Consider the following 114,963-nt stretch of genomic DNA (forward strand, 5'->3'; position numbering starts at 1 on the left):
ATTAAGAGGAAATGTAAAACACCAAAAATTTAAAAAGTGTTTTCCACCAGAAATGCAGATCTAAGCCTGGAAATTACTACCTTGGGTATTCATTTTCTCAGCACTGCAGGAGATCTCTCATATTGTTGGCAAATACTCCATAATAAAATATGGTTTCACATGCATACCAAGTATCTTTCTGTCTAAAATAAATACTTTAAATACAATGAAACATGTATATTTAATTGTGGGTTTATTAATTTATTTATTTACTGAGTTACATAGAAAGGATTAAGAGGACATGAATATGGAGTGCTAGGCATAATTTTTAAAACATTAATGAATGCTCTGTTAAAGCACCTTTTATGCATAAGCATTCTTAAGCACCTTGTTGAGACAAAGGGGTTTTTGCATTTGAACATATATTAGTATGCGTATTAATATATAATTTTCATTATATATTAAACCCAGGGCTATGTATTAACTGCAGAATAGCTGAGGACTTAATTTCCAGGTGCACATTTTGCTTTTATCAGGAAAAGCCTTATGTTTACTGGCAGCACACTGGAAATACAAAGGATTCAATGGCCTCAAAAGGAAATGCTGCTTTAAATCCTGCCCTGGCTCCCTCTGAAACCTGCCGCGACTTTACTTTGACCTGCCAGGGAGCCCTATGAATTCTCAGGTGATGTCACCGTGCCAATAAACACGTTCCATTCAGAGGGAGGGAAAGAAAACCTGTCTTGACACTGCAAGACCTGTTACTGTTCAATCAGACAAAGATAAAATACCAGCTTCTGAGGATCCATCCTTTCATTTCAATTCTTCAAAGAACTGTAGAGCTGAGATGCCCTTCATGAGTTTGCTTCTAACATGAGCAGGCAAAGAGTGGAAGATCCATGCTTGTTTTTTCCCCACAGTGAAGCCAAGAAAAAAATTGAATACAAACGGATGGTGCTTTTCTAAAGAGGTTACTATTTTTCTTCCCTTTTCTGATGTAGCTTCTGTTCTCTCACTGCTCTCTTTCCATGGTAGGAGAGCAGGTGCAAGGCAGACGCTTTGGCAGATATAAATGTTCTAGTAGTATAATTATAATCAACATTTCTGTGTAAAATACCCAAGGGTTTATGCATGCACAACACATTTCAGATGTTCCACGTGGAGTTTTCAGTTTCTTGCTCTTAGTCATAAATACAAATACCTTTGCTTTTCTGGAGAATTCCATTTTTAGGGGAATGAGGGGGTTTGAGGTAGGTGTCAGGGGTGGGATGCCCCTGAAAGCACTGGCTTGACCAAGCCCAATCCTCCCTTGTATTGAAGGTGCCTTTGGTATAGTGTAATGAGAGGAAGCACGGTGAATACCCTGCAAAGGCTTGGATTTATGAACAGCATCAGCCTCAGCCTCCCCAGCACACCCTGTAAGTGTGCATGTAAGGCTGACTATGGAGAAGGAGCACGTGCAGCACAAGGCTGTGTTATTTCCATGGGCTTTACATAGATGTGGGATTCCCTACAGGCCAAGTAGCAGGACAAATCTGTAATGGAACTCAAGGCTGGAAAGCTTTCTGGGAGCACTCCCTGGAAGGGGAGGACACAAGTTTTGTGTATTTCTCTGTGCTGCACACGAAAACCACAGTGACAATTGGGGTAATGGCTTTCCAAAGCAGACACAAGAAATTAGCTCCGCCTAATAGCATGCCTCAGTGAGCACCCGAGCAGATATAATTTTTAATAAATCATTTACTTCAAAAGGTTCATCTCTCTGTTTGCAAATGTGTCTGTTTCTTTATTTCTGTTGTATAGCTGTGTACAGGCTGAGAAATACTTGAATTTTGTTTCCTTATTTAAAAACATAGATCTCCATTTTGGTTAAATAATGCGCAAACTGTGTTTGCTGTTCCTTGTAACCAAAATGATGTGTTCCAGGGAACTCTGTCAGCAAGATCAACAGACTCACCACATCTCTCTGCTCTCTTGTTGAACTGGGCTGCTATGACTGACTGTCCCATGAGGACATTACACAGATTCTTATTTACCATTTAAGATTTCTATTCCTTGAAGATGTCAAGTATTGTGTTTAAGAGTCTTTATTTCCATAAACCGTCATTCCAGTAAATATAATAGAGGCAAATGCAGAATGTGTGAAAACCCCAGCTTTCTGTGTAGAAGGGAAAGCATCTGCTAGCATTCAGGATTAAAAGGGAAAAAAAAAAAAAAAAAAAAAAAAAAAAAAAAAAAAAAAATGTGGGAGTGCTTTAAAATGGAGGACTGGGGACAAGGTGACAGATGCAGGAGAGCATGCCAGTTGGAGTGACTCATTATTGAAAGGGCAAAACTGAAAACACTCTGCATGCCTGAGAGAAGATGAAAAAATCCAAACAGCAGTCAACAAAGATTGGTGCAAACACTCCAAAGAAGTCAAACATGCAAACAAGGGTTAGATCCGTAGTCCACATGAAAGTGCTCTGTGTGACTGCTGGGAGTCTGAGGATGGAGATTAGTGAACAGGAATATTTAATTTTAAATATTTATAGTAGTAGGCGTCTGATAAAAAATAATCAGTGTGACAATGTAATACAGTGAAGTTCAAATAGATCTGAAAGTAGGGAAGACTACACCATTTTAGCAGTAGTGTTTGTTAAAACAAAGCTCAGCTTTGCATTGGTAACAGAAAGAATATCTGCTGTAAAATCTATTTGGGTTGAAATTTCCTATCCAGGAAGGAACAATAGTTAAAAACCAGTTGTCCTGCACTGGGAAGTCAGCCTGGGCAATCTAGAGGACACCTCCCTCCATCCCAAAGCTGTTAGAACCAGTAATTCTCTGCGCATGCCTGTCCCTCTCTGCTGATGACAAGCGTGGGAGTCTGCCTGGCAAACTCTGACAAAATATTTACCTGTTCAGTGGGTAAAGTTCAGCATGATAGATCCACCTGATGATCAAGGCTGTGCTGCTGGTGACTCACAGAGAGGGTGACAACAGCTGCAAAGCACCCTCAGATTAAAGGCTGCAAGGGTCAGATGGGTGCAAGGAGAGACTGCAGCTGTCTGCAGGGGGATCAGGAAGAGTTCAGAGCACGCTGTTATTCAGAGCTGGTTCAGATAGTTTCAGTTCTTGGCCCAACTAGTCAGATGATCCACAAGAAGAAAAGCCATTCTAGATTTAATCTTGAGCATTTTAAAGTAAGTATTTCTACATATGACTATGGAAGAATAGCTCTGTAGCAGTCTAAGGTATTCAAATAAGGTATCCCTGCGAAAAATGGAAAAGGCAATAACATCCCAAATTCAAGAAGGGAGCTGCTTGCAAATGGTGAAATTAGTCAAAAATAAATGACGAGTCATAAAAAAAAATAAAACAACTTCTAGGCTTTATATGTGAGGGAGTAAGCATGACTTATAAAGGTTGAAGTCACTTTTCACCAATGAACGAAACATTATTTATCAGATGCTCTTTAAGTGCACATATCAAAATGAAACAGAAACCATGATTATACCACTCTTTGAGCCACTGGTGAAACTGTATCTTGAGTATTGCATGGCCTTTGACTCCACTGATACAGTATAACTAAAAACAGATAGGCAGCAATTAGGATCAGAGAATGGGAACAACACCTAAGCAAGCGGAGGAAATATTGTGGGTTATTTTCTCTTACATTAGGCTTCAGCATAGGAAAAAAAGGTGGCTAAAAAAGATTTATTGTGTATCTGTAACTCATTAATTATATATAATGTAAACAGCTATTTTTACATAGCAGTGGGGCATCACAGGCTTAAAATTGTTAGAAGATGCTTTTTTATATAATGTGTGATTAAAATTACAAATTCATTGCTAGAGGGTGTCACAGAGACCAAAAGCATAGAGAAGTTTAAAAAAACTACCAGATATAGATAAGGCAGATCCAGCACATCCTTCTCAGCATCCAGTGTCAGAGACTGAGCTGGACCAGTGCCCTGCCTATCTGGGGGTTGCTGTTCTCACATTCTAACCAAAGTAATTTAAAATTTGCAAGAAAAAACCCCAAGATATTATTTTCTCCACTTCTACCCATCAGATAATAACCTTTGATTATTGCAAACCAGGCTGGATTCCAAGTAAAAATTTCAAGATGAGCAGCTCCAGCTAAGTTACCATATCCCAGGGGTTCTCATTTGTAAGTGGAAAACAAACATGAATACCAAGTCTAACTGAATGAAGCACAGCAGCTCTCTGTCAGATTATTCTAATGAAGATAAGTATCTTTAATTCATATGAAATACATTTCTTTCAATACACAATTTGTTTATTTCTACTTCCGCATTCTTCTTTTGTAATTTGGTAAGGAAAACTGGTAAGAAAGGTAAGGATTTGGTAAGAAAAGCTGTTAATAGAATAGGGTCATTTTCAGACTGATGTTTCCACTTGTCACAGTTGAAAAACACAGAAAATGGGGTTGTCCTTATCTGCCTTTCTCTGGTGCTCAGTGTGTGAGACACCATGGGCCAAGAATGATAAGCTTAATTAAGCTCCTTAAGCAACAACGTTCTGTCTCAGTAAACATTAACACTTCCCCTTATGCCTGAGCAAACACAAAGATCTGGTCTCAGCTTGGGAATAGTTCAGAGTGCTAACGCAAACAACACAACTACAGCTATTTCTACAAATGGTCCTGAAAGGTATTCTAGCATGTGTTGATCACACTTTTCACTCAGGAAGTTCACTTTACTCTGTTACTCTGTATCTTATGAACAGAATCTTTTGTGTCAATAAGTGAAGCTATTTCTTTGGATGAGGAGGGGAGGATCTATGCTAAGAAGACTCTAGGTAGTCCTCCCTCAGCTAGAAAAAAAAAAAAAAAATTGAGCAAACCCCAAACCCTCAAGTAACTAGAATTATATCTGCAGTCATTTCCCACTGGAAGAAGAAGGTCAGATTTTCACAGCTGAATTGCCACAATCTGGAGGGGCTAGAGTTACTTTTGTCCAAGTCTGTATCTGTCCAATCTACATCATACACAGAGAAGTAGAAGGCACGTATATACAGATGTGCATGGTTATATATGAGTTTGTATATTGATCAGTAAGGGCTCATTGGCACATGCCAGACCAGCCACTTGCTCACTCTGCCCCAGCACACCTTCCTCTCCATCTGAAGGGCTATGTAACACGCCACTCTTCAGAATTCCCTTCATTTTGTGTTGTTCATTTAACTGCTGACTGGTGTCTGAGGTGAGGGTGCAGAGAAACGGTACAGGAATTATCCATCCTCGTACTGTGGAAGTGCCACATGATCTCACATGTTTGGAGCTCCTGGGTCTTTTGGGGAAGAATGGCTCTGCTCAGGCTGTACTCAGAGAGGAAAGCATCACAGCCATGAACTCACTCATGAGAAGAGTATTTGGGAACTACAACGTGGCAAAGTGTTGCCTGACTAGAGGCAGTGCAGCTGAGGCCCTGGGGGCCTGCTGGAGTGTCTGAGGTTCTTCCCCAGGGATTTTGGGCCAGGTATCTTTGGAGCACTGTGGGGATGACTGCATTGCACATTGGCCCAGTCATAAATCAGAAATGCAGCAATTTTTGCTTTTGAATTAATCCATGTTCAAACTTGGCAGTGCACATATGGTAACATGATTTCTGTTGTTGTTTTTTATGCCTTTGATTATGATGGAGACAAAGAAAGCTGAAGACGTTTCTCTATTGTCAGTATTTCTGCAAAAGGAAACCAAAGCACCTGCATCTGTTTGCACTGGAAGACATCAGGCCTTGACCCGGTTACTTGCCTAATTACTTTATAATATACTTATTATTATTTCTATTTCATCTAAACTGGATGCCAAAAAATGCAGATTCACTTGCTGGGTTTTTATGCTTGCCATTTTGTGTTCTACTGCTAAGTGCCTAATTTCCTTTTGCAAAATCTAAAAACGGGGAAATGCTTGTGTCCAAGGTTACTTCTCATTTGAAATATAGGATAGTTATATTATTGAAACAAAACTTTGAAGTTTTGGGAGAATATAAGCCTCAATTGACCAAATTAATGTTCCATTCAGTCAGCGCATCATCCAGCCCTGTCTCTTCCTGACTCCAAACCACACCTTGTTTACAAACACATACATGTTTAGCAATCAGCCTTTTTGGCCTATGTGAATTTTGTGGTTTTAAGTTTCTGCAGGAAAGCGCCAACTGGTTTAAAGGATCCCTATTATTTCACTATCTTTGTTTGCAACTGTGTTTTGTTTCCTCTTAGGAGCCCCACTCTCATTCATCACATTTCTTTTGTCCCTTTTATTATCAGGCCATGTTCTAAGAGAACATGAGCTAAACACCAAACCCTTTTGTCCTTATCGTTATCATCAGGATCAGCTCCCTTTACATTTTCACATCTGACCAGCCTTCCTGAAACTCAAAATTATATTACAATTAGAAATGCTCTAGACATCATGTGCACAGGAACTTCCTATTCATATTCACAGAGTTGTGTATTTTGAACTGAGCAGACAAACAAGTCACTGCCTTTGGAGTGCTAAATTCAGGGATAAGACAGGGTGGACTGTGGTCTGTTCTGGGATATGTCCATTTTGTCTGCCGTAGTTATCAGTTGAAAAGGGATTATTGATCCCCATAAACCATGTGGGAGGTCTCAGTTGTGTTTTGCACCTGGATATATCTGTTTGACTGTTATCTCAGACTGAAAGGACTAAAGCTCAGGTTTTCAACTTCCCTAGAAAATGGCCCATCAGGAAGCACCAGGCCATGCTGGTGGCGGAGGGTTATCCTGGGAGTAGGAGAGATCCTATTCTCAAGACCCTACTCTCACTATTCTCAAGATCCTCATTCACAGATTAGGTAGTTAAAATGAACTTTGTTACTCAAATATATATATGTCTATTTTTCCTTTGCTTTCAAGATTTCCTTGTCCAGACCTATTTCCAACAATGTCTTGTTTTTTCCTGGAGTTCTAATTTTAAGTCCACCTGTTGCCATTTCATCAAGATGGGAATGACCTGCCTTTCCTTCAGAGATCAGCAGAGAAAAGAAGCTGAATGCATGCTGTCTGCATCTCTCCTCATTAACTCTGCTGGTAGTATGATATCTTTCATTATTTTCTTTCCTTACTGTAAACCTTGGGATTGTATTTTGATAACCTTGATAATTCTCTGAGCAGATCTTGCTGTACCTTCAGTCAACTCAGTGCACAAAATGAGGCAAGCAAAATAGAGACTCTGCAGCTATGATTACTTGTAAGTATAGACATTTCTCATCTTCCTGTTGGCCAGAATCTGTGGAGAGATTCAAGGTGAGCAGTTCTTTAGAGGATGATCTTTATGTTCTCTCCTAACACAGAGAGATTTTTTGTCTAACATTCTTCTTAGGCTTCATATTTCTATAATGAAAAAAATAAATAGATTCTATGTACATTCCTCATTCCAGGTGCACAAAAAGCTGAGTGGGAAACCTGCAGATCATTGTGGTGCATCCAATATCTTATATCTTGTCTCTCATATATACTTTCTTTTCTGGTAAAGATCCTTGTGTATAATAATAAAAAAATCTGTACAATTATTGACATTTTTATATTTTTCTTTTCAATTTTGTAATGGATTAAGATTAGATGCAAACATTCATGAGCCAAATTTCACTGCCTATGCTAGTATTGATTTAACAAGAGGGAAGTGGAGGAAAACAGTAGGGGTTGAAAGAGGTCATGACTTCTTTGTGATGAAATAATACAAAGCCTGGAGTCACACCCTGGCAAGAGAGCAAATTACATAAGGCCAGTCCTGAGGATTCATTCATTTTCCAGAACCTCCCTTTGCATTGCCATGAACCATGCTATGCTGGTGCCCTTCTGACTGGGGAATCCTGCCACTGCACATCGTGTGCTTCTGCAAGACAGTTTGCACAGTTTTATGCAGAAAGCATAGAGCCTAGCATGAAATTTTTTGTTCATAATCTCTGACCTCGTGTCTCAAGCCTGAAGAGACTTACATAAAATATTTGAACACATTGGGCCTGGTGTACAAACTAGCTTTCAGTAAGCAAGGGGTACTGACACCCTTGAAAAAATAAATTTGAGATTATTTCTCGTTTACCCAGAACATTCTGTTTTCTAATTCTTTTCCTTATCTCAACATTTTATTCATTACCCATTTGATACTTTGAGGCTGACTTGACTCTACGTCATATAAACTGAGGAAAGAGATTATACAATGTGGTTCCCTGTGTTTTTGAGTTTAAACACATTTTGCCATCAGTGAGAACAGCATCGAATCATATTCCCACGACAGACTGTGATGACAACAGGATTACAATCTGTGGCTTGGGATAGGAAGTGGAAGGAAAAAAGGTCTTAAGAAACAAAGATCCTGTTTTCTTGCAGCTAGTTTTAACAGCCAAAAAATAAAGCAAAATCTTGAGAATTTCAATTTGTGGCATACCTGACAGGCACTTTATTCTAAAGTGTTTTTTATTTTCCATTTGTTACAATCACTAAAGCATCAAAATTGTGGTTTGCAGGCTGTGCAAATACACCTATATATGTTACATTTTAAATATATATTTTAATATTTTTATGATATTAATAAGCAGAATCAAAAAATCTGAAAAATGAAAACTTAGTAACTAAATCAAGATGGAAGTAAAAAAAAAGCAGGTCTTAGACTTGTAATTAAATCTCCCCTATAAATCTCTAGTTAACTTCAGTGGAGACCAGAACTCGCAGGGATATTGGAACATCTAAGGCAACAAAAACTGAAGCTGAAGTTCTGTAATGGCACAAATCAGAAAGCATATTTTTATATTCTCAGCCATACAGAAAGTCTCAGAAATGCCCATTCAGCTTGTTCTACTGCAGACTTATTTACACTAAGCACTTGATTTAAAAAGCTTTTTAGTGATAATGTTTCATTTGAGCATGTCCTGTACTTTAATGTTTATTCTCTTTTCCTGCTCAGCTGGCTTAGACATGTTAGAAATGAGCATCTTTTTTTAAAACTTACTAAAACCAAATCATTAATTCAGATTAATTCCTCAGCTGCCACTGAGGAGTCATTCTTAAGTCATGGTCTCTCATGGAGGATCAGTAACTGCTCTCGACTCGTGCACGGCTCCAGTGTTGGGGAGACTTTTCCGGTTTTGCAGTTTCTTGAAAGGCTGGCTTGGTTTCTTTAGGACAAAGAATACACCTTTAATTATATGTTTATGTTTATATTGTTCTTCACCTGATTCATCTGCTTGGCTCACATATGCCAGCACTTAATCAACATATTTCAGCATTTCTCATCTGTATTGGGGACACGTTTTAGTTTATTTTAGTTTTACCATTTAGTATTGTGTAAGTTCCCTGAGAACTGATTGTCTCAATTAATAGCAGTAAGAGATTATACACAGAAGTTCTAACATAGTAAGAATGAGTTAAACTTATGCACAAATGCCTTCAAAGTTCTGTTGTCTTAGAAAGATATTTTCAGGTAACTAAAGTCCAAAATAATATAATGCAATATTTAAGCATATCTGAGCTTATGATGCTTTACCAAAATTGTCCACAAAAGCTAACCAAGTAGAAAAATGCACCTCTCAGCTGGAGATGAATTTTTCTACATGTTTAGCTCCTGTGGACAATTTTGGTAAAGCATCAGAAGTATTTTACAAAACCAACTGACTGTAGAAAGCCTCTAGGATTTATTTTAATACTTCAGTTGAAGCAGCTGGTGCTTAGCTTAGAACAAAACGAAAGCAATTCTGGAAACTTTTATATCATGCCATGAATTTTGTTCATCAGGACAAGTGAGGCTTTCTCAAGCTTCTGGAAAAGGTTACCCAGAAAGTTGTGGACACTCCATCTCTGGAAACATCCAAGGTTGAGTTGGACCGGGTTCTGAGAAAGCTGATCTAGTTGAAGTTTTTCCTGCTCATTGAAGAGGGGTTGGACTAGGCTACCCTTAAAAGTCCCTTCCAACACAAATTGTTAAGTGATTCTACAAAGTAGCTAGCTTTTTGTTGTGATTTTTCATTAGTTATGATAGCTCAGAGGAAAAACCTACTGGTTGTCATTGTGCAATGTGACAAGAAACAACCAAAGGTGGCTGTAGCTCCTGTGGTAAATGTTAGAATGCACAGAGCGATCCTGAACCTCCCCAACCGCTGCCTTCCCAGGACTACTGTGGCCATACTGTGATATCTCCTCAAACTTCCCTTATTTGATTATTTCAAACCAGCTGTAAGAAACCTATTTCCACACTGAAGGAAAAGTTATTTAAATAATCCACTAACATCTGTGGTTTAAAATCCAATGCAGTAAAAAAGATAACTGCTATTTGGTGCAATCTGAGAGCAAAATGCCCTAAAGCAATAGGCAAGAGCTTTCAAACCACAGTCATCAATAACATCAATATCAATTAAGATATCTGGGGGAAGGCCTCATATAGGTGTCATAAGTAATAAATGTGGAGAGAAAAACAGGACTGGTAATGCAATTAGTGCCAAGATACACAGTAAGTGCTTTGTAATCTGCTAAATTTTGTGTTGCTTAAATACACCCTGAAGATCAGAATTAAGTGTTGGGGAAGAAAAACTGTAAAGCAAGGGAGCAGTAAAAGCACAGTGCATCATTAAACAGTGATGATTAAAGTACTAAACCCAGAAATGTTGCTTTCTTTGCAGCTCTTTAAATACTTAGAAAAATCATCTGTTGAACCACATGCAATCAGGATGCAAACACAAAACCTGCCAACCATGTAGCTGAAATGTATTCGATTTACGTTGGTTTCTCAAGAGGAAGCTGAAGAGGAAATATCCAGGGATATTTCCTGGGCATTGGTGGGTATGGCAGGCACGAGGAATGGGTAGCCCAAAGCACCCACCACCACAGTGGCAGAGAAGGTCCCCAAACCTTCTTCTGAAAAGCCTTTGGATGAAGGTCTCGCATGAAGCTCAGATTTCCTCTGCATACTTTAGTGATATAAAAAGACCAGTTCACTACTCAGTTTGTGTAGGAATAAAAAAAAAAACAAACAAAAAAAACCCCAAAACAAACAAACAAAAAAACACCACACCAAACCACAGCAACAAATTTTCAGCTGGCACAGAAGTTTTCTTTTTCATTTTTATGAAACTAATGTTCAAAGTTAAGTTCAAAGCAGTGCCTATCAAATTTACACATCTTCAAATACACCACCCTAGAAATGTCATACCTAGGATTTTAAAGGAAATAAAGAAAGAGATTTTTTTTTTATTAGCACTAATATTCCAATGTATTGAACTATTTCATTGTATTTGTTTGCATTATTAAAAAGATGGGGGAAAGGTATGGAACCTGATAGGCAAAGACTAGAATGATTTCTATAAGGATGTATCAGCTAAGAGGTGAGGCTAGAAATGTGTTCAAGATGTGTCTGCATCTGCTGGGTGATGTGATTTAGGGGTTACAGTGGCAGGGGTTTAGGGATTACAGTGGCACTGCTGGGTGAATGGTTGGACTGGATGATCTCAAAAATATTACCTAACCTCTATGATTCTATGAAAAATGCAGGTAATTAATGTCATGGTTTCATGGCAGGTAGACCTTCTTAAATCAAATTTCACTGTCTTTGACTTAACTATAGTTTGGACAATAGTGACAATATGTCAACAGCATCTGCTTGGGTTTTGGCAAAGTATTTATATGTATTTAGCATATTGATGTGTATCTAATATATATTAACATATTTAAGTAATAATATTTAATTCTATGTTTAGATCTAAAAGCTTTTATCTGGTGAAAGAAGGCAAGTGCTAAATCCAGAATTTTTCAGACAGGTCCCAAGGTAGATGAGAACGCAGATCTCCAATGAATTGGGCAGATTTTGATAGGTCTCCCAATATTCAGTTTCTGGTCGAAGGCTATTCAGCATTTATGCAGATGACTCTCAGGATGAGTCACAAAGTCTTTGCTGGCAAGATAATGGATCTCAGAAGATTGCATTGGTAATGTATACCAGGAATCAGCAACTTAGCCCCGTGGATCTGCTGTGTATGTTGTCCCGATGCAGTGGGGTTTGCTCTAACCTCTACAAAAGAAAGATCCATTTACTGAGGGGAAAAGTGTATTTCTACACATTTTCAGTGTAAGAGAATATGCAGGAAATTAGCAGCTCCAAGGAGAAAAAATGGGAAAATAATAAAGACAAATCATGGTCCTGTAAGGAAGGAGAGGTCATGTCCGGACGAAGGTGGCCTGTAAGTGAGGGGGCAAACCTTCCCCCCAGGCAGCCCAGCTGGGTGAGTGCCCACATTGCACCAGCCTTGAGAAGAGATCCACAAGTAATTCACAGATTAGGAAAAACCTTTCAGAAAAGAAAGGTGGGAGGTGATTGGAAAACTATGTCTTACATGGAGAAGAGGCAGTGGTTTCATTCTGGGAAATAGAAGAAAAATGTGGTTCAGGAATTTCCCTCTGAGCTTAGCTGAACAGAGGGAGGAGTGAATGCCTGAATGCTTCATCCAGGAGAAAAAGAAATGATGCTTACATGCTTTCAGGTGAATTAGTTGTCCCCCTCTGGCCTGTGTGCATGGTAGGGAAAGCTGCATGTGTCTGTGTCTGTGCATTGGAAATCTGAGGGTCACCCTAAATACCCACCGGTGGTCTTCTATAGAGAAAAGGAAACTTTCTGCCATGCTCTTAACACTCATAAATTCTCTGCAGCTCTGCAACGGGACAATGATTATAATCAAATCTCATGCTTCAAGGCTTCAGGGTCAGGAAAAAATAACACCCTCCATGCCACCATCAGTACATGCTCCAAATACCTCTGGGGCCTGACAGGGAAGTCTTTTCATCTTTTATGAGCTCAGGCATGTTGAGGACATGGGGAACACTCTACCTGCCTGTGCATGTGGAGATGGTTTTACTGCCTGAGGTCATACAAAACCTGATGCTATTTTGGAAAGCAGGTAATATTCAGCCTACCAAAAAGGCAGAAATTTGATAATAGGTGTCCTGGGATCTGCAGATGGATTTACCTGGTACTCTTATTTGGACTTAATTTCTGTGAAGGAATTTACAGAAAATAAATTCCAAACTGAAGCTGAGAATATTGTCTTCTTAATTCAGAGGGAGTCACTGTTAATACAGAAATTTTGGGCTAAGCCAGTTGAACCTTTTTAATATTCTAGTTCTGCGCTTTGTGTTCCACCTTTACCAAGGCAAAACTCACAATACAGCTATAATTGATTTCACAGCTAAAATGTTCTACAGAATACACACAAACCCCCTGATCTCTGGAACTTATTATTTATTGTTTAATGATATACCCGAACAAAGTCTTCAAAATCCAAATTTATGTTTGCAAGGTAAATTTGCTTATCCCGTTTCTGTATTCATGTAGTCCTTTCCCCCTTTTTAGTCGCAGCAGCAATCAATCAGTATCCATCAATATTAATTGACTAAAATGAAATGGATGTGTAATGAAAGGAAAGGAGTCGTCTCAAATGTAATACTGTGCATCTGAGTCGAGGATTATGAAAGTAGACATTCAAACTTAGCAATATACAATCTTTCTAGCCCCCTTCTTAACTAAGGATACCAAATTCTGCACTCAATGTGTGCAATTAAGTTTGAAAAGAGAGTGAGAAAGCTGGACCAAAACATGGTGTCTAGGCTTTGGTACAAATTGCCCACCTCTGGATAAGTACTGCAAATGAATCCCCAGTTTTGCTTGTTCATCAGGCTGCTGTTTAATTTTAGCCTAATTTTTCTAATTTCAAAATAAATTACTTATTTCAGAGAGGAGAGAAGCCTGACTCTATCTCTGCAAAGTTTGTAATAAGCCTTCCAAATGGAAAAAGCTGTTAGCTCAGCTGTGCAAGGAAGGCATGGCGAGGGGAGTTTCAAGTGGCCATGACTGAGGATGGAGTAGGAGGGTTGGAGAATAATGGCACTGTGTGCTTAGAGGCAAGAAAATGATTAGAGAATGTATTCTGAGAAATTATGAAGGATCAGCATCAGGATCCAGTTTAGTGACCAGGTTTGGGGAATGGATGGGATCCAAGGTGCACAGAGCTGTGAGACACTAGCAGATCAGGGGACCATCAGGCCATGAGCTGCAGGAGACTGCTGACCCTAATGGCAAGGCTCCAGATCCCAGGTAATAGAACAAAGTGAGTTGAGAAAGGCCTTGACCTCACATGTGACCCAAAATATCTGTTTTCTAGTCTCCCACGTATGCCTGCAGCAGGCAATGACAAGAGCCTCCAAAGCTAGTCAAGAGAGTCTGCCCCAAGCTATCTGCACCACTGTTCAACCCCATCACCTCTTCTTTAGAGATCCCATGCCCTCACTTCTTCCCTTTACTGTTTATTCCTTACTTGTCCCTCCCCTGACCTTACCTGACTCCTGCCCTCCAGATGGCCTCATCAGGCTGATGTCTTTGTAAGCCCTTTATCCAGTCCATGATGCTCTAGCCCCAATGGCAGATGCATATTTTGTTGAGAGACAAGGAGGAAAAACCTCTGGGCATACCTTCAGGGTGCAGAAGTGAAGGCTAGAAGAGCAAATGTCTTTCTCCTAAGCCTGTGGCTACATGGCTGCAAGTTACACTGTCTAATGGTGGGAAACTCTGTTGAGCAGGAAATACTGGGTGGGGAGAAGACCTATTTAGACAAAAACACAAAGTTGGTACAGTAATGAAGAAGAATAGCATTACTACAAATTAATTTGGGTTGGAAATTAAAAACTCTCTAAATTTCAGAGAGGCACAGGAGAAACACAGGTAACACATCCAAGTAACTATTGTTGGAATAAAAACCAGTAATTAGATTTTAAAGTACAGCTTCATCATTTTATGAATAGGATTATTTTACTTAATTGCATGAAATTATAAAAATTAGGGTTCATGACATACTACCCATGCAAAAACCTATTCAGACTGCTGGGTCTTCAAGGTAGCACTGGTCCCATTCCACACTTTTTGAGTGTCAATATTCTCTATCTGTGACTGTTAGTAAGACTTCCTATATACTGCTTTATTTTAAATGGAATAATCCGAGTGTAGGGAGGAGAATTAAACGGGGGGGAACTGTGCCACTCAGAAAGGTTATTTGATTTGGGGGGGATATACAGAATCGTGTCTTGTAAGAAGAAGTTGTGACATTCCTGGCACCTCATTGCAGGCAGTCTGCTCGCTGGGGCTGCCTCGGCTGCGGCCTCAGCCGGCAGCTCCATCTGTACGAAGGGGGTTGCTTCGATCGTGGTTGTTTGCTGCCATCTATGGCCGGAGACTAGCTCCCACACCCCAGGATCATTTTAGGAAGACAAGCGTGCATTTGAATGAGCTTAACGAGAGCAGCAACGACGCTGATACACAATGCACCTTTATATCTGTCCATGGATATTAATGTGTCACTTCTCTGCCAGTTGTTTGATGCTACATGTGAGCTCCTAAAGGCTGTTAGTACCTTCTGGAGTGGCTAAATACTTTTCAGATTGGCCTTTGTATACAAAGCACAGAATATTATTTTGAGGTATGGAGTTAGGAAACTTCAAAGGAAGTTAGGAAGTTAGTTTCTTCTTTGCTGAAAAGAGGAAGCACTAGAGAAGTGCTAGAGAAGATACAGCATTTGTTTTTCGACACAAATGATAAGTTCATTATAGATGTCAGTTGTTGTGTCATCCCCTTTTTCCTCCCATGCATCCTCAAGGACAACCAGCCCTCAGTGCCACAGCCAGAGTCACTGTGTTGTTTTAGGAACGCTGTCTGGCCATGCCCATGGCTTTGCAAAGACCTCTCAGATGTAGAAACGACTACAAGTGGGAGTGGACAAGCCCATCCCTAGCTGTGCTGCAGTGTGTCTGTGATCTGTGAATTCATCTCTTGGCAAGCTCTGCTGGCAGTGCCCCCTTTCGACTCCTGCCCCAGCAGCAGCTCCTCCGAGGAGAGCAGTCAGTGATGCTGACAAGGGCATGTGCACAAACCCAACACTGCCTGGAGAGCTTGCCCATCCCAAGGCAGAGGTCTCTTGTTTCAATCCCAGGGCCTGACTCTGAATTTTTGGACAGCTGCGAGACATCCTAAAGTATGTCTATCCTCTAGAGCACATCACAGCTAGGACTAGCCCTAGGTATGTCTAAACAACCTCCTGGAATGAATCTATCTCCTTTGATATGCAGACATCTATCTGCAGGTGTTTGCCTCCTTCCTTCAAGGGAAGGAGGCAAACACCTGCAGATAGATGTCTGCATATCAAAGTCTGCATGTGAGACAATTGTTCAAACTCCCACAGCCACTGAGAGAGGGCAGGAGTGGGATGCAGCACCCAAATGCCAGCAGCTTTTGTTGTTCAAGATGCCCCTGTGTATCTCACTCATTCACATAGTGCTGCCACATGTGACAGCGAGACCTGCAGGAGACCCAAACCCCTCTGGAGCAGGAGCTGAGGGTCCAGCAGGATGCCCAAGGGGTGTTCAAAAGGCTCTAGATGCCTGTGTGCGGGCAAGAGTAGGTGCTGGAATTCAGAAGTATTGTCTTGAGCTGGACCCCACTGACTGCATTGCCTTCTTCTCTGAGCAACCACAAACAGCTGGTGCAGTCTACACTAAACAGATTTCAGAATTTCCTCCAGTTACTCATAATATTACACCAATAATTTCTTCTGATATGACTAATGGCTGCAATGATGGTTAGCCAGTTTAGGTTTGGGAACTGCTACTGAATTTAAAAGAAGGATATTTAAACTGGTTATTTAAATTTCCTAATTATTCAAAAATTGTCTACAGATCCGTATCTATAGTTTCAGTCATCTAATGTTTAACCATGAAGCACATCACCTGACTACATCAGTGAGGTTTCTGATGTAGTACTCAAGTGAAGGTGTTGTGCATCTGCATATATTGTGTAGGAACCAGAGAAAGGGCATGGAAGATGCATTCCTGTGTTTTGAGTTGGATCAGCTGTGCCCCATTGATAGTAACACTGTTTTAGACTGCACATGAGCCAGAATATTACTAGCCAGGAGCTTCAAGGTTCAGAATTAGAGAGCCCCTCACTATTTGTAAATAAGGCCCTCACATTTGCTTTGTAAATAAGCCCTAAATTACTTTTCTGGATTTTAGAAAATGATGATACTTTGCAAGAGGAATGGCTTCCAAGTATTCCAGGATCAGAGGGAACCAAATACAATGAAACAATCCTAGTTGCCTAAACTGTGTAAGAGATATATGTGTAGTATAAAGCAATAAATATAACTGGAGAGTAAGAATAAAAAAATCATTTTTAAAAAAAGGGATGTGTATTCATAACACACTATACAAGAAAAATATATATATTATTAAAGAAAAATAAAAGCCAACAGTGAATATACCAAAAGTGGGTGCAGAGACACTGAAAGAGAGAGTTTAATGTGATGAAGCTGTCAAATGACAAATAACATTGTAGTACTGGGACCTTTTCTTCTCAAAGTGAGTAGATATAACATTACAGCAGCACCTATAAAGCCTTTGATGGTTTTTGAAATACAAAAAGCTCAGAAAATAGGAATGGATATGGTGCTGTCATGAGTGTCTGAATTTGGTCAGTGATGGTAAAACTATCCCCTAATAATCTAGTAATCATAGACATCTCTTAAGAAGACTTTTACTCAATTATCTTCTTATTTTCCAATTTAGCCCAGAGGCAGAAGTACAGCTGGACCAGCCAAACCTCTCTGACATGCTGTCATTCTCCTACCACCTGACAGAAAGGGAAAAAGCAGAAGAGGGAAAAGCAAGGTGCAAGGAACTTCAAAAATACAAACATTTCCAATGAAGTGATTCTTGGTATGGCTCAACTGGCATTGTATTTTTGGATAAGGAGATCAAGAAGATCACTATGTGAATTCTTTAGATCATAGGTCATGTCAGAAAAGAGCAAGGCAAAATTCATACATCCTAGTTCTAACTATTATGAAAAAAACAGTGCAACTTCATGCAAATAAAATGTGAGAGCGAATCACTGATTGTCTATCAGTGGAACAGTCACATAATCTTTGCTCCAGAATGAGCTTGTTACAAATTCAGTTTGGAATTTCAGAGTTTTCTGAATGAGAAAGGCATATACCAGGCAGAGTTGATGAACGGGAACCTATTTATTCATGCTATTTTCCCCCCTCCATTTTCAAAGATCTAAAGCAGAGAATTAATCATTATTGTTTGACTGTTCTGATGGCTTCACTGTATATATTTGCTATCAAAAATAGATGTTGAAATCCTTTTACAGGATACTTCACAGATATTTTGATCAATTATATGTTTGTGGTTTTGTCTGTAGGTGTGCACTCACTCTGGATATACATCCATATTTCACTGCATTCTGTTCATACCTTACAGGGACCTCTTGCATTTCATTACCCAGTGCCTCAAAATGCAAAACTAAACGAAATCAGGAAAATCAAAAGTATTCCTTAAGTATCCTCAGTATCATCAAAGTATTTCCTGTATTTGATCTTTAACATTTTTTTTTTTTAGCAGACTCTTTTTTATTATAGAAAGTTTTCTAGCTCTTCTTCCAATGGAAGGAGGTAAATAACTCATCAGCCATTAATGAGCAGAATATGCTGCTGTCATGGTGCATCCCCCTCACACCCTCAACAGAGACAGAAAGAAATAGAAAACATAAAGATTTGAACATGTCTTTTTAACAGAAACTAGTGCATAGCCAGCAGCCTCACTTCTGGCAAGGCGCCTAAATGCAGCTAAACAAATAAGCCAGTTGCTGAAGTTGAAGCAATAGTCAACCCCACTGAAGCAGAAGAATCTATTTTCTTGGCTCTTTGACAGAGATGTAGTCATCTCCAGAGTCCAGAATTAACCACTGCTGTTAATCCTGCTTCTCTTCACTGAGAATGCAGTTAACCTTCAATTTGACCCATCTTTGACAATGTCCCTCGCCTTCAATTACCAAAATTGCAGCCATTCTTTTTGCAAAATCTGGATCACTAGGATCTCCCCCTCTCATCTGCTGCTTTTCAAAGTTGCCGACACAGCTCTGATTCCCACTGTATGGAGGGTTATGTCCCAGAAGAGTTCTATAATTAGAACTGACCACACAGATGTGCTTCAAGAGACTATGCAGCTGAAATGCAGAAAATACTCACTAAAAAAAAAAAAAAGTTGGTTTCAATTTGCATCGTTGCTGCTTTCTGTTGGCGGCTTTCTTCATGGTACTGCACATCACTCTGACTCCTTTCATTTAAGCTGAGGTAATTAATACCTTTTCTATTATTAAAGCCTTGGGAACAGAAGATGAAATCCTGCCTTCATTAAAGTCAGTGGCAGAACTCCTGTGAACTTCAGTTCCTTGAGTGTCATTAGATTGTCCTGTATATCATTGATACTGATGTTTTCATCTTGGACTACTGCCTACCCTCCAGATGGCATCCAAGCTGTGACTCCTAAAGGACAGAAAATCCACCACTATCCTTGGTGGTGACATATTCCCATGATAAGTTACCTTTCTACTAAAAACCCCCTGAATTCTATCCTATTAAGCTTACCCAGTTTAAAATTTTATGAACTGACTTTTTAATAGCTTTCCTTCTCAAATTAAAGAGACTTATCCCACCCATCATATTTTCTCCAGAAAGATACTAATTAAGAGTAATTTAATCTCTTAATAAAATTCTAAAAACTACCCAAATTAACAACTGTGATTTCTGACCCTCTGCCAAAAATTTTGCCTGCACAAAACCCTCACATTTTCTGTGTTTTTTGCCTGCATTCTCCCGTATGTTCTAAAACAATCAAAGGACTGTGATATTTCGATATCCACCTCACCAGCTCCACCTACAGCATTATCTGCCCACAGTTCTGCTGCTTGCAACCCCAATCAAGCACATCTTGTGTGGTTCTGGGTTCTCTTAGAGTTACTTGTCTGCTTGTCCCAAACTCATGGTCCTCATAAAGACACAGCTTGAGTACTTTGTTCTCAAGATGGAGTGCTTTTGTTCATTGTATAAGATTGTTTTGGGCTACATCAAAATATCTTTTGGTGCAGGTAACCAAGTAGTCCAGATCAATGTGTAGGACAGCCCAGTCCTACAGTATATATTTACTTGTTTTTCTGCATAGTACAGCTCTGAATCCAGGCAGTGATGCTGAACATTTTATATTTGCCATCAGGGCCTTGGTACCTAATCATCATGCTCACGCCAAGGCAAAATAGTGTAATCAATAAAGATGTCTTGTACAAACAATTTTAAGGGCTTATCCCCTAATACAACTATGCCATTATTAGTATTTCATAACAACCCTTTGTGTTAGACACTTCTGTTGCAGCATGCTGTTGCATAATATTTCACACTTTCATAGCACCTGAGAATCTGATCCTCTACCAAGAATAATGAGTCGAGCTCCACAAAACCACCCTGAAGCAGCCCTTGTGCTAGTCCAAGCCTCAAGATGATGAAAGGGAATGACAGCAAGGATAAGGAGTGCCCAAGGTCACTAAGAAAGTCTATGACAGAACTGATTCTGGAAATAATTTTTTCATAACTTCTTGCCTTAGGCTTTCACCACATGATCATTCTTCTCCAGAACATAGCAGTGATAAGAAAAAAAAAATATAAGAGGCACATTTATTAAAAACTTATTTCAATATTTGCATGAAGATATTCCCATTGATGTATTAGAGAAGGCAGAGTTTGCAAAGTGAGACTCTTAATAGTTGGGAAATGGATGTGCAACCTGCTCTGTTTGCACTACAGTGTTTTTCTGGAGATGATTCTTTCTCTGCACTGAATAAGCTGGGAAAAAATTATCTGCAATCAAATAATTAAACAGGGTTTCAGGGTCATGTATCTGTTCTCATTGTTGTCAGCGTGACTCCTGCTTCACAAGCTCCAGAAGTTATAAAATGTGCAGAAAATGAGGCAGGGGACTGCAGGCAATTGAATGCTGCCCTGGAGAGATTGATGCTATCCCTTCCTCTGTCATTTTTCATTTTCTTGTGGCCCAATTGGAGACATCTGGGCCTAAATTAGAAAAAGGCTGAACATTCACAGCTGCACTTAAAATTGCTAACTGCAATTTGAACAGAAAAAAAATAATCAGGCTCTGAGTTTCTAAAATTGGGCATTCTCAAATTTAGATAATACTTGATAATTCTGAGTTTCACATCTGTTCTTCAGGTCTGTCTCAGGTCCCTGAACATAAAATTATGGGAAGAGTAACCTCAAAGCAGAGCTGTAAGAATACAATAAATCATGTTGGTAAACAGTGATAATATTGCAAAGAGGTCATCACAGTAAATCTCATGAAGAGATAATAAATCCAATAGAAGATTTGAGTAATTGTGTTAAAAAATGTGTAAGTAATGCTTGACCCTACCGGAAGTGGAATATTTGATTACTTGCCGCTCAGTGAGGTCTGTCCATCCTTCAGACAGATAAGGCAGGGGCATCCTGGAAACGGATGTGACTGTGCCATATTACCAACAATTGAGCTGAGTTCCAGTTGCTCTTTGAAACTGGGCACTACCTAACTTTTAAGAGCCTGAATAGCTCTTTAAAAACATCCTTTTATTACATGCTTCTGCAAACTAAGTTCTATGTACACTGACTTTTCTGTATAATTTGGTTGCAATTACCATATACACAATGGTAAATTGCAGCTTCCACGAACTTGCAATTTATGTGACAAGTACAGGGAATTATGTCCAGAGAAGACAAGGCAGATTGCTGTTGTGAGCAGACAGAAATACCACATACAGATAATAATCAATAACCTCCCTTCATTTTAAATATGTGTGTTTTTGCTGCCTTTCTCTTCTCAGGCTTATTTACTATGAAAATCACACGTTCCTGCTGCTCCTGAGAGGCAGGTACACTTTCCATAAGGAAAAAACCTTTGGTCTCACGGTGGGAGCACAGGTTCTTGTTAGACACGACATACAATGCACTACCTTCAGTTCTGCAAGTGCTGCCTTGTAACACTGCATTACAGAGCAAGGTGTCAGGTCCTGGACATCCCACCAACACGGGGTTTGGTAGACCCCATTTGGGGAGTGATATAACAGGGAAAACCAGAACCTGCTATTTCAAAAGGTGTTTTTTTGTTTGTTTGTTTGTTTTTTGCAAAATGATGCATGGATGTTGTATTTCAAAGTGCACATGGCAGAGGGATGCTGCCAACTGCTCACAACCTCTGTGCTGTTGTTCCTCCACCCCAGGAGAAGCCCTTGTGAGGCTTTGCCACCACCAGCCTGATTTTTCCTCTCCTACAGCCCCTTCCCATCACCAGAGGGAATTCCTTGGCAGCTTAATGTTGAAGAAAGTCCATCCCACTGTCAGAAAGCACCAATATTACAAGGTTGGAACTTTTTTCCCTGATAGTCATCAACTTACCTACCGCACTGCCCTCCAACTATTGCTGGAAAATCAGGCTGGGCAGACCTCTGGCCACAACAGATCATGGTGTAATATATTGAAGGGATGTTGTGTCTTGAGGAAACACTGCATTTTGGATTAATCTTCAAATAACCCAAGCTCCAGTTGATTCTTCTGATGCCACCAGCCATCTTTCTTCAACTGTTTTCAGGTATTGGCAGCCCCAGCTTCAGTTTGGGGTCAGACATTGCAGACCAGCTTCCCCATTGCTAAGGAATAGTGCTGGTACTTTTAACAGTTTACACCCTTACAAATATAATGAGAAATTTTTCTTTTAAAAAACAGGGGTTTTTTATCAATATACAAAATTACACAATCTTAAAAACTGTTATCTATTCCAGCACCAAACCAGACAGCTTAATTCTAGTGCCAGCTTGTAATGAAAGAATCTGGTTAATATTACTTCTGATATAATTTCATGCCACAGATTTTAATAGTTCTGGATTTTTTTTTTACAGTATGTGTTTTAATTTGGAGAGGAAAGACCTTTTCTTCTAGCTTCAGAGAACTTCTAAGGCAGTCAGCCAATATAGAAGGTGTATTTGGAAAATTTCCCTTTGTTCAATTAAGATGGCTGGGAGCTATCCAGATTTAATGCAATGCTTTCTTTAACCAGCTCTCATCAAATTTATTATTCATTTTTTTTAGCCTAGCTTTCAAGTAAAATGGATGAGGATATTCAACTATGAAAAACCATTCAGATGAAGGGCTGACTTCATTTCTCAAAAAGCAGGAAAGCCAAGGTTAAAACTGTCACTACTAGGAGACCTCTACAATATTAAAGAGACACAATGAGAGCACGCTAAAAATGGTATTTCAGGATTAACTCAATTTTTTGTGTGTGTTTGCAGATTTATTACAGAACCAACTCCCACTTATGTTAGGTGACTAATCTCATTGCAATGTAGTAACTCGCATAAGTAGGAAAATAAGACTTAGCCTTTACTGATTGTTAGCTTGCTGAATTAAATTATAGCTTATTTTAAAACTCTTTAAATATATCATACCCTTAACTACTGCACTGATTTATATTTTTGATATTTGGTCCTACCAATGACAAAATGAGTTGGATTTTACAGAAAAAAATAGCAACATGTGAATCATGTTAAACAAGTATTGCCTGGCATGCTCTGACCACTGCCATCCCAAGTGAGCAAGAGACCAAGAATACAAAACCAATGTCATATTTAACTGTGTTCCTTGACCTAACAGATTTTTTAATTTTAAAAAAAGAAAAAAAAAGATTACTCTCTCCCATTTGTGCACAGATTGGGCTGAGTTAGAGTGGTGAATCGTACCATAAATGGTTTTGATGGTAGAATTAGTATTGTCTAGTTGTGACTTCAAAATCTGTGGCAACAATGTTGGCTAGCTGATGATCAAATACCAGCCAGTTTTATTACAAAAATATGGACTGAAATATGTATCTTATCAGTCAGCCCTTAGAAATAAAAAACCCCAAAATTTTTGTAAGGTAGAATATTTATTAAGGTTTATGCCCTGACAAAGAAAAAAAAACCGTGTTTTCTTAAATTAAAGAACGAAATGCAAGAAATATGTCTATTTTCTACCAATCAGATGCATCTTGAAGACATAGAAGGTACTGAACGATAGAGAGAAACATTAAATGAAATGACAATCGTTTTCTTTTCTGAAAGATGTTGCATTGGCTCTTGATCGTGAAAGGGTTGGAACAGTCGATGTTGTGATGATCTATGTGTGGCACTTCTAGACAAGTTCAAGAACTGGGGATGGGAAATCTAAACATATTCAGGATGCTCTCTTAGATTCAAATTCTAAGACTTTTATTCACATCAAAGAATAGCTTATTACATTTTTAGCCCTATAGTCAGTGCTCACGTTCCACAAGGAGGGACTTGTCAGTAGATACAGTGACCTGCATCTTTTCTACCAGCTGCTTCCCTGGTGCCTACATATGAGAAAATTCATTCTATTTTACATAAAGGGAAGATTTTTTCCCCCATTCATCTAAGCTAAGAAAAAGCATTGAGGGCTACTGTGTGAGCACATTTCATATACTTCCCAGGTTTTGTGGTGTCTTCTCGGTTTGTGCAACCGTGACCTCTAAAATTTCCACCGCATCACACATGCTTGTCTGTACATTGATGCCCATGCACACACAGAGTCTCTCACTGTGTCTCTTCTACCAGCCTTGCCACCTGACAGGGACAGAGCTGCCACTGGGTCTAAGTGTCACCAAACTGGGTACAACACTACAGAGTGTCATCCCTAAATTTTGCAGACCGTTTCTTCTCCTGAGGTAAAACAACCCTGATTTGTGTTGGATGAAGATTTAGTGTTGTATTTCTAGCAAAACTGGTCATGTTAAAGTCTACTTGCTGAAGGAATGGGATGGTGATATTAAGGTAAAACACTTTTACCCATCCTACAGAGTTGTACTTAGGGGGAGGGGCATTACCTGTGGGACACAGAGCTGTGTGAGTGGGAGGTCCCTGAAACAGGTATGCAGACAGTACATCATCACTTTCTCTCTTCTAGTATTAGTGGCTCATGTAAGTAACAGGAGACAAAAGCACATGGCACAAATAGGTCAGAAACGCTCCTGATGATCTCTTCCATGGAAGCAGCTACTACTGCAGCCCGCTGGAGGAGCAGATGTCCTGTTCCTTCTCCATCTGTGTCTGCAAAACAGAAGGAATTTCCTTTCCCTTGTCTTTCCCCACCTCTCCCACTCAGTTTCAAGGAAAAATATTAAAGCCTATTTACTCAGGCTTTATGGAGAGCTCTAAATTCACCCTCTCTAAAATCTTTTTTTCCTCATAAAAGAGGGCTGCAAAGGAGGATGTCATGAAGTATTTTCAGAGGCTCAGCAGGTCTCAGATTTTTTGACCTTTGATACAGCCTGGAGCCTTTATTATTGCTGAAGGCCAGGTGTTCATCCTGCACTTGAGAAGCCTTTGAAACTGTCAGCTATAAGGAATTACTGACACTCTTGAGATCCCTGGTAGATGGATACAAAAACACCATACAAAGACACCAGACAGATTCCTGTATGTAATGTGTTTTGCAGAACTAATACTTTTCAAGTGCCCTATCCCACTGTCTCCGCTTTGCAGGATCCATTCAGGGAAAACAACAGTACTAATGTGGAAGCAAATGCCACAGAATTTAAATTAAATTAGTGAGGCTAGGACTAACGTTCATCTTAATTCATTTTAGGTGCCCACACTATGGATATTTGTGTGTGAACCCATAACCTGTCTTTCCTTTAACGCCAAGGGAGAAACACCTGCAGGATTCATCTGATCTTTATGAAGACATCTATTTTATGGTAAGATGAAGTGTACCTCAGAATTGTCACTTCTTGGCTAGAAAGCAGATAAGTAGCTTAGCTCAGTGTCCAAATTTCAACAAATGAATTGCATTCCTAGAGGTAAATCTCCATCTCTTTACACTTTTGGCATTGCTAGCACAACATACTCTGTCATAACAGTGACCAGTGTGCAAATGAGTGCTGAAACCACATTTAGCTTTGAAGAAGATGATAGAATACAGGCAATACAGCTAAAGACAAGGACTTCATCCTTCTGAGTAAGAACTGGAGAACAATGCTTCTGCAATGATCTCGCATTTCACCAGTTGTAATGGGACATTGTTTTACCCTTTTTCCCCCCAGTGATTATTTTTCTAGGAAACTGTCACATTTTTTATTATTTCAAGACAATACTTACATGTTAGGGACTGTAAAAAGCATTAAGGTGCTATCTATTTAGGAAACCTCCTCTTAGAATACTATCCCCAAAGCATCTTCAACTGATTTCAAGCTGAGTGTATGTCAACACATCATTTTTAGATCATCAAATGTTAAGTGACTGGTTTTTCACTCGTTGCTTGAGTGGGTGCTTAAAGCAGATTCACTGCAATTTTCATTATTGTTTTAAGTGGGTGCTTGAAGCAGGTTGACTGCAGTTTTATTATTGTTTTAAGAAAATCCTATTTTATTTTCTTTGCTATGAACCTTATGTTATTCAGTCTTATCCTTTTTGGAAAACAGAAATATAATGACCCCAGCTGAAATATATCTAAATCCACTGCAGTGGTTTGAAAGCAAAATAAATGAGAGGCTCTAAGTCAGAGATACAATTTAATAGGAAGAAAGGAAAGAAAGTAAAATAAAATAGATGCAATAATACAAAAGACCACTGACAGAGTCAGAATACTACCGGAGCAGAGTGATGGAAGCAGTCCAGAATGAGGTGGTCTTCCTGAAGCAGTGATCCTGTAGAAAGGTCTGGTAGCTCTGTTCCTCTGGGAATCCAGTGGGTAAGGGCCCCCCCGTACTGTCCCAAAACCTAGATTATATCCAGGTGAGAATGCTTGGTTCCTCCCCGTGGGCGGAGCATCTCACAATGGGATGATGACTCATGCAGGGAGTCCTTGATGGCCCATTAAACAGAGATAGCTCCTGGAGGGAGTTATCTATGAGTCATGGGCAAGGTATTTGATGGGCCATTAAGAGAAGATAATGGCCCAGAGGGAGGGGGTCTGGGAAAACACTGCCCCACTTGGATTCAACAGTTCATGAAGATGGTGATAGAATACTTTGTGCACATCCTATACTATAACCCAGGACATCCACTTAGAAATATTATCTGATTCTTTATTTGCTATGTATGTTACATGGAGAAAAAAAAAGTTTAATTATCCTTGCTTAAAAACCCAAACAAGCCACAATCTGAAGATGCATATGCACTCAAACAGATATCTTGGCTATATAATTTTCCTGTAAAGGCTAAAACAATTCACTGTTGCCTTGAATTGGACATGAGCCAGAAGCAAATTTACAGACTCACAGTGCTGAGACATCATGAAGAATCCACTCATCCAACTGTTTAAAATCAGCAAATCCAGTGCAAACTTCAAGATGGCTCTGTGAGTTTCAGAGGGAATTCTTCTTTGTTTACAGCTTTGTGTGTCAGGATTGACAGTAAAAGTTATAATTAAACCTGACTTCCAGACCTGTGAATAGAGACATTTCTGAAAATTTCCATAAACCCCTAAGCAACGCAAACAACAAAACAGTAATAGCCACCCCCCCCTCCCAACATTACTGTATCTGGTTTATTTGGATTCCAGCACTTACGCTTGATTTTCCTGGAGATTTCTGCATTTCTTAACCCCACTGTGTCTCTGAAGAATCCTGTCATTCTTACAGAGCCCTTGTGCAAGTCTTACACTTACTGTAATGAAGCCCGTAAGACCCAGGTTCTTCTTTTACATCTGCATCAAACACATAAAAGGAAAACCTGTCAAAAATTTAACTATTTATATTCTGTACTTTTAAATACTCTTCTCTTATATTCTATGCTCTCAAAAAAAGCATCTACATGAAAACTTTCTACAGGAATAGTGGACCAGAACATGGCTGAATTGTAAAACAATGCAATAAGACATTAACCTTCCAAGGTAACTAGTGCAGAGAATGTTAGTGTGTGAGGGATGCATGGGCAAGGCTGCCTATATCTGATTTATTTGGGCAAAAAAGTGTTACCTCACTATCCTTTTCTGCCACTGCACAATGGAAAAGAAAGTTTAAAGAGTTCTGATTTGGTTTTTCCCAGTTTTTGAGCAGTTATATACAGAAGAAACCTCCTTTCTTATTCCCATCAGATTTTTTGCGACAGTTCAATAACATTTCAAGGATTTCTGAGTGCAGTGAAGGACCAACACACTAAAAATCAGAGCACACAGGGACATTCCTGCATTGCCTCATATCATCCAAACAGTCTAAACACCAAGGTAATCTCTAAAGTTTGAATTAGCTCCATGAACTGCTCTAGCATTTTAAATAAAGGCTTGCCAAATAATATAGATCTGACCTCAACACTACAGCTGAGCTGGGTCTATTTGATGCATTGCAGTGACCACTAAGATTCTCTCTGGCTGATACAGGTTAGAAAAACCATGATGAAGGGATGCAGCATCCCCATTACTGCTATTCATGGTTGAGATCAGCCATCTTTTCTGCTGAGGGGCTGGAAAGAGATAGCATGCTATCCATTTGTTGTTTTTATTCCACTAAAAATACTTATGAGATGATCCTGGTAGGTTTCTAGATCATTTATGAGGCAGGAATGGCATGAACAGGCATTGGCAGCTCAATTATTCTGCTCAGATATTTGTCTGCCAACCCAGATCCTCAAAAACTACCCTTAATCTTCAAAAATGGATGGTTAAATTAATAATGATGTTGACAAGATGCAATGTAAATGAGTTATTCCACTTCATTACATCTATTCTGAAGTCAATATTGGTAATTAGAATGACTATCAAGCATTTTGGATATTAAACCTTCATAATGGACTTGCTGAACTCTCCAATGTCAGTCTTGAGAGAGATAGACAAGTTCACCCCTACTGAAAAATTAATTTATTTAATGATGACTCTACTATTAATGTACATTAAATGTGCACATTACTGGTCTAAATAAAAGATATGTGCATTCTGTCTTTTCAAGAGTAGTTATCAAATAGCTTTTCAATCCAGGTGAAATTCCGTGTAAGTAAAAAGCAATGTCTTCATGTTATAGAGAAAAATCTGTGTATTTTATGAATGCTTACTAAAGGGACATAAATGCATATGATCAATTATTTGAAAATACATGTAAATATGTTAGCATTATGAAGTGAGCTAGCCTCCCTCTACAGTAGTCCCACTCAAAACTCATCAAGATGAAACACCCACAAATACTGAGTGTTCTGCCCTGATCTGCAAAGTCTGACACTGTAAATGCAAAGGAAAAAAAAGACGCAAAAGAAGGATGAACTTCCATACTCTCAATTGCTAAGTACAGCAGTAAGACTTACTGACTGTGACTTACACCTGAAAGCCTCATGCATGTTTATCCATGTGCTTATCAATGCTTTTTGTACACCAAAATAAAAATGGAGCATAACACAGTATACATATTTTCTATATCCCACCCTTGCTGCATCCTTTTAATTTTTTTTTCATTCAGCTGCATTTTCCTGACTGCTTTTAGACTTAGTGCCTAGAGATTTATTATCAGAATTGTTTCATGTTGAACAAAGATAGTCTTTTATTGGTTCTACTCCTTAGGCCTCCTGTGCTGCAAACAGCTTATTATGAGAAGTCTCTAGCAACACCAGCAATGTGGTGAGCACTTCCTTGACACAATGAGAAGGCAGTCCCTGGGGGTAATAATACTTACGTTCCATACAGAGAAGCTGGGAGGTTAAATTAGCATCTGTGAAGTACTTGGAGTTCTTTGAATTGAAGACACCATAGAAATGGAGGCTAAAGCAAATTATTTTGTGAAGCAAAAATGTCAACAATCAATATTATTCAGTAATGGCCGTAATTTTTCTATTAACAACACATAGAAATGAGGCTCCTGCTAGATGTGGATCAGTTATTAGTTTAGACTGAAATTTTCCACATAGGCACTTGATTGTATAAACAGGGACATAAAAAAGTAGCCCAGTAGACTTGATCCGTTAGGCAATGTCTGTCTACATATTGATCTCAACCCGGGTTGGCTTCTGGAGACTGTTCCTCTCTTTCAAGCATAAAAATTTGTAGTCATCTTTAACCTCCTCCTCTTGCAAGCTCTGCTATGCTTCCTTTTATGTGGCTCCACTCTGGGAGTACTGGGCTATCACAGTTCCTGGAGATCATTTTCACCATTCTGCCCACTGGGAGCAGCGTTTCTTGATCAAACCATGCAGGCTACATATACAAGTGTGCATCCTAAAAGAGCATTGCATTTTTCTAGCCTTGAATTCTCTAAGTCACCCCAAATTTAGCACAGTATTAGCTCTCACACATATAATTTCTAATCTGAGGTAGGGTCAATAACTTGCTACTGTCAATCTTTGAATCTTAAAAAAACCCCCACTTTCTAGAGTTGCAAGATACTCAGAGTACCATCACTTTCAAGGAGAGTGCTGGCACTCAGTGCTTCCATAAAACTGTCTCATCAGATAGCTATATAAAGATTGAAAAATGTCAATAAAATTGGGCTTATCCTTCTCACAGGAGGAACTCAATGTGGCATCAGGAAATATTTGTCCCTTTTTCTGTATACTCAAAGCAATTAACAGGTAATTTGTTTTCCTTCTACACTGAGTATTCCACATCAGCAGGATAAACACAGTTTGGCTTAGTTAAGGATGATGCTTAAGCACTCCTTCTGGTAATTAGTATTTTTCCACAATGTGCTTCCCCAGTTGCACCTAACTCAAGAAGAAATCAACTTTGATGTATATTCTTCAAGTAGTAATTTAGTTCACTAAGGTCAGGTGCTGCACCTCCTGTAGAAATTATACTTTTTTGTGATAACCTAACTGTGTAGTGCATGAGGAAACATTCCTACCACAGTCTTAAGAATAAAATGAGCTCCTTTCCTCAGTGCCAAATCTATGACTGCATTTTTTTACAGTCCAAATTTTCAAAAAGTTGGGGATGGATTTTCTGGATTTCTCTTCAAGTATAAGCAGTTTTGATGAAACTGGAAAATCATCTCACAAGAAGAAGATACATGGAAAGAAATGAGGAATACACCATGGGCAAGAAAGAAGGGTCTCATTATGTGCCCTAAATAGAAGTGCTGAATGAGGAGCAGTTATGAGCATCAGTGTTGTACTGGTATAGCCCATACCAAATACTTACCTGCATGGGATGTGTGCAAACATAGGAGTGGCCAATTTTCCTCCTGTGCTGGAGTATGTTTTTTCCAGTTAGGTGGTCATTATCAGGCTGCACAGTGAGCTAAAGAATGGGCAGGGGAACTTAACATTTAACACTGTTCATTACAGTTGTCTGTTTGGATATTGCAAAAAGCCTGAGTACAGTCTCGACCCTGTGAGAGCCATTGGAAAATCTTTTGGCTTGGACGTAGTATGACCAACCACTCTGTGCAAAAAGATGAATATCTCTTTCCACGTCCCTAGCAACATCTATATCTGGGCAGAAAAAAAAAATACCAAGAATAAAGCACCCCTTACAGGTGCTCCTGACAAAGATTATTTGTCCTCTTCTGCTTCCACTTTTATCAAATGATTTGGCAAATTTGGAAGAGTAAAAAAATTCTTCCTCTTTAGGGAAAGCAGCCTACAGTCGTGGCATAAATCTAGCATGATGGTATTCATGGACCTCTCTACAAGGAGGAGAGAAAGAGCCTTCTAAAACTCTAAGGCATTTTCTCCAAATTCCATCAAGAGAACATGAAAATAGGAGTTTTATCAGTCTTGTAGTGCCAGTGCTATTCCAGTCATATATAGAAATGGAAATGACACCCTAGTCCTGTTGGGGTACCTGATTACAAAGTCTTACGTCTGACAAAGTCTTTCCATACAGCATCACACTGAAAGTTCAAATATGCTGTTCACCTGCAATGACCCCTAATCCTTTTTCAGAGTAAAAGCTTTCCAGCAAGTAATCTCATAGGATTTGCTTCTAGATATATGCACATGACTGCATTAAAGCATTGTTAATGATCCTAGTTTATCAAGCAATCCAAAATCAGAAGGGCTAAATATTTTACATAGTTAAGTCACAGTCAGTATTGTGCAAGCAAGACCCATTAAATCTGAGAGTCATAAAGTCAAGAAGAAGGCGTGAAGGAGTTGATTGACTACATCTCACAACCAAAATGGTTCTTAGGTTGCCACTGGAGGCCATTACAATCAAAAATGTCCTCCTGTGGGTGTACAGATTCAGTTAAAGAGCAACTTCAAGCCTGGAAGAGTAGGAAGTGAGAACTCACTAAGCTGTACAAGTCACACTACCACTCCAAAAGCATAATAGCTGAAGAATTTGATCTTACATTATCAGACTGAGTTTTAGGCTCACAGCTCTTAGCAAAAATATGATGTGCACTGAAGATACCAAAACTATTAAAAGATTAGGAATTAAGTATTGCTAAAACATTACTGTGATATACATATTTGCATATGTAAGTCTTAGCACATGTTCATATCTCTGATTGCATAAACCAGCTTTTTTCTCAAGTGAATAGAGGTCATATTTGGTCATGAGGTATCACAATTCATAATCTCCCTTCCCTATTAAATACATGCTTATCTTTTTTTGCTTAAAATTTATTTTACCCTCTGGGTTGAAAGTTGTACTCTTATTTGACATATATCTGGCATCTACTGAACTTCTGCTGAACAAATCTGTCACTGAAATTATAACTTCAGAAATTTCCTAGAAGACTTTGACTGTCACTTTCCTATACAACTGAGAATTTCTGAGCCTAGAGCAGCAGCAGATTGGGCAGGCAGTACGTGCTTGAAAGCTCACTCCTGAAGTTTGGATGGTACCACACTTCCATGGACCATGAGGAAAATGATTATTGAATCCCTATGGCGACCTTCTTGTAGGTCAGCTTCATTATAAGACACACCAAGTTCTTGTCTTATTAAAACCTACTTCTAGGATGCCAAAAAGATCAAATAAACAGTTCACATCACCTGGCAGAGCTCTTAAAGAGAAGGTGGATCACCCTTCCTGGACCTGGCTGAAGGCCCACTGTCTTAATAGCTTTTGCCTAACACTCTCTATCCAGCAGCTCCTGCAGATAATGGACAACATGTAAAATTTAAAAAATGCTGTACATGCACATCATTTGTGCATGTACAAAAAGCTGCTGTTTAAAAGCAGCCCTGCTTTTGCAGAAATTAGGGATTTTCCAGGAGCCAGAGAAACAAGTAAGAGACCAGGCTTAGTTTTCAGGATGGCAGCTTTTACTGATTTAGAAGATCAAAGAAATGGAATTTCCTTCTCTTGAAGACCTTTTCTTTTTGGAAGAATATAGAGAGGCTTTCTCCCTTGAAAATCATTGCTAGCTGCTTCTCAGGCCCAGTTTGTCCCAGTTGTGCTCAATGTAAAATCCAGTATTTAATGCTTCAACTGTCGGAGCAAACAGAAGTCAGTGAAGCATCCCTGGTTCTATACATGGTCATAGCCAGGATAAAGACACTATCGTATTAAAATACAACTATTACAGCTGTACACTTATTACTATTATTAATACAATATTTCACCATTTACAGCAAAAATGCTGCCACTTTGCAAGTATGAGTACCAAAATAATACATCTTTACCAAAAAAGTTTATTTTGCTTGAAAAGAAAAATTGTATGTCCACAAAGCCAAGGTAGTTTGAAAGCCTGCTGTCTTTCCGTGGATCAAAATTTCTATGGTACATGAAATTTGGATTTTACTTCAGGCAGAATCCTGCCCTCTTTTGAGGAAATTATGCATTTGGGATCAATGCCTTCAGAGTTACTTTGTATTCAAAGACAGGACTGTCAATTAGTCAATGAGTAATAAGTTTTAAACTTCAATTAGTACTGAATCATCTTTTTCTATATGCTCTTGTGAATCTGTTTCATGATGTCTGTGAAGCTGAGTATGACTTCACATAATTTTTTTTCTGAATTTCCCTTCTCCAATACCAACATCTTCAATGTAATACAAAACATTTCTATTGAAGTTGACTTGCAACTTTCTTAAATTAATTCTCCCCTCTTTCTAATATCAATAGAAAGCTGCTATTTCCACATTGACTATATTAGAAAAAATATTATTTATAAAAGCAGTAAGTTAGGTAGCTTTTGGTATACAGACTTGTTAAAATAAATCTGTAAAAGATGAGTGCTCTGTGTAAAAGAAAAGGTTAAAAAAAAAAAAAAAGACAAATTTAAGCCTAGTGTGAATTGGTTGTGTGGAAGTGCAATATACTTCATACATACCTCCAGACTTTTGCATTGGAAGCTCTATCAGGACTACAAAATTAATGACCAAAATCAATCCTAAATAGTGAGGAATTTCACAGGTACTGACTTTCACAATTACAGGACTTTCACTCCATTTCTGATACATATGTCCATCTGTCCCCTTTCTGGTCTATTAACCTCAGTGTTACTGCCAGACATAAGCCAAAAACTACTCCAGCAGCAAAAGCTATCCTTGTGATGTGGATGATGGGGTCCATTAATGCATCAGTCAACAGAGGTCTCTAAGATAATACAGATTTTAAGGTTGTCCTTGTGGGAACCAGCATGCCAAGCAAGGAACACACCTTTTTCATCTGTACAGAACATGCCAATTACCACCCTTCTGTAACCACCAACCTGTAATATGCAGACACTCCATAATCTGGATAACATGACCTCACTCTGACATGGCTTAAAGAGCAGTAAAAGAGCTCATTAGCTATTCTTTGTGTAACTTTTTTATTAATTCTCTCTCTTATCTAAATTAACTTTTTAATTTTCAAAGTCTTCAAAGACACCAAAAAGGCATTTCCTATGGGATGTAGAGTACATACTCATGCCTCCAAGTCTGTACCCTTACCAATGTGTATGGCTGTTCTCTTAGATTCAGTAGCTCAAGAAGATCTCCAAAATGTAACGAATCTTCTGCCTGGGATGTACAAAGACATTCAGGCCACATCCTTCTTAGACCGCCTTTCTGACTGGAAAATTGACAAACTGCTTTAATTTCTTATTGTTGCTTTGTATCACAGCAACCATAGGAACGACTGAAACAAATGCCATTAAGGAGGGTGACTACAGAGGCTGCACAAACAGTTGTGGACAGAACCCACACAAGACCAAGCAATGAGGTTATATTTAACAGCAGAAGCACAGAAACTCCTGGGTATTGCATGATTTGAGTACTTAACTGTTGCATGCGCTGTAGAGAAAGCGTAATGCAAACTACCTGGCTCCATCAACCTGATACAAAGTCAGAAGGATGCTTCTCCTTTGAAAAGTCTTTTTTTTCCCCCTCCCCAGAACTAAACAGATCTGTTAAGGACTGCTGCTATCACTATGGTTACAGCCAGCCTCTCCAGGAGCTCTGTTTGTACCACTGGCCCTAAGAGTAAGAAGGAGAAGCAGAACAACAGCACTGGGCCCGAGGCAGGCACAAGCGCAGACACGGTGGGGTCTAAATCTCTGCCTGACCTGTGAAGGCTGGAGGAAAGGGCATCAATGTTGGCTGAAGAACTAGAAGTCTTGACAGGAGAAACTGGGAAACAAATGGGGGAAAAAAAGCAGAATTATGGTGAGAAACCCCCAGATTTCAGTGCACCCTAGTGCATGAAAACAGAGTCTACATGCCTTACATCACCCAAGACATGGGCATCTCTGGGGCAGAATTCAGGCATGAGGTGTGATGAATCAGCCCTAACACATGCCTCCTTCCCTCCACGTGTGCTTAAATGTGAGATTAACACAGACCAACTCTATTTTTCTCACTTCAAATTCAGTTAAGAATTATCTTTGTGCCTCAAAATGGCTATTCAGTTTGTCATTAACACATCTCCTCTTTTTTAAGGCTTTCATTATTAAATTGAAGGCACAGTTACAAAGAGTCAAGAAAGACATCACCAATTCTGTGTTATTTTTAGCAGCAAAAACCCTTTCCAGCTGCTTATATGGCCCTCATCTAGACCTCCACCAGCCAAGCTGTGAACGTGGGTTTCACAGAGCCAGCACACCAGGCAACTTCTTGGGACTTCATCCAAAACTACCCCATGGAATGGCAACCCCCACTCCCCATCTCTTTAGTCCTGGGCAGCTTCCTCCGTGGAGTATCCATATTCAAGATGGTTCCTATTTCCTGCTTGACTTTTTGTTCATTACAAACATGAACTCCTCTTTTGTGGGGTTGGGTTATTTTTAGGGGAGTGGTGGTTGGTTTTAAACCCAAAAGCAATACAGCTTCAGTAGACCACATCCTTTCACTCTGAATTTAAAGAGTACTAATGTCTTCTTGTCTTACCTTCTTAAAGCACCTTAGGTTTTCATTAAGAAACTGCATAAATTTTAAGGCAATAGTACAGATTATCTGACTTATCTTTTGCTTCAATATTTTGACAATATGAAGATATAAAATTAGCTGAGTATTAACAATCATAATTTTTGGTAACACAGATGAGAATCTCAGTGACAGTAACTGTTGATAACAACACAGACTAGTTTAGAAAGTATCCAGACCTTCACACTGAAGATGTACACCAGATGTCAAAAAAAGTTGCATCACTAATTAAATATTTTGGCTAGTGTAACGTTGAAAACTATCCTGCTTGGAGGAGATAAAACCGTTCTAAGTTTCTGCCGTGTGGAGTCAACAAATTCCAAAACAGTTTGTGTAGTTATTGGGTTTTTTCCCTTTCTTCTGTAATATACCAGTTAAAAAGGAAGTTTCTCTTTTAAAGTCAAGCCATTCTAAACTCCTGTCAGTATTACCAAGAAAAGTTCAGAGTCACTCTTAATGGCAATAATAGAACATGAAGTATTGGTAGATCCAAGCTGTTTGTTTCCTCTGAAATCAATTTGGAGTATGACCCCAATAACTGATTGTGAAGTACAGAGGAAAAATTGTTTGTGTGCCTCTGCTAAGACATGCTTCTAGCTGCCACAAATCATGCCATTAATGACAAATTCCTAGGCATTGAAGTTAACAATTCTGTGGTAACAGAAACAATTTCTAAATATTACTAAAATTTGTCCATACTTGAACAGTGAACTATAGTAATGCTAAAGAGCACAATGTTATCTTTCTGTCCAATTCCACAGCTGATTTATTTGCTACTCATTACTGAATAGAGATGAGAAGCATGGACACATTCTCACTACTAGAATATGAGAGTCTCTCTTACAGGAACATTTGAAGTTTACAGACTCATAATGCTGATTACTAACAGTGATATACTCTTCACATCTATTTTTGAAATTAAATCCCACTCCATAATCAAACACTGCATTTGGGGAAACCTTTGAATCTTGAAATCCAAAAATCTCTATCTGCTCTGCAAATAAGAAGGAGATTCAACCGATATCGAAAAGGTGCAAATCTGAACACCTGTCTTCAGTAGTCCAAGGCACCATTTTACAGATATTTTGGAAGAGATTTCTCACAGAAAAGATGCCTTGAACTTTTAAGCAGTATTTTAACAGCATTCCCAAGCTTTCGGGCTGCCTAGGATTTTAAAATCTCCTTGTTGTCAGGAAAAAAAACAAATAAAAAACAACAAAACAAACAACAACAACAACAACACAGGAAAAAGAATTAAATAGTAATAGAATGACTAGAGAGAATGAAATAGAAGGCTGATGTTTCATACAGTCACAACCACAATCCTTTTGTCAGCGTTCTCCTCCTGGAATAACAAATGAAAATGGTGCCATATGTCTTTGTATGCAACACAACCCAATTATCACTTGGTGTGCACAACTCTTCAATACTGACTGTACGTAGTGTTTTCTCCAGCTAGTTAATGGCATAAGCTGACAACGTCTTCTGAAATTTGTTCTACCGGCAGCTCGAAGTAATTGCTACCAGTGCCATTTCGTTTAGACCCCACCCACTAAAATCACTTTACTCCAAAACTAAGTTCAGCCAATTTATGGTAATATATGTACGCCACATTTCCCAATACTCCACGAATCACTCCGGTAAGCTTCAATTACACAATAAAATTGTAGCAATATATCCTCCCGAGTGTGGCTAGATTGTAACCAACACCCTTGGGCTACCTTAGACAAGAGAGAGAAAACCCTTCTGGGGACATATTTCAGATGTTTTTGATAACAATAACATCGTAACAACAATCGGGAGAAACCTAGTCTATGTGCGGTTTTGGGATCCCTCAAGGCGCTATTTTAAGCGTTCACGACAGGACCATGATGCAGACCGGGGAAGCATCAGTGGCTTCGGCTCCCCCCAGTCGCGGATCCTCACCGGGACAGCCCCCGCGTGGGAGCAGCTCCGGCCGTGCCCGCCGCCACCTCGGGGAAGCGGGATCGGGATGCGGGTGGGGGAACGGGGTCACCTGACTGCGCCGGGCCACCGATCTGCGGCGGCAGCGCCGCTCGGCTCCGCTCCGTCCCGCCCTCTGCACCGGGGTAGGGGGCGGCGCTGCTGCGGCAGTAGCGCGGGGATTAGGCTGCGGGAGGATTAAGCCGCCGGCTGGAAATAGCAGCGTCGGCTCCCGGGCGTGGACGCCCAGCGCATCCCCGGCGGCGGCGGCGGCGGCGGCGGCGGGAGGGGACAGCCCGCCCGGCACCTGGCGCTACCGGGGCCGGGGGGACGGGGGGGGGGCTGCTGCGCCGCGGGGCGCCTCGCCAGCGGGCCGGGCCGGGCAGCGGTCGCGGCGGGGGCCGGCAGTGCCCTCCCCGGAGCGGCGGCAGGAGGACGGGAGGGAAGGACGCGCTGACAGGTCGGCCGCTGGCGCTCGGTCTATCCCGCTGTCCCCCCGCGCCGGGATGCTGCATGGCGCTGGGCGCCGCCGCCGCCGCATGCAGCGGCGCCCCGCTTCCCGGGGCGGGGGGGGGGCCAGTCGGGGCCGGGGGTGGCGGTGGGGGAGGCACCGGGAGGGCAGAACATGGCGCAACGGTGCCATAATCTCCCATCGGGGAGGCGGCGGCGCGGGCGCTGCAGCGGGGCCGGGGCGCGGCGGAGGCTCCTCCGCGGGTCGGCTCGTGGGGCGGGCGCTGCCGAGGCAGGTGCGGGAGGGCTGCCTTCCCCCATCCCGGGGCTCGCACCGTGTTGGTGTGCAGCGTCCTTCAGCTGCCGTCATTATTTCCCCTTCATCTGCTCCTTGCAACGCCTAAAATACCCTTCTTCCTGCCCCAGGCGGCTTCTAGCGAGGCAGAGGCTTACACAACGGGGCGGGGGGGGGCCGCGCCTCGGGAGGGGCCGGGCTGCCCGAGGGACCATTGTGCGTGTGGCGAGGCCGTGTGAGTGCCCGTGTGCGTGTGCCCCTGCCTGTGCGCGTCCCTGCCGTGCCTTCCCCCGGCCACAGACCCGGCATCTCCCCCTCCCTCCCGTGTCTTTCGCCCCTGCAGAGCAGGCAGCAGCCAGCACGCCGTTCGAAGATGTCGGGTCAGACGCTGACAGATCGCATCGCAGCTGCTCAGTACAGCGTTACGGGATCGGCCGTAGCCAGAGCCGTCTGCAAAGCCACCACGCATGAAGTGATGGGGCCCAAGAAAAAGCACCTGGACTGTGAGCATCCCTTTTTGTTTCCCCAGCAGGCCCGGGGCTGAGGAGCCTGCCCGCAGGGTACTTCAGTGGGCCTTTGAGCCGGCTGGCTGTCACGCTTGCTCTAATCCAGCTTGCAAAGCATGAGGGTGATGGGAAATCTCCAGGAGAGGATGAGTTATTATTGCATTTCTTCTCTTATTGCATAATACTGCTCTTTCGGCCATTTTTCTTCCTCATGACCTCTTGCCTTTTATCCAGGAAGAGAGTGGAAAGAGCGCCTTATAGAGCAGGGACTTGGGTAGAGGGGAGAAAATCACAGGGCAAAATGGACACACATTTGTCACTGCCTACTTTGGTCAGGATTAAGCTAGGATGAGATGTACATAAATGATATTCCCAGATACTGGCCAAGCACCAGTACGAGTGGGGCCATCTCCACAGCCCTGCATCTCCACTTCTGAAGAGATTCAGATGATGGTGTGTTTAGATGGCAAGGCACTGGGATAACGCTGTGCTGTAGATTGGAACAACCTTTGGAGAGTTTAAGGGCTGTTGCTGAGATCCCAAATATCTGACAGCAGCTTTGTGAGCTGTCCAGTAGTTTGCATCATGTTTCGTTAAAAATGGCTGTTTGCTTTATCTCAGATTTTTGATGTATTTTGGACTGACATTAGCTAGTTAAGGCGTGAAACAAGGTTGAGGCAAAACATTTATTGGAAAACAATGAGCTAGTCATGTTTCATCCTGACAGTTTCGTTTCAACCGTGAGCCCCTGCATGGAGACACCAAGTAGTAGAATGGTGAAGGAATTTGGTTGTGTGATGTTAATTGGCCTTATTTGCCAGTAGTGTCTTTTTGTAGCGCTGAACTTTGCAGATCAACAGCAGGTGTTAATATCTAAAACAAAGTGGGTTTCCCATGGTTTTTTTGGATATGGTAAGAAGTACATTCAAGTAAAGATCAGCAGGTTTTATACCAGGCAGTCTCTTGGCTGCTGGCCATTACTAAGTAATGCTGGTGCAGGTGTTTGTGAGTACAGTTCTGATGATGCAGTATTTGTTAAAAGGAGGTAGCATTACTTCTGGAAAATAATTCCAGATTTCACATCTAATGACTTTGTAGCTTATCCTCCAAGTGACAAACAGTAGGCTGTTTTTTCAGTATATACAGATGCTCTTGCATACATGTCCAAGAAATGCTGATGTAAGCAGCATTGATTGAAGACTCACCAGAGTCTAAACAGTTGTTAAAGTAGATAATTGGTCCTGATATCATGTATTCTGTCATGTTTTCTTGTATATTTAAGAAAATCATCTTTGCTATTGATGTTTCTTCCATGTTGTTTGGTAGCCGTCAACACTTTTTAATCTGTAGGCTGTGTGTCTGGACTGTCCTATACAGACTGAATCTGTTACTAGAAGCTTTAGCTTAAAAAAGCATAGCTCATGTATTTGAACGCATGCTGTGTCTGTGTGTCTCTGTTTCTATGTGTATATACATATATAAATAAAAGTACTATCTGGAATGGGCAGGATTAAAGTGAGGTAGAAGTAATCTACCAATGTTATAGTAAGGACTGTGTTTGAATATTGAAAATAATATGGAATATAGTATTACTACTCAAGAAGGTGGGTATACTGGAGACAGAAGCCAGTAGAATTCCACAGAATTTCTTACGTACCTGCATGTCACACATAAAAGAGGAAAAGAAGTTATAACTTCCTGTGAAGACATATGCCTGCTCTTTTTTCTATTTTACAAGCTGTAAATAGCAGTTCAAAGTTTAATTGGCTGAGTGCATTTCAGATTGGATAAGTAGCATTTGAAGATGTGAAGAATGGAAGGTAAAACTTCCCAGTGCCTTAAAATAAGTCTTATGTCAAGGTATAAAGGATTTAGATGATTAAAAAGTTCAGGTTCCAGAGAGTGATGGTAGGAGTGATGCCTTATGAAGAGCTGTAATTCTGGTATTGACGTTGGGGTTCTGTGTCCTTAGGGAACTCAGTAATTTTATTTAGTATCTTAGTGGCCAGGTGTCAAGTCACACAACCTCTCTTCCACTGCCTCACTTAACAACTGGGCTTTGTAAATTAAATTGAGAGATCAACTATTTAATATGAGTTAAGTGATCCTGTAAGGGTAGTATACAATGATGCCTATTCTCATATATTTTCTGCAGAAGATAACCGTTTCAGAGGGTTATAGGGAGATCATAGGTGACAAGGTGAAAGGTGGTGTGTAAGGAAGGGAGAAAAGGACAGAATTAGTGTCTTCAGTGTAGAAAAAGCAAGCTGCTAAGTGTTTACTCTTGTGTGGTTTTCTGTACTTGCTGTAGCTTTCAAATACAGACTGTAATATAGATGCTGCTGTCCTTTGGCACGGGCTCTCGGTGCTGGGCAGGCTGGTCATGTGAAGGAGTACTGAAGTATCACTTGGTTGCTATCTGATGCTCATTAACAGGATTTACCATTTTCTGGAACTCCAGATCTCCTACTAGTGAATTTTCAACAACTGCTGGAAGTAGTGCCAGATGGCATTAAATGAGCTTCTCAAGTCCCTGTGGTGGGAAAAGGAATGTAAATCTAGGATGCTCTGATGGTTTGGGGCAGCTGAACTCTGACCATTTTGGGCTTATGAAACTGTTGTCATCCAGAAGTTGTCTGAAAATCACCACAATGATGTGGATTCCTATCCCTCAGCTAACCAATGTTTGTTAGCTAAATTATTATTCCTGTGAAGAAGTGGGGAATTAGCAACTCTATCTTCATGCAGTGGGAAGGGCCATTGCAGAGTTGGGTGAATGAGGCATATGGGCTACATTAAGGATATATAAACTGGTAATTCAAGTGGGAAGGCAATACTTGTGCACAGCATAGGAGTTTGATTCTTAGAATTGTTTTGAAAGATGTGTTAAGACTTCACCAAGGCTTTAGTTGTGTCGGCCAAGTAAAAGGCTGCTTCCAGCCTCAAATGGGAATGGCTCTGATGGTATCAACAGGAGATGCTTTTGGAGGAGGGAAATGGAATGACTTACAAACATTAAAACACATCACAGATGAGGGGGAAGTAGGTAGATCTCAACTCAGCTCTTTTTATAGTATTTCACTCAGAAACAGACCTTCAAGCTTTCATTTAGGGAAGTGGATTGAAAACTAGTGAGGTTGTTGCATCTGCAGGTGGTTGTAACAAGTTCCTGTTTCTGAAAACGATAGAAATGGCTGGGATTTTCCTTGACTTATTTTGCTGAGTGGCTTGCTTTGCAGCAGGAGGAAGTTCTGCAGTGTGTATTCTGAAAAGACCACATGTGTCTCCTTACTTCTTCAAAATAATTCTCGTAAGGTAGAGGACCTTCCCAGAAGCTTGATCAAGAGCTGGGAGGTATTTGTGAAAAGTCAAAACAAAGCAGATGAATATCAGCATTTGATTTTCTGTGGCTGTGGAGATGACCTGTGTATCTCCTGTAACTCATTTTCATCCCAAGTCTAATTTTGCATGTTTGCATGTACCTGGCAAATAGAGGCTCTAAAAAGAAGTTTATAGTTTAATTCAAGCTGGTAAGTGAACTGCAGGGCTGGTGTCAGTATTTTGCTTGTACAGACACTTCTTTCCTGCAGCATTCTACCTTTCTTCTGCAGTCCTGGTGTTGACCTAACAAGTTGGCATCACTGTGGTCTTTAGTGTTGAAACAGAAGAGTCTGTTGATCAAAAGCAATGTGTTAAACTTTTTTGCCTAGGCTCAGTAAAGATGACGTTGCTGGGTCCCACAGACTAGTCTTAGAAACCTTTGTCTCCACTCCTGAGGAATATGTCTGTCTCTGCTTTTTGGGGAAAGTTGGGGGTCAGTGGAGCTATCTTGAGTCCCTAGACTTCAGTGTCTATTGGCTGAGTGGGCTAAAGGATAGGGTTAACTAGGATGTCTATATTTCAGAAGTTGTTTGCTGTTGAAGTGATCTGGGGAGTGTTCCAAGACTGCTGGCACTTGTGGCTCTTTCCTAGCTGGAATAGTGCAGATGTACTGCATTGCTCTGCAGTCCAGGTGACACTCTACAGTCTCTACAGCTGTGGGAGTATCTTCAAAACAATTGCCTGGAACGGAGTCCCTGTACACACTAGGCTTAATCCTTCACACTTTACTGATGAAACAGCTTTTATGTCTCACTGTATCTTGTATTGCAGTAATTTGTCGCAGTTTCTACATGTGAGAGAACTGACTTTGTTTAAATGTCACCACTGAAGATCAGCTGGAATTCTGTGTTTTGGTTTTTGTTGTCATAGCTGGTGTGGATTTTATAGTGTGAACTCCTCTGTCACACCAATGAATTGCTCTCACACCTGAAAAGAAAAATATCCAAGCAAGCAGTTATTTTCTTTAATTCTTTATTGGATGTTGGATTTATCGTGTGTATCTTGTGAATTCCCACACTTATCATCAGTTTTTATGTTGAATGGCTGTTTCTGTGGGCTTCTACCAAATCCTTTCCCAAAAGGATATTGAGGACACACTTCATTTGGAGGCATGGAGGTTCTCTGAATGGGAGTAGAAATAAATGTCTGTCATGGGTGAGGGGAGGTAATAGGAACGCTTTTTAGATTAATTATTCTTGAGTATTTAACTTTCAATTCCTGCTCAGCCCCACACTGTGTTTTAGGCATGTGTAATACCAAGAGAAGACTGCCCTTCTGATCAAGCTGAGACTTGGCCAATTCTTCAAAATATGTTTGAATCAGGGTAGAAGTTTGAATTCATGTAAAGATCCAGATGTTGAAATACGGGCAGAATCACTTGATCCTGTGCATTTCAACTGTTCTGTGTGTAAGTTCTCCTATTGTGCCATGCCTTAGGAAAGGAAGAGGGAAGATGAGGGAACAGAAAAATGAGTAGGCACTGTAATATTAAACTTTTTTCATGTAAGCAGTGTAACTTGATAAAGATTGACTAGTCCTGAGGGTAGGTATTCTTAGTATTTTTCAAGAGTAAGCAAGATCCTTCAGTTAAACATGCTTTGTCAAGGTCATGGATGACGAATTCTGAGACAAGTCAGGTCTTTCTGTTGTACTGACTTCCATTGTAGACCTTGATAATGGAGTAGCTATTTATGAGATGTTTAGGATGACAGTGACCAGGGCATGGTTTTAGTCACTTCTATTTAGTAGTTGAGTATGTTTCATAATAGTCTCATAGCGTTGCTTCCTTAAATCTTGGCAGCAATTGAACGTCTTCTAAATGATAACAAAAGTCTGCAGGTTTGATTGATTTTCTATGTTTTGATTTCATCTGTGTCTCTGATTTTTCAGTCTCACCCTTAAGCCCTTTATCTTCTGTGCATGCCTTATATGGGCCTGTCACACTAGTGAGGAATTCTGTGAGGTCTCCAAGAAAAAGCTCTGTAGATGTGGTCAGTCCATGCTTCTGTGTCTCTGTCATGTGAAAGGTCCTCCGAATTGCTTAAAAGTAGATGACAGCATAACTTTGAAGCTCGTAAAGCATTTCGAAGGCTATTTATTTTCTCTGCTTCTTGCTGGACTGAGAAATTGATAGCCAGAGAGGAGAATTTCTTGCTCTCGGAGCTCCCACTTAGGAAGAAATGGTAATGTAGTAGAGGCACATTGCTTTTAGGATTTTTCTACTGCTGCTTAAGATTCTTGAGACTACTTTGCTCTTCCTGTCCTGCTTACCTTCCCACAGTGCTGGGTGTCCATGACAAGTTAATGGCTGCAGGGCTGGCCTCTGTGAGAAGAGACCAGGGCATGCCCTGTGCCAGGCACAGCCAGCTCCACAGTGGATGTGCTGCAATACACAGCTGAGCCCATCCACCAAGTCTGTGGCACCTCAAGGAAAACAAACTTAAGAAAAAGCAGAAAATACTGGACAGATAGAGGAAGCAGGAAAAAGAAATGGCAGAGAGAATACCAAAATTAGAGATGGAGCAGGATGCACTCCATGGTGCTGCAATCCTCTGCAATCTCTGGAAGAAGCCCCTGTTCTCAGAAGTCACAGCTGCAGCATATCCCGGTGCTACCAAAACCTTGCCATGTGCATTGAGTTCACTGCCTGCCAGCAAAGAAAACAAAGGGATAGATCTTACTCAGTTAGCTGTGGACATACATTATTGCTGAAGGAGCTGGCTCCAGCGTTTCTGAGGATGGGGAAGAACTGGGGGTGGAGTGACAATATTTTATCCGTTCCATTAGCTTTTCTGTAGTCTAAAGGTGAGTCCAAACAGTATCCTTAGGTTACCATGCGCTGTTCCGTTTTTGGAGCACAGATCAGGATGCTGGTAAGGGTGGAAAAGCACAAGTTCTGTTGTGTGCCTCAGGTAAATACAGGAGGCACATGGTTTGTCACCAATGAGTGACAAACCTTGCATCTCCAAGCTTTGACCCATGGCATGCAGAGTAGGAATAGTATTCTGGGTGGTTTGAAGTGATGGGTTTCAAGTACCATGAAAACAAAAAAGCAAGGAGTAAAGCAAGCCAGGAAATCAGGGTCTGAATCTCATTGCAGGACATATAAAGAAGAGGATTGGTCATCTGGCACAGGACTGAGCCCTGAACTCAGACTAGATGAGAAGATAGAGGAAACCTTCCCGGTAGCCTTGCAGGCAGTGATCTGTAGTGCAGGGTTTGCAGCAGTACTTTTGTTCCTCTGAGTCAGCAGTATCAGCAGGATTGCAGTGTGAAGCCTCACTGGTAAGCTGATACTAGAGTATCCTGCCCCATCAGATTCAGCACAGCTGCTTGATTTCCTTCTGTCCAAAATTTTGCTTGGATGAGAGGTGGTGGCATAAATTAACCTGGATAAACCAGGTGTTGGCAATCGCTGGAAGGCAACTGGAGTACTTGGCAGAGGACAGCTTGTCACTTTGCAGAGTATGGTGAGGTCTGCTTTTTCTGAAATCTTGCAAACCATATGCTAGACCCTTAAAACAGTTCTTAATGCTTTGAATCTTGCTATTTTGATCATGTTTACTTCAGAGCTGGCTGAAAATACTCAAAATCAATACAAAATATGTTTTGTTGATGCTCATAAATTCTCTTTAGGTTGTGAAACACATTTACTAAAGCAGTTGAGAGCTGTAGTTCACTGAGAGAGGGAATATACTCTACTATCCATCTGCGCTAGCATCGCAAGTGATACTGGACATCAGCCTTGAAATGAATGTAGGTGGAATACTAGAACAGTATTTTCTAGGCTGCTGGCAAATGGGGCATTCACTGGGTATCTGAGGCTCATGGCTTAGTTGTAGGCACGGGAAATGACAGTGCACAGTACTACCGCTGACTTCTGAACCAGCCAAGTCTAAATACCTTTCTGTTTTTCTTTTCTGCCCGGGATAATGTGATCTCATACTTTGTTGCAGATTATATCTGTATCTTAACTTAGTTTAATGGAAGGGATTGGATGATGAAAGGTCCTGATGTTGTGCTAATATTGTGTCTTTTATGTAATTTTTACTCTGGCCATCTGAACAGAGGCAGCATGTCAGTCAGTTGCCTTTCCTAGAGTCTGTTTTTTCTAGCTATTGATAAAACTCAAATGTGTTAGGTTTTTTGTAGAGGGGTTTTTGTGAGTAGATGGACATGATCATGCTTGAAGACCACCAAACCCTGCCTCTCGTGTGTACTGAGAACTGCAGGTTGCTGACAGGACGTGTCTGCAGCTCGGGTTTGGCTTGTGGCAATCAACTCTTTTTGGTCGTAAAAATTACCAAAATTACCACAGGTAAAAAGCAAATTGGCAGGAACTCTGTGTTGCAATTGGGCCACAGAGTTCTGACAAAACAGTTGAGCCATATGCTTTGACAAGGTTGCTTTACTGACTCAGAGAAGGAATAAAAAAGAAAAGTGTTCTTTGCTCATTGTTTTTAAGTGTTTAGGAGACTAGGTTATGGCTGAGATGCAGCACTGGTAAAGGTAGATTGGAGAGTTTGGTGTCCACTTGAGCTAAGATTGTCCTACCAATTAAAGGACCAAAGGATGTGTATTTTCAAGAAAGCATTTTAAACTTTTCTGTGCTAAGAAGTGATACAAGGCTGTGGCTTGACTGCTGACCGTAGAGTGCATGTCTTCAGACTGACTCTTGGCTTGGCACGAGCGCAGATGACATGATGGCAGCGGGTGCTTCCATAGCAGATGGTCAGGGGTTAGCCTGCAGAGCCTGGCAGGCTTCTGGTGCCTCTGGCATGGTTTTGTTATATATCTTAAACTGATACTTTACAGAATGTTCTAATATGGTCCTCCGCAGAAGTGAAAGACATGAATGCTTGAAGCATGAATAAAACATGCTGACCTGTCCTCCACGTTGTTTAAATGTATGCAAATTTACAAGTTTAGAGGAAGGTCCTCAGAGTAAGGCAGCGATGGGTGATCCTGCCACAATGCAGGATGGCTCTAGGAGGGGGCACATCTTTAACTTAATTGAAGAGCTGACCTAGATGCACTTCAGTGAGAGTTCAAACTGCTTTTCACAGGACTCCTTTCACTTCTTGCTTCAAGGAGTGTAGGCCTTGTATGAAAGGGGCAATGCAGCTGGCCTGTTTCCTGCCTCTGCAGGCTGCTGTTTCTCATTACATACAGGTCCAATATAGATGAAAACTTTAACTTACTGTTGCATCAGTCCTTTAGCAGCCCTGATGTTTTCAAATCCAACCTTTTCAAATGGAGACTTGGGTTTGAATCCCGTTACGTGACTCTAGAATCCAGGGTATGTTTACTGTGCTTGTAGCTCCTAATCTAAATTTTATAGCTTCATCTAAATGTATTTATAGGAGAATGTACATTCTGCTAAGGGACAGCAAGCCAGAAGCAACTCAGCATATTTAGTGTGCCTGTGTTTTGAAAACATGTACATTTTATTTTGAGTGATGCTTTGTTGCTGGCAAGTGAAACAATGGTATTTTCATGTGCGAGCCTTACCTGTGGCTTTCTGATCTGATCTTTCATTCTATGAAATGACTATGGAAGACTCTATGTTAGAGTTTTTCTGGTTTTGCTAAGTTGATTTAAACTTCAGGTTGCTTTGTTGTTGGTGAATGGCAAGAGTGTTAACAGGCAAGGTTTGCTACGTTTGTAATAGGTGAGTTTAAAGAGCTGCTTCTTGTTCATCAGAGAGCTAGAAATTCCTTAGACAATATTATGAGAAACTGCCTTTCAAGTATCATGCTCCATATCAAAAGTCTAATTGACACTTCTGGGTGTTCCAGTATAGAGATCTGGCTCTGCACAAAGCTTCGCTGCCTGGATGTGAGCCTGTGTGATGGATTCCAAGTTCCTCACTCATCAGTAGCTTGATAGAAGACTTCTACTGCCAGTGGCAAATGCATCATCCAGAGGCATTGGTGACTTCAGACTGTTGATAGCAACTTAGTACTGTCAGGTTCTTTTAAGTGTTAGTAGTCCTTACTGCATCTTCTATCTTTCAGGTGGATGTTCCATCAAATTTAACATCTTGGGGTTTTTTTGTAACATCAAGAAATCTGAAGTATGTGAAAAGCTGCCAGCTCATGTTGAAGAGTCAAGTCTATCGGAAGTAGACTTCAGTTTTTTCAAGATTTTTGAGACTTAAACTCACCTGTCTGTGGGGCAGAAGAAAAGTATTATTGTTTATTGTAGTACAAGGGAATGGATGTAAAGGAATTGCACAGTTTCATATTTTACCCTTTTTTTATGCTTTTCTTAGCAAGGAGAGGATAAAGCTGTGTCTAACTGTGAAGGATATCAGTCATTTTGTTTAAAAGACTGTTTTAAGGCACAGCATTCATATATGAGGCAGCCATCTGGTTTTATGAGCTCTACTGCTTTATGGTAGATACATAGGTACAAGACCATGGATTGAAATGATAGCAGCCATGTTAGAAAGTACTTGCTGCTTGGCTGGAGCTGCTTCAGTGTGCTTCCAGGAGGTCATACTGTTGCACTGGCTTGTGCAGAGGTTTGCATTACACTTGCTTTCTTTTTTCTACAGGTGTGTTCATATTTTCAGCAGGGCTGCCTGCATGGTTGTGAGCATTTCAGTCCTAGTTAAAAATTTTGGGTTGTGTCATTATGTTGTATCCATTGATGAAAAAACTGAACTCTGGGAATAATCTCGCTGAGGGAATAGCAAAAGCATGGACCATGGTCTGGATATTGAGTCAGATGTGTTAGCTTCTGAGGCTGCCTACTCAACTGATCTCTTTCCAGCAGGAAGGCTGTAGCTAATTACCATGTCACTGAAGTTGTTTGCACCTTGTCTCATCCCCACCCATTTTTTTGTTTGTTTTGTTAATGTATTCCCAAAATGCAACAGCTAAGTATTGAAGCTGGAACATCAGGCTTCTTGCAATATATTTTCAGTCTAGTTCAGCTTTTTAGTGGATTACAAATTGCTGTTCTGGGCAGAGTTGATAGTCTAGTGATGGTTTCATTTCTACAAGTTCATTAAAAACAAATGGTTTTCTGAGGAAAGGAGATAATTTGGGGGTAGAGTTCTTCTCAGACTGCAGCGTGGCAACTGAAAGAGCTCAGGTACCATGCCTTAGCCGATTACCACTTTCTGCCAGATGTGTTTGGAGTGTAAGATCAGCCCAGCATGTAAAGGCTGATTAGGATTAGAAGATGCTGTAGTGCTGAGATTCCAGTAAATGGCCCAGTGCTATTGTGGCAAGTGTGAAATCCTTGTGTTTCTAGTGTAGCTGTACTCTCTGCCTAAAAGCTGCAGTTGATCCTGTTACTGATATTCCAGCGAGCACTCAAGTGATAAGAGTTATGAATTGATACAACTAGCAGGTAATGTTAGGGGTTAGTCACTTTCATGGAAGGATAATCACAGGCCACAGCTGGAATCCTGGTATCAGGTTGTGGATGTGCCTAATGTCAACAGGCTATTGACAGTAGTCATTTAAGCAGATTTTATTGACTGTTACCCTTCTAAGCAATAGTCTTGAAACTCTATCATGCCTTTAAAATTACTTTGTTGTTTGCAGCAAGAGCTGAGATGCAAGAGAACTGTCACTTTAATGCTTGCATGGATGGAGAGAGCAATTCCCTTAGAGGAAATTGAACAAATTCTTTGAAGGCTTGGCAGAAGATTGGCTGGTGGTTGCGTCTCTAAATTAATGTGTATTTTGGTTAAGGCTTCCAGGTTTGAAGTGCTGAAGGAAATGTCTTGTAGATTGAGGTCTGAGATTTGCCATGCAGGATACAAGTTTCTTTCCATGCAAAGTTATTGGTCAAAAGCTATTTTTAATGGTAGCAGGGTTTTTCCACATCTCTTCTTCCCCTGGAGTTTGACATTTATGATGCCTTATTACAATAGGATGGGAAATAGCATTTCTCCAAGACAACTGCTGTTTTATTTTAACCTTATGCCCATTGGTTGGTGTCCACCAAATGCAAATGGAATTTTATATATCTTAAACTATTAGGAGCTATGGAAAATGGCACTGCAGTTAGGATTAGTGGCTCAGCTCTTTCAGTAAATCAATTTAAAGGAGAAGTGGCACATTCAGCTCCACAATTACTTGGTGTTTTATATAAACTTAAGCAGGAATGCTTAATTCTTGTATTTTAGCAGAAAAATGCCTGTTTCTCTTGAGCTAGTTGTGGATCAGGATCTGTGTGGAAAGAGGCTTGGGAGTGTGTTCTGTGGATGAGAGGAAAAGATCATTAAAGCTGTGATTTCTCATCTTTCCTCTGCTTTGCCTGAGACAGATTCTTTGGTATTCAAAGTGAGTGAATTCTGTACAAATGAGGTTCAAGACTGAGCTTCTTCCAGCTTTGGACAGGGAGAAGATTCCATGCTTGATAACTATTGCTTTTCCTATAGTGAAGATGGTTTAAAAAGCTGTGGTAGCTGTAGTGGGGAGGAAAGGCAGAATTCTTAGACTATAGGGCCTTTCCCTCTTTGGTGTTCTGGCTTCCTATGTGTGAGGCTAAAAGGGGGCTTTCCAAAGTATGTTTGTACTATAAAGTTTGTGTAGCCTGTCTTCTGTTATTCCAGATATGAAATTCCTGAGTAAAAATTAAACTTACTCTTCTAACTGGTTGGATCACGGATGTCAGCAAGGTCTCAGACTTTGTTCATAAAATACATTAATTGCTAATTAATTTTCAGTCTTAAAGACTATACTTAAAACCTCAGTGACTGCTCCTTAACACTGAGCTGCTGCAGCTGGCCTGAATGTCTCCTTTCAGTTCTACTACTCTCCTTGAGAGGAAGAACTGCAATGTAAACATTAAAGGTAGTGCACACTGTTCTCCCCCAGAGGCAGTGGAGCTCTAAGTTCTGGGATCTTTTCTTTTATGTAAAAAATATTCATAGTTCATGAAACTTGAAGGAATTGCTTAAAGCAAGATCTATTTTGGTTTTTTTTTTTCACACAGTGTAATCACACTTTCCCCCCATTATTGGTACTGAGAGAGACAGCTGCTGTAGTTGCACCCTTGTAGACCCAGTAGAAGACCATCTGATGGTTGGCTTTTATTTCCTGTTTCCAAGAGAGCTGAACCTGAACCTGTCAGGAGGAAAAGCCATACATATAAATAATTAAGTGCAGCATAACACAAGGGCAGCATAACTGATATAACACTGCTAATGAGCTAGGGTGCTTTTGCAGATGACTTAAAGCCAAATATCTTGTCCTGATATATTGGTTAAAGAGGGAGGAAAACCATATGGAAGTATGTTGGAATAAAATTCGGCAGTGTGTATGGGCAGTAGATTTTTCACTTTGTTTTAAAAGAGGTAATTGGTAGTATAGGAGGTGGTGCACTGTTGTGTTTAAAAAGGAATAGTGAGATAATAAGATGATTCTAAGGCTAATTAAACTCTCAGGTTGAAAAATTGGAGGATGCTTCAAGAGAAATTTTCTAGTACTCAGTCATTTACCCTGTCTCTCTGCAGACCCTTCATGTGATTGATAGGTTCTGCAAAACACTTAATACTTTGGGTAGTACAATTTGCCTGTGAGTAGGCAGAGGAAGAAATTGTGTATAAGAGCTTGTCTTGGTGTGGGGTGCTGTTGTGTGGTTCAAAGACTGATTGTGAGACCTCTCAAACTTCAGGATCTGCAGCATGTATTTGACCTCACAGGAGTCTGAGATTTATTTTGGAAGGAGGAGATAGTTGAAGTAAGGTTGGAGAGAGGAGGTAGCACTCCTGAGAGCTACAGCTGCATTATTGGGAGTCTGAGGCACCTGGAGAGCACATGCTCAGTGGAAGATGGTGTTTAGGTTTGAGTTAGCATGGGAGTTCCAAGGCAGTATCTGAAAGATGCTGGACTTTGATATATGGCAGGCTTGCTGGCATCAAGGTGAGATACAGCAACTCTTGAGGTAGACTTTTGGGGAAGAAGAAGGAGACAACATGCACTGCTGTTGAGGTGATTGTTACAAGCCAGATCAAGATGTGTGTTTGTGTAGACAGGGCAAGCTGGAAGTGAAAAGAATAAATGATAAATTATGACCTCAGAAACTCCTTGGAAATTCCAAACTCTTTTCCAAGGAATTGCCTGATAGTCAAAGCCAACAGCATTCAAATTATCTGATATTCTTATAAGCAACTGTTGTAGAAGTATAAACTGGTGCCTTTGTTCTGCTTTCCAATACTGTTTTGTGGTCAGGTTTCTGTAGATGGGGAAGGTCAGCTCTTGCATGGGTTAGCACAATGCTCTTAGCTTCCTAATACAGTTCTGTCTTGCCAGGGGAGGGACTGTATTTTTACTTGCCTATTTAACTTGCTTGGTTGAGGTTTGTAAACTCTTACTCTGAGCTGCCTCTTTTTGTTCTTGACTAGCCTGGATTTGCAACAATCCTGCATTTCCTTTTCAATAGCTTCAAGGCATTATTTAAATATTTATAAGTGAGAAAAAAAAAAACCTCCTGAAAGCTATTGTAACATTTGATTAATAGTGAGGAAGGTCTGTAAGTGGGTTACTGCTGGAGAGATTTGCCAAAGTTTAGGAACTGAATATATGACGCAGCTCAGATGCTGAGGCAGCTTGTGTGTTAATTCAGTCTGGAATGACAGCTGCTCTTAAATTGGCACTGATATTCCTCTGAACAGAGAGGTCGTGTGCTCTGCTGCTGTTTCTCTGCTTACTGAAATGTAAATTGTGAATAATTAATCATGAACTGGGAAATCCCAGGTCTGCTTATTCAAAAATTTAGGGAGTCGGGGAGTGGGGCAGAGGAGCCAAAACGAAACAGGAAAAAAACCCTGCCCAGATCCAGAATACCATCTGGAAAGGTAAAGGACTAAAAGATTCTTTAAAGTATTGCATAATCTCTCTTATTAAGAAAAAAGAAGAACTAGAAACTAGTTTTCAATGAGACTGAAAGAGTCTGAAATTCTGAAACCTTTGAAATGTTCTTACTGTTCTCTTTTTGTACCTTATGGGCTTAACAAAAACTAAAGCTAGTCCCATCTTTTAGTGTGCTCTTCAAAATTTTAGGAAGAGAGAGCCAAGGTCTCTCAACACACTTCAGTCAGCCTCAGTGAACCCTCTACCATTCTTTCTCTCTTTGACAGGTTTGTCTTTTCATTAATGGAGGTGTTAATTAGGGAAGAGAAATAAACCTAGAGAATGATTAAGATGCAGTTGTCTTAAGTCTGGCTGTAAAAATCTGGCCTGTCCAAGAACTTAAAGACTTCTGTTCAGATTTAAGTTACAGTGTCAGAGAATTGATAACCCTTTTTTTCTTCTATTACATTGATTTTTCATCTCAAAGCTTAACTAGAAAAAGTATATTGAAGTAAAATTATAATTTAAAAATGTATCTTTGATTGAAGAAGTCTTTAAAATAGCAACTATGAAAATGAGAAGAGAGGAAGTGGGAGAAATCACATATTGTGATTTGGCAATTGTGATTTAGTCCATAGTAAACAAATGGATTCAAAGCATATATAGGTCTTCATTCTCCAATTACTTCACTTCTGTGAAATGTGTGGTAAAAGCACTTGCTGCTATTGCAGTACAATTCTGATTTCTGCCTGTGCTTGTAATTTGTATTTGGGCTCAGTGTCTGGGTTTCAGGATTAGCTGTCAGTGTACTGGATACCTGCAGTAGCAGAAACTTCTTCAGGAAGGTACCTTTAATCCTTGTTTGCCCTACTTGTGTGTGCCCCAAATGGAATCAACCTTGCAAGATTGCTTCATGTGGTTTCTGTTGGGTTGTTCTTCATCTGTTGCTTCTTAATATTACCTTTTTTGTATAAGCAAATGTACCTGTGACTTCCTTGAAAGACTAAGCTTTACTGTCTCGTCCACCCAGCAAATGTTTGAAACTGTATATTTTGAAAATACCGTTTCTAGATTTTTTTTCCTGTAAATGATTTCTTTTTCCGTGTATCTGTTTTTCCTTACCACATTAAAGTAAAATTAATTTTTCTAACTCCTATTTTAAAATTTAGCTTAGCCACCAAACTCTGTTGCTCAGTTTCCTAAAGTTAGCTGCGCTGGTGATTCCTTCCAGATGCTGATGATTGCTGGTTAAGCTGAGACTCTATGGTACTGGAAAAGAAACTCAGGAAATTTGAATACCTTGTCTTTGTGATGTGACTAAATGGGAAACAGTTCTGCAAGAATTATCTCCCCACCCCCAATCTCCTTTTTCTGGCCTCAGATGACAAGTGACATCTTCATGCATGGTTTAATTCTCTTCTGTGCACTGAAAGTAGTAGACTTAATTTTAATCATGCCTCTCTATTTTGCACACTATAATTACTCATGTCCTAAACCATTCAGAGCTGCAGACTGAGATGCTGTACCCTCCAGCACTTTGGAGGGGAGACAGAAATGACTGACTTCAGACGCAGTGCTGTGGCATCAAATAGCAGTGCCTTGTTGCCTCCATTGCCAGTCCATCCATTTCTGTTGATGGACTTCTCTGAGGTTTCATTATCTAAAGCGCACTGATGAAATACAAAATTTATAGTGTCTCTCTTTCGCAGAAATCTACATACTGAAGCCCAAGATTGAAAGCAAAAATTACAAATTTGATATATTTCCTTATATTAATAAGACAAATGCTGTGACCTACAGTAAAATCTGAGCAAGGTACACAGTGAGTAAGCCACTTGTGACTTGCTTCTAGGCTTTTACAAACCACTGTCTTCTGTAATGCATTAATCAGCAGTACAGAATGAAAGATCATTGGCCTGTTTGTACCACAAGATCAAGGAGAATTCTTGGAGCTCTGTGATCTTGAACTGCTGTCATTCAGTAGCATGGCTTTGCTACTGTAATACTTTGTCTGCAGAACTGCCTCCTTCAAGGGTAGTATTACTGAGGTTATAGAAGTAAACACATTTCAGAAGGTGTTCTGCAAAAAACTTCAAACCCAGCTTCCATAAGCAAGACAACAAAATTCCATGACAACATACATTTTCAATTCAAACTTGGCAAATGGATCACATAATTTTTGTCTCCTGTGTCATCTCAGAAGGTCATTCCCCTGGCCTGAAGCTGAAGACAACTTGAGTTTTTATGCCCATGCAACAGACAATTTCATATGCAAGGAAGGACTATGGTTTTCCCAACCTTGTGACTCTGAGCTAGAGATTTCTTGGATCTCAAATAAAATAAGTCTTTGTAATAGAAGGTAAAAAACCTATAAAGATTACATGCCATGAATTTCAAAAAGACCCCAACCAACCAGACAAAACCTGAGCTTTTGAATGCTTCTGGTACAGCAGTGTGGGTTTCTGTGCACACCAGGTGCGTCTCGGTCACTGATGTGACTCATTGATCTATTTAGACAGATTTGTCCTCTGGACTTTTCCAGTCCTGCAAAGGCAGAATCAGCAGTTTAATGCTGAGCCTTGACTTTCCACTCTTAGCAGCATTAATGCTCTCCATTGCTTGGGATTATGTAGGGGAGGGAAAGGAAGTCTGCCAAGTAGTTACCCTACTGCCTGAGTGAATTGAACTCCTGTAGACTTGCGTAGTTTAAGTGTGCCAGGATCAGTCACAAAATATCCTGTCTGCTTTTTGAGGTAGAATATCTGTCATCACTGAATGACTTGAATAGTTGGAGGAAAAATTCTAGTCTGAAGGCGAGGAAGAAATCATTAACAATGATTCCTCTGAGGGAAGGTAAGAGATGAGTATTTTCATTTCAAATAATGCTTAGTCTAGTAGTTAAACTTCAAAATTCTTTCTGCTTAGGTCTTCAAATTTAAAGCCTCAGTCGTACAATTAGATGTGTGTTTTGTGCTCTTTGTGTTATGTGAAGTCATCTCCTTGAGTCTTGCTAGGGCTGTGTCTGGCATCACCCAGATTTTGGGCTTGCAGTTGCAGTATGCAGTTTCCAGCTGTGTCTCAAGAATGGATGATAGCTTGTAGAAGGTAATTGCTGGCTGCCTAACTGGAGTCAGTAGATAACAGGGGTGGTAGTAAATCACAGATCCTGGGAGATAGAGACGATAGTGGAAAGCTTGCTGCCCTACTGTTCATGATTTAACTGCTTACCTTAATTTCATGCACTCTTCAGGACACCAAGCTGTATGTTATCGTTTTTCCCTGAGACAGTCTAATGACTTATTTCTTCCATGTAAGGGGCAGTTGCTTCAGTATAAACTAATGTCATTCCTTATGTTCTTTCTGGCTATTGAAGAGGTCTTAATGTATGCCTGAATGCACTCTTCTGCTTTCTGTGTCTGTAGAAACTAGGAGGTGTGCTAGAGCTTGCTGATAAAAACAACCTCTGGGATGACAGAATATCTGTTTCTGGTGATGCTTCTGATGTCTTTTTGCTGCTGTGACTAGGTTCAGTGTGCTTGGTGTGTTACCTGCAAGTGAAGAATTCAATAGTACTTATTTCTCTAACCCAGAGGTAATGAACTGCGACAATTAACTTAAAAAACCTGCAAGCAGTAGAGTCATATGATGTTGTGAACTCTAAATTCGTCTGGCATGAAGGTGGAGAAATGTTTGGTCATAGCTTGGGACAGAATTGTTGGAAAACTATTACTGTTTGATGAAAGAGTTATACCACTATTGCTGTCAGCATGTACTAATATAATCTCAGTTTGAGTTTGTTGTTTTTGTTGTTGTTCCTTTTTTTCAAATGGGGATTGTAAGCCCTGAACTTCGTGTTTGTCACAACCATGGCCTGCAGCCTGATGGTCTGAGAACTTGGCCATGCTGCAAACTTTTTATCATACTTGCAGCACCTAACACTTTCCTTTTCTCTCTCCTACAGACTTGATCCAAGCAACTAATGAAACAAACGTGAATATCCCTCAGATGGCTGATACGCTTTTTGAGCGAGCAACGAATAGTAGCTGGGTGGTCGTATTCAAAGCCTTAGTCACCACACATCATCTAATGGTCCATGGCAATGAGGTAAGTGTGAACAGCTCTCTCAAGGCCACGTTGGCACTGAACACACTCCAAGCCAAGAATGTTAGTAGTGCAGAGGCATCTTGTCTGAACCAGAAAGGACCTGAGAACAAAGGGCAAGAATGATTCTTGATGAAGAGGAAACTTACTGTTAATTGCAGAGTTAGACTGTTTATCTGTCTCTCCATTTATAACACCGTAACATAAGACCAAGATGCAGACTGTGCCAGGATGCTGACGATTTAGGCACTGAATCGGAAAATAGTTACACAGGATTACACAATACCTGGGATTTTTTGACTAAGGTCAAAGTTGATGTTCTGGCACATGTATACTGCTATCTGAATAATTGCCTTCTCTGCATGAGTGTTAAAATCTTCCTAGAGCTGTGAATTTAACTTGATACCGTTTTAGATTGTTGTCCTTATCCTTGCTTTTTATTGACTTGTATAGACAAGTATGCCTGCATGAAAAGAGACAGGACATTTAAAGAACTTCAGAATGACTGTGAAACAACTTCAGTATGACTGTGAAACAATTCCTCCCTGGCTGCATATAAAGTGTTTTCATGCAAGGAATTTCTCACAGTATTAATTCTTACTCCTATTTTTCCTTTCCAAGTTTTGCTCAATGTTCTCATCTGATTTCTCTTACTGTTTCAGGCTGCTAGTCCCTGTATTTTATGAGGGGCTTTGCTTGTTATTAAAACAGGCCCTCAACTTGGCCGAAACTGAGGGCTGCTGGATTGAGAATAGCCTGGATATGTGCTTTGTAAGCAGATAAATCTTGAGCTCCCTCAGATCCCTGAGAATTAAACATTTTTGTTGCTCCTTTCACAATCTATTTTGTGTTTTGCACATAATCTATTTTTTATATATACAGTAGAATATTTAGTAGAGATTCTGACTAAAAGTAGTTAGTCTGAATGGACAAAATGTTTGGGGGAAAGTATTGTGGGCAAAGACAAAAATCAGCGGTTTCATGTTGTTTGCTGAAAGTAGACTGATAATCTTGCTTCTAGAAGGTACAAGGTCTTCAGATACAGTCTATGATAAGAAAAATTGCTTTGTGTTTCAGAGATTTATTCAGTACCTGGCATCTAGAAACACATTGTTCAATCTCAGCAATTTTCTGGACAAAAGTGGATCTCATGGTAAGTCTACTTATGTCTACAATCTTAACAAGATTTTAAATAAGATACTATTGTTAATTTGCTCCTTTGTTCATAAGATACAAATAATATCAAATTGTGCTACTGAAGCCTTTTTATAAGTACTTAATAAATACAGGAACACAAGTCAACTGCTGAACAACTTGAGAAAAATATTTCTCATCTCCTGCAATATTTTTATTCAAAAGGTGAAACTACAAATCCTTTAAGTGCTGGTTGAAATCTGGGCTGGGTCAGCTATCCTCTTAACTCTTATGGGTGTTAAAAGTTGAAATGGGTAACTTTCCATTTAGTTTTTTGGGTTTTACTCAGTCTTAAATGGTAATTTGGTTGCTTGGGGGCACTGTGCTTTTTAGGCACTATCTGTAAGTTCTTTATGGTAGGGCTGTTGGCAGCAAAAGAACTGCTTGGTTTTGATTTGATTTGAGTAATGAATTTAGAAAGGTCAAGGCAGAAATTAAGGATTTGTTCCCTCTGAATCTTACAAAGCCTGCCTTTCTACTTTTCCCTCTGGAATTATTAGTGAATTTTCCTGTGCCCTCAGTTAAAAAAGGAAAAGCTTGTTTCATGGTAGCTCTGCCAGAAAAGAGGGAAAATATAATTCTTCAGCTGTCAGAGAATATTTGTAAATTGTTTGCAGACTACAGACATATTACAATGATGGGAAAATTCAAAGCAGTGCCACATTATTTCATATCTTGATGTAGACATGTGATACCAAAAAAACTTCAACATCTTTTAGATGTGGCAACAGAAGGGACATAGCTAAACAAATACTAAGAGTGTGTTCATCTAAGCTAAACATGAGATATATATATATATATATATATATATATACACACATATATATATATGCTCAAAGACACTGGTGTTTGGCAACAATTAACAATTCTGTTAGATGCATGCATTTGTTTTCTTCACTACTTTCCTTAAACTTAAAATGCCATTTCATAGATAATACACAGTGTATCACAGATAATCAGATTTGGGGGCATCAGATTTGGTAGTGCTGTGCATCAGTTGGCAGGGATACTTAATGATGAGAGATTTTAAGGGAAAATATAGTCATTGTCTAGATTGAGGTGTGTTGATTTTTTGAAAGGTAGCAAAAAGGGACCTGAATTGAAGAGGAAGATGAGTTGCCTTCTGCACACATTTCTGTGGCTTAGAGGAAAAACATTTGGAGGATAGGCTGTAATATTAACTGCCCAGATGTCAAAGGCTTTTAAGTCACTGCAGTTTGGGGTGCCTTGTACAGTATTATGTGCCTTGAGTATTTCTGGTGTAACAGTTCAAGGAAGGCAGTAATCTCTGTGGATGCCATCATGATTTCTTTGTTCTGGTAAACCAAGTCAGGAGAATTTTGAAGGTCCATGTAAGAGTCAGAGTGGCTAATATACATGAAACATCAGGAGTGTTTAAGTTGACTTGAGCTTTCTGCTGGAAGTCACGTACCAGTTCAGTAAAAACTTTTTGTTAAATTGGTATTTTAACTTTTTGTTAAATTGGTATATTTCCAATTTGTTAAATTGGTATTTGTTTATAGAGGGGTGACTTTTTGGCCATCAAGTAATGCTACCCCATAACCATGTAGGGGCTTCCAGCAGGTTTCACCCAGAACCATGCCACTGATGCATTGCATGAATCTGTTGGAAACAGAGGACAGTGGTAGATTGCTTTGGTGTACCACTACTGACATTTCTTCAGAAGCTGAAGGATGTCTTGTGATGCATGTTATGTCTATGAAGTTGCATAGTGTAACAGAAATCACGTAATCTTGGGGTCTGTTGGCTGTATATTATTGTTTTCTAAAGAACTTCCAAACAAAGGTGAAAATTATATGTAAAATGTGAAACTGTTTTTTGCAGGTTATGACATGTCCACCTTTATTAGGCGTTATAGTAGATACTTGAATGAAAAAGCATTTTCCTACAGACAAATGGCATTTGACTTTGCAAGAGTGAAGAAAGGGTAAGTAAAGTTTAGCTATGTAAATTAATAAGGTTGTCTGACCCATGAAAATCTTATTTGTGGCATTACACTTAGTTTTAGTTTCTCAGTGACTTTTTTATTATATGCTTTGTGTACCTACAATGAGAAACCTGATTTTTAAAGTACTGGTAATTGGTTAAAAATTGCCCAACAAGGAGAGGAAAGACTGGGTAGTAAGATCAAAGTAAGGTGCATTGTGAAACTGGGAGGTTTTAGTGCTAGGTTTAAATCTTACCCTAATTAAATTTTGCTGCAGTGAGACTGCCTTTAAGATTTGGAGAAGGAAACACTCTGAAACTAAGTTTACGATGTTTCATTACTCTCCAGACACTTTCCCTAAGAAAGATGGCTGATTGCAAACAAAGCCTGAAATGAATGCCTGACGTTCTTAGCAGGCAAGAGAGCAAACAGTTATAAACTGAACAGAATAAGGTTGTAAACTGTTGGTTTTATTTCTCACAAGAACTGTGTTAAAAAAAAAGTTGACCCAGCCCAGAGTAGTGTGTTGGTATTTATGAGAACATTTTTCTGGCCTCTGACTCCTCTAACTGGAACTTTAAGGGCTCTAGGTCCTCTCTTGAAGCACAGTTGGCACAGCAAGTGGTGTAACACCCACTGAAGGTGCAGCTTGATTGAGTGCATTCTAAAGATGCTCCTGCTAATCTTGAGTTGCATACAGGATCCTTCTGGCAGTTCTGGTGTGTTCTGCAGCTTGGGATTCTGACCTGTTAATGCAGGCATCATTACCAGGCTGTTCTCTCCTGCTTCTCAAACAGACAGAAAGTGTAGGTCTACCATGACAGCCTTGCTGTGTAGCTGGATGCTATTCCCTTAGTGGACACTATACAAGTTTGCTCTTGTACACTTGATGTTAAATAAAGTTAAGTTTGGGCTGCTAGGGATCCTGCTATTCCTGCCTTGCTCTAAATTCCTGGAAAGGCTTTCTATGCCTGTTACTTCTGGTGCTCAGAACAATGCATATCACTGTTCTTACTTATTTTGTGCTGTATTCTGAGGCAGAATAAGATGCTGCCTCAGAGTATAGCATAAAATAACTAAGAATAGTGGTATGCATTTCCAGTCTGCGTATATGTACCTGTCTGCAGCCAGAACAGGGCAATACATAATGATGATTGTGCAGGTTTGTCATAATTAGAGATAAAAATGACTGTGCTTGAAGACTTCTATGAGACTATGGATGACACTTAAGAAATGCTACACATCCATGGACATATCTGCAATGAGTTGTCGTTAGTTATTCATAACAAACTTTGTGCACAAAGTATATCAGTTCTCTAAGTACTTCTGTGACAGTATTTCTAGTTAGTCATTTAAGCTCTCAGTATCACCTTTCCATAAAGAGATCCATCTCTTGCATTCATCACTCTAACACAAAACCTTTCCTGACTTACTGTCAGGAAGGGTGGCTGGATAAAAGATTTTTCATGCCAGCTCTCATGATGACATGAGAAACAGGAGAATCAGACTGTGCTTTTGAAATGGTTTGAAATGAGTTATAGGTGCTTTAAGCCTAAATTTTAGACAACAGATCATTTTGGGGGAGGGGAGAGGGGAAATAGCATGGCTTCTAATCTGCATTCCCTCTTGCAGGGCTGAAGGTGTAATGAGAACAATGGCTCCTGAAAAGCTGCTGAAGAGTATGCCAATATTACAGGAACAAATTGATGCACTACTTGAATTTGATGTATGTATTGAAGCTGACCTAATATTAAAACTGGGCAGTGACTTATAAATGGTGCATTATTATGACCACATTTCACCTTGTAGGTAATGCTTTATTCATCATCCCTTAATGAGGGCCAAAAAATCCCCTTTTCAGTGTCCCACTGAGGTATTGTGGCCAAGGATGGCCCTTGCCCATATGTATGAATTGTAAAGATTGCACTTTTGGTTTTGTAGAGAGAGAACTTGGAGTTCCATCTTCTGCATCAGTGAGGAGGAAGAAATGGACAAAACAAGGAGACTGAACGCTCTCTTTTCTGTCTCTAGGCAACCAACTTCTTTTGGGGGGAGGGAAAACCCCATTAAAATACCACATGTACATTGTTTGGCTTCCTCAAAATCTTCATCTGGTTTTCAGATGTAAACTAAGTTGGCTAAAGTTTAATCTAGACTGTTCATAGAAATAAGTGTGTACAATATATTTATCATGTCATGAATGTTGGTGGGATTGTTTTTCTGACCTGAAGATAAAAACAGGAATCAGTTGTTGTAGGAGCCGCAGTGTAACATTTCAAAGAGGTTTTTGAAGGAATTGGTTCTTCTCTTGTTGCTGGGCAGCAAGATACACTTTGAGGTGGAAGGCAGAGCCCACTACAGCTCTCAGAGGAAAGGCTTTGAAGTACATCTCACTGTGCTTTGCATGCCTTAAATGGCATCGGAATTGTGATAGTGCTCTCAGAAGAGGAGATATTTTTAAGAAGAGAAAGACCTTTTAATAAATGAGCATGGATTTTCTTCCCAAGTTAATGTGAGAAAGGATCTTGACATCATTGGTCCAAATACATTATCTCATAGACTATTAAGTTTTTGTTGAGCTCTGCTGTAAACTGATGTCTTTTGCCCATTTCATTAAAACTGTAAACAGCATCTCTGCCTTCCTCTTCTTCATGAGAAGTGAAGGAGACAAGACTAAGATATTTACTGTTGATATGGGTACTCCTCTGCTTTAGGGGTTTGTTTTGGAGTGGTGAAGAAAGCAATCCTTGATCTGCTAACCAAAGCTTTTGTTTAGTGTCTTACTTAGCAGGAAAACTTCAGTGCTTGATTGTGTCTATGACCACCAAATACCTGGTGTAAGCCAAAATACTTGATTGCATTTGACACTTCTTTTTTAAATAACTGATCTTTTATTTGTAGGTTCATCCAAATGAACTGACAAATGGTGTCATAAATGCTGCATTCATGCTTCTGTTTAAAGATCTCATCAAACTTTTTGCTTGCTACAATGATGGGGTTATTAACTTACTAGGTGAGTAACCTGGCTTTTATCTCACATACCATACGTGAATGAAGAGCCAGTTTCAGATCTGCTTCAGTTTTTTTACTTAACTTTAATGAAAGTTACACCTTTCTTGACTCATCTAGTCTGAAACAAGAGAAAATTTTGAGCTGCACCCTCTTACATTAGTGTTCATCTGAGGCTGGATCATCACATGTCCTTAGAAGTGTGTAGATGGATACGTTAAAGACAGTGACCGTCTCTGTGCTTAAGGAAATGTACAGTGCTATGGGAGCATGCATAATATGTCCTGCAAAGTTAAAAGCTTTTGCATTTTTAAGATACCCACATTCTTCTGTTATATATTACAGAATCAATTAGGTTTGAAAAGACCTCTGGGATCATTGAGTCCAGCCTGTGAGTGTACATCACCTTATCACCATAAGATATCACCATGGCATTGAGTGCCGCATCCAGTTTCTCCTTAAACCCCTCCAGGGATGGTGGCTCCACCACCTCCCTGGGCAGCCCATTCCAATGTCTGATCACCCTTTCTGTGAAGAATTTCTTCCTAACGTCCAACCTAAACCTTCCTGGCACAGCCTATGACTATGTCCTCTTGCTGGTTGCCAGGGAAAAGATACCAACCCTCACCTGGCTGTAATCTCCTTTCAGGTAGTTGTAGAGAGTGATAATGTTATGTGATAGCCTTGTATTAAGTAATACACTCCTGTGTAATATTCCTGATCTGCCTGAAAGCATGACTGCCAAAACGGGATCCCCTCCACAACCCTACCTACTGTCAGCCTACAAAGTATAAAGGAGGCTGTGATCATGTTCTGAAGCTCAGGCAGCCTGGTGTGATCGCCAGCATGGGTTGGGCATAAAAATTCAGTTGAAATTTCACTGTCTACTGCTATTTAAAGTGTAAGTTCAGGTTGAAATATGTGGCAGCTGTGTTCAATAATGGACATAAATGGACTTTAGAGACCTACTTAAGTGAAAAAAAATACAGTGCTTTGGAGTGGAGACATTTTGGAGAGGACATGTATTAGTACATGTTTAAGTATCCTTAATGATTTTGAACTTTAGGTTGGGTAGCTACTTCACCTGCTTACATTTCAGTCTTTTCTTTAAAAAAGTGGTTGACATCACACACAATGCTGTGGCTAGCTGGAGTTCAATTTTATGGTCTATATAATTGTTTAGCAGCTCAGCAACCCCAACTTCTAAACTACACTAGGCAAGAGATGCCACTAGATTAATGTCCAAGTAGTAAATGGTAATGTAGTGTCATATTATTGACTTGTGATTTTTCTGAAAACGAGACTTGCTGATATAAGACCTAATGTAAGACATCTTAACTGAAATTTACCACATTATTTCTTTAGAGAAGTTTTTTGAAATGAAAAAGGGGCAATGTAAAGATGCTCTTGAAATCTACAAACGGTTTTTTAATAATTTACCACATTGTTTCTTTAGAGAAGTTTTTTGAAATGAAAAAGGGGCAATGTAAAGATGCTCTTGAAATCTACAAACGGTTTCTAACTCGAATGACCAGAGTATCAGAGTTTCTTAAAGTTGCAGAGGTAAGTGGCTTTTCGGTCTTCTGGAGGCTGGCACTTAAGTATTTTTGTGATTTTGTTTGTTTGGTGAGGATTTTTTGTTTGTTTTGTTTTTTGTTTTTAGCACCAAATGTAAAATATTAATGCACTTGTTAAGCATTGGATCCATCCAAATGGATCTGGATCTGGGATCTGCTTCTTTAGGTCTTGTAGTTAATCCTGTTTAGGACTTCCACATGTCTCCGTGGTGCAGCCAAACTCAGCTTTCCTGGTTAAATTAACAGATGACATGACTTCACATGTTCCATTATTTTTGAGAAATGCTATGATAAATGCATACTTCTAGGACGGGGTTGAAAAATTAGAGGAAGATTTAGCAATTGGGAACAGAAGTATGCAGATTTTTTAGGTCTGTTTTTTTAGTCTGTGCAGCCAAGTTAAGTGTAATGTGCGATTTTCCGTTTTGTTCCTGTTATCATCCTCTTATGTGGATAATAGGAATATTACATGGTTAATTAACTCCTTTGCTGGATTCTCATTTGTGGTGGTTGGCTCTTTGGCACAGGGTGCACATTTTCCATGTTTCATACTTCATTATAATGGGCAGTAGTAATGAGCTGAATAAAAAGTTTGTTTCTTTGCTAATTCACTTATCTGTGGAGAAGCCTGATAGACTCCTTGATGACTTGTAATGTCAGGTATGAATATTGAATATGAATATTGAATATTGAACTTGAGGGAATAAAGTACTTCAGAGATACAGGTCAGCTTTTTGAACAGGGGTTATAGTGACTCTGCTTCAGGATTACAACGTGCAGTGGAGCTTGCTCTTCTGCAAAAGCTGAACTGTCAGCCCCTCTGAAGAGCCATACCGCGAAGCAACAGGGCTATTAATAGAAGATTGCAGACTTAGACCTTAATTTGCTGTCCTCTGAGACAATGGTATATGACCAGTATATTTCAGTATAGAGTATGAGTTTCATGTGTGTGAAATCAAGCTCCGTTTTATTATCTTTTTATTTAAAATGGGTATTTAATTTGTGGGGGAAAAAAAAACCCAAAACACCTAAAAACTGCTGCAGGTTGTTGAAGACAGCTACTGGAAAGATGGACATGTCCTTTTTAACTTTGTAGTATTTTTCTAATGACAGGTTGCATTATAGCTTGAAGAGCAGTTGTACTCAAAATTAATGCCTACTGCAGTGGAATAATGCACTTAGATTTTACCTTTATTCTTTTATCTCCACAGCAAGTTGGAATTGACAAAGGTGATATCCCTGATCTTACACAGGTAAGCTTCTCTTGTGGTCTTTTTGGATTTGTGTAATAAATAAAAGTTCTCTGATTAGGAAAGCACACCAGGAATGCAAATGTTGGTGAATTTGTAGCAGCTAACATGCTGTATCTGCTGGTCTATTTTAAGTATCACTTGCAAATTGGCCTGTGTGCCTGGCTTTGTGTTTAATGTGATGAGAGTATTTACTTAGAGGAGGAGATCCATGCTGAGGAGTACACCTGTGGCAGTTTTGATGCCAGTAAAATTGGAACATAAGAGCAACCCAAACTACTTAGCAGCTGCAAACCCCAGCTGTTCATATAGTTTTTGTTCATGCAGTTTTTGATAGCCTCTTGAAAGCCTGGTTTAAATCAACATCAGAATAGTGTCTGTCTCAGTTAAATGCCACTTAAAAATTCTGAAAGTGAGACATTATGAGAAGGTGGAGATTATTAATCTTTGTGGATTTCAGATACAGTGGAGCTATAAAGTGTGGCCACTCTTTCAGCAGACAAAAGCAGCATGTGCAATACCAGACCTAATCTTGAAATAGCTGACGTAGTATCTTCCCCTAACTCTGTACCTCAGGGGCTCTTTTTTAACACAGTGCAGTCAGTGATGAAATAAGTCCTTAAACCAGGAGAAATCACTGGGAACCCAGTTAATGAAATAGACTTTATAAATTTCTGTGGCACTTTTATCTGCTTCTGCTTTTGTTGCACCAGCCTGTTCTGTGTCATCAGTCAGTGCTGCACTTGCTCAGTAGCACCTTAGTTACTGCTGCTGGATGGTCCCTCCCACCCCATGAGCCGACACTTTAAAACAGAACAGTTTTCTTGGAAAGAAGGGGTCTACAGTGATCATCTCATCCAACTTCCTGACCCCTTCAGTCTCTGCTCAGGCAGTCCCTCACAGCTGTGTTCTCCCAAAGGCTGCTTGGGACTCACTTGCCAAGGCCTGCCTGAAACATGCTATACAGCGTATGTACAAGACCTCAACAACGTATGTCAGAGAGAAATAAATAAAATGTGAATAATAAAACTGAATTTCAGCTAACATTTAGTACATAATTCTATGTAGTATCAATGGTAGACCTAAATTCCTATAGCAAGCCACGGCAATAGTCAGTAGTATTCTGCAAGAAGTTGGTTGACAGTCCGTGTGTACATACTCTGTAAATCTACACAGGTGGTCCCAGTAGTGTAATTCAAGTTGATAGTTGTCATCTTTGGACTTTATGCTTTGGCTGCAAAGTTTTGGAGGCTGAGAAGGCATCTTAGCAGCTAAAAATCTTGGCTTATTTTTATTTACTAGCACTTCCTAAGGTATGACAGTTCTGCCCCTAGTAGCTAGGGGCAACCCATATCTAAGGTTCCAGCACAATGCTGCCTGGTAGATTATCTAATGTTAAAGCAGTATCTAGAAGAAATTAAGCAATGTTCAGTGTTGCAAATTGGGTACCAGAGAGTATTTCCTTTCCAAATTGTTGCATCTGGGTAGAAATTTTCTGAAGCTTTTTCTCTGAGTTCTGTTTCATAGATAAGTTTTTTATTACCTTGCTGGTTTTTAAGAAACCTTTGACTAATACATTGCAAAACTATCTACAATGTCTAGAGGTAACTGCTAACAGTAATTCATGCAATCCTTTTTTTTTTTTTTACATAACTTTTACTTACATGTTAAAGTCTCACAACGGGTATCTTAAAACATAGCCTTTTTGAATATGTAGAAGTCTGAATCTCTCTGGATTTTTTTAGTTTGTTTTACCTTTCTTCTTTGACTTCCTGCTGGAGAATTCTTATAACTAGGTCACTTGTGTTTAACCAACTCTTATTATGCCCAAATGAATTAAAAGTTAAAAATATGCCTGTAAAAGCAACAAGGTCAAGATGTCTCTTCATTGCTTATATACATAGGACATATTTAAAGTCAGTGTGTCATTTAAGATTATTTTGAGCGTTTTAAATTTCTGGGTGTGTTAAGTTACTGGTTTTAGTGCTGAAATCAATATGCAGGCACTGCAGGTACACAGCTGTGCATTGGTACTAGCAGGTGCTATGCATCCTGAAATATCTGATTGAGCCAGCCAGCTGGTTTTTCAGTATAGGAGCAGTTGATAGGCTGTTTCCAAGCATCACAAACTGTCTTGATTGATAATTATGTCTGCCCTGAAATTAAAGATGTCATTTATGAAAAACATCATAGGTATTGTTGTCAGGAATTGTCATCGATGTGAAAGAGACTGATAAAGAGGATTCCCTGTTTAGAGACTGATGAGCTGATGAACTTGTAACCCTGATGAAATATTCAATTATTATATGCTACTGTGTCTCTCAAGGGTTTCTTCCCTGCTTTTTGATCTTCTAGGAGCCTACTTATCCAGCCTCTATTTTTATACTGGAATAGCTAAGCCCAGTGTGCATTCACAACTACATTTTCTATCTGCCATTGTAACAGCAAGTGCCTGTGGGTATTGACTGCTGACCGCAAAAAGTTTGCTTAAAATAAAACCTAACATCAGGGATGCCTGAAAAAGCCTAGTTTTTTAATAGACGTCTAAAATAGTAATCTTTCTGGACTTCAAGCTAGCTGCACAGTAACCTGTGCCAGGGTACCATTTTGAAAGCAGCTATAAGGTTTTGTGATGTTGGGAGTCTTGAGCCAAAGATAGCTCCTTCTAGGCGCTTTGGAAAGGACTTTGTTTTGTTTAGGCTGCAAATGCTTTCTAACCCTCTAGTCATGAAAGAGGTGTTAGGTGGTCTGACTACAAGCAAAGCTAAGTGTGATCTTGAACCTATGAATCATAAAATCAACCCTGTGGATGCCTGTGCTGTTGTCAATGTTTAACACTGATTTAAAGCATGATGAGCAGCACATCCTGGATTTAGGCTTCAGGTGCTCCGTAGTGGAAGTAAATGTTTTCTCTCTGCAAATTTGGATGCAGTAATATATTTTTAAAAACTGGCTTTGCCTGAATACTTCTAGCATGGAAATCCACTGTTTCCACACTGATGTAAATAAAGTAACTGCATGAGCACGCACATCGTGGACTTCAGGGAAGTCGGTGCTGGATTTCAAAGTATGGTTAGATCACTGCAATGCATTGAGGTGTGTATCTTTCTCTTCACTTTCAAGGCTCCCAGCAGTCTCATGGAGACCCTTGAACAACATCTAAACTCACTGGAAGGAAAAAAACCTGGCAACAAGTAGGTATATATGTTGTACCATGTATCTAAGCAAAACAGAGAGAGTGTGTGATTAGTTGTTTTAGGTTTGCCTCCCCCAACCTCCTTTTGTCCCTTAGCTAGAAAATAAGACCAGGCTTTTCCTTTCCTTTACAAAGTCATCTTAATGGCAACCTTTTCTTTAATTAATGGTGGTGGGGGAAACACACAGAACAACTAGATACTTTCCGAAATGAACTAAAATTACTTGAGGAAAACTAGAAGGAACTGGGGATTTGCGTGCTGCTAAGGCTTTTATCATCAAATATATTTCTTTTCTAATGGTTTTGCATCTTCATACTAGATACTTGCCATGGTTCAGTCTAGGAGGGATTAAGCTAAACCTCTGTTTTCTCTTTTACTTTTGCTATCCTTGCAATTTAGCGAAGGGTAAGTACATACCTTTACATATCGCGTGCTTGCAGGCAGGGTTATGTGTATTTTTAAAAGATTTTCTTGAACACTTAGGAATAGATATTTTCTTTGAGTTGAGCTGAACTGTTCTTCGCTTTTGTATATAGTCATTACGTTATTTTTTTGTCATTTCCATGATTAGAAAATCTGGAAATCATCTAATCTGTTCTATAGCTTCTAGGACTTATCCAATTCACGTAACTTATGGAATGAATGCTAGTTCAATACTGGTGCAACTTTATCTTCAACTCCTCCTTTCATCTCTTAGATCAAAGCAGCTCTAAAAATATGTAGCAGTATTTTCATATCTCATAATGAAAGCAAACAAATGCACTGACGTGCATTTTAAGTTATGATTAAGGCTCTGTCAGTTACTGTTAGTGTGATTTTTGTGCATGTGGGAGAACTTTCAGCTTGAGCTTTCCAACTCGCTGTTTTCATACTTTTCAATGTAGTTATTTTCAAGTAACTCTGGCTTTCTTTAAAAGAGAGCAGACTTTGAAAATTTGCTGACGCATCGTCAGAAGACTTATGTTAGATAACTGCTTCAGTACTGGTGGTGTTCTGCTGCTGTTGCATGGTTTTCTAATATGGTGACATCTTGCCCCAATAACTCTTTCCTGCTGGGCCCTGTAGGCCCCAAAGAAAGATATTTGCATGGATCTCTGCATTTCCTCCATTTAGTAGAGCTTATTTAAAAGGCAGAATAATCCTGTGATGGCAGTTAGCCTAAAATATTAATTTAAGATTTGAAGTAAAATTTGCATTCCTTGTCTAAAGTGCCACATAGAAGTTTGAAAAATGTAGAGGGCATGCAATTGAAGAGATCTTCAGAAAGTTTTCATGCTTAGGTTTTGGTCTTTTTGCAGGAGTTTTGATGACCAGAAACATAGTTTCAAAGCTGTACTTATCTGAAAACCCCCCTTTTTTTTCTAGATCTGGGGCTCCTTCTCCTCTGAGCAAGGTAAATACTGCCAGTTGCTGTACTAGATAATTCTTGTTCAGGTGATACGGTTTAGAACATTGTAAAGAGTTAAATTTCCATCTCTTAATCTACTTTTTAGACTTTGGCACCTAATTGACAAAATTTTATCTTTTAATGGCTTTGTAAATAGTGGCCCAATAAGAGCATGTCACTGATCTGAAGGGCTGCAGTGCTTGTATCAGCACCAGTCAGGATGCTAAGGAACTTCACCTGGATGTGATGATTGCTCCTTGTGAAAGCATAAAAGATACACATATTTTTATCTGAACAACTTCTTCTTTTTTCTTTTTTTCTTTTTTTTTTTTTTTTCTTTTTTTTTTTTTTTCTTTCACTCCACCTTAATTCTCATATCAATGAGAAACTTGCTCCAGAATATTTCTCCTCCAAATCTTCAAATCTTCACTCCTTCATTCCCTCTGCAGCTCTTTCGGAGGAAGTTCTGACTCTTTTAAAACTATGTTCATGTGAAAAGACAGGAAGAAATTTTTCATCCAGTATATCTATCTTCAGAAATGACCTTCATTAATGAGACTGCTGACTTTAATTTAAAGCAAGAGTTGCCAGTTAAAATACCTTGGTTTGAGTGTCAGATAAATTAATAAGCTGTAGTTCAGTAATAGTAGCTCCTGGAGCATTGCCAGGTGCCATAGCTGTGTCTCATAATGGGTTCTGTGGAGGAAAAACTCAATAAAATTATCTGAATCTAATGCAGGGGGTTCAATGCTCGATTCTAGAGAGAGCTCTTAAATTTTTTTCTGGAAAGTCCTTTACTAAAAAAAACCACAGCCAAACCAAATGAAAACAACAAAATACAACCCCCCCAACTCTCCTGTTTAATACGAGAGCAGTTGGTGAGAACTACATGATAGCTCAGAATGTGTTCTCACAGCTTTAACCACATCTTTGATGCACATGAGGGACTGGGACCATTATAGTCTCAAACCTTACTAAAGCTCTGAGGAGAGTCTAGAAAGCTTACACCCATCTGCTAGAGTTATAATGATGGGATGGCAGTAGAAAAACTCAGGAGAAAATCTCTTCAAATTTGCTGTTCTTTTTCCTTGTTGGAAGTGGTCAGAATGCAAACAGTACTAAAATAAGGACTAGTTTTCAGTTGTTAGGGAAAGGATCTCTCTAGCATGTGAGATGCTGTACCAAAGCTTACAGTATCTTTTAGAATTAAATTGACACTCTACAAGGTAACTTGAGTCTTCAGGTTCACAGAGGAGTTGCAATATACTCTCCTGGGTGTGTGTCCTTGCCGTACTTGAAGTATCTTTATCCAGAATTGGAGCAGCTAATGAAGCAAAGTCATAGGATGAGCTGTGTTTTGTATCTTCCCAAGGACTTAACCCTGAGCATTGTTGATGGCTCTTTAAACTCTCTTCTGGAGGTTTACAAACACACTTTTAACTGGTTTTTAACCATTTCTCTTCTGTCACAATTTCTGTGATTAGAGTACTGAGGTGCTGTTGCGGACAACTGTTTCATTCCATAGACAAAATGAAGAGTCTGACAGTTATAGAAACAACTCCTTAAGAATAAACCTTGTAGAATCCTTTTTCCTTCTTTGGAGTCACCTTGGGGTTTCTCAACTCTACTGCCATCTGAAAACGTAGCCCAGTCTCCTTAAATTCTTTCAGAGGAGAAAACAGCTAACCATAAAAAGACCTGATGTCAAAATTGAATTTTTAAAGTATGTGAATCTGTGCATGAGTTGGCTGGGGAGAAATGCTGGTATATTGAATGTATATTTAAAATATTTCTCCAGTCTTCTCCAGCCACAACTGTTACATCTCCTAGTTCTACTCCAGCAAAAACTATTGATACATCTCCTCCAGTTGATCTTTTTGCAACTTCATCTACAGCTGCTCCAGTCAGGTAAGTTAAAAAGTGTATTTGAGTTACTGAGCTTGATGTAGGTACCAATGTCATACTTGTAAGAGGAGGCTTCCATAAGAGGCTTTGCTTATTTTACCAGTAGTGTGTGTCAGTTTCCAAAGGGATACAGTATAGATCACAAATAAACTCTTAACAACAACAACAACAAACAACCCCAAAAACCCCAAAAAACAAGACCCCCCCAAACAACAAACAAACAAACAAAACCACGCACACAAAAAACCCACGAAAATGCTGTACAGAAACTTTTAATTGGATAAACTGATGTAATGTGCAAGTCCAGAGTAGTCTTTGCTGACCTTCAGAATTCTTTCTAAAACTGCTGAATTAAAATTCCCTTTTCTTTCTTTTCAAGTCAATTAATGAAGAAAAATGATCATGAACTTCTGAAGGTTAAAATAAAAAATAAGCATTTAACTATGAGAAAATCTGAACCTTGTTTTCAAGTCAAAACCAGAACTAAGCACTGTTGCTCATTGTAAAGAGCAGAAGTGATTGAACTGTAGAGATCTAAAAACTCTAACCTTGAACCAAGAGTCTGTAAGATGTAACTAATTTAAGTGTCAAGTGAAGAGTGTCACTGAAGTAAGAGCTTCGATTGTTTGTTATTTAAATGTTCTAGATGAACAAGATCTAGTTTCCTTAGTAAATACCTGACTGGCTTAACCCACAGAAGTTTTGCCAATTCTCTTCTACCTAAAGCCAGTTCATTGCCTGGAAACACAGGTTTCTTGCCTTCTGACATGGCATGATGAAATGTGGAAGTAGAATGGTGCTGGTTTCAGTCACAACAGTTATTTTCTGCTTTTAGGGACCACATGGAATTTTGAATTTTCTGTTTTGTGTGTTGTGGTGGGGTTTCTTTTGGTTTGGTTAGTTGGGTTTGGGTTGGGGTTTGGTGTTTTTTTGTTTGGTTATTGGGGATTTTTTTTAAAGAACTTTAAATCTCGTTGATCTGTTGCAGTGATGTTATCAGGAAATGGAAGTAAGTTAAGGTTCCCATCCTGGGTTGTAACATATTCTTGGGACTCACTACACTATAGATGCTTATGGCCACTGCTCTAATCCTAAAGCCTGAAACAAATGTCTCTATTCATCCAAACTAAGATTGATTCCTTAATCAAGTCATGACATTTAAAAAAAACTTGATTAAAATGGACAAATTCCTCCAGTATTTAATGTCTTTCTTCCTTTTCTTGGCAGCTCTTCCAAACCGTCCAGTGATCTTTTGGATCTTCAGCCAGATTTTGCTGGTACTGGGCAGGCAGCTCCAGCACCTGCTCCTGCGGGCGCTGCTGCTGCTCCTGCTGCTGCTGGAGGCACTTCATGGGGAGGTAGAGAAACCTCACTATCAGCATCCCTTCTTGCAGTCTCCATCTTCTTGCCTGGCTGAACTGAAATCTGCCTCTTTGCTAGCACAGGATGTTCCCAACTCACTCCCAGGCTTCTGCTGACCTGACAGCCAGGCATCCCTCTGCAGCACAAGGCTACTTCTTCTTTCCAGGGATATGCATAATAGTATAAGCTGCTTATAAGGGCCTGACTGCAAAGCTGAGGGAGCCAGGATTATGTGACTAAAAGTGAGCAGGAAGGGGATGGATGAAGATGAGCAGGTAGGGTAGGCACTTCAAAACAGAAGAACCAGAACTGCTTATGTGCTTACTGGCAAGGTGGGGGCAGAAACCAGCTCTTCTGTTCCTGGAGCGAAGCCCACAGATCAATAGGAGGAGGAGCAAAAATAGCTTTAAAAAACAAAAATGCGTGTAAAGCAAATGGTGGCAATTTAGTTCTGCTGCAAGTGTGATTACCTCTGATAAGCCTTAACATATTTTAATAAAGTGTCTTCCTAGTGTGCTTAGAATATTAATATGGAAATATAAGTAGAGGGCTAACTGCTTTCAAACGGGAATAACTAACCAGCTCTCTGAAATCTGATCCTGTTGTTCCAGGCAGCAGAAGCAGCTGGTGATCTGGAGGACTACGGTAGATGTAGGCAGTGCTCACTCTTGTCCTGTTAAAACAAGGAATTAGGCCTGTAAATGTGATTTAATTTACACAGTTGTAAACCCATTGTGGTGTAATCTTAAGAGATCCTGTGTGGCAGCTTAATGAACTCATCAGCCCTCTCCCGGCAGGAATGCAGCACTGAGTCATGCTGACTCTGCTGTCAGTACTCATGCTGGGTGCTGGTGGCTTCTGCAGTCCCTACTTCTGTTCTTAGTTGTAGTTCATTAAAGATGACATTGTATTTCAGCCACTTCATTATGACATGGTAGCTAGGGATGTGATGTAGACGTTGTATTGCATATTCCAATTTAATCTTTTGAATTAATTTTTTTTTCCTGCAAATGTCAATTTTATTAACAGAAAGATAATCTTAACCCAGACAGCAAGACCAAAGAGTCATCTATTTTTGGGTGCCTGTGACTAATTATTCTGCAGTATTTTGACTGCATCTTATTAGTCTTACTTTGACATTGCCAAGCACTGAATATAAACTTTTGAGATGTTTGAAAGAGCATAAAAGAGCTGACTTGTTTAAACAGTTGCTCATTCCTGCAATAATAGAAATACAAATAATTAGCCCAGTAATATTGTAAAGTATTGATTTGCATAGAAATTGAAAGCTGATTTGTTGGGGTTTTTTTCTTTTTGGACAAAACGTCCATAGTTTGGAACTTTGGTGTTTTTATTCTTCTGAATTACTAAGAACTTTAAAATTGACTAGTAATGCACATAGTCTTACTCCATGACAGGAAAGGACAGCTAGCTATCTTCCAATGGCCAGAATTGTCACTGCCTTCATCAAATATACTTCAGTCTTATCTTTCCAAATAGCATGTCGGTAACTTAGTAAGCTTCAGCTTTGTCTGCTTTACTGCTAGCAGCAGTCCAGATATGATGACTTATTATTGCACTGGCATCTTGCCTTTTTTTTTTTTTTTTTTTTTTTTTTTTTAACTCTCTGAAAGAATAAAAATATTTCATCTGGAGGGTAGGGCAGTACTGATGCAGATCCCTGAATGCAAGCTAGTGAGCTCTCCATTACTGGAGATTTTTCAAGACCTGACGAGTCTGAGCCGTGGCTGACCTGATCTGGTTTTGGGAGCACTGTTGTTCTGAGCATAAGGCTGGACTAGATGACCTTCCTTCCACCCAGGACTTTTGGGAGGCTGTGTAACCATACCTCCCTGCTACTTGAGCTGCTTATTCTTCTGGGCTACAGCAAATTCATGTGGGAACTCATGAGAAAATAGCACTAGAGGGAGGAAGCTGAAGAAGTGCTGCAATTCAGGAAAGCCAGGAAAATGTGAATATGAAATACTCTATGTTGCAGCATCAATACATATCAACAATAAACAATCCTGCTTTTCTCAGTCTCACTGGCAGTGTAGATTCTGTGTATTTTGGCATATGCTGTATATTCAGTATAGTGGAATATATTTGGGGTTATGTACAGTACACTGTATATTTTGTTGTATACCTACTGTTTTTCTGAATACACAATATGTCGTCTAGCAAATGAATTATAACTTGTGAAAATCTGCACTTCTGTGCTGTCAGGAGACCATCAAGATAGGGTAATATGGTGCCTGCATCATATTGCAAGAATAGACAGCCATTTAGCAGGTAGAGTAGACTATAGTATTACAAAAAATACAGTAGGTCAAAGTCTGCATCTTTGTGAGGTTTTACTCCTGGATATAAAAGCAAACTGACTTGAATTTCTGCTCTGAACTACCTTACGGTGTGCCTTAGAACATGGATTTGCTAACAGTGTTGTTACTTCAATATTACTCTGCTAAAAACCACTGTTTTTAATCATTCCCATATAAATACTAAATGTGGATTGCTGTGCTGGATAATTATAATTTTACTGTATTGAGTTCTATAACATAACTGAATAACAAAAAGGCATTAAAGACTAAGCTAATAGAACTTAAAAGTTTGCCAACAGTTATTTATTCCAAGTCTAGCTGTGAGACATTCACCTGGTGTGCAGTAATGGGATACCAGGGTACTGCATTTTTAATGTACTGTTCTGCTCTTTCAGAATGGTATTTTGACTTAGTTCAGCTTGTACCGTCAGTCTCAAGTAGAGCTCGCCCAAGGAACCAGTTATGAAAATTGTAAAAAACCTAAATTTAGGTTTTTGCTGCCTTCTTACAAGTGTTGTAAAGTAAAGACAGATTTGTAAAGATGGGCCTGTGCCTGCTCAAATCATTTTGCTTCCAAATGCTGACCCACAGTAAAGCATCAGGACTCTGCTTGCTGTTTGCTGTGGATCAGATGAACCCATGACCCTGTTATGTGTACAAAGAATCTAGGAGCAGCACTGGAATACTGGTTAGTAAATAGGTAGTTGCTGAGCTCAGACTATCCTAATTACAGAATAAAAATTTAATAGGACAAACTCATTAGTTTTCACATGTTTTTGTATCTCATAGTGGATTTTTATGTAGACAAAACTGTGTTCGAGTTCAATCTGACTGATCTTAGGGGACATCAAATCGAAGGAAAGTCTGTCATTAAAGATGCTTCATTGGCTTCCAGAAGCAGTTGACTGAGGAGCCAAACTTGGAGCAGAGCCAGTCTGCTTATGCTTATGCTGTCAACATTCATACTCCTCATAGCAAGTGTTAACAGAGTTAGTTGTTCCTGCAGAGCATGTTTGCTCTATCATAAATGCAGAAAAATCTTTTGAAGAGGAGCTGCTCTGTTGCTTTATTTATTTATTTTGCACTTAACAGTTGTCCCAAGTCCAAGAACCACCACCTGTTTGTCTTTCAGAATATATTTGGGGACTAGGGATGCCATGTATCATATCCTGAAGTCACTTAACACTATTTACAATCTGCTCACTGCTAAAGTACCCTTGCTTTAGTGCCTGTTCTGTGAAGGGTTCTAGGGATGTACTGGTTCTGTTTTGAAGAGTTATTAAACAGAATAAATTTTGTCATGTCAGAATAACTTCTTGAATGTTAGAAAATCAAGTGCAGAAATTATGTTCCTAGACATAACCTAGGCATGTGATTTAGAATGAACATTTGGCTCATGAACATCTTCAGTCTGGCAGTTCTACTAATTACTCTGTTTTTTATTCTGCTGTCATTTTAATGGACAATCACTAGACCTCTTGGGAGAGGGTGAGTAGTGTTTTCGATTTCTAAGACCTCTGTATGTTAAGACTCCTTACTAAAAGCTCCAGCTTTCTGGGGCTGAATGACTCTGGTCTTTGCCTTTTCCCTTACCTTTCCTGTTTGATCTTCATTACATGGTTGCGTATAGATAATCTGGCCGCACTTTCCGGTGTTACCTCTGAGCCACAGATTTCAGATCCGTTTGCCCCAGAGCCTACTGCAACTACTGCTCCAACTACTGATACTACCACTACTACAGCTGCTGCTGCTGCTCCAGCTCCCACTGTCACTGCTGCCACTGCTGACATGGATCTCTTTGGAGGTTAGTTTTGTTGCTGTAGTGCTCTACACCAGTTCATGGTGCAGTCGAAGCAACATTGAGCTCGGCTGCGCAACAAGGCCTCTGGTTTAACCAGCTGTACCAGAAGTGCCTGTGTGTTGGATGCTAGATGGCACAGGAAATATAAACTGCCCAACTACCTCTGTTTGCTGTGCTTTTAGCTAATAGACTCCTCTGCATATATATGGAAAACTGTAAACCTTAAGACTGAGTTACCTTATGATTGAACAGCTAAGGACAGTAGTTCTCAGGTCCACGTGGGGGTGAGCAGGAATTGTTTCTACATTATTCAATAACTATGCGCTCTACTACAGTTTCTGAGAAAAGCAGCTGTGCTTTTTTAGTTGAAGAGGATGGATGTGACAGTGTCCTCCCCTTTGTTGTGTGTCACACTTGTGCTGTGTTGTGTTTCTTTTGGGTATTTCCTGCAAATAGAATGTTGAGCCAGCTGGATGCTGTATTTCAGCAATCTTGAATCTGGGTTTTATTTCACAAATACTTGCAGTAAATTGAAGGGGTGATGAACTTGTACTAAATGCCAACTATGCAAATAATAATATGTAAAGGAAAAAAAGGAAAAATATTCTTAGAGTTTAGTCGTGCTCATTCAGTTTCTAATGTTATTTGCTGCCCACTTGAGTAAGAATACGTTTCCCACTGTATGTTATCAGTTTTCTTGGTATTCCTGTGGAGCAGGAGGCTTCCCAACAGGATGCCAGAAATTACTTTTCTTTTGAACAATATACCAGACCAGTAATGGACATTCTTCTTGTTTACGAACTATGTTTAAGATCACCTGACCACTGCGTTTTTCTAGTTTTCTCTCATGCATACTTCCAGCATGATGGGAGATATCAGGAATAAGTAATAACTTACTTGCTGTCAAGACTGAATTCCAGTATCTTCTCTGTGGGGTGTGTTTATCTATCACCTCTACTGACAGGAGTGCCAAAGAGGTCTCATACATAAGCAGTTTGACTACAAAGGTGTTTCCGTAAGACTGAAAGTTCCCAGTTAGAAGGTGTTTTTAGGACTGGCTGCAATAGACAGCACCAAAATATCCCCTGGTAAAAGTGCTGAAAAGCTGTAAGAAAGGAATACAGCTGCTACTTGCTGCTTACCCCTCCTTTTACAAAGACTGATAGTAATCCAAGTGCCACAAGATCAACCAGTTGAGAAGGATCTTCAAAATTGTCATGGGCAAGGTTCTGGATACCAGTAGGAGTGAGAGGGTCTGATGTTGGTTGCTCTCAGGAGCCTGTTGCAGAAGCCAGGGCCTGTGCTCATTAATAACCCTGCAGATGCATAGAATGTAAAACATACAGTATGTAAGCACTGAGGTCGAGCCAGTCTTGGATACTACACCTTCAGATTGCATTATTAATTTATTAACTTAGTGATTTAGTAATTAATTTAGTACTCAATTAATTTAGTAATAGGTATATGACTTTTTGAAAAATGAAAGAATAGTTAAATGGATAGAAATCACTGTAAACTTGAAACAGTATTAGAAAAACAACTACCTGTGCTTGTTCTTCCAGTACTACAGCAACAAGATGCTAAGGGTTTTTTCTACCTTTCCCACTACTCTGTGCCTGGAAAAACAGCTACTGCCAAATCATGTGCCTGCTTCCAGGCTTGTTTTAGGCAAAAACCTGGATGCGTTTATTTTCTAGAGATTTAGCTGATCATTAGATAAGTAAGTGACGCATGTTAAGAAGTGGAGCTTCACCCTTCAGTGTGGAAAGGATTTCACTCTTGAGGTATGCAGACTTCTGTGACTTGATCTCTTCCTTTAAAGAGAATGTATTTTGTCACTCAAATACAATAAATCTCCAGTAGATTATACATTAGATGCATATTGATTTTTTTCTTTTTTCCTGGAACACTTCAGAACAAAGCAAGGTTCTATTATTTATGATAGCAGAAAACCTCTAGTTCTCAGTAAGAAAAAAATCTCTAAACACACTCAGTAGCAAAGATACTTTTGCAGTGCCTTCAGGACACCCAGTGGACAGACCCTTTTAAGATCCATGAGTCTATATTGAGCTTCCATCTCTCTGCTCGTGATTTCAGTTTTTTTGTTTCTTTGGGTTTTTTTTTTTTTCCTGATGGCTGTGCTGTAAGTATATTCTAGCATCATGTACTAGCATTCCTTGTTGCCTTAAGGCAGTGTCCAGTGCCAGAGGTCATTTTTGGGCAGACACTGCTACACTAGTTTTTGTGATGCTAGACATGCTTACCTAATCCTAACCTTAATCCTGTTAAGTAGGTATTTCACCTTTGAGGACTGCTGGAGACACAGTGTTCAAGGTCACCTTAACTTTTTGCAGCTTGCCAGTGCTTTGTTGCTTCACACAATTTCTTGTGGTCAGGTATGGTAGGAGAAGGCACAGTGACCTCAGGGGAAGGACTGTAGAGTCTTCAGGGAGTGTCTGTGTAGGGAAAGAAGCTGAAAGCTGCAGAGAAAAGGAGACCAAGCTGAAGGAAGAAGCAGTAGAGGAAGTTTTGGAATAACTGCTGGCTGCACTGTATGGCTGATACTTCAGCTGATAGGAGTGTGCATGCTGCCTATGACTGGGCTTTGTCTTCAGAGATAGGCTCTGCATTATGTGTTCTTTGCTAATATGGCATCGGAAAGCAGATGAGAATTGCAGGATTGACCCAGCATACCTTTTTTAAAGAATTCCATCTGATTAATAGGCAAGCTTTCAGTTACCTGTGTCAACTCGAGGAACTCCTAATCGTGTTTCAAAGACAAACAAGAGGAGGCTGTTTTCAAAGTGCAGCTGAAATCATTCCTGTGAAAGAGAAATGCAAAGGTAGAAGAAAGGCAATGCCACTCAGTAATAGAATTTGGGCACAGTATTTTTGGGCATGTGTAATGTGCTCTTGAGTTACATTTTGTTGTGAGATTGCTCTGTAATCAGTGCAAGTAACAAGTTATGGCAGACACTGTGCAAATGTCAGTTATTAGGCATTAAGATGACTTGAAATGCAAGTGGGCAGAACTGTGGTCTTTCTGTAAAGAAACCACAGGCAAAGTGATGAGGACTTTTGGCAGTTAAGGGCTAATGGATGTCTTTTATGCTGGTATAGCAAGCTAGCACTTAGTTAATAAATACCAAACAAACAAAAACACTTTGCAAAAATAATAGTATTTCCTAGCTCTGAGCATAGTGATACTATTTCTTTATAACTCAGGTCAGGTTTTCTATGTCAAAAAGTAATGAAGGGACACTGAAGAGAGAAAAAACTCTGGAAACCGTTTCTTCTGTACACTTCAGTTCTATGATCTTTCCTCTACTTGTGACTTCCATGGGATTGTTTCACATGTTTCATAATACTTTAATGATTATAACTCAGTTGTATCATCTGTGTGAGTAAATTTGTCATGTATTGATGCCATGGCATCAAATAAAGCCCGAATTTATGTGACAAAAGCGATCACTCTGCAGGAACACTTATTTTGTGGCAGCCAAGATGTATTGAAGCACTTCTTCAATGTTTAACAGCTTTGAAAACCCCTTGTTTGCACATTATTTCAGTAAGAACTATTTATGAATTCAAGTGTAATGCAGTGCATAATACTTACCTGCCACTTCTGGTAGATGCTCCACGCAGTGTGAACTTGCAAAGGTTTCAGCAACATCTCTTTAAGTTTTCAGGATGTCAAGAAAATCAAGTGAGGACCATATGTTACTTGATTCTAGAAGTCAAAAGCTAAATTCACTTTTTAAACAGGAGATGCAAAAATATAAAGAATACAGGAACTGCTTTAAGGGAGAAAATGCCTTACACTGCTGAATGTGCAAATGTAGTATTACTACACCAGTATGGAGGAACAAAAAAAATAAACTATCCTTTTTTAATAATAAAATATGCATATTTAATTGTATCCATTTTTGCATGTTGTGCTAGATGTTAGCAGAGGGCAACTGTGCAGGAGCAGCAGAGCCTTTTGGAAAGAACTTAATAAGCACTAACTTCAGAAAAACCCAATGGCAAACCCTTTGTTTAAGCTGTGAGTTGTAGGGTCAGCTGTTCAGGTTGGTTTGTTTCTATGTTTGTATAGGTTTCTGGAACTAATCAGAGTAACTAATATTAGGAGTCCTTACTATAGCATTTTTCATTTAGATTCCAGTATGAACTTAGGTGTTCATCCCACCTGTCATTTAACCCAAGTCTCATGCTAAAAAAAAAATTACAGCCCTTGGCAAGAAGTGTCAGCAAAAAATAAAGCTGGTGCCAAACTGTTTTCTTGTGTCTGTGGGCTGGAAGGAACTGTGCCCACCTGAATATATGTGACTGTTACATATGGAACTTCACTAGCCAATATCTGGACAGGAATAGGTGTCACTCTGAGGCTGAAGTGATCCCAACATAGGACTAGTGACTAGTTCTGTACATTCTGAATTTCTACCTTAAATCTTATCCGGAGTCTATCCTTTCATTCTGGGAAATAATTATAAGTAGTGTTGACCAATGTCTGTGCTGTTGGGCTACAAGCTATTTGTGTGGGCACAAATAAGTTTTTTTGAAAGAGCCCAGGGTGCCCCTTCATATGAAAGCTGGCCCTGTAGTGCAGAACTGAACACACAGGATGTTATACAAAACATCTTCTCAAGCAGGATGATGCAAAACTCTTCAGTTCAGTTCCGTGCTGAATTCCTTCCACACGGTGCACGCCAGTGTCTGGTATACATACAGCACTGGGATGTTTGACTCATTCTGATGTTTTTACTTGGACAACTGCCATCCAGTTTTGTTGTTGAACAACCCTTGCTGTTACTTGAAAAATAGAATTATATTTGAAATGGCTTATTAGCAGGCCTTTTTTGCTACTAACTCATTTTAATTCTATTGTACAAGACTAGTGGGCTTTCTTCTCTTCTGTTGAAGTTTTGATGCATGTTCTTTTGAGCTTTTTAGATTACCTGGCACGAATTTGTTTTTAAAAATGGTTGTTTTCATTTTAGAATTGGCATTCAAGTTAAAGCATGTTAAGCTTTTTCCTGTGCTAATTTGACAGTGCAATTGCAGTATTCCCCAACAGATTTTTTTTTAAACTTGCTAATTTCTGTAGCAGTAGAAAAATGTCCTTTACGAGCATCTTGAAGTATTTATTACTCATTGTGTAGTCTTTTTTTGTGAAGAAAATGCTTCCCTATGAGGATAGTCCAAATGGCACTGTCCATTAGGACTACTTCATAGAATTAAGAGCGCAAATGCTGGTTTAATCCTAGAAATAATGCTGTTCATAGCTTGAAATTTAAGTATGCCACTTAGGAACTGGCAAACAAAATGAAAAAACAATCAAAGAGCAAGTGGCAAACAAAAACATTCAAAAAACCTCATGAGCAAGTCATTCCAAAACCCCAAACTGGTTGCTTTCCCTAACTTGGCTGGTTGGCCTAGAAATGATCCTAAAAGGACAGACAGGTTATGGCTCACCAACCATTGGTTAAGATGAACAATCTTGATCTGTTTGAAGCAAGCTGAGTAAATATAACCTATGCATCAGGTTATGGCTTCAGAAAGATCCAGTTGGAATACTGTTAAGAAACAAGTAAGTTCAGTTTTTCAGATGTTGCATGACTGACTTGGCTCAAAGACTAGAAATGGTAGATGCAGATATCTACCAGAGTAATTGAATTGTTATTCATAACAGTGCAAAGCACTATGCAAGTAAAGTCACAGTTGCAGATTAATCACGTGTAATACAGGCTTTGAGCATGCAAGTTGTTAATATCTGCTCTTAAATTAATTTTGTTAATTAGTTCATTTTGGGTAGTACGTGAGCATGCTGCTCTGAACCCTTATACAATGAGAATAATGCCTTTTACACTCACTGTGCTTATTGTGGGCAACCCAAGAAGCTCCATCTGCAAACCCTGTCTAGAACCTGCTTGTGTGGGGTTGGGGGAGAGACAATGCGTTTTGCGCTGCATGAGTTGTCTTGCTGTTGGAGTAATTACATTCATGTTGTATAAGGGGATCTACGTGTGCAATTTAACTTGGTTATTTTACTATATTTTTCTTCTCTTTATTCTTTTTTTTTTTTTAATTTCTGTTCTTAAACTGCACCCAAGATGCCTTTGCAGCTTCTCCTGGGGAAGCCCCTGCAGCAGCTGAAGGGGCAGCAGCACCAGCTACCCCAACCCCTGTAGCAGCAGCTCTTGATGCATGTTCAGGAAATGGTGGGTTTTATGTCATTAGATAGTCTCTTGTTTTGCTGGGGTTTTTTTTATCTGTTTGTTTAAACTACATGGCAGTGTGTTTTTCTGAAAATTTCATAGTGTTTGCAATTGGTAAAAACAAATCTTAAACTGAAGAGCATGCTTAACAAAACTGCCTGTTTCTGAGTCCCAGTGACATTGTGGTTATTTGGCAGTGCTAATGAATAGTTCTGTCAGTGCTGAGTTGTAAGCACTGTGAGTAGCCTGGATAGTCCTTTGTCACATTTGGTTTTTTGGCCTTGTCAAAGAGCCTTTGAAAGTTCTCCCCTCTAGTAAGTAGACTGCTCAGCCTTTCAGACAGCCTTTATTTTAGAAAAACTTAAGTAAAATGTCTGGATAAGTAAGCTAGATGTTACAGCGACCTCCTCCATGTGTGTGTATTTGCAGTATGTTCATTGCCTATAGTTGCTTTGTTCTTGACTTCCTCCCTCAGTGATCCTAAGTATGCATACACATATATTTCCCCTCTCCTTTTTACAAGACCCCTTTGCCCCATCCGAAGGTAGTGCAGAGGCTGCTCCTGAGCTGGACCTCTTTGCTATGAAGCCAACAGAGACTGCTGTTCCTGTAGTTACCCCTACAACTAGTGCAGCCACTCCAGTTCCTGCAACAACTCCTTCTCCAGCTGCTGCTGTTGCTGCTGCTGCTACTGCTACTACAGCTACTGCCACTACCACCACTACTGCCACCACTTCTGCTACCGCCACCACCTCCGCTCCTCCTGCTCTAGATATATTTGGTGGTAATTTTGTTTTTAACTCTTTGATTCTGGTGGATTGATCTTGTCAGGAGTACCAAATGAACAATTCATTGTTGCATGCGTGTTGTGTGCTAGGCTTTCAAACCAGAGAGCCTGTTAATTTCAAATATGATGTGCAAAATTGGAAGCTTCTGTTTTCAGTCCTGCCTTTCAAAAATGAGTTAAAGATGTGTTGTGTTCTTGGCCTTAGATTTGTTTGAGTCTGCTCCTGATGCACCTGCAGCACCTAAACCAGATGCTACTCCTAGCATAGATCTCTTTGGTACAGGTAAAGAGAGAATTCTTCCGATACTCTGCTGCTTTGAGGCTGTGCCATGGTGTAAACTGATTTTGGTGATACTTACTTCTCATTTTTTCTTTCATTTCCGGAAGATACGTTTTCATCTCCACAACCTGCAGCTTCTCCTGTGCCTGAGAGTTCTCTCACTGGTGATCTTTTATCTGGTGAGTGCTTGTTTTCACAGGCCATTCCACAGACTTCCTGGGTTTGGATTTTTTTCCAAAAGTAAAAAAAAAAAAAAAAAAAAAAAAAAAAAAAAAAAAAAAAAAAAAAAAAAAAAAAATCATCCTACTGCCAATTTACATCTTTAAACTGAAATATCAAGAAATATTAAGTTTTGGCTTTGCTGCTTTGGTCACAAGATGTGCACTTGCTGAAGATGCAAATCATGAAGTGGCTGACGCTGAAGTTCAGGAAGTAAGTGATGTGGCTGTTGAGAGTGGAAATCCTCCTCTAGGCATAAGAAAATGCTTTATAAGCAATATTTTCTTTAAAGTACTGTGGTTTTCAGTTGCTGTGTGAGAAATGTAACACTTTCTGTTTGCAGTTCTGGAGACTATTACCCGAATTTACCAAACCTGTAGTTCTAACTGTTGGAGCCCATGTGGCTTTAAAATATTTAGCTATCATTGTTGCCTTGCTGATACTAAATATTATTTATCCTATGCTTACTGCAGTGGATGCATTTGCAGCCCCCTCTCCTCTACCCACTGCCTCTCCAGCAAAGGTGGATTCTTCAGGTGTGATTGACCTATTTGGTGGTGGGTATTTTTGTTTCCTCACCACTTCAGAGTTGAATCACTTCATTTCAATTACCTTTGCGCTTTGCTAAAGCTGCGGGTTTCCCCTTCTCACAACTTTTCTGTGTGGCCTTAGGGCTGAGTCTGGCATGTCTGGTTCTTAAAATTGCACCATAACGAACTGCAAATAAGCTGTCAGTGTGGTCTTTCTGTTGTCATGACACTTGCCATTCTGTCCCCAGTCAGTGCATGTGTGGCACTTCCTCAGATGTCCAGTGAAATTCTGCTCTGTCCTTTTTCTTCTTTGGTAATCTCCATGGTCATGCTGTTTTCTCTCTGTTCCGTTTCTCAAAGCAGCTGAAGTTTTGAGGGTGACTTGTCTCAAACTGGGTATATCTGAATCACAGGATTTGACAAGGTGGAAATTAGGATGGGCACAACCAATTCTAAGCATGTTGAAGAACAGAAATGGTGCTTGGAAGCAGTGAATTTCAGACATTAGTGAGATGTTCCTCTAAAAAGATTTCATGTGAGCCACTGGCTTTTGGCTGGAATTACTCCAAACTTTCAGCTAATGCCTTCATCTCCAAAACCCTGTAGTCTTGAATGCTGTGGTTTGTATCTGAGAAGAGGCCCAAATAAAAGAGATTTTTTCAAGCAGTGGTTTGTTGTACATCCTTTTTTCCACCTGAACTTTGCATCCATGGTACTGCTCTGCAATAAGGATGGCCAAGCAGTTTAATTTTCTTCTTCTGATGTATGAAATGGTTATTTTGTCATCTTTTGTTTATGATAAGTGATGAATTGATGTATTTAATATTGAACTCCTCACTTTTTCTTGATGCTTTCTGGAATTCCCTTTAGATGCTTTTGGAAGTAGTGCTTCTGAACCCCAGCCCACAACCCAGGCTGCTTCTAGTTCCTCAGCTTCTGCAGATCTACTTGCTGGTAATAAAAATCTTCTAAAAACTTGTTACTTTAGAGCAATACTGAGAAATCGTGTTTGAAATCTTTTATGTTCCTTGGGTGTAGATAGTGAAATAAAATACTTATTCACAAGATGTCTTAATACTTTAGATGTTTTAATTTAGACTAGAGTGACTTATAATGGAGGCAGTAAACTGAAGTACAAGCTGACTTTCTAGATTGTCTTCTTTCCGTGTTCCTTGCTTTCCTACCTCCCACACAGCCTTATTTTTCTGACTGTTCGCTGAGCATGAGTGTCTGCATAAAGTTTCTTTGGCTGTGTGTAGCAGTACTAAAGTAAGAAATATTTCAGGCTATGCTTCTTGTTCCTTACTGCTAATTAAACTTGGAGTTCATTCAGTTTGGTTGCTTTAATTGAGGCAGGTTGAACACTTAAATGTTAGCTTGAATGACTGACTTGGTAGCAGTCTTGCATTTAGGCAGAGAGAGTGGGATGATGAAAGCATGCTTTTCTGAGCACAAGGGCAGGGAAGTGATAGAGACACTCACGTTATACTGGGTGAGATGAGACTTGTGCTTGTGCTGAATGTGGCATCACTGTCGCACCCTATATCAAAGGTTGGATAACTGTATTATTTTAGTCTGCACCCTATGGATAAGCAGCTTCAGCTGAATTCTGTGTGTACTATTCTCCAAAATTCGTGCTATACCGTGTATTGTAGTGGCTACAGTGATTGTGTTAAACAGCTGTGACTCATCCCCATCCCAGTTTGAAGTTTGTAGAGAAAAATCCCAACACATGCACTTCTGGTTTGTAGAAGAGTTGTCTCAAATTCTTTCATGTTTCCAAAAGCAGAATTTGTGTCATGATTTAAATTATCACTACCTCAGCCAAAACCCAGCACAGTTTGTAGAATTGGTAGGTAGTTACACTACATTTTCAAGTAACTGTTTGGAGTGTGGACATTGTCTGGTTGTGCCACAGGAAGGAAGAAATTGTCTAGATAATAATAAGGTATACATCCATTCTCAATCAGCAAGCCAGATTCTTAAATTAGGACATAATGTGTTAACGCATGCTAAAGCTTTAGGACAGACTGCTTCAGATTTTAAGGTGAAAGACTGCCTTATTTTTCATATTGCTTCAGTAGGTCTTTGTATTAGTTTATGGATGGCTTAAGGCCATAGATCAGGTTTTAACTAATAGATTCTGGAATGTGACAGTCTTTCGCAGTTACATGTGTTATCAGGAGACTGGGTGCAACGAAGTTGTTGGACAGAAGCTAATTCTGCTTATGCAAACATTACAATATAAAATATTTTATGTTGTTATTCATAACTAAGCTTAAATGCAAGTAGGAATTGTGCTCCAGATGGCTTTAAACTTCAGCAGTGTGCTCTTGGAATGTGATGAGTTGTATTAAATCAAAACCTAAATTATGAAAGGGGTGTTCTAAGTCTAAATACTCAAGCAGACCTGAAGCAGTGGGGGTGAATAGATGATTTTTTTAAAATTTATTTTGTTTATGCTTTGAATATGCATTCCAAAGGGCTCTAAGTAGATTTGATTTTTTTTTTTTCTGGCAGAGAGAGGGAGTCTATAAACATTGCAGCATATTGCTAAGCATTTGTTCACTCTAGATAATGGCAGATGTATAGCCTGAAGTGTAATCCAGTTTTAAATTTAAGAGTGTCTGGAGTTCATATGGTGGCTGAAGGCTTGTCCTTCATGGTTTATGAGTGTTTGCTTATACTAAGTGTTTATATGCATAATGTTATGAGTATACTTACTATTCATAATTGTCTTAAGTGTTCTGCTGTCAAATGAGTTCCTGCTCTTGGCTTGCTTAGGAAATTTGGAAGAAATGTTTTCATGCTCCAAGCCTTTCAGCAGACAAAACTAGAACTTTGCTGATAAATACAACAGTTTAGCCATTTTCCCTTCTAGATCTTTCTAGCCAATTAAACTGTGTGCATATGTGTCCTGGCATATACTCTAATAATGTGTTCTTATATGAAATCTTACTTGGCTCTGTAAAAGCAACCTCAAAATCAGACAGTTGAGGATGTCCAGATAACGCATCTAACAGTTGCTGCTCTTTCTGCAGACTTTCTTTGGGTCTTGTGCAATCTCTAGACAACTAGGAACTTGGTTTGTTAAAGAATTATTATGGCTTCTCTGCCTGGTATTCCTCCTAAATTGTGCAAGGCTAAAAGCTATGGAATTAAGATCAATCATCATACAAGTTTTCACCAGAAGCTGGGGAGTCTTCTCTTCTGTAGATGGAAAAACAGACACTTTATGAGGCTTTGCAAAAGGTTAGAGAACTTTCTAAACAGAATCTTGTTAATGGATATTGGATCACACCCTTCTGCCAGGCTCCTTGTTCTCACTCAGGAAATGGAAAGACAGGCTCTTTAGATGGCTCCTGTGCTTTAGGAATTGCTGCAGTGTACTGCCTTTGTCTTCCCTGGAACTGGTCAACCTGCTTCTGGTCTGATTCCATGGAGATGAGTACTTTTGTGCAGATAGTTGAATGCATGGAGCTTTGCCTTGGGCAGGTGATGATCTAGTGTCAGTTTTAGCAGGTATCTGCTGCAGATCACCTCCTCAAGAAGAGGCAAGTCGAGGAAGCCTTTTTTAGGCAGCTGGGGAAAGCATCATTATCACAGGCTTTGGCACTAGGGCAACTGGAACTACCGTAGTATGTGCTGGAAGGGAGATAGGGAATGCAGCTGGGCATGGGTAGTCTGGAATGTATTAGAGAATCTCTTGATGTGGATCAAGGTATACTAGAGTGAGTTCAGTGGAGAGCCACAGAGATGGTGACTTGTGCGTATGACATACACAGAGAGGCTGAACTGGGGTCATTCAGCCTTGAGAAGGCCAAAGGGAATTCTTATAGGTGTCTAAACTCATGGGAGTATGCAGAGAAAACTAGCCAGGTTCTTCTCGGGGTTGCACAAAGATGGTAAAAAAAGGCAGTGTATATGGGAAACTCATTAAATACTGTAATGGTCTGATATGACAACAGACCACCCAGAGAGTCAGTAAAATCTCCTCTTGGAGGTGCCAAGGCAAATGTCTGGGCAACCTGATTTGGTTAGACTGACTTTAAACAGGGTGTGTGGCTGGCTGACCTCCAGAGATCCCTTCCAACCTACATTGTTCCATGACAAACTCATGTCAAGAACAGACTGTGGCAGACCTCTGATCCCAGGGCGTTTTTCCATTTTCAGGATTAGCAACTGTGAGCATGAGACTTGCTGTGGGCTAGGATTTGGGTTATGAGGGCTTCTTGGTGCCATTATACTGAAGTAAGCCTAATAAACATTGGGAAGCTCACATAAGCTGATGAAATGTTCTTTATTTTAAAGTGGTCTAGTAAGAATTGTCTTTATCATTCTGCTCTCTATAGACTGAGGTTTTGGTAAACGCAGTCTAACAAGGCTGACTCTAATTTCCTCACCTCTCTTATGTGTTTTTTTTAAGGCTTTGGAGGTTCTTTTATTGCTCCCTCTCCATCACCATCCCCAGTCACTCCAGCTCAAACTGGATTACTTCAGCCTAACTTTGATGCAGCTTTTGGGACAACAGCACCGACAACTGGCAGTTCCTTTGATGCATCAGGTGAGCCACAGGATTTCTTCCTCTGAATTTTCTAATGTGTTTTGTGTGGTAGATGAGTTAATGACACCATATTTAGGGTCCGAGTACAAGCAATATCAGTGATCTCCTTTTTCTTTCTTACTGGAAGAACCTCTGGGTGGTGATAAGGCTGGTGTGTGCCCAGGAGCTCTCTGTACCCGTTTTTTATTCTGCTACGTCAGTAAAAAACAAACTAGCGTATACATCATCCTTGCATGTGCTTGACAGCATGAATTAGGAATTACACAAGGAAAACACTACTCTGTAAATCAAGTATACAGGCAAGTCATCTTGCCACTGCAGCTGATGGTGCTCTGGAGCCTGCATGGCACCCGAGGGTACACACAACAGAAACTGGCCTAGAGTTCTTTGCCTGAGTATGAGCTTAAACTTTTATCACTGCTATCGTTTTGTTTGCATCTCTTTCATTCTATATTTTTCATGCTGGGTCCTTGCTACAAACTTAAAATTGGTGAGTTCTACAACTGTACAAGAAAAAAAGATGGAAATAGTACTGCTGCTTGGTTATTTGGTTGCTTGCCAGTGCACATGCTACCCCTCCCTGTTGACTTAACATTAGCATGTACCTCAAATACAGATCAGAAGATAGAACTCAGGCATGAGATGTACCAAGCAGTTTGACTTCAAGGGATCTAAAAAAAAGAACTTTTGAGTTAGATGACTGGACTAAGGAGAATAGCACTGTCTGTGTGGATGGTTCTGGTTCCTTCTGATCTCATAAGATGTTAGTAGGTTTTCCCGTTTCCCTGCTGCTTGCAAGTGAATAATAACATCTTGAGACTGCCAATCCTGTTGCTGTGAGATGTCAAGGTATAAGACTGTCTTTGCCACAGTAATTCTAACTGGTGTTTGCAGCAAGATGTTCATTTTAAAAACCTTTAAATGAATATCTCCTGACAAATGTGTGTGTATCTGACATCTCTGTAAGGATGGTTGTAAGAAAAACAGTGTCATGTGGAAGTGGTGCTGTATCTATGTAGATTCAACGCTCCAATTAAATCCCTTTTAGGCATGTCTTCTCATATTAGTTTTCATTGGTATAGCTTTTCGAGGATTACTGTTCATTCCGTGTCTAGTAAAATGACATGCATGCCCTTGTCGGCATTACTTTTAATGTCAAACAGTGTTTTGGTAAGATTTGTGATGTAGTTGTCTGTGCTGTATTTGTTGAGCAACAGCAGAATGCACTGCTAAGGCAGTGCATTTTTGATCACAGCTTCTGTTCTGACTCACTTTCCCTTCACTTCCAGTGTTCGATGGCTTAGGTGATCTTCTTATGCCAACTATGGTTCCTTCTGGCCAACCTGTAGCACCTACAGCCACAGCGCCAGTCCCTGCTGCAGCAGCAAGCAAAGGCCTTGGAAGTGATCTTGATTCGTCTCTTGCAAACTTAGTAGGCAGTAAGTGACAATTTCTGGTTTTGAGTGCTGTGACATGCATGTTGCTTTTCCATGGAGCCAAACACCTGTCTATTTTGGCTTGCTTCAGTATCTTCCTGTTCCACTGGGGAAGCTATCAGCAGGAATAAGGCTTGGTTCAGATAGCTGATTCACTTTGTCTAGGTTTGTCTTTGGAGCCCAGGATCTGAGTCAAATAATGACATTTGTTTGGTAGGTGTGATTTGTAGTGTGTGACCATCTCAGGTACATTTCAGAGGCACATCAGACTATTAATGGATGTGCCCCTCTGTAATAGATGGAAAAGTGAAAATTGTCCAGAGTGTCTGATGACAGTTTAAGCAGCAAAGCTGGTGGACACAAATAGCTGACTTCATGCTTAATAAGAGAAAGAGTTTCTTTGGGGTGATGAGTACGCTCAAGAGCAGACCTTCTCTCAGGCAAAGAACTTACCAAACATGTTTTTGAAAGGCTAAACTAAAATATGTTCTTTCCTGTAGTAGGAAAAGTGCAAGAACCTTTGCAATTGGAGATCAGTAGCTGCAACCCCCCAAAAAAACCTGACAGAAGCCCACCTAGGCTAAGGTGTAATCCTGCTGAAGTTGCATAAAAGGAATACTCTCTTATTACATGTAAACACACCGCAACAAAGCTGTAACTGATCTTATGATGCAGACATGGCTATTAGGTGTGGGAGAAAATACTGTGCTTAGAAGTTAGCAAGACCTAATCCCTTGAAATGTCTTCTGCAAGTCATCTGCTATATCCAAGTTGAGAGGAGAAAATCAAACAGCAATTTATGACTTACAGGACTTATAATGGTTCTGTGAGAAGTGTACTCTTTAAAATTTAACTTCAGACTTCTTCCAAAGGGTGATTAAGGAAACTATTTGGAGCTTCTATGTATGGCAGAGCAGATAAAACAGTGCAAAACTTACAGGCAATGTCCAATTTATGTGTATGTAGAATACAGCTTTTTATGTCCATATGTGTAATGAGGAACAGAAATTAGTGTTGTCATTCATGGTAAATAGTTTGGTGCTTTTAAATAACTTAGCATTTTGTAGGCCTAAATATAGTTATTTTGGTTTGCCCTTGAAGCAAAAATGACTTTCTCAAGTCCAAGACATCTGCAGGGTTTCTCAGATGTTTGTCCTGAAGAGTAGGTAGATGTGGCCAGTCCTCTGACGCTGTCTAAATGAAGACAGCCAAAATGTTTTTGCTCTTGTTAAGCCCAGATGCAATGAAATGTAAGCTGTTGCCAAAGCATGCTTCAATTTACTGAACATGTGGTTTCTTTTTTATTTCCTTCTTTTTCTTGCAATTTTCAGATCTTGGAATTTCTGGTACTACTTCTAAAAAGTAAGTTCAACTTTGCTTAAAGATAAAAGGAGGTTTTCTACTCTGTTCTATAGCACTACATCTATTTCAGTGTTTATTAAGAAACAACAAATTGGTTGTATGCCCCAACCTCCCAATCCAGAAAAATTCTGAAGTATTCTATTCTGTACAGGTTCACTGAATAATGAAGATTCAGTGTTCCTGATATAGCTTATAAAATTGTTGTCTGTAATCTGAGTGTTAAAAGTATTTTTTCCTGTAAATTACTGTCTTCATGTTGGATAGCTGATTTCCAAACAGCTTATAATGAACAGATACTCCAGATAATAACCTGTGTAGCTCCCCTCAGTAATCTGTGCTAATATGTAAGTTTTGTTGTATTTTTACAGATGCTGGATGTACTTATTGTATAGGCATTGAAATACTTCCAAAATAGAAAAGAGGTTCATTCCATGCAGTGATAAGCCTCTTTTTGTAAAAAGAAATGCTTAGAACATTGCATTTATTTTTGTATCTTCCTAGTCTAACTGCTTGCTTGTGCTCTGAGTCTTCCTCTGTCTGCAAGACTTCAAAATGTGTTGTGCCTCTGTGGAGACACTAGGAGGGATGCGTACAATCGTGTCATGAGGTTTAGCCCCAAAATGTAGCTTTGTTCGGTCTACTTTGTTCAAATGGTGTGTTTTATTCTGGGTAGAGCAGCCTGTAACAAAACCTGGTTTTGCGACAGCCCTGTTATTCCATGAATGATACGTTTCTCTTGTATCTATCAACTTTTTGCAGAACTGAATGCTTTCCTTCTTCAGCTGTCTGAGCAAGATTCCAGGACTGAAATGGCCTTTCAAAGACATATAGCAGGCAGCTCTCCTGCCTGGCCCCAGTAGAACAGGCAGTAGCAGTCCCTCTTCCTACTTTGCAAGGGTATATGCAATATGTTACCTTCAGTCAATACTAAGTAAAACTTCTCTTTAATTCTCACCACAAAGGCCATAACCATGTAACTGACTTCAGCTTAGAGTGTTCTGGTGTCTACTGCTAACAGCCCTTGAAACTGAGTGTCACTAAAAGTATATCTTTATGTTAATAACTGCATACACCATAAGCTAATGTAGCTGCACGTCTAATGCTAATGTATGCTGTAACTGGTTTTCATTTTCACTGTGGAAGAATGCATATAATAGCCTGCCTCTCTCTCTGTTAGGGGAGACCTTCAGTGGAATGCTGGAGAGAAGAAGTTAACAGGAGGAGCGAACTGGCAGCCAAAAGTAGCACCTGCAACATGGTCAACTGGTGGTGTCCCAGGTGGTCCAATGGTAGGTGCTTAATCCATAGATAACACTGGTATTGGACTTCCAATATTTGATGACTGTGCAAGCATACCTGTAGGGACTGCTCCACTCTACTGAGGCTAAAGAGTTTGCTTCTGTTTAAATTATATGAGTATTTCAAGTCACATTTTTTAAGAACAGATTTACAGCTGGTATAAATAAACCATTGAGTAGTAAATGAAAAATAAACTAGTGTATGTGTCAATATACTGCTCTACCTGTACATATAATACCTGTGGGCATTTTCCAAGAGTGTGATTAGCCATGTAGGTCTGGCCAGGATCAGGCCCAGGTCAAGTACCCAAAATAAAACACTATGGATCCAAAGCTGATGTACTATAAGGAGAGAAAATAAATAGGTTTTTCTCCAGTGTTACTAAGTGAAGTAGATCAAAAGACTACACAGTATTCTCACTGATCAGGTACCTGATGTTAGATCAGGAGTGGGTAGCTTATTTAGCAGGGTAAAGCAGTTGGAAAAGGTAAGATTACCCTGTAAAAAGTATCAGAAGGCACTAATTTTGAGAGAAGAGGGTTAAATTGTGCTAAAAACCTAAACTTGGCACAAGAGTCAAGGTCATGAGTGAGATACAGAAGTATTCTGAAGAGGGGTAATACCTGATCTCATCAAAGGTCTCACAAGGCTTAAAACAGCCTCCGGTTGAAGAGGTTGGGTTGGCAAAGGAAGGAGAGAACTCTGAAGGGGGACCGTGACCAGTTCAGCTCCTTGCTGCCACAGCCAGGTGTTAACAGGACTCTGAGTATGGTCTATAACGTTATGGAAGATACAAGAATTCTCTGTACTTCACTTAATGTGTTAGTTGTAACGTCAACTTTTTTTCTTGATAGAAAGGCTGGGCAATACTGTACAGTGTAAGTGAATTTTTTTTTGATTGCACTTTCTCGTATTGCACTTACTAAACATGAAGATACTAACAGCACCTCACCTGCACTACAGTTACTACTGCTGGCTTTAAACTAGAAGCTTCTAACACGGCTCCTCTTGGACTGTCTGTCCAACAGACTATTCTCAGCCAATGGGTTGAATATGGCAGTAGTGATAACCATTCCTGTGCTGTAAGCTTGAAAATTATTTCCTTACTGCTTTACTTGGATGTGAACTACCTGATGACTTGTACTGCCTGAAACTTCAAGCTTCTGCAGCATCAGCCTGATATTGTAGTGATTTCACCATCTGATAAGTAACTAGTCTTTTTGGGAAGCTGGGTAGTTTTGATAGTATTTCATGAAACATGTGCTGGATATATTTCTTTAAAATCATGCACTTAGGTACTTTTTGAATTCAAAGAAACCCAAGTCTGCAGGCAAAATAAATATGAAGACAAAAAATGAAGCTTTTCTTCATGTCAGTGTTGAATCACTTAAGTTTTGGTCGCTTCTTCCCTTTCTTGTGACCTTTCTATTCCAGGATTAAAATCAGCCGAATCAAATCAAAGCCCATTCCCTTGAATGACCTACTGCTTAAAGGCAAAAGTAGGTTCAGTCTGTATGGCCATTTTCTTGGCATCTGCTGGATGTTGAGCTAAATTGTGTTCCTGTAAGAGCAATCAGACCACTGCAGCTGATGTCATTAACCTGTGTGGTTTAATTTCTTGCTTTACATACCTTAGTGTCCAAGTCTTGGTTTTAGTTTGGGTACTCTGTAAGCACAGTACAGTTTTTAACTGAAATGCTCCCCAGAAAACTTTCAGACTGGAATAGAGTTCAAAAATTAGCCAGAAAATGTAGTGGTTTTGGTTAATGAATCTGGGACAGGTTATCTTGTCTCCAGCCTCTTAAGAAACTGGCATATTTTAGTCTGGAAGCGAGGATCAACCAAGGACACTAAAATGCAGCATTCATGGAAGTGGACTGTGCAGTGAGTAGTTCCAGTATATCTCCAGAGACACACTCTCCTTTGAACTGTAAGTGTGCCAGCTGCTCTCCAAGTGTTGTGGGATGTTACTGGCTCTAGATGGGTGGTAAGGATGTGGAGGCACAGGCATGACCATACAGCTTCTGGAATAGGTTGAGAAATTGTGCCTGTATGCTTAGGCCGTACAAGAGAAGTAATGAAATCCTACTGCCATTTTTACATCCCTTCCTTGGATGCTTTCTGCCTCTTTTCAGAGTTGTTAATAATTTGGATTGTATATATATCTGTGAAAAGGAAAGGTTTAGATGTCTTCAAGGCTATAAGGAGACTCTGCATGGGAAGTTACAGAGAAGGGAGCCAAAAGGGCTGATGTATAGGCTGTGCTAGATAAGTGAGGTGGGGTGGCCTTTTTAAAGATGCTCTTGTGCTGTATATCCAGTCAGACTACTAAACTAACAGTTCTCTCTTCCTGAATTCTAGTGGAAGATAACTTTTTTTTGCCTTTTACTGTTTGAATGAAAACCATAGCAAGTCAAGCATATGAATGAAAATCATAGCAAGATAAACTGAACTGTCCTTAGTAAAGTATGTAATGGTTCTGATTGTGGTTTAAGTGTGTGACCTTATCCTTTAACTTCAATGAATCTTGGTGCATAATTATTTTTCTTCACTGTAAACTAATTATAGCAGGTATTTCCTTTAGCTTTACAAACTGCTTAAGTTTTACTAAAATACAGTGCTACAATATGTGCCATAATGTGTTAGCTGTTATGAAATTGGGATGCTTTTTTACACTATGTAGAAGGGGAAGGAAACTGTTTTCTCGGGCCTATTTTGAGTTGTAGTCAGTAAATGGACTCTGTTCATGAAGAGAACGGAGTCTGTCACCATTGCTTTCTTACGAAGAAACAAGCTGAGCATAAGGACCCATTCAGCTCTCTCATTCTTTGAAGCATTGTGGTTTTGAGGCTGCATATGTGCTGCATAACAGTCCTACTTTCCAGAACAGCTTTGAGAATGCTGGAATCTCTGTGTGCTTTCCAGATGGTTGCTGTTAGATTTTTGTTCTTTTTTTCTGCATTTTTTTTTAAATTTATTTTTTAGGCAGGAGCTGTGCCTCCAGCAAGTGCCGTTCCTGCCGCAGGAGGTACTCCACCTGTCCCACAGTCGGGAGCAGCATTTGGGATGGTGAGTCTCTTTTGCTACCCCGCCCTCCTTGCCTCACCCAGACCCTGTTGACTTTTTTTTGCTGATTTGCAGCCCCCAGCAGGTGCAGGGGTGCCCATGATGCCCCAGCAGCCGGTGATGTACGGGCAGCCCATGATGAGGCCCCCGTTCGGAGCCGCCGCTGGCCCTGGTGTACAGGTGAGCATTAATTACTGCAACACAAATGTTTAATTGCTCTCCATGTCTCTAGAAAGTGGCCTGTGTGCGTGCATTAGCTCAGCTCAACTCTAGCTCTGGGTGTGTAAATGAGATGTCCTAAAGGATCAGCTGCTAGCCTTGCAGCAGATCACATGAACCACCTTGATTATTTTTTTCAGTTGCCTTGTATGAGATCAGTGGAATGGGTTTGAAGAGTCTCCTACAGCTAACTACATCCAAGATTTGGTTTTGGAGGGTATTTGAATAAAACTCCAAGTGGAACTTTTAGGCATTGCTGTTCTGCTCACAGCCTACCAAAATGTACTATAGCTGCACTCAGCAGGTGATGCAGCATAAGCTGTGACACCTGTCGCAGGCTATTACTTCAAATAGAATTTGGTTTGTAACAGCACTGAAAAGGAAAGGCCTTTGTAGAGGAGAGGCAGGAAATTATTTAGCTGTAGTATTTTGCTTTTGTGAGTCAGCATTCCATCTGCCTTTTAAGTAAGGAGGGAGATGGAAGTTGATACTGCAGCTATAAAATCTCACTGGTAACCCCGGAAACCAGGCTACCTCCCTTGTTTTGCAAATACTAAGCAATCAACATATACCAAACCACACTTTTAAGTAAGAAACTACATTCCCAGTGAAGCTTGTCGGGGTTTTCTGTGTAGAAATGGAAAGAAATTGAAACTGCTCTAAGTATGGATATACTTAGTCTTGCTTTTCTTATCACTTTAAACTCTCTCTGCACTTACCAAGAATATTATGACAGGACACAGAATTTTTTTTTAAAGAGTGGTCATCAAGATGGCAGGGCTACAAATGTAATACCTCTTGTGCCCTGAGTTGGGGTTAGGAATGGGGAAGAGTAAGGACAGAATGGGAGAATCATTTGACCACCAGAGTCAGAAGTGTTGCATGGTAATTCAAAACCAGTATTTTCTGTGGAATAACTGACAATTTTTGTACCTATCAAAGGAGGATCCTAGAATGATCTAGTCAAGTTTCCAGTTTGTTTTGGACTCTTATTTACATTACCAATGTCAAATAATTTGTACTTAACTGCCAGTCACAGGGATTTTTAGTCATTCCCTGCAGGATGCACTTTACTTGCTCTGAACCTTGGTTTTTAACATCTAACAATTGTCTGTCTTCTGTCTGGATTGAAGATCCTAACGCCATTCTGCCTTACAGGGAGGGAGTGTTCTGAAGCCGTGCTATTTAGGATCTGCAGTGTCTATAGCCCTATCTATTAAACCTGCCAAACATTGTTAACCCTGTAGTAAGGATGGAATCCAAACAATGCTTGAGCAAAATGGCGCCACACTGAATTTTGCAGACAAATGAGAACTTTGTATGCTTGCAACATGCTTGTGTGAGAACTGCCTATGTCTATCTAATGCTTGTGTATTCTTGTCTGCTTTGTTTTTTTCCTGCCTTCCTGGCTGGCATCTGTCAGCTTTCTCCAAGCCCAACTCCTGCTACTCAGAGCCCCAAGAAACCTCCAACAAAGGACCCATTAGCGGATCTTAACATCAAGGATTTCTTGTAAACGCTAAGGTATTCTGTGGCTGCCTGCTCCAGCATGTCACACTGTGGTACATGTCTGGTACACAGATGTTGTTTAGGTTGAATGTGACAGATAAAATCGCAGCTGCAGAGCTAGAAACATGCACTGTAATGAAAACCAAATTCTCTGTCCACACTCTTAGCTTTAGCCTGAAAGCTTGACTCAGAGATGACTTCTCCTGACAGTTGCTTTTGGCAAAAAAACCACAACTGTCTTCAATGTATAACTTCCATTTTTACTTTGTTTCCATTCAGTCCAAGCATTCATGTTTGGGTTTTTTCTTGCAACTATTACTGAAACATGTAGAATGATAGCAAGGCACAAATAATGGGGGGGGTAGGAAATGGTGCCATAGAGGCTTGTTCCAGTTTTGTGGATGTTGAAACAGATTTGTTATCATAGGTGTGAAGGTATCAAAAGGGGAAAAACTTATGTTTTCTCACCATTCAAGGGAAAGTTGTTTGCAGCTCTTTACTGCTGCTAGCTAATGTCTTCCCCTGCCATATAATTTTTCAAGGGACTGTTTTCTCTGAATGCTAGGGCTGTGAGGTCCTGAGCCGTGCTGTGTAGAGCAACAATGGGGAAGAACAGAGGAGTAAGTGCAAAGAAAAAGGGAGGAGAAGCAAAAAAAACAGTACTGCATAATGGAAGAAAATAAAGGCCAAAACATTATTCTGATAGTTCTGGAGGGCCAAGTAGGAATATAAAATTGAATTAAACACTTAAGCTATTTAAAAAATAGTAATGCAGAAATAAGGTATGCATTTTATAATTAAGACTAGAATAATGTGTCTAGACAAGGTGAGGAGAGGACAATCATTACGTAACTTTAAAGCCTTCTTTATGAGTCACTGTTCTTCCTTCCTCGAGCTCAATTCTCAAATTTGTTCTGAGCCCACTCTGCACTGGAGCTGGCAGCAGTGATTCAGGCTGCTCTTAGCAGGCATCTCCCAGTCCCACTTCACCCCTCTCCAAATTCCCACCCCAGGGAGGTGTACCTGGCACTTGGCAGAGACAGCCAGGAATGGAGACAACACCTTCACTGCTGGGGCTCACTGCTTTCAACTTGTGTTTATAAAGAAATATTCATAACTGGCTGTGAGGAGACCGCTACTTCACTAGAATCTAATAGCAAATCCTTTGAGGTGTGAAGAGATGAGCAGATTTGGTGCTCTTTGTAGAACATGCTTTACTAACTCATTATATCATTTTTTACCTAAATACTTTTCTATATTCACAGCTGCGGTTTTTCTGACTGGATGCTAAAAATGTGAGTTTGGAGTCTACAAATGGATGCTCAGAGTTTCTCAGTGAGCCACCAGTACCAAACCCAGTGCTTACTCAGACTTTCTCTTCCTCCTGAAACGTGTAGCACAGCTGTGAAAGTGAACATTAGGAATGTGTACTACCTTAGCTGTTATCCCTACTCTCTCGAAATTTGTGTACTTGGGTTATTTGTGTTTTACAATTTAAACAATGGATGTATGTTTCTGATGCCTTCTAGTGCTTTTCTGAACCTATCCCACGGGGGCAGATTATGCAGCTGTTGTTTGGTGAGCCATTTGGAGCAATGTCTGTGGTTTTTGAAGGTTTCAATGTATATAACTTTTTGAGGACACCCAGAGTTTCCCTAGGACTCAATTTCTCCTTTATCTGTTACAAAACATAGTGTGATAATACCAGATAGTAAAGAAAATACTTAAAAAATTGTGCAGAATACTTTTTTTTTTCCAGTCACAGGAATCTCAATTGTCGTGAAAAAAAATGTTTTATTTTTGTGGCACTGTATATGTTAAAATAATTTAAAGTAATATAAAGGAAAACTTCCATAACAAATACTTTTTCAATGATTTACCAAGATTGAAAAATCATATCTGAGAGAATACCATATTTATTGCTGGTTTTATTTTTAAACCTATTTTAATTGTTTAAGTTTTTGCATTTATAATTGGCATATTTATCAGTTCTTGCTATAAATGCACTGAAAATAAGTAAAGGGTCAGGTTCTCTCCATGTAGTTGAGAAAAAGCAACCATAGTTGTGCTGGCATTAAGGGATTTCAAATACAAGAGCACTTTTTGGTATATCTGTAGTCAAAACATTACAAGTGATGTTCCTCATCTCTGTTCAGTTCTTCCGTACATCTCTTAATTTAGTGCTTACCTGTGTATGCGTTAGGATAGTGTTTTCTCATTGCCCCGAATGCGCTGAGAGTAGCTTTTGTACTATTGGTGATTAGATTTAATTCTGATCCAGAGATCCATGCCCTTTACTGTACATACTGTGTTTCTTTAATTTTTATTTGTTCTCATACTGTTTCTGCTGATGGCTTGGTGTAAGATCTTGACTCTTCAATGAGGTCACTGTTGATCAGTGTTACAAGTGGCTTGGCAGTTCTCTGTAAAAGCATATTGGGTTGGAAAGATATTCACCTAAAGTCTTTCAAATGAACTATTTAATCAATGTATGGTACCATTAAAAGTGGTTGTATCTGAATTTGCTGTGGGGATGACATACACTGTAATGGGAAAGTTCTATAAAAAGTTAATTTCAAAATGACTTTTCTTTGTATTTCAGTTTAAAAAAATTCCAAACAAAAACCCCAAAAAACAAAAAAACCCCAGTGCATGTGTGCCCTCTGAGATGCAATAAACACCTTGATCGAAGTCAATATCTTGTTGCCAGTTTCATACTCATTAAGATGTTGAGCACAACAATATACTTTGAGAGGGGAAAAGTGTGTTTAGGTCCTGACACTGACTGATGAGTCTGCTGCATATGGAAATGACCTTTATAGAATCATAGAATCATTTGGATTGGAAAAGACCTCTATGATCATAGAATCCAACTGTTAACCTAACACTGCCACCTCCACCACTCATCCGTGTCCCAAAGTGCCACATCTACAGTTTTCTGCACTTATTGCACCAATTTTGCATCCAATTAATTACTGAGTGTGTGCTAGAGGATTGGGGTTTTTTTATAGTTTCTTTTATGTATCTGAATAACCCCATCTCACTACCATTCCCAGCTGTTTGCAGCTGTGCCCAGTGTATGGCAGCCAAGGGTAGGAACAGCCCCCTGAGCCTCCTGGGCATAGGGACTGCCCTGAGACCATAAAGGCCGTCCTTGGAAGGGTGCTGGCTGGAAGGGTGGGTGCAGGGCAGGGCTGCACTTGGGGGACCCCAGAACCCCCGTGTCACAGACCCACCACCTGACACTGCAGCATTCACAATGCCCCAGGGCAGGATAAAGGGGACATTGTTTTTATAGCTTAGCCTTATGATGATGAGATGACAGTTGCATCCCGATTTTCTGGATTAAAAATGGCTAAGGCTCAGCAAATCTCTGTTTCCCTCATTATTTGTGCATGAAGACCTGAACAAAATCAGTAACTGCACCCCTAGAAAGGCTCGCCATAGTTTTTCCTACCCTGTCTCAGTGCTGTGTCTTGACAAATGCAGGAAACACTCAACTTCTTACCACTGTGTAGTGCATGTTTTCTCCAAGTGAGGACAGCATTTTCAGAGGAGAGTCATAACCAAACAAGTAAATATATTTAGACCAGTTCGTTTGTGTCTTACTCAAACTGAGATGAGATTCTACGCACTGATTTGCCAGTAAATATTTACAATGTCCCGTGTTTCAAGGGGCCAGGCCTCAGGGTGAGGGTTTTTCCTTGCCAGGTACATGCCCCTGCTGCAGAGTAATTGACTTTCTGCATGCGCTTCATCCTTGTCCACAGCTCTTGGTCCTGATTTTGGTTAGTTTTCTGTAGATGTCATGGCCAACAACTCTCTGTGTGTGTGTGATTTGCTATACTGTGAGCAAATAGAAGCCTGGACAAAAAGGCAACTTGGAGAAAAAGCATCATAGTTTGTTCACTATGGGAAGTAAAACCAGTGTATTTCCCAAATGCTGACTAAGGCTAAACAAAAGTGACTTGCTCTCCCTGGCACAAAGGAATTATAAAATCTGGCTTGAAAGGGAACCACATGGTTGTCTCCTGGCCTGTAGACAAGAACATGTTCTTGTTATCATCTGAGTTTCATCATCCAGGCACGAACGTGTCTGTGTCCTGCTATGACTAACCACTTTTCAATAGGAGCTGTAGGGAAGAGTGGGTGGAAAGGAGTGCTCCCATCTGTGGAAAGAAGAAACTGTCTCCTTCCCCTGCATTTTTCATGAGGGGAGGACAGATTTCAGGCAGCTGATATGTCCCTTATCCAAGTTCTTGCTGACCTGTGTGCTGACTTGTTTAAAAGCTGGCACATCTGGCCACATGAGGCTTTTGTAGCTCCTCCTGAAGCTATGAGTGCCTTAAGGAGTGGTAAACACCTGGAGAACCTGAATTCAGCCTCCTGCAGAAGTTTGAAAAAAAATCCAACTCATTTTGCAGAACAGACTCATATTTTTTGAATGTTTGGAGTTGACATTGCCTCAGATTCCTTTTTGTTCATTTGTTCATTAATTTTAATTGTCTTTGTTTGAAAATTTTAGCTGTAAATGTACTGTAGCTTGAGTTGATGGATTCTGGATTGATGCTGGTGTTTCCGCAGATGAAAGCTTGTATGGTGAGAACTAAATCTTTTTATGTTGTCTTCTAAGATCCTGGGGACCACCTTAGCCTTTCAGGCTGGTTGCACAATCAGGCTGCTACCTGAACTTCCATTCTTAAGATTTAGTAAGGCAGCTGCAAAGGCTAGCAACTTGCCCTAAAAACAAGCAGGAAAGTCAAGAGCAAAAGCTCTTCTGGGGTGGGCGGAAAAGAGAGGGAAAGAAAGGAAGATTTGCTTCCAGCTTGCTTCAATATTATGAGATACTACTTACTGGGGGCAGACAACATCTAGGACATGAAATGTTCACTAGCCATTGCTGACGTTGTTTTGTCTTTGTGACGTGAACATTTGCTCCTGCCCCTCCTTCCCCATCTCTCGTCCCAGAATAAGAGCTGCATGCTTAGGTAACTTACTCTGCATGGGGAAGGAAAAAAATCCCATTAATTCTTAATGCCTAGACAAGCCAAGGGAAACTTGCTGTGGTAGGAGTAGTCCAGTGACACAAAACACTGAGTTAGTGATTCAGATCTTCCAGGACCTAAAATATTCAGAAATTTTATTAAAATAGAAAATCTTTTTACATGTGTTATGTACTGCTGGTGCTGTGAATAGTGTGGGAAGTGGCAGACACTGGGTGGTAATGAGGGGTTGAAATAAGAATTTTAGAGATGGGACTACAGAAGGAGAAAGGCTACACATATTTTAAAGCAGGCAGCACTGCTATTTTTTCTGCTCCAGATCTTGGCTCTTAAAGCTTCACCACCTCTTCCCTTCCCTTAATTAAACTCTGCAAGTGTTATGGGCAGCAAAAGCCCAATGCTTGTTTCATTGCCCAAGACATCTCTGCATGCAATTAGAGGTGTGGGAATAGTAGCCTTTGGGAGTTAGCAAAGGCAGGAGACCAGAAACAGAAACTGAAACAAGTGAAGAAATGTGTGTATCAGTGTGACATCCACTGCAAGGACTAAAGAGAGCAAATCTGTTCTCTGATGGTGTTGGAGAGCCTGTGGAAGGACTGGTGAATGTTCATTTTGCACAGCACTGTAAAGCACCTATGTTAAAATGCTCATGGTTGAACATGGCTAACTTTGAGCCATATTTTCAAAATATAGTTTATTATGATGGAAGAGATTTCTCCATTTACCTCAATATCCTAAAATTCTAAAGTAACCATCTTTTCAAGAGGTCCTGCAGGTCCTGCCAAAGCACTATCCCACTCTGTTGGAAGCAGAGATTTCATACCACTAAGTGCACCAATGAAGGCAAATCCTGCACAATCTAAGCCAATCTTTCAGACTTAAACCGGGAGTTGGAGACAGGTTAGTTGTTTTCTGGGAAAGTGCGCGGACTGGTGGGATCTGGTGTCACAATGTGGGAGGGATCCTCCCCTGCCCTCCCAAGAACATCACTTTTCCATAGTCCTTGTCTGTACTTTTGCCTATCCAAGTCTGGAAAGAGGCTGACTCTGTGGGACAGGGGATACTATTGCATTAAGGAGGGGAAGGAGAAGATGGATGCTCTAGGGAAGGGTGTTTTGGGGGATTGATGGTGTGTTCTTGCTCTTGGGGCTGCAGGCTGTATGTAATTGAGGGAGGGGGTGAGCACTGGAATATTGTGGGTACAGTGACCCCAGGAAGCATGCCCTCAGCCTTATAAGCTGCTGCAGGCCTGCAGTGTGTGTGTTAAATGTCAGCAAAAAGATTTTGGTGCAAAAACAATTTACAGCCGCAAGCAGACACCGAGCTATAAAAGAAATAGCCTTTCATACTCATATGAGTGTGTCTGCATGTAAATAAAAGCAATTTTTAAAAATGCTACTGAGATGCAAGAGTAGGACAAGTTAAATTCTGAAGTTAATTTTAAGATTATGCCTTATGTGTCTACGATGTGTCTGTAATTACACCCTGTCAGTCTGGGTTATCCATCAAGAGGGTTTTTAGTGATTCTTCCTTTCGGTAATAATCCCACACTGTCTCCAGCCAACTGAAAGAGCAGTAATGAATTGGTTTTGAAAAACATGAAGACAGAAAATAGATCACTTCTCTTTTGAAACATGGAAAAACTAAGTTTTTGACGAAGAAAGAAGGGGGAGAAATTGTAACACTGAGTCCAGCATACTGCATAAATGAATTGGCCTACTATACAAATTCTGGCTTAGGTAATAGAGCATCTTTGAATCTGCCTTTGCACAAAAGTTCACAGCCACTTTGAGATTTTGGTTTAGGATCTATTTCTGTGGACATGCCTTTGGGACGTAGAGCACATCATCCCCTTTGTGCTTGAAGAGAGTTTTCCAGCAGTGTACTGAAATCCCCACTTCCCAGCTCACCTCCATTCCATCATGACAGTATCCAGCATCTATCTAGCATCCCTGCTGCTCAGGGATGAGCAAACACACTGAGCTTTCCCAGCTCTGTGTTTTGTGGGACATGAGCTGTCCTGATTTTGAATATATATTTAAATATACAAATAAATCTAGATAATTAAAAACATTTAAGACTGCAGGTAGCTGGTGATTTTTCCTTTCTTCCTGGGTCCCAAGTATTGCAGTTCTCTGTGAAAATTTGCAATGTTGCACCTGAATTACTTTCCTGTCATTCTCATTTCAGAAATGATATTGATGGAAATCCAGCTGCTTGCCTCTTTTTGTTTTCTTCAAGATTCGAATGTGTAGAATTTGCCTAAAGAACTTTTGGCTCCAAGGCATATCATACTGGAAAATATACTTCTCTCTCAAAATATTTGGCTGCGTGTGATTCCTGTAGGATGGCTGAAATGTTTTACTTGCTAAGGCATGGTCGAGGCCCAGGCAGGGAGAGAGGCAAGGCAGCATTCAACACACTGAACTTAATTATGAATTGACATAAAAGTTCTATTAATTCCAGTTTATACAAAACACCCAGCAGTGCATCTGGGTTCATGCATGGACAGTTTTTAAGCATCTTCTTAAACTTTTGTGAAATTTAGTAACGCTACTTATTTGGATAACTTTTTTCTCCTTTGAACTTTATATTTTAAAATCCAGAATATGCAGATGAAAACACCTTGTTACCATAGTCCTTGTACAGACACGTTAACAGACCATACAAAAAATCCTGGGTTTTTTTTCAAAATAACAGAAAAAGATTACATAGTGACAATAAACAATTTTTTCTATTTAAATGCTCAGCTATTTTTTAGGATTGTAAGTAGCAATTATTAAACTAACGTGTGTGTGTAAAATTCTCTAATGCTCCTCCCACTCTTTAGTCTGAGACACCAAGTAAAACTATTTCTCATGAGCAGCTCTTCAACCATGTTCCTGGAGGACAGGTAATATTTGTGTCCATGCATACTTGAGCCTACCTGGTTTCTCCAGCATTTTTAGTCATCTCAAAAAAAGTGCGCCTTGTGGTTCCTAAGTGGGGAGTTGTTTTCTGGAGGTTTTAAAACATAGCCTGACAGATTGCATTCTTGATGATTACTAAGATGTAATATTAGGTCTTGATGTATATCATCTTGCACATATACATTCAGTGAAGAAAAAATGTAATGTAGAGGTGTTACACTGTTTTATCCACCCAAAATGTAGTATTTTGTATCTAGGATTGATTTCCCTGGGATTTTAGAATCCTGGAAATTATTTATTGGAATAAAGTGGTTTATATATCTGTTGAAATATTTTCTTTCTTTAGACATTTGGCTTCATGACTGATCATCAAGATTGACTCTAATCCTACTATGTCATTTAGCCTGGTTTGTGGATTATTCAGACAGCTTCTTTTTTTTCCCCCCAACAGATGTTGAAGGCTGGATATAGGTGATTTGTGCTTTTAACAGCTTTTAGAAATACCTCCAAGAATTTGCAAACATATCACTAACAACCTCCATCTCTCTTTAGATGAGGAGTGTGTACTGAGAAATGGGCAAATCATCTACATTCCGTTCAGCTGCATATTTTAGAGAAATAGAGAACTGCAAAAGATTTGCAAGCCCTGGAAGCAGTAGCACCTAAGCCAGGCTGTATCCCATGAACTGCTTCTGTCATTAGCAAGGAAAATCCCCCATCTCAAACCAGCAATGCTGTCTTTGCTGTTCCTTTACCCCTTTGAGGCTAACATAGGAATAGTCCTAACTTAGATTTTAACCAATTTAACTTTAGTAACCACTGCAGTGTTGCAAGTGGTTGCTCTGGAAATCATAAAATGAAGTAGCTGGTCTCATGTATGAATTACAAGCCACTTCAGCACAGTTTGCATGAAGAACTTGTCATGGATGTGCTTCTGTCATTTGATGACCTTTAAAAGAGCTGGCAGGCTTTGAGGATATTATTTTTCTAGTAGCCGAGTCCAGCATGCCAGCCACACTTTTCCATTTGAAACTGAACCTACAGTGGCTGGAAACTTGAACTGGTAAATCCAGTATTTTGACAGATCTGTCAGAGATGGAGGAGAGATGCAACTGAAATGAAAGAATTTTTCTGTAGCCAAACTAAAGATCTGAACTGATCCAATCTATGCTTTCCTGGGACAGACTCTGGTGTGAAATACAATATTTTTTTTCTTAGCCAAAGCATTTTATTGCCAATATAAAAGTTCCGTGTTACTATGCATACTGTTTCATTTAAAATTTGGCTTTCTGCTACAGATAAACAAGAGCAGCACAGCCTTCTGCATTCCACTGCAAAGGCAATGCATTCAGAGCACATGAAGTTTCCACTTTAGACTGCTAGGCAGGGTAGCAAGATAGAAATCACATCTCTCTACTCTAGTTCCCTGCTCTAAAACCAAAACTGGGTAATACAAAGCAGATTTTTCTAGACCTCCATCATTCCAGAGCCTTTCCAAACACCACTGAAGAACAGCATCATCTTCACCCTGAAAGAGTTGCTGGGGTTTTTTTGCTCTATTACCTGACCATTTTCCTTGCTGCACATCGAACTGTTATTTCTTCTGTCCACAGGGATACCTTCTGTTCTTTGCAGTAGCAATGATGGAATTTGGACAGTTATCATGGTCATGCTTTTGGCTTATGCCCTTTGTCTTCAAACTTTCCTTGCCAATCAGGTTTTCTAGATATCAGTTCAACCTACCTCTCAGATAAGGTATTTTCTGCACTGTGTTCAGCTGTGGCACCTGTGCCTTGCCCAGCAGGATTGCACTGTTGGGCTGTGGTCAGCCTATGCTCCTCTGTGCTCTAGAGGCCTTCCTGAAGAGCTGCAGTTTAAGCAATTGCTCTTCAGGATATATTGGTTCAAAGTGTGTAGCCATTTTGGAAAAAAAAAAAAAAAAAGAAAAAGAGAAAATAAAAACAAATAAGAATTCTAAAAGGAAGTAATTTTGAAAAGCTTTAAAAGGGAGAAATTTGATTGCCTAAATAACATCAGTATATAGCATCGCTCTTGGCCTCTTCATAACATTAATAGGACTCAGTGCGCTGCTAAATCTTTATAAAATAAGAAGAAAATTGGGAAGGAAGAGGGAAGCTGTGGGCTGAATGTCTCTCCACATACTACTTTTCATGTGGTTGTACTCCTTTGTGCATCAGGAACTGTCCTGGGAGAATTCAGCACACTGCAGGGATGGCAGGACAGAGGGGCTCTGGAGGAGATGGGACAATCCATCCTCCTCAGACCCTCAAATGCAGGAGCCTCAAACTCTGTTTCTCCTGCATGGGGCTTGCTCATGCACATGGCAGGAGAGACAGAAACAAGAAGCAGCTGCAGGTCTCTGGACGATGATGGGAGAGGTGAGGGAAGAGACAGGACACAGTATGTTTTAGGTGCCTCTCAGATAAGGATGGTGGTAGGATCAACAGGTTGAGAGCACAGGTTTCTTTTCCTTGCTAGTTGCACTCATTCATGGCCTGTGTATGTGACACAGATAGCCAGGGAGAGAAACCTGTGCAAGGAAAAGAACCATCCTCACCAAAACCCAAGCTATTTCAAATCACCACAGCTGTGAATATGGAAGGGACAATAGTGAGAGGCAGGACAGAGGTCTTAACTGCTCTGCTTTCATGGAAAGTTTTGTGGGTATTAATGGCCGTAATACCTGGATTGTTTTTTGGTTGTTTTTTTTTTTTCCCCCAAAAAACAGTCTCATCAGTAGGCTGATCATCATCACCATCCCTACTGCCTTTGGATTGCCCCATGTCATGTAACACCATCTACTGGAATCCTAATACTGTAATTGGTGGAGCTGCCTAAAAAGCCCTCTGCTAAGACGACATTGGAATCTCACTAAAATAAAAAAAAAACTTTTTTTTCCATGCACATAGTCAATAGGTAGTAGAAAAAAACCCTGTCTAATCTTTTTAGAATGACTGTTATTTAATTTTATTTTAGCAATTATGTTTGCAATTATCTCTTTCATAGGTAACTTTGTTTCACCCCAGTCTTGTCTCTCTGAGCTCTATCTTTATCACATAACTACCAGGAGCTGGTTCCACAGTGACGCTTCCAGACAAGCCTAAAAGATCTATAAAATTTTTTCTTTCAAATTAGGAAGAGGGAACTGGCTTCTGGATCTAAAAATGCGACTTCTTATGTGTCTAAAAATACTTACCTGGAAGTCTAGTCTTTCCCAAATTAAAAAAAAAAGAAAATTACATTGTGGCCTTGAAAAGTAGGTGGCTGCATCCCTCTGTCCCAGGACTGTGTAGTTTTGGCTCTCTGTGTGGGCTCTGACAGCTGTGGCAAGAGATGAGCACATGAGGGCCAGCACAGGTTTGGCAGACAGGCTGTGCTTACAGCCCTGGCTCCACCTTAGGTATTAAAAAAAAGGCTGGAATAGGGACATAATGAAGCATGGCATTTCCTAGTTTCTTTCCAGTACTTACAGTGCTTTTAATTTCTTGCTGTTTAATCGCACTAGGGAGAAGGGATGGGAAGGCAGGTGCATTGTACATACTGGAGTGTGAAGGTTCTACCCTTTCTGTAGAGTTGTTTTAGTCTTTCACAAATGGTATGGAAAGACATTACCTTAGCAGTAGGCTCAAATAACTGGTGTAATAAACCTCACCCGCAGCCAGCTACCAACAGTTTCTGCCAGATTTCTGCAGGTGTTGAGCAGATGTGGATCCCACACAGGCAGATCTCCCTGTCAGGGATCGTTCACTTTTTATTTGAAACTGTCATTACAGTGGATCTTGTGATAGGAGCCATTTTCAGCTCAGTATAACTTGATTAATAGCATCAAATCATTGCTATTTTTGCAGTCGTTTAAACCAGTGAAATTAAATCAGTTTCCTCCGGAGGGGAGCCTGTGCCCAGGAGATTTAACCCTGTGCTTGCTGCTGGGGTCCAGAGCCAGTGACTTTTCCCTCCATCAGCATCTGTGGCAGGAGGAGCTGACAGGGCTTCCCAGAGCTGTTTTGTAAGGATGTCACAAGATTGTTCCTTCAGCTGGCAGCCTGTGTTTACATTGACTCAAAGCTTACAAAAGCCATTTCCCAAGGCCAGCTCTGGATTTGATGTGTTGTCTTAGAGCTATGAACACTGGTTTGCTTTCAGTGATTTTGCCTTTCATTCTCTGTTTGCAGCTGTTACCTTCATAGCAACTTGAAGGCTTCTCTTAAACAGTAACCCAAGCTCCTCAGTATCCCACAATGCTTGGGCAATATTTAATTTATATTAATTTTAGGTGTCTGGTGTTAGAGTAGAAAATGAGGTGAAAATCCAAAATGGGTGCAGTTAAATAAAAGTGGAATTCTCTCTCACTTATAAAGAATCCAAGACAGGCAGGAAAGAATGAAATGAAGTTGGAAACTGATATAAAATAATGAAATACAATTAGTGGCAGCTGTTTTTGTGGGGGTTTCTAAGCATGTGAGCACTGTTTTCACACAGATGCCTGATTTTATCTAGTGTGAACTGATAAGGAAAAATCACTTTCAAGAAATGACAGACTCAAGCACATCAATTGAATGAGCAGCATTTTTGGATCACAGATCACTGTTGTATCAGGTTAACTGGCAAGAAAGGAAGTAAATTGAGCAGCAAGTTGAACACTGACAAAGCTACTTTCCCTTTTGAGTATTAGCTTCCTTTTTATTTCTTTCTGAAAGAAATTTACAGGTCACAAATGGCTAGTGTATAATGTTCTACAAGAAGTAAATTTATATTCAGTGTGGTGGGTCAAATTTCCCTTCAAGACTGAGCATTGTAAATGAGAGGAGAATGTGATGCAGCATTTGTTTACAAGAGCTTACTGTTTCAACTACTTCTATTAAAAATGGCTTAATACATCCTCCATGTAGATGTAGAGCAAAAATATAAAACCTAAAGTATGAGTGGCCACATCCTTGAAGCCCCTGCTCACATCCACCATTTATGAAGGCCAGGGCTGAGCTCAAACTCACAATAAGCAGCGGGAGTTTGGGAGCACAGTAAGCCCCTGTTGCTGTGGGGTGGTGCTGGGATAGACAACCAGCAGTGGATTTTCTTTCACCATGTAACTCACCACAGCTCTGGAATGCATCAATGTCCTCCACAGACAACCCTGGCAGAAAAACCCATATGCCACATGTAACTATAAAGTCTCCTTTGCCTTTATGCATAAACTTTTTTTCCCAAATATCCCACTGGTGCTTTCCTTAGAGGTGACTTTTGTCCCCTCTTTGTATTACTAGTAATTCCTTTTGGGATAATTTAGCATTCTCTTTTAGTGTGTGTGTTTTGAGGAGGGGAAGCCCCTGCTGGTGTTCAAGGCCATGTTGTATCCCACTACCGTTGGTTCATTCCTGTACAGAGCCAAAAAAATTTAGCTGATGAATCATTCAAGAAAACACAAAGGAATTGTAAATACAAAAACTAGGGTTGCCTTTGACCGTAGGAAAAAATAGAAATCACATTTTCTTCCAGTCAGTAAGGCACTGAGTTTTTTTGCTGTAGTTTATGGGCTTCTTCTTTGCCTTCTCTTGTCCTCTTCTTCTCCCTGCATCAAAATGTCCACAGAGAGATACAGCCAGAAAGGGTCCACTGCTGTGTGCTGTCTCCTGACTGCTTTCATCCTTGATTAAGCAAAGTTTAAACAGCATTTTATCCATAAATTTGGAACTTAAACTGGAGGGGAGGAGTGGGAGAATGCTGCAACTGCAGCCAAAGGGCAGCTGAGTAATTTGTCTGAAAACCAGCCCAACATGGTTTCATCCAAAGTTTTCAAACTCTTTCACATGGAAAAGTGGCACCATAGCAACTGCAAAAAGTATGGTGTGTACATAATTACCAAGAAGCACTAGTAAATATTTGTGTGGCTTTTCCAGTATATCTGATTTCTTTTCTTAGCAGTAACAACTGAAGTAATCCGATTAGCCATTATCAAGATCAAAAGACATCTTTGAAGCAGAAGGAATGAATGATTCATGAGGAATACCTGCATAATAAACAGCATAAGGTGCCACTTCTTTGGAGGGTTTGCGTGTCTGTTGTTTGGGGAAGACCTTTTGAACATTTGTTAAACACTGTGGGAAATGGGAGTATGGCTGGAAAATACCTGCACAAGGATCTGGGTTGTATGAGAACACTTTAGGGCTAAATAGACATTTGGATATGATTCCAGTTCAAGCCCCCCAAGGCCCATGGGAGCGTGCGATCCATAACATGTGTTGGAATATATCTTCCACCAAAGAAACCACATCCGTGCCAGGGGCTTGGGAATGGCCTGCAGAGGACACAGCTGTCACCCCTGGGTCTCTGTGTTCCCTGTACAGAGGCTGAGAAATATTTCTCAGGCACCAAGACATTCTCCCAGATCATGGCAAAAAGTAGATTTCAGCAATAAAAAGACTTAGATCCTGTTACCAGCCCCCAAAGGACATTTTTCCAGGTCAAAAAGCTTTCAATCCTATTTATTTCCCTGTGGCACTTACTTCTCCCCCATGTGAGGACCCATAGAAGAGCTGGTGGATAAGCCCTTGCCAGACCCCTGGTAAGTACTGCTTGTATTAGACACACTGTTAATCACAGCTGTAATAATTTCTTAACTTTCCATTAAATATTTCCAGCAGCTCTTGACCTAGCCAAAAATCTCTCCTTTTACCCTCAGAGATAAAATCAGCACCACTTTCAAGGGTACAGAGTTAAGATAATTCTAAGAACCAAGATTATAATATTTTTCATACTTCTAATTTGGCCTGGTTCAACAGCTCTTCAAGGCAAAAAGTGTAACTATAGCAAATAGCAGAAACAGAACTAATTACTTATTTTAGAATTAATAACCTGCGGCATAGACTATGAGTCATTTCCTTGCTGAATTAAATTTTTTACTCATCAAATTTGTTC

The 114,963-nt window shown here is 40.0% G+C and overlaps 1 protein-coding gene across 1 annotated transcript; it reads left to right on the forward strand.

Moving 5' to 3' along the window:
* Positions 1–38,484: 38,484 nt before the first annotated feature.
* On the forward strand, positions 38,485–102,814 carry SNAP91 (synaptosome associated protein 91). The gene is made up of 30 exons (XM_066179613.1): positions 38,485–38,588; positions 39,217–39,376; positions 57,539–57,681; positions 58,756–58,831; positions 60,718–60,820; positions 62,453–62,546; positions 63,722–63,833; positions 65,286–65,392; positions 66,618–66,659; positions 69,780–69,850; positions 71,219–71,246; positions 73,039–73,148; positions 74,373–74,503; positions 78,302–78,316; positions 78,459–78,632; positions 84,743–84,850; positions 85,371–85,631; positions 85,840–85,917; positions 86,022–86,093; positions 86,607–86,690; positions 87,534–87,617; positions 91,090–91,227; positions 92,517–92,666; positions 93,995–94,025; positions 95,203–95,314; positions 96,179–96,202; positions 98,310–98,393; positions 98,466–98,570; positions 100,033–100,133; positions 101,384–102,814. Exons 2-29 carry the CDS (start codon positions 39,247–39,249, stop codon positions 100,123–100,125), a joined length of 2,760 nt encoding a protein of 919 aa, XP_066035710.1. The 5' UTR covers positions 38,485–38,588; positions 39,217–39,246; the 3' UTR covers positions 100,126–100,133; positions 101,384–102,814.
* Positions 102,815–114,963: the final 12,149 nt, after the last annotated feature.

This window comes from Chamaea fasciata, unplaced genomic scaffold (assembly GCF_029207755.1).
Source record: "Chamaea fasciata isolate MVZ Bird 193981 ecotype frontalis unplaced genomic scaffold, bChaFas1.0.hap1 SCAF_3, whole genome shotgun sequence".
Classification (NCBI taxonomy): domain Eukaryota; kingdom Metazoa; phylum Chordata; class Aves; order Passeriformes; family Sylviidae; genus Chamaea; species Chamaea fasciata.

Coding starts and splice junctions, on each gene's coding strand:
- SNAP91 (XM_066179613.1), top strand. CDS start 39,247: ATGTCGGGTCAGACGCTGACAGATCGCATCGCAGCTGCTCAGTACAGC. Junction 39,377..57,538: donor CAAGAAAAAGCACCTGGACT/GTGAGCATCCCT, acceptor TCTCTCCTACAG/ACTTGATCCAAGCAACTAAT. Junction 65,393..66,617: donor AGTTTCTTAAAGTTGCAGAG/GTAAGTGGCTTT, acceptor TTATCTCCACAG/CAAGTTGGAATTGACAAAGG.